Here is a 144,179-nt window from a genome sequence, read left to right as displayed (position 1 = left end):
AGGTACATTGAACTGTGGGCAGGGATCGGTATATTACTTTATATCTAATGTAGATGTAGTAATAATGATATTGTTATTAAATGTAGGTACCTTGATCTGTGGGAAGGGGTGAGTATATTACATTATAGCCAATTTAGCTATAGCATGAATGATGTTATTAAATGTACAATGATCTGTAGGATGTAGTAAATACATTACATTATACCTAATGTAGATATAGTAATAACAATTATACTATTATATGTACATTGACCTGTGGGAAGGGATCAGTATATTACATTATATCCAATGTAGATATACTATGAATGATGTTGTTGTTATATGTACATTGATCTGGGGGATGTAATCACTATATTACATTATACCTCGTGTAGATATAGTATGAATGATGGGGTTATTAAATGTACATTGTTCTGTGGGAAGGAATCAGTATATTACATTATGTGTGATGTGGATATAGTACTAAGGATATTGTTATTAAATGTAGGTACATTGATCTGTGGGAAGGGATCAGTATATTACATTATATCCAATGTAGACATAGTATGAATGATGCGGTTGTTAAATGTACATTGATCTGTGGGAAGGAATCAGTATATTACATTATATATGATGTGGATATAGTACTAATGATATTGTTATTAAATATAGTTACATTGAACTGTGGGCAGGGATCAGTATATTACATTATATCTAATGTAGATATAGTACTAATGATATTGTTATTAAATGTAGGTACATTGATCTGTGGGCAGGGATCAGTATATTACATTATATCCAATTTAGCTATAGCATGAATGATGTTGTTGTTAATGTACATTGATCTGTGGGAAGGAATCAGTATATTACATTATATATGATGTGGATATAGTACTAATTATATTATTATTAAATATAGGTACATTGAACTGTGGGCAGGGATAAGTATATTACTTTATATCTAATGTAGATGTAGTAATAATGATATTGTTATTAAATGTAGGTACCTTGATCTGTGGGAAGGGGTGAGTATATTACATTATATCCAATTTAGCTATAGCATGAATGATGTTATTAAATGTACAATGATCTGTAGGATGTAGTAAATACATTACATTATACCTAATGTAGATATAGTAATAACGATTTTGCTATTGTATGTACATTGACCTGTGGGAAGGGATCAGTATATTACATTATATCCAATGTAGTTATAGTATGAATGATGTTGTTATTAAATGTACATTGATCTGTGGGAAGGAATCCGTATATTGCATTATATCTAGTGCAGATATAGTAATAATGATATTTTTATTAAATGTAGATACCTTGATCTGTGGGAAGGGATCAGTATATTACATTATATCCAATGTAGTTATAGTATGAATGATATTATTAAATGTACATTGATCTGTGGGATGTAATCACCACGTTACATTATACCTAGTGTAGATATAGTATGAATAGTGTTGTTATTAAATGTACATTGATCTGTGGGAAGGAATCAGTATATTACATTTTATCTAATGTAGATACAGTAATAATGATATCGATATTGAATGTACCTTGATCTGTGGGATGTAATCACTATATTACATTATACCTAGTGTTGATATAGTATGAATGATATTGTTACTAAATGTAGGCACCTTGGTCTGTGGGAAGGGATCAGTATATTACATTATATCCACCGTAGATATAGTATGAACGATGTTGTTGTAAAATGTACCTTGATCTGTGGGATGTAATCACTATATTACATTATACCTAGTGTTGATATTGTATGAATGATGTTGTTATTAAATCTACGTTGATCTGCGGGAAGGAATCAGTATATTACATTATATATGATGTGGATATAGTACTAATGATATTGTTATTAAGTATAGGAACATTGAACTGTGGGCAGGGATCAGTATATAACATTATATCTAATGTAGATATAGTAATAATGATATCGCTATTAAATATACATTGATCTGTGGGCAGGGATTAGTATATATCATTATGTCTCATGTAGATATAGTATTAATGATAATGTTATTAAATGTAGGTACATTGATCTGTGGGACGTAATCACTATATTACATTATACCTAATGTGGATATAGTATGAACGATGTTGTTATTAAATGTACATTGACCGGTGGGCAGGGATCAGGATATTACATTATATCTAATGTAGATATAGTAATAATGATATTGTTACGAAATGTAGGCACCTTGGTCTGTGGGAAGGGATCAGTATATTACATTATACCTAGTGTTGATATAGTATGAAGGATGTTGTTATTAAATCTACACTGATCTGTGAGAAGGAATCAGTATACTACATTATATGTAATGTGGACGTAGTACTAATGATATTGTTATTAAATGTAGGTACATTGATCTGTGGGCAGGGATCAGTATATTACATTATACCTAATGTAGATATAGTAATAACGATTTTGCTATTATATGTACATTGACGTATGGGAAGGGATCAGTATATTACATTATATCCAATGTAGATATAGTATGAATGATGTTGTTATTAAATGTAGGCACCTTGATCTGTGGGAAGGGACCAGTATAATACATTATATCCAATGTAGATATAGTATGAATGATGTTGTTATTAAATGTACCTTGATCTGTGGGATGTAATCACTATATTACATTATACCTAGTGTTGATATAGTATGAATGATGTTATTAAATCTACGTTGATCTGTGGGAAGGAATCGGTATATTACATTATATATGATGTGGATATAGTACTAATGATATTGTTATTAAGTATAGGTACATTGAACTGTGGGCAGGGATCAGTATATAACATTATATCTAATGTAGATATAGTAATAATGATATCGCTATTAAATATACATTGATCTGTGGGCAGGGATCAGTATATTACATTATATCTAATGTAGATATAGTACTAATGATATTGTTATTAAATGTAGGTACATTGATCTGTGGGCAGGGATCAGTATATTACATTATATCCAATTTAGCTATAGCATGAATGATGTTGTTGTTAATGTACATTGATCTGTGGGAAGGAATCAGTATATTACATTATATATGATGTGGATATAGTACTAATGATATTATTATTAAATATAGGTACATTGAACTGTGGGCAGGGATCAGTATATTACTTTATATCTAATGTAGATGTAGTAATAATGATATTGTTATTAAATGTAGGTACCTTGATCTGTGGGAAGGGGTGAGTATATTACATTATATCCAATTTAGCTATAGCATGAATGATGCTATTAAATGTACAATGATCTGTAGGATGTAGTAAATACATTACATTATACCTAATGTAGTTATAGTAATAACGATTTTGCTATTGTATGTACATTGACCTGTGGGAAGGGATCAGTATATTACATTATATCCAATGCAGATATAGTATGAATGATGTTGTTATTAAATGTACATTGATCTGTGGGAAGGAATCCGTATATTGCATCATATCTAGTGTAGATATAGTAATAATGATATTGTTATTAAATGTAGATACCTTAATCTGTGGGAAGGGATCAGTATATTACATTATATCCAATGTAGTTATAGTATGAATGATGTTGTTATTAAGTGTACATTGATCTGCGGGATGTTATCACTATGTTACATTATCCCTAGTGTAGATATAGTATGAATAATGTTGTTATTAAATGTACATTGATCTGTGGGAAGGAATCAGTATATTACATTATGTGTAATGTGGATACAGTACTAAGGATATTGTTATTAAATGTAGGTACATTGATCTGTGGGAAGGGATCAGTATATTACATTATATCCATTGTAGATATAGTATGAATGATGTTGTTGTTCAATGTACATTGATCTGTGGGAAGGAATCAGTATATTACATTATGTGTAATGTGGATATAGTACTACGGATATTGTTATTAAATGTAGGTACATTGATCTGTGGGACGTAATCACTATGTTACATTATACCTAATGTGGATATAGTATGAACGATGTTGTTATTAAATGTACATTGACCGGTGGGCAGGGATCAGTATATTACATTATATCCAATGCAGATATAGTATGAATGATGTTGTTATTAAATGTACATTGATCTGTGGGAAGGAATCCGTATATTGCATTATATCTAGTGTAGATATAGTAATAATGATGTTGTTATTAAATGTAGATACCTTGATCTGTGGGAAGGGATCAGTATATTACATTATATCCAATGTAGTTATAGTATGAATGATGTTGTTGTTAAATGTACATTGATCTGTGGGAAGGAATCAGTATATTACATTATGTGTAATGTGGGTATAGTACTAAGGATATTGTTATTAAATGTAGGTACATTGATCTGTGGGACGTAATCACTATATTACATTATACCTAATGTGGATATAGTATGAACGATGTTGTTATTAAATGTACATTGACCGGTGGGCAGGGATCAGTATATTACATTATACCTAATGTAGATATAGTAATAACGATTTTGCTATTATATGTACAGTGACGTATGGGAAGGGATCAGTATATTACATTATATCCAATGTAGATATAGTATGAATGATGTTGTTATAAAATGTACATTGATCTGTGGGGAGGGATCAGTATATTACATTATATCCAATGTAGTTATAGTATGAATGATGTTGTTATTAAATGTACATTGATCTGTGGGAAGGAATCCGTATATTGCATTATATCTAATGTAGATGTAGTAATAATGATATTGTTATTAAATGTAGGTACCTTGATCTGTGGGAAGGGGTGAGTATATTACATTATATCCAATTTAGCTATAGCATGAATGATCTTATTAAATGTACAATGATCTGTAGGATGTAGTAAATACATTACATTATACCTAATGTAGATATAGTAATAACGATTTTGCTATTGTATGTACATTGACCTGTGGGAAGGGATCAGTATATTACATTATATCCAATGAAGATATAGTATGAATGATGTTGTTATTAAATGTAGGCACCTTGATCTGTGGGAAGGGACCAGTATAATACATTATATCCAATGTAGATATAGTATGAATGATGTTGTTATTAAATGTACCTTGATCTGTGGGATGTAATCACTATATTACATTATACCTAGTGTTGATATAGTATGAATGATGTTATTAAATCTACGTTGATCTGTGGGAAGGAATCGGTATATTACATTATATATGATGTGGATATAGTACTAATGATATTGTTATTAAGTATAGGTACATTGAACTGTGGGCAGGGATCAGTATATAACATTATATCTAATGTAGATATAGTAATAATGATATCGCTATTAAATATACATTGATCTGTGGGCAGAGATTAGTATATAACATTATATCTCATGTAGATATAGTATTAATGATAATGTTATTAAATGTAGCTACCTTGATCTGTGGGAAGGGGTGAGTATATTACATTATATCCAATTTAGCTATAGCATGAATGATGTTATTAAATGTACAATGATCTGTAGGATGTAGTAAATACATTACATTATACCTAATGTAGATATAGTAATAACGATTTTGCTATTGTATGTACATTGACCTTTGGGAAGGGATCAGTATATTACATTATATCCAATGCAGATATAGTATGAATGATGTTGTTATTAAATGTACATTGATCTGTGGGAAGGAATCCGCATATTGCATTATATCTAGTGTAGATATAGTAATAATGATGTTGTTATTAAATGTAGATACCTTGATCTGTGGGAAGGGATCAGTATATTACATTATATCCAATGTAGTCATAGTATGAATGATGTTGTTTTTAAGTGTACATTGATCTGTGGGATGTAATCACTATGTTACATTATACCTAGTGTAGATATAGTATGAATAATGTTGTTATTAAATGTACATTGATCTGTGGGAAGGAATCAGTATATTACATTATATGTGATGTGGATATAGCACTAATGATATTGTTATTAAATATAGGTACATTGAACTATGGGCAGGGATCAGCATATTACATTATATCCATTGTAGATATAGTATGAATGATGTTGTTGTTAAATGTACATTGATCTGTGGGAAGGAATCAGTATATTACATTATGTGTAATGTGGGTATAGTACTAAGGATATTGTTATTAAATGTAGGTACATTGATCTGTGGCACGTAATCACTATATTACATTATACCTAATGTGGATATAGTATGAACGATGTTGTTATTAAATGTACATTGACCGGTGGGCAGGGATCAGTATATTACATTATATCCAATTTAGCTATAGCATGAATGATGTTGTTGTTAATGTACATTGATCTGTGGGAAGGAATCAGTATATTACATTATATATGATGTGGATATAGTACTAATGATATTATTATTAAATATAGGTACATTGAACTGTGGGCAGGGATCAGTATATTTCTTTATATCTAATGTAGATGTAGTAATAATGATATTGTTATTAAATGTAGGTACCTTGATCTGTGGGAAGGGGTGAGTATATTACATTATAGCCAATTTAGCTATAGCATGAATGATGTTATTAAATGTACAATGATCTGTAGGATGTAGTAAATACATTACATTATACCTAATGTAGATATAGTAATAACAATTATACTATTATATGTACATTGACCTGTGGGAAGGGATCAGTATATTACATTATATCCAATGTAGATATAGTACGAATGATGTCGTTGTTAAATGTACATTGATCTGTGGGAAGGAATCAGTATATTACATTATGTGTAATGTGGATATAGTACTAAGGATATTGTTATTGAATGTAGGTACATTGATCTGTGGGACGTAATCACTATATTACATTATACCTAATGTGGATATAGTATGAACGATGTTGTTATTAAATGTACATTGACCGATGGGCAGGGATCAGTATATTACATTATATCTAATGTAGATATAGTAATAATGATATTGTTACTAAATGTAGGCACCTTGGTCTGTGGGAAGGGATCAGTATATTACATTATACCTAGTGTTGATATAGTATGAAGGATGTTGTTATTAAATCTACACTGATCTGAGAGAAGGAATCAGTATACTACATTATATGTAATGTGGACGTAGTACTAATGATATTGTTATTAAATGTAGGTACATTGATCTGTGGGAAGGGATCAGTATATTACATTATATCCAATGTAGTTATAGTATGAATGATGTTGTTATTAAATGTACATTGATCTGTGGGAAGGAATCTGTATATTGCATTATATCTAGTGCAGATATAGTAATAATGATATTGTTATTAAATGTAGATACCTTGATCTGTGGGAAGGGATCAGTATATTACATTATATCCAATGTAGATATAGTATGAATGATGTTGTTATAAAATGTACATTGATCTGTGGGGAGGGATCAGTATATTACATTATATCCAATGTAGTTATAGTATGAATGATGTTGTTATTAAATGTACATTGATCTGTGGGAAGGAATCCGTATATTGCATTATATCTAATGTAGATGTAGTAATAATGATATTGTTATTAAATGTAGGTACCTTGATCTGTGGGAAGGGGTGAGTATATTACATTATATCCAATTTAGCTATAGCATGAATGATCTTATTAAATGTACAATGATCTGTAGGATGTAGTAAATACATTACATTATACCTAATGTAGATATAGTAATAACGATTTTGCTATTGTATGTACATTGACCTGTGGGAAGGGATCAGTATATTACATTATATCCAATGAAGATATAGTATGAATGATGTTGTTATTAAATGTAGGCACCTTGATCTGTGGGAAGGGACCAGTATAATACATTATATCCAATGTAGATATAGTATGAATGATGTTGTTATTAAATGTACCTTGATCTGTGGGATGTAATCACTATATTACATTATACCTAGTGTTGATATTGTATGAATGATGTTATTAAATCTACGTTGGTCTGTGGGAAGGAATCGGTATATTACATTATATATGATGTGGATATAGTACTAATGATATTGTTATTAAGTATAGGTACATTGAACTGTGGGCAGGGATCAGTATATAACATTATATCTAATGTAGATATAGTAATAATGATATCGCTATTAAATATACATTGATCTGTGGGCAGGGATTAGTATATATCATTATGTCTCATGTAGATATAGTATTAATGATAATGTTATTAAATGTAGGTACATTGATCGGTGGGACGTAATCACTATATTACATTATACCTAATGCGGATATAGTATGAACGATGTTGTTATTAAATGTACATTGACCGGTGGGCAGGGATCAGGATATTACATTATATCTAATGTAGATATAGTAATAATGATATTGTTACTAAATGTAGGCACCTTGGTCTGTGGGAAGGGATCAGTATATTACATTATACCTAGTGTTGATATAGTATGAAGGATGTTGTTATTAAATCTACACTGATCTGTGAGAAGGAATCAGTATACTACATTATATGTAATGTGGACGTGGTACTAATGATATTGTTATTAAATGTAGGTACATTGATCTGTGGGCAGGGATCAGTATATTACATTATACCTAATGTAGATATAGTAATAACGATTTTGCTATTATATGTACATTGACGTATGGGAAGGGATCAGTATATTACATTATATCCAATGTAGATATAGTATGAATGATGTTGTTATAAAATGTACATTGATCTGTGGGAAGGAATCCGTATATTGCATTATATCTAATGTAGATGTAGTAATAATGATATTGTTATTAAATGTAGGTACCTTGATCTGTGGGAAGGGGTGAGTATATTACATTATATCCAATTTAGCTATAGCATGAATGATCTTATTAAATGTACAATGATCTGTAGGATGTAGTAAATACATTACATTATACCTAATGTAGATATAGTAATAACGATTTTGCTATTGTATGTACATTGACCTGTGGGAAGGGATCAGTATATTACATTATATCCAATGCAGATATAGTATGAATGATGTTGTTATTAAATGTACATTGATCTGTGGGAAGGAATCCGTATATTGCATTATATCTAGTGTAGATATAGTAATAATGATATTGTTATTAAATGTAGATACCTTGATCTGTGGGAAGGGATCAGTATATTACATTATATCCAATGTAGTTATAGTATGAATGATGTTGTTTTTAAGTGTACATTGATCTGTGGGATGTAATCACTATGTTACATTATACCTAGTGTAGATATAGTATGAATAATGTTGTTATTAAATGTACATTCATCTGTGGGAAGGAATCAGTATATTACATTATATGTGATGTGGATATAGTACTAATGATATTGTTATTAAATATAGGTACATTGAACTATGGGCAGGGATCAGCATATTACATTATATCCATTGTAGATATAGTATGAATGATGTTGTTGTTAAATGTACATTGATCTGTGGGAAGGAATCAGTATATTACATTATGTGTAATGTGGGTATAGTACTAAGGATATTGTTATTAAATGTAGGTATATTGATCTGTGGCACGTAATCACTATATTACATTATACCTAATGTGGATATAGTATGAACGATGTTGTTATTAAATGTACATTGACCGGTGGGCAGGGATCAGTATATTACATTATATCCAATTTAGCTATAGCATGAATGATGTTGTTGTTAATGTACATTGATCTGTGAGAAGGAATCAGTATATTACATTATATATGATGTGGATATAGTACTAATGATATTATTATTAAATATAGGTACATTGAACTGTGGGCAGGGATCAGTATATTACTTTATATCTAATGTAGATGTAGTAATAATGATATTGTTATTAAATGTAGGTACCTTGATCTGTGGGAAGGGGTGAGTATATTACATTATAGCCAATTTAGCTATAGCATGAATGATGTTATTAAATATACAATGATCTGTAGGATGTAGTAAATACATTACATTATACCTAATGTAGATATAGTAATAACAATTATACTATTATATGTTCATTGACCTGTGGGAAGGGATCAGTATATTACATTATATCCAATGTAGATATAGTATGAATGATGTTGTTGTTATATGTACATTGATCTGTGGGATGTAATCACTATATTACATTATACCTCGTGTAGATATAGTATGAATGATGGTGTTATTAAATGTACATTGTTCTGTGGGAAGGAATCAGTATATAACATTATGTGTAATGTGGATATAGTACTAAGGATATTGTTATTAAATGTAGGTACATTGATCTGTGGGAAGGGATCAGTATATTACATTATATCCAATGTAGATATAGTATGAATGATGTTGTTGTTAAATGTACATTGATCTGTGGGAAGGAATCAGTATATTACATTTTATCTAATGTAGATACAGTAATAATGATATCGATATTGAATGTACCTTGATCTGTGGGATGTAATCACTATATTACATTATACCTAGTGTTGATATAGTATGAATGCTGTTGTTATTAAATGTACATTGATCTGTGGGAAGGATCAGTATATTACATTATATGCAATGTGGACGTAGTACTAATGATATTGTTGTTAAATGTAGGTACATTGATCTGTGGGGAGGGTTCAGTATATTACATTATATCCAATGTAGATATAGTAATAATGATATCGCTACTAAATATACATTGATCTGTGGGCAGGGATTAGTATATTACATTATATCTAATGAAGATATAGTAATAATGATATTGTTACTAAATGTAGGCACCTCGATCTGTGGGAAGGGATCAGTATAATACATTATATCCAATGTAGATATAGTATGAATGATGTTGTTATAAAATGTACATTGATCTGTGGGGAGGAATCCGTATATTGTATTATATCCAGTGTAGATATAGTATGAATGATGGTGTTACTAAATGTACATTGATCTGTGGGAAGGGATCAGTATATTATATTATATCCAATGTAGATATAGTATGAACGATGTTGTTATAAAATGTACCTTGATCTGTGGGATGTAATCACTATATTACATTATACCTAGTGTTGATATAGTATGAATGATGTTGTTATTAAATCTACGTTGATCTGTGGGAAGGAATCAGTATATTACATTATATATGATGTGGATATACTACTAATGATATTGTTATTAAGTATAGGTACAATGAACTGTGGGCAGGGATCAGTATATAACATTATATCTAATGTAGTTATAGTAATAATGATATTGTTACTAAATGTAGGCACCTTGGTCTGTGGGAAGGGATCATTATATTACATTATATCCAATGTAGATATAGTATGAACGATGTTGTTATAAAATGTACCTTGATCTGTGGGATGTAATCACTATATTACATTATACCTAGTGTTGATATAGTATGAATGATATTGTTACTAAATGTAGGCACCTTGGTCTGTGGGAAGGGATCAGTATATTACATTATATCCACCGTAGATATAGTATGAACGATGTTGTTATAAAATGTACCTTGATCTGTGGGATGTAATCACTATATTACATTATACCTAGTGTTGATATTGTATGAATGATGTTGTTATTAAATGTACATTGACCGGTGGGCAGGGATCAGGATATTACATTATATCTAATGTAGATATAGTAATAATGATATTGTTACTAAATGTAGGCACCTTGGTCTGTGGGAAGGGATCAGTATATTACATTATACCTAGTGTTGATATAGTATGAAGGATGTTGTTATTAAATCTACACTGATCTGTGAGAAGGAATCAGTATACTACATTATATGTAATGTGGACGTAGTACTAATGATATTGTTATTAAATGTAGGTACATGGATCTGTGGGCAGGGATCAGTATATTACATTATACCTAATGTAGATATAGTAATAACGATTTTGCTATTATATGTACATTGACGTATGGGAAGGGATCAGTATATTACATTATAGCCAATGTAGATATAGTATGAATGATGTTGTTATAAAATGTACATTGATCTGTGGGGAGGGATCAGTATATTACATTATATCCAATGTAGTTATAGTATGAATGATGTTGTTATTAAATGTACATTGATCTGTGGGAAGGAATCCGTATACTGCATTATATCTAATGTAGATGTAGTAATAATGATATTGTTATTAAATGTAGGTACCTTGATCTGTGGGAAGGGGTGAGTATATTACATTATATCCAATTTAGCTATAGCATGAATGATCTTATTAAATGTACAATGATCTGTAGGATGTAGTAAATACATTACATTATACCTAATGTAGATATAGTAATAACGATTTTGCTATTGTATGTACATTGACCTGTGGGAAGGGATCAGTATATTACATTATATCCAATGTAGATAAAGTATGAATGATGTTGTTATTAAATGTAGGCACCTTGATCTGTGGGAAGGGACCAGTATAATACATTATATCCAATGTAGATATAGTATGAATGATGTTGTTATTAAATGTACCTTGATCTGTGGGATGTAATCACTATATTACATTATACCAAGTGTTGATATAGTATGAATGATGTTATTAAATCTACGTTGGTCTGTGGGAAGGAATCGGTATATTACATTATATATGATGTGGATATAGTACTAATGATATTGTTATTAAGTATAGGTACATTGAACTGTGGGCAGGGATCAGTATATAACATTATATCTAATGTAGATATAGTAATAATGATATCGCTATTAAATATACATTGATCTGTGGGCAGGGATTAGTATATATCATTATGTCTCATGTAGATATAGTATTAATGATAACGTTATTAAATGTAGGTACATTGATCGGTGGGACGTAATCACTATATTACATTATACCTAATGTGGATATAGTATGAACGATGTTGTTATTAAATGTACATTGACCGGTGGGCAGGGATCAGGATATTACATTGTATCTAATGTAGATATAGTAATAATGATATTGTTACTAAATGTAGGCACCTTGGTCTGTGGGAAGGGATCAGTATATTACATTATACCTAGTGTTGATATAGTATGAAGGATGTTGTTATTAAATCTACACTGATCTGTGAGAAGGAATCAGTATACTACATTATATGTAATGTGGACGTAGTACTAATGATATTGTTATTAAATGTAGGTACATTGATCTGTGGGCAGGGATCAGTATATTACATTATACCTAATGTAGATATAGTAATAACGATTTTGCTATTATATGTACATTGACGTATGGGAAGGGATCAGTATATTACATTATATCCAATGTAGATATAGTATGAATGATGTTGTTATAAAATGTACATTGATCTGTGGGGAGGGATCAGTATATTACATTATATCCAATGTAGTTATAGTATGAATGATGTTGTTATTAAATGTACATTGATCTGTGGGAAGGAATCCGTATACTGCATTATATCTAATGTAGATGTAGTAATAATGATATTGTTATTAAATGTAGGTACCTTGATCTGTGGGAAGGGGTGAGTATATTACATTATATCCAATTTAGCTATAGCATGAATGATCTTATTAAATGTACAATGATCTGTAGGATGTAGTAAATACATTACATTATACCTAATGTAGATATAGTAATAACGATTTTGCTATTGTATGTACATTGACCTGTGGGAAGGGATCAGTATATTACATTATATCCAATGTAGATAAAGTATGAATGATGTTGTTATTAAATGTAGGCACCTTGATCTGTGGGAAGGGACCAGTATAATACATTATATCCAATGTAGATATAGTATGAATGATGTTGTTATTAAATGTACCTTGATCTGTGGGATGTAATCACTATATTACATTATACCAAGTGTTGATATAGTATGAATGATGTTATTAAATCTACGTTGGTCTGTGGGAAGGAATCGGTATATTACATTATATATGATGTGGATATAGTACTAATGATATTGTTATTAAGTATAGGTACATTGAACTGTGGGTAGGGATCAGTATATAACATTATATCTAATGTAGATATAGTAATAATGATATCGCTATTAAATATACATTGATCTGTGGGCAGGGATTAGTATATATCATTATGTCTCATGTAGATATAGTATTAATGATAACGTTATTAAATGTAGGTACATTGATCGGTGGGACGTAATCACTATATTACATTATACCTAATGTGGATATAGTATGAACGATGTTGTTATTAAATGTACATTGACCGGTGGGCAGGGATCAGGATATTACATTGTATCTAATGTAGATATAGTAATAATGATATTGTTACTAAATGTAGGCACCTTGGTCTGTGGGAAGGGATCAGTATATTACATTATACCTAGTGTTGATATAGTATGAAGGATGTTGTTATTAAATCTACACTGATCTGTGAGAAGGAATCAGTATACTACATTATATGTAATGTGGACGTAGTACTAATGATATTGTTATTAAATGTAGGTACATTGATCTGTGGGCAGGGATCAGTATATTACATTATACCTAATGTAGATATAGTAATAACGATTTTGCTATTATATGTACATTGACGTATGGGAAGGGATCAGTATATTACATTATATCCAATGTAGATATAGTATGAATGATGTTGTTATAAAATGTACATTGATCTGTGGGGAGGGATCAGTATATTACATTATATCCAATGTAGTTATAGTAATAATGATATTGTTACGAAATGTAGGCACCTTGGTCTGTGGGAAGGGATCAGTATATTACATTATACCTAGTGTAGATGTAGTAATAATGATATTGTTATTAAATGTAGGTACCTTGATCTGTGGGAAGGGGTGAGTATATTACATTATATCCAATTTAGCTATAGCATGAATGATCTTATTAAATGTACAATGATCTGTAGGATGTAGTAAATACATTACATTATACCTAATGTAGATATAGTAATAACGATTTTGCTATTGTATGTACATTGACCTGTGGGAAGGGATCAGTATATTACATTATATCCAATGAAGATATAGTATGAATGATGTTGTTATTAAATGTAGGCACCTTGATCTGTGGGAAGGGACCAGTATAATACATTATATCCAATGTAGATATAGTATGAATGATGTTGTTATTAAATGTACCTTGATCTGTGGGATGGAATCACTATATTACATTATACCTAGTGTTGATATAGTATGAATGATGTTATTAAATCTACGTTGGTCTGTGGGAAGGAATCGGTATATTACATTATATATGATGTGGATATAGTACTAATGATATTGTTATTAAGTATAGGTACATTGAACTGTGGGCAGGGATCAGTATATAACATTATATCTAATGTAGATATAGTAATAATGATATCGCTATTAAATATACATTGATCTGTGGGCAGGGATTAGTATATATCATTATGTCTCATGTAGATATAGTATTAATGATAATGTTATTAAATGTAGGTACATTGATCGGTGGGACGTAATCACTATATTACATTATACCTAATGTGGATATAGTATGAACGATGTTGTTATTAAATGTACATTGACCGGTGGGCAGGGATCAGGATATTACATTATATCTAATGTAGATATAGTAATAATGATATTGTTACTAAATGTAGGCACCTTGGTCTGTGGGAAGGGATCAGTATATTACATTATACCTAGTGTTGATATAGTATGAAGGATGTTGTTATTAAATCTACACTGATCTGTGAGAAGGAATCAGTATACTACATTATATGTAATGTGGACGTAGTACTAATGATATTGTTATTAAATGTAGGTACATTGATCTGTGGGCAGGGATCAGTATATTACATTATACCTAATGTAGATATAGTAATAACGATTTTGCTATTATATGTACATTGACGTATGGGAAGGGATCAGTATATTACATTATATCCAATGTAGATATAGTATGAATGATGTTGTTATAAAATGTACATTGATCTGTGGGGAGGGATCAGTATATTACATTATATCCAATGTAGTTATAGTATGAATGATGTTGTTATTAAATGTACATTGATCTGTGGGAAGGAATCCGTATATTGCATTATATCTAATGTAGATGTAGTAATAATGATATTGTTATTAAATGTAGGTACCTTGATCTGTGGGAAGGGGTGAGTATATTACATTATATCCAATTTAGCTAGAGCATGAATGATGTTGTTGTTAATGTACATTGATCTGTGGGAAGGAATCAGTATATTACATTATATATGATGTGGATATAGTACTAATGATATTATTATTAAATATAGGTACATTGAACTGTGGGCAGGGATCAGTATATTACTTTATATCTAATGTAGATGTAGTAATAATGATATTGTTATTAAATGTAGATACCTTGATCTGTGGGAAGGGGTGAGTATATTACATTATATCCAATTTAGCTATAGCATGAATGATGTTACTAAATGTACAATGATTTGTAGGATGAAGTAAATACATTACATTATACCTAATGTAGATATAGCAATAACGATTTTGCTATTGTATGTGCATTGACCTGTGGGAAGGGATCAGTATATTACATTATATCCAATGCAGATATAGTATGAATGATGTTGTTATTAAATGTACATTGATCTGTGGGAAGGAATCCGTACATAGCATTATATCTAGTGTAGATATAGTAATAATGATATTGTTATTAAGTGTAGATACCTTGATCTGTGGGAAGGGATCAGTATATTACATTATATCCAATTTAGCTATAGCATGAATGATGGTGTTATTAAATCTACGTTGATCTGTGGGAAGGAATCGGTATATTACATTATATATGATGTGGATATAGTACTAATGATATTGTTATTAAGTATAGGTACATTGAACTGTGGGCAGGGATTAGTATGTAACATTATATTTCATGTAGATATAGTATTAATGATAATGTTATTAAATGTAGCTACCTTGATCTGTGGGAAAGGATCAGTATATTACATTATATCCAATTTAGCTATAGCATGAATGATGTTATTAAATGTACAATGATCTGTAGGATGTAGTTGATACATTACATTATACCTAATGTAGATATAGTAATAACGATAATGCTATTATATGTACATTGACCTGTGGGAAGGGATCAGTATATTACATTATATCCAACCTAGATATATTATGAATGATGTTGTTGTTATATGTACATTGATCTGTGGGATGTAATCACTATATTACATTATACCTCGTGTAGATATAGTATGAATGATGGTGTTATTAAATGTACATTGTTCTGTGGGAAGGAATCAGTATATTACATTATGTGTAATGTGGATATAGTACTAAGGATATTGTTATTAAATGTAGGTACATTGATCTGTGGGAAGGGATCTGTTGCGTTGCAACAAAGCATATGAACCCATCCAAAATTTTCTATATACGTTACTGTGAGAATTACCAGGTAAAACCTATCCATACAAAACTAAACGTTTCCCAAAGCGGTCAAAAGACATTTCCACGAAACTATCCTCGTAAAATAATTTAAGTTAAACCTAGAAATTCACGGAAATACCACTTTATGACGGTCAGTGCCATGCACTCATTAGCAAACGTGCGACCTTTGCAACGTTCACTAAAAACGCCATCGGTCATATACCTGCGCTGGTGACGTTCTAGCCACCCTTACAGACTTGACCAGCAGCCCTGATTGGCTGTTGCCGACTACACAAAATTACTATATAAATCCGATACCTGTACATACACTAGACATTCTAATAAGTATCGTTCTTAGAAACGGAACGCTGTCAAATTCAACGTAGAAATAAACTATTCAAACTGTTAAAGTTAAACGTAGTTAAACGTTATTCGTGGCATTCTACTTATTTCTTCGCACCACCCACAAATATTCGAGTAATATTAATTTATCACTCGAAGCGTACGAGTATTACCACATATCCGCACGCACTGAACAGGATCAGTATATTACATTATATCCATTGTAGGTATAGTATGAATGATGTTGTTGTTAAATGTACATTGATCTGTGGGAAGGAATCAGTATATTACATTATGTGTAATGTGGATATAGTACTAAGGATATTGTTATTAAATGTAGGTACATTGATCTGTGGGACGTAATCACTATATTACATTATACCTAATGTGGATATAGTATGAACGATGTTGTTATTAAATGTACATTGACCGGTGGGCAGGGATCAGGATATTACATTATATCTAATGTAGATATAGTAATAATGATATTGTTACTAAATGTAGGCACCTTGGTATGTGGGAAGGGATCAGTATATTACATTATACCTAGTGTTGATATAGTATGAAGGATGTTGTTATTAAATCTACACTGATCTGTGAGAAGGAATCAGTATACTACATTATATGTAATGTGGACGTAGTACTAATGATATTGTTATTAAATGTAGGTACATTGATCTGTGGGCAGGGATCAGTATATGACATTATACCTAATGTAGATATAGTAATAATGATATTGTTATTAAATGTACATTACATATCTAATGTAGATATGGTACTAATGATATGGTTATTAAATGTACATTGATCTGTGGGAATCCATCGGTATATTACATTATATCGAATGTAGGTATGGTACTAATGATATGGTTATTATATATACATATCTGTGGGAATGAATCTGCATATTACGTTATATCGAATGTAGATATAGTGCTAATGATATTGTTATTAAAGGTGCATTGGTCTGTGGGAATGGATCACTATATTACATTATATCGAATGTAGATGTAGTGCTAACGATATTGTTATTAAAGGCACATTGATCTGTGGGAATGAATCACTATATTACAATATATCGAATATAGATATAGTACTAATGATATGGTTATTAAAGGTATATTGATCTGTGGGAATGAATCAGTATATTACATTATATCTAATGTAGATATGGTAATAACGATATTGTTATTAATTGTACATTACGTATGTAACGTAGATATACTACTAATGATATTGTTATTAAATGTACATTGATCAGTGGGAATGAATCTGTATATGAAATTATATCGAATGTAGATATAGTGCTAATGATATTGTTATGAAAGGTGCATTGATCTGTGGCAATCCATCAGTATATTACATTATATCGAATGTAGGTATGGTACTTATGATATGGTTATTATATGTACATATCTGTGGGAATGAATCAGTATATTACGTTATATCGAATGTAGATATAGTGCTAATGATATTGTTATTAATGGTGCATTGGTCTGTGGGAATGAATCCGTATATTACATTATATCGAATGTAGATATAGTGCTAATGATATTGTTACTAAAGGCACATTGATCTGCGGGAATGAATCAGTATATTACATTATATCGAATGTAGATATAGTGCTAATGATATTGTTATTAAAGATACATTGATCTGTGGGAATGAATCAGTATATTTCATTATATCGAATGTAGATATAGTACTATTGATATGGTTATTAAATATATTGATCTGTGAGAATGAATCAGTATATTACATTATATCGAATGTAGATTTAGTAATAATGATATTGTTATTATATGTACATTGATCTGTGGGAAGGGTACAGTATATTACATTATATCCAATGTAGACATAGTATGAATGATGCTGTTGTTAAATGTACATTGATCTGTGGGAAGGAATCAGTATATTACATTATATATGATGTGGATATAGTACTAATGATATTATTATTAAATATAGGTACATTGAACTGTGGGCAGGGATCAGTATATTACATTATATCCAATGTAGACATAGTATGAATGATGCTGTAGTTAAATGTACATTGATCTGTGGGAAGGAATCAGTATATTACATTATATATGATGTGGATATAGTACTAATGATATTGTTATTAAATATAGTTACATTGAACTGTGGGCAGGGATCAGTATATTACATTATATCTAATGTGGATATAGTACTAATGATATTGTTATTAAATGTAGGTACATTGACCTGTGGGCAGGGATCAGTATATTACATTATATCCAATTTAGCTATAGCATGAATGATGTTGTTATTAATGTACATTGATCTGTGGGAAGGAATCCGTATATTGCATTATATCTAGTGTAGATATAGTAATAATGATATTGTTATTAAATGTAGATACCTTGATCTGTGGGAAGGGATCAGTATATTACATTATATCCAATGTAGTTATAGTATGAATGATGTTGTTATTAAATGTACATTGATCTGTGGGATGTAATCACTATGTTACATTATACCTAGTGTAGATATAGTATGAATAATGTTGGTATTAAATGTACATTGATCTGTGGGAAGGAATCAGTATATTACATTATATGTGATGTGGATATAGTACTAATGATATTGTGATTAAATGTACATTGATCTGTTGGAATGAATCTGTACAGGACCTTATATCTAATGTGGATGTGGTAATAATGATATTGTTATTAAATGTACATTACATATCTAATGTAGATATACTACTAATGATATTGGTATTAAATGTACATTACATATCTAATGCAGATATAGTACTAATGATATTGTTATTAAATGTACATTGATCTGTGGGAAGGAATGAGTATATTACATAATATCTAATGTAGATATGGTAATAATGATATTGTGATTAAATGTACATTGATCTGTTGGAATGAATCTGTACAGGACATTATATCTATTGTAGATATAGTAATAATGATATTGTTATTAAATCTACATTACATATTTAATGTAGGTATAGTACTAACGATATTGTTATTAAATGTACATTGATCAATGGGAATGAATCAGTATATTACATTATATCTAATGTAGATATGGTAAAAATAATATTGCTATTAATTGTACATTACATATCTAACGTAGATATAGTACTAATGATATTGGTATTATATCTACATTGATCTGTGGGAATGAATCAGTATATAACATTATATCCAATGTAGATATAGTACTAATGATATTATTATCAAATGAACATTGATCTGTCGGGAGGAATCAGTATATTACATTATGTCGAATGTAGATATGGTACTAATGATATTGGTATTAGATGTACATTGATCTATGGGAAGGAATCGGTATAATACATTATATCGAATGTAGATATAGTACCAATGATATTCATATTAAATGTACATTACATATCTAATGTGGATGTAGTAATAATGATATTGCTATCAAATGTACATTGATCTGTGGGAAGGAATCAGTATATTACATTATATCGGATGTAGATGTAGTACTAATGATATTGTTATTAAATGAACATTACATATCTAATGTAGATATAGTACTAATGATATTGTTTTTAAATGTACATTGATCTGTGGGAACGAATAAGTATATCACATTATATCGAATGTAGATATAGTACTAATGATATTGTTATTAAATCTACATTGATGTGTGGAAAGGAATCAGTATATGGCATTATATCTAATGTAGATATGGTAATAATGATATTGTTTTTAAATGATCATTACATATCTAATGTAGATATAGTACTAATGATATTGTTATTAAAGGTACATTGATCTGTGGGAATGAATCTGTAAATGACATTATATCTACTGTAGGTATGGTAATAATGATATTCATATTAAATGAACATTACATATCTATTGTAGATATAGTAATAATGATCTTGTTATTAAATGTACATTAATCTGTCGGAATGAATCAGTATATTACATTATATCGAATGTAGATATAGTACTAATGATATTGGTATTAAGTGTACATTGATCTGTGGGAAGGAATCAGTATATTACATTATATCTAATGTAGATATGGTAATAATGATATTGTTATTAAATGTACATTGATCTGTGGGAATAAATCAGTATATTAAATAATATCGAATGTAGATGTAGTACTAATGACATTGTTATTAATTGTACACTGATCTGTGTGTAGTAATCAGTAGATTACCTTATATCAAATGTGGATATGGTAATAATGATATTGTTATTAAACGTACATTACATATCTAATGTAGATATACTACTAATGATATTGGTATTAAATGTACATTACATATCTAATGCAGATATAGTACTAATGATATTGTTATTAAATGTACATTGATCTGTGGGAAGGAATGAGTATATTACATAATATCTAATGTAGATATGGTAATAATGATATTGTGATTAAATGTACATTGATCTGTTGGAATGAATCTGTACAGGACATTATATCTATTGTAGATATAGTAATAATGATATTGTTATTAAATCTACATTACATATTTAATGTAGGTATAGTACTAACGATATTGTTATTAAATGCACATTGATCTATGGGAATGAATCAGTATATTACATTATATCTAATGTAGATATGGTAATAATAATATTGCTATTAATTGTACATTACATATCTAACGTAGATATAGTACTAATGATATTGGTATTATATCTACATTGATCTGTGGGAATGAATCAGTATATAACATTATATCCAATGTAGATATAGTACTAATGATATTATTATCAAATGAACATTGATCTGTCGGGAGGAATCAGTATATTACATTATGTCGAATGTAGATATGGTACTAATGATATTGGTATTAGATGTACATTGATCTATGGGAAGGAATCGGTATAATACATTATATCGAATGTAGATATAGTACCAATGATATTCATATTAAATGTACATTACATATCTAATGTGGATGTAGTAATAATGATATTGCTATCAAATGTACATTGATCTGTGGGAAGGAATCAGTATATTACATTATATCGGATGTAGATGTAGTACTAATGATATTGTTATTAAATGAACATTACATATCTAATGTAGATATAGTACTAATGATATTGTTATTAAATGTACATTGATCTGTGGGAACGAATAAGTATATCACATTATATCGAATGTAGATATAGTACTAATGATATTGTTATTAAATCTACATTGATGTGTGGAAAGGAATCAGTATATGGCATTATATCTAATGTAGATATGGTAATAATGATATTGTTATTAAATCTACATTACATATCTAATGTAGGAATAGTACTAATGATATTGTGATTAAATGTACATTGGTCTGTGGGAATGAATCAGTATATTACATTATATCTAATGTAGATATGATAATAATAATACTGTTATTAAATGTACATTACATATCTAATGTAGATATACTACTAATAATATTGGTATTAAATGTACATTACATATCTAATGTAGATATGGTAATAATGATATTGTTTTTAAATGATCATTACATATCTAATGTAGATATAGTACCAATGATATTGTTATTAAAGGTACATTGATCTGTGGGAATGAATCTGTAAATGACATTATATCTACTGTAGGTATGGTAATAATGATATTCATATTAAATGAACATTACATATCTATTGTAGATATAGTAATAATGATATTGTTATTAAATGTACATTAATCTGTCGGAATGAATCAGTATATTACATTATATCGAATGTAGATATAGTACTAATGATATTGGTATTAAGTGTACATTGATCTGTGGGAAGGAATCAGTATATTACATTATATCTAATGTAGATATGGTAATAATGATATTGTTATTAAATGTACATTGATCTGTGGGAATAAATCAGTATATTAAATAATATCGAATGTAGATGTAGTACTAATGACATTGTTATTAATTGTACACTGATCTGTGTGTAGTAACCAGTAGATTACCTTATATCTAATGTGGATATGGTAATAATGATATTGTTATTAAACGTACATTACATATCTAATGTAGATATACTACTAATGATATTGGTATTAAATGTACATTACATATCTAATGCAGATATAGTACTAATGATATTGTTATTAAATGTACATTGATCTGTGGGAAGGAATGAGTATATTACATAATATCTAATGTAGATATGGTAATAATGATATTGTGATTAAATGTACATTGATCTGTTGGAATGAATCTGTACAGGACATTATATCTATTGTAGATATAGTAATAATGATATTGTTATTAAATCTACATTACATATTTAATGTAGGTATAGTACTAACGATATTGTTATTAAATGTACATTGATCTATGGGAATGAATCAGTATATTACATTATATCTAATGTAGATATGGTAATAATAATATTGCTATTAATTGTACATTACATATCTAACGTAGATATAGTACTAATGATATTGGTATTATATCTACATTGATCTGTGGGAATGAATCTGTAAATGACATTATATCTAATGTAGAGATGGTAATAATGATATTGTTATTAAATGTAGATTGATCTGTGGGAATGAAACATTATGTTACATTGTATCGAATGTAGATATGGTACCAATGATATTGTTATTAAATGTACATTGATCTGTGGGAAGGTATCAGTATATTACATTATATCGAATGTAGATATAGTACCGATGATATTCATATTAAATGTACATTACATATCTAATGTGGATGTAGTAATAATGATATTGCTATCAAATGTACATTGATCTGTGGGAAGGAATCAGTATATTACATTATATCGAATGTAGATGTAGTACTAATGATATTGTTATTAAATGTACTTTGATCTGCGGGAATGAATCTGAATATGACATTATATCTACTGTACAAATAGTAAAAATGATATTGTTGTTAAATGTACATTGATCTGTGGGAATGAATCAGTATATTACATTATATCGAATGTAGATATAGTACCAATGATATTGTGATTAAATGTACATTGATCTGTTTGAATGAATCTGTACATGACATTATATATATTGTACATATAGTAATAATGTTATTGTTATTAAATGTACATTGATCTGCGGGAATGAATCAGTATATTACGTTATATCGAATGTAGATATGTGTTAATGATATTGTTATTAAATTTACATTGATCTGTCGGTAGTAATCAGTATATTACATTATATCTAATGTTGATATGATAATAATAATATTGTTATTAATTGTACATTACATATCTAATGTAGATATAGTACTAATGATATTGGTATGAAATGTACATTGATCTGTGGGAAGGAATCAGCATATTACATTATATCTAATGTAGATATGGTAATAAACATATTGTTATTAAATCTACATTTCATACTTAATGTAGATATAGTACTAACGATATTGTGATTAAATGTAAATTGATCTGTTGGAATGAATCTGTATATGACATTATATCTAGTGTAGATATAGAAATAATGATACTGTTATTAAATGTACATTGATCTGTGGGAAGGAATCAGTATATTACATTGTATCTAATGTAGACATGGTAATAATGATATTGTTATTAAATCTACGTTACATATTTAATGTTGGTATAGTACTAATGATATTGTTATTAAATGTCCATTGATCTGTGGGAAGGAATCCGTATATTACACTTTATCGTATGTAGATATGGTAATAACGATTTTGTTGTTAAATGTACATTACATATCTAATGTAGGTATAGTACTAATGATACTGTTATTAAATGTACATTGATCTGTGGGAATGAATCGGTATATTACATTATATCTAATGTAGATATGGTAATAATGATATTGTTATTCAATCGACATTACATATAAAATATAGGTATAGTACTAATGATATTGGTATTAAATGTACATTGATCTGTGGGAATGAATCAGTATATAACATTATATCCAATGTAGATATAGTACTAAGGATATTGTTATCAAATGAACATTGATCTGTCGGGAGGAATCAGTATATTACATTATGTCGAATGTAGATATGGTACTAATGATATTGGTATTAGATGTACATTGATCTATGGGAAGGAATCGGTATAATACATTATATCTAATGTAGATATGGTAATAATGATATTGTTATTAAATCTACATTACATATATAATGTAGGTATAGTACTAATGATATTGGTATTAAATGTACATTGTTCTGTGGGAATGAATCAGTATATAACATTATATCGAATGTAGATATAGTACTAATGATATTGTTCTCAAATGTACATTGATCTGTGGGAAGGAATCAGTATATTACATTATGTCGAATGTAGATATAGTACTAATGATATTGGTATTAGATGTACATTGACCTATGGGAAGGAATCGGTATATTACATTATATCTAATGTAGATATGATAATAATGATATTGTTATTAAATCTACATTACATATATAATGTTGGTATAGTACTAATGATATTGGTATTAAATATACATTGATCTGTGGGAATGAATCTGTATATGTCATTATATCTAATGTAGATATAGTACTAATGATATTGTTATTGAATGTGCATTGTTCTGTGGGAATGGATCAGTATATTACATTATACCGAATGTAGATATAGTACCAATGATATTCTTATTAAATGTACATTGATCTGTGGGACTGAATTTGTAAATGACATTATATCTAATGTAGAGATGGTAATAATGATATTGTTATTAAATGTAGATTGATCTGTGGGAATGAATCATTATATTACATTATATCGAATGTAGATATAGTACCAATGATATTGTTATTGAATGTACATTGATCTGTGGGAAGGTATCAGTATATTACATTCTATCTAACGTAGATATGGTAATAATGATATTGCTATGAAATGTACATTACATATCTAATGTAGATATAGTACTAATGATATTGGTATTAGATGTACATTGACCTATGGGAAGGAATCAGTATATTACATTATATCTAATGTAGATATGGTAATAATAATATTGTTATTAAATGTACATTACAAATTTAGTGTAGGTATAGTACTAATTGTATTGTTGTTAAATGTACATTGATCTGTGGGAAGGAATCAGTATATTACATTGTAGCGAATGTAGATATAGTACTAATGATATTGGTATTAAATGTACATTGATCTGTGGGAAGGAATCGGTATATTACATTATATCTAATGTAGATATGGTAATAATGATATTGTTATTCAATCTACATTACATATAAAATATAGGTATAGTACTAATGATATTGGTATTAAATGTACATTGATCTGTGGGAATGAATCAGTATATAACATTATATCCAATGTAGATATGGTAATAATGATATTGTTATTAAATGTACATTGATCTGTGAGAAGGAATCAGTATATTACATTATATGTAATGTAGATATTGTACTAATGATATTGTTCTTACATGTACATTGATCTGTGCGAAGGAATCAGTATATTACGTTATAATCGATGTGGATATAGTATGATTGATGTTGTTATTAAAATGTACATTTATCTGTGGGAAGGAATCAGTATATTACATTATATATGATGTGGATATAGTACTAATGATATTGTTATTAAATATAGTTACATTGAACTGTGGGCAGGGATCAGTATATTACATTATATCTAATGTAGATATAGTACTAATGATATTGTTATTAAATGTAGGTACCTTGATCTGTGGGAAGGGGTGAGTATATTACATTATATCCAATTTAGCTATAGCATGAGTGATCTTATTAAATGTACAATGATCTGTAGGATGTAGTAAATACATTACATTATACCTAATGTAGATATAGTAATAACGATTTTGCTATTATATGTACATTGACGTATCGGAAGGGATCAGTATATTACATTATATCCAATGTAGATATAGTATGAATGATGTTGTTATAAAATGTACATTGATCTGTGGGGAGGGATCAGTATATTACATTATATCCAATGTAGTTATAGTATGAATGATGTTGTTATTAAATGTAGGTACCTTGATCTGTGGGAAGGGGTGAGTATATTACATTATAGCCAATTTAGCTATAGCATGAATGATGTTATTAAATGTACAATGATCTGTAGGATGTAGTAAATACATTACATTATACCTAATGTAGATATAGTAATAACAATTATACTATTATATGTACATTGACCTGTGGGAAGGGATCAGTATATTACATTATATCCAATGTAGATATAGTATGAATGATGTTGTTGTTATATGTACATTGATCTGGGGGATGTAATCACTATATTACATTATACCTCGTGTAGATATAGTATGAATGATGGGGTTATTAAATGTACATTGTTCTGTGGTAAGGAATCAGTATATTACATTATATCCAATGTAGTTATAGTATGAATGATGTTGTTTTTAAGTGTACATTGATCTGTGGGATGTAATCACTATGTTACATTCTACCTAGTGTAGATATAGTATGAATAATGTTGTTATTAAATGTACATTGATCTGTGAGAAGGAATCAGTATATTACATTATATGTGATGTGGATATAGTACTAATGATATTGTTATTAAATATAGGTACATTGAACTATGGGCAGGGATCAGTATATTACATTATATCCATTGTAGATATAGTATGAATGATGTTGTTGTTAAATGTACATTGATCTGTGGGAAGGAATCAGTATATTACATTATGTGTAATGTGGATATAGTACTAAGGATATTGTTATTAAATGTAGGTACATTGATCTGTGAGACGTAATCACTGTATTACATTATACCTAATGTGGATATAGTATGAACGATGTTGTTATTAAATGTACATTGACCGGTGGGCAGGGATCAGTATATTACATTATATCTAATGTAGATATAGTAATAATGATATTGTTACTAAATGTAGGCACCTTGATCTGTGGGAAGGGATCAGTATATTACATTTTATCTAATGTAGATATAGTAATAATGATATCGATATTGAATGTACCTTGATCTGTGGGATGTAATCACTATATTACATTATACCTAGTGTTGATATAGTATGAATGCTGTTGTTATTAAATGTACATTGATCTGTGGGAAGGAATCAGTATATTACATTATGTGTAATGTGGATATAGTACTAAGGATATTGTTATTAAATATAGGTACATTGATCTGTGAGCAGGGATCAGTATATTACATTATACCTAATGTAGATATAGTAATACCGATTTTGCTATTATATGTACATTGACGTATGGGAAGGGATCAGTATATTACATTATATCCAATGTAGATATAGTATGAATGATGTTATAAAATGTACATTGATCTGTGGGGAGGAATCCGTATATTGTATTATATCCAGTGTAGATATAGTATGAATGATGGTGTTACTAAATGTACATTGATCTGTGGGAAGGGATCAGTATATTACATTATATGTGATGAGGATATAGTACCAATGATATTGTTATTAAATATAGGTACATTGAACTATGGGCAGGGATCAGTATATAACATTATATCTAATGTAGATATAGTAATAATGATATCGCTATTAAATATACATTGATCTGTGGGCAGGGATTAGTATATAACATTATATCTCATGTAGATATAGTATTAATGATAATGTTATTAAATGTAGCTACCTTGATCTGTGGGAAAGGATCAGTATATTACATTATATCCAATTTAGCTATAGCATGAATGATGTTATTAAATGTACAATGATCTGTAGGTTGTAGTTAATACATTACATTATACCTAATGTAGATATAGTAATAACGATTATGCTATTATATGTACATTGACCTTTGGGAAGGGATCAGTATATTACATTATATCCAATGTAGATATAGTATGAATGATGTTGTTGTTATATGTACATTGATCTGTGGGAAGGAATCAGTATATTACATTATGTGTAATGTGGATATAGTACTAAGGATATTGTTATTAAATGTAGGTACATTGATCAGTGGGAAGGGATCAGTATATTACATTATATCCAATGTAGATATAGTACGAATGATGTTGTTGTTAAATGTACATTGATCTGTGGGAAGGAATCAGTATATTACATTATGTGTAATGTGGATATAGTACTAAGGATATTGTTACTAAATGTAGGTACATTGATCTGTGGGACGTAATCACTATATTACATTATACCTAATGTGGATATAGTATGAACGATGTTGTTATTAAATGTACATTGACCGGTGGACAGGGATCAGTATATTACATTATATCTAATGTAGATATAGTAATAATGATATTGTTAGTAAATGTAGGTACATTGATCTGTGGGCAGGGATCAGTATATTACATTATATCTAATGTAGATATAGTACTAATGATATTGTTATTAAATGTAGGTACATTGATCTGTGGGCAGGGATCAGTATATTACATTATATCCAATTTAGCTATAGCATGAATGATGTTGTTGTTAATGTACATTGATCTGTGGGAAGGAATCAGTATATTACATTATATATGATGTCGATATAGTACTAATGATATTATTATTAAATATGGGTACATTGAACCGTGGGCAGGGATCAGTATATTACTTTATATCTAATGTAGATGTAGTAATAATGATATTGTTATTAAATGTAGGTACCTTGATCTGTGGGAAGGGGTGAGTATATTACATTATATCCAATTTAGCTATAGCATGAATGATGTTATTAAATGTACAATGATCTGTTGGATGTAGTAAATACATTACATTATACCTAATGTGGATATAGTAATAACGATTTTGCTATTGTATGTACATTGACCTGTGGGAAGGGATCAGTATATTACGTTATATCCATTGTAGATATAGTATGAATGATGTTGTTGTTCAATGTACATTGATCTGTGGGAAGGAATCAGTATATTACATTATGTGTAATGTGGATATAGTACTACGGATATTGTTATTAAATGTAGGTACACTGATCTGTGGGACGTAATCACTATGTTACATTATACCTAATGTGGATATAGTATGAACGATGTTGTTATTAAATGTACATTGACCGGTGGGCAGGGATCAGTATATTACATTATATCCAATGCAGATATAGTATGAATGATGTTGTTATTAAATGTACATTGATCTGTGGGAAGGAATCCGTATATTGCATTATATCTAGTGTAGATATAGTAATAATGATGTTGTTATTAAATGTAGATACCTTGATCTGTGGGAAGGGATCAGTATATTACATTATATCCAATGTAGTTATAGTATGAATGATGTTGTTGTTAAATGTACATTGATCTGTGGGAAGGAATCAGTATATTACATTATGTGTAATGTGGGTATAGTACTAAGGATATTGTTATTAAATGTAGGTACATTGATCTGTGGGACGTAATCACTATATTACAATATACCTAATGTGGATATAGTATGAACGATGTTGTTATTAAATGTACATTGACCGGTGGGCAGGGATCAGTATATTACATTATATCCAATTTAGCTATAGCATGAATGATGTTGTTGTTAATGTACATTGATCTGTGGGAAGGAATCAGTATATTACATTATATATGATGTGGATATAGTACTAATGATATTATTATTAAATATAGGTACATTGAACTGTGGGCAGGGATCAGTATATTACTTTATATCTAATGTAGATGTAGTAATAATGATATTGTTATTAAATGTAGGTACCTTGATCTGTGGGAAGGGTTGAGTATATTACATTATATCCAATTTAGCTATAGCATGAATGATGGTGTTATTGAACGTACAATGATCTGTGGGATGTAGTCACTAGATTACATTATACCTAATGCAGATATAGTACTAACGACGTTGCTGTTATATGTACATTGATCTGTGGGAAGGGATCAGTATATTACATTATATCCAATGTAGTTATATTATGAATGATGTTGTTATTAAATGTACATTGATCTGTGGGATGTAATCACTATGTTACATTATACCTAGTGTAGATATAGTATGAATGGAGGTGTTACTAAATGTACATTGATCTGTGGGAAGGGATCAGTATATTACATTATATGTGATATGGATATAGTATGAACGATGTTGTTATTAAATGTACATTGACCGGTGGGCAGGGATCAGTATATTACATTATATCTAATGTAGATATAGTAATAATGATATTGTTACTAACTGTAGGCACCTTGGTCTGTGGGAAGGGATCAGTATATTACATTATACCTAGTGTTGATATAGTATGAAGGATGTTGTTATTAAATCTACACTGATCTGTGAGAAGGAATCAGTATACTACATTATATGTAATGTGGACGTAGTACTAATGATATTGTTATTAAATGTAGGTACATTGATCTGTGGGCAGGGATCAGTATATTTCATTATATCTACTGTAGATATAGTAATAATGATATTGTTATTAAATGTAGGTATCTCGATCTGTGCGAAGGGATCAGTATATTACATTATATCTAATGTAGATATAGTACTAATGATATTGCTATTAAATGTACATTGATCTGTGGGAAGGAATCAGTATATTGCGTTACAACCGATGTAGATATAGTAATAATGATTTGTTTTTAAATGTATATTACATATCTGATGTTGATATAGTAATAACGATATTGCTATTATATGTACATTGATCTGTGGGAAGGAATCAGTATATTACATTATATATGATGTGGATATAGTACTAATGATATTATTATTAAATATAGGTACATTGAACTGTGGGCAGGGATCAGTATATTACTTTATATCTAATGTAGATGTAGTAATAATGATATTGTTATTAAATGTAGGTACCTTGATCTGTGGGAAGGGGTGAGTATATTACATTATAGCCAATTTAGCTATAGCATGAATGATGTTATTAAATGTACAATGATCTGTAGGATGTAGAAAATACATTACATTATACCTAATGTAGATATAGTAATAACAATTATACTATTATATGTACATTGACCTGTGGGAAGGGATCAGTATATTACATTATATCCAATGTAGATATAGTATGAATGATGTTGTTGTTATATGTACATTGATCTGGGGGATGTAATCACTATATTACATTATACCTCGTGTAGATATAGTATGAATGATGGGGTTATTAAATGTACATTGTTCTGTGGGAAGGAATCAGTATATTACATTATGTGTGATGTGGATATAGTACTAAGGATATTGTTATTAAATGTAGGTACATTGATCTGTGGGAAGGGATCAGTATATTACATTATATCCAATGTAGATATAGTACGAATCATGTCGTTGTTAAATGTACATTGATCTGTGGGAAGGAATCAGTATATTACATTATGTGTAATGTGGATATAGTACTAAGGATATTGTTATTAAATGTAGGTACATTGATCTGTGGGACGTAATAACTATATTACATTATACCTAATGTGGATATAGTATGAACGATGTTGTTATTAAATGTACATTGACCGGTGGGCAGGGATCAGTATATTACATTATATCTAATGTAGAAATAGTAATAATGATATCGATATTAAATGTACATTGATCTGAGGGAAGGAATCAGTATATTACATTATATCTAGTGTAGTTATAGTAATAATGATATTGTTATTATATGTACATTGATCTGTGGGAAGGGAACAGTATATTACATTATATCCAATGTAGACATAGTATGAATGATGCGGTTGTTAAATGTACATTGATCTGTGGGAAGGAATCAGTATATTACATTATATATGATGTGGATATAGTACTAATGATATTGTTATTAAATATAGTTACATTGAACTGTGGGCAGGGATCAGTATATTACATTATATCTAATGTAGATATAGTACTAATGATATTGTTATTAAATGTAGGTACATTGATCTGTGGGCAGGGATTAGTATATTACATTATATCCAATTTAGCTATAGCATGAATGATGTTGTTGTTAATGTACATTGATCTGTGGGAAGGAATCAGTATATTACATTATATATGATGTGGATATAGTACTAATGATATTATTATTAAATATAGGTACATTGAACTGTGGGCAGGGATCAGTATATTACTTTATATCTAATGTAGATGTAGTAATAATGCTATTGTTATTAAATGTAGGTACCTTGATCTGTGGGAAGGGGTGAGTATATTACATTATATCCAATTTAGCTATAGCATGAATGATGTTATTAAATGTACAATGATCTGTAGGATGTAGTAAATACATTACATTATACCTAATGTAGATATAGTAATAACGATTTTGCTATTGTATGTACATTGACCTGTGGGAAGGGATCAGTATATTACATTATATCCAATGCAGATATAGTATGAATGATGTTGTTATTAAATGTACATTGATCTGTGGGAAGGAATCCGTATATTGCATCATATCTAGTGTAGATATAGTAATAATGATATTGTTATTAAATGTAGATACCTTAATCTGTGGGAAGGGATCAGTATATTACATTATATCCAATGTAGTTATAGTATGAATGATGTTGTTATTAAGTGTACATTGATCTGCGGGATGTAATCACTATGTTACATTATCCCTAGTGTAGATATAGTATGAATAATGTTGTTATTAAATGTACATTGATCTGTGGGAAGGAATCAGTATATTACATTATGTGTACTGTGGATACAGTACTAAGGATATTGTTATTAAATGTAGGTACATTGATCTGTGGGAAGGGATCAGTATATTACATTATATCCATTGTAGATATAGTATGAACGATGTTGTTGTTCAATGTACATTGATCTGTGGGAAGGAATCAGTATATTACATTATGTGTAATGTGGATATAGTACTACGGATATTGTTATTAAATGTAGGTACATTGATCTGTGGGACGTAATCACTATGTTACATTATACCTAATGTGGATATAGTATGAACGATGTTGTTATTAAATGTACATTGACCGGTGGGCAGGGATCAGTATATTACATTATATCCAATTTAGCTATAGCATGAATGATGTTGTTGTTAATGTACATTGATCTGTGGGAAGGAATCAGTATATTACATTATATATGATGTGGATATAGTACTAATGATATTATTATTAAATATAGGTACATTGAACTGTGGGCAGGGATCAGTATATTACTTTATATCTAATGTAGATGTAGTAATAATGATATTGTTATTAAATGTAGGTACCTTGATCTGTGGGAAGGGGTGAGTATATTACATTATAGCCAATTTAGCTATAGCATGAATGATGTTATTAAATGTACAATGATCTGTAGGATGTAGAAAATACATTACATTATACCTAATGTAGATATAGTAATAACAATTATACTATTATATGTACATTGACCTGTGGGAAGGGATCAGTATATTACATTATATCCAATGTAGATATAGTATGAATGATGTTGTTGTTATATGTACATTGATCTGGGGGATGTAATCACTATATTACATTATACCTCGTGTAGATATAGTATGAATGATGGGGTTATTAAATGTACATTGTTCTGTGGGAAGGAATCAGTATATTACATTATGTGTGATGTGGATATAGTACTAAGGATATTGTTATTAAATGTAGGTACATTGATCTGTGGGAAGGGATCAGTATATTACATTATATCCAATGTAGATATAGTACGAATCATGTCGTTGTTAAATGTACATTGATCTGTGGGAAGGAATCAGTATATTACATTATGTGTAATGTGGATATAGTACTAAGGATATTGTTATTAAATGTAGGTACATTGATCTGTGGGACGTAATAACTATATTACATTATACCTAATGTGGATATAGTATGAACGATGTTGTTATTAAATGTACATTGACCGGTGGGCAGGGATCAGTATATTACATTATATCTAATGTAGATATAGTAATAATGATATTGTTACTAAATGTAGGCACCTTGGTCTGTGGGAAGGGATCAGTATATTACATTATACCTAGTGTTGATATAGTATGAAGGATGTTGTTATTAAATCTACACTGATCTGAGAGAAGGAATCAGTATACTACATTATATGTAATGTGGACGTAGTACTAATGGTATTGTTATTAAACGGTAGGTACATTGATCTGTGGGAAGGGATCAGTATATTACATTATATCTAATGTAGAAATAGTAATAATGATATCGATATTAAATGTACATTGATCTGAGGGAAGGAATCAGTATATTACATTATATCTAGTGTAGTTATAGTAATAATGATATTGTTATTATATGTACATTGATCTGTGGGAAGGGAACAGTATATTACATTATATCCAATGTAGACATAGTATGAATGATGCGGTTGTTAAATGTACATTGATCTGTGGGAAGGAATCAGTATATTACATTATATATGATGTGGATATAGTACTAATGATATTGTTATTAAATATAGTTACATTGAACTGTGGGCAGGGATCAGTATATTACATTATATCTAATGTAGATATAGTTCTAATGATATTGTTATTAAATGTAGGTACATTGATCTGTGGGCAGGGATTAGTATATTACATTATATCCAATTTAGCTATAGCATGAATGATGTTGTTGTTAATGTACATTGATCTGTGGGAAGGAATCAGTATATTACATTATATATGATGTGGATATAGTACTAATGATATTATTATTAAATATAGGTACATTGAACTGTGGGCAGGGATCAGTATATTACTTTATATCTAATGTAGATGTAGTAATAATGATATTGTTATTAAATGTAGGTACCTTGATCTGTGGGAAGGGGTGAGTATATTACATTATATCCAATTTAGCTATAGCATGAATGATGTTATTAAATGTACAATGATCTGTAGGATGTAGTAAATACATTACATTATACCTAATGTAGATATAGTAATAACGATTTTGCTATTGTATGTACATTGACCTGTGGGAAGGGATCAGTATATTACATTATATCCAATGCAGATATAGTATGAATGATGTTGTTATTAAATGTACATTGATCTGTGGGAAGGAATCCGTATATTGCATCATATCTAGTGTAGATATAGTAATAATGATATTGTTATTAAATGTAGATACCTTAATCTGTGGGAAGGGATCAGTATATTACATTATATCCAATGTAGTTATAGTATGAATGATGTTGTTATTAAGTGTACATTGATCTGCGGGATGTAATCACTATGTTACATTATCCCTAGTGTAGATATAGTATGAATAATGTTGTTATTAAATGTACATTGATCTGTGGGAAGGAATCAGTATATTACATTATGTGTAATGTGGATACAGTACTAAGGATATTGTTATTAAATGTAGGTACATTGATCTGTGGGAAGGGATCAGTATATTACATTATATCCATTGTAGATATAGTATGAATGATGTTGTTGTTCAATGTACATTGATCTGTGGGAAGGAATCCGTATATTGCATTATATCTAGTGTAGATATAGTAATAATGATGTTGTTATTAAATGTAGATACCTTGATCTGTGGGAAGGGATCAGTATATTACATTATATCCAATGTAGTTATAGTATGAATGAGGTTGTTGTTAAATGTACATTGATCTGTGGGAAGGAATCAGTATATTACATTATGTGTAATGTGGGTATAGTACTAAGGATATTGTTATTAAATGTAGGTACATTGATCTGTGGGACGTAATCACTATATTACATTATACCTAATGTGGATATAGTATGAACGATGTTGTTATTAAATGTACATTGACCGGTGGGCAGGGATCAGTATATTACATTATATCCAATTTAGCTATAGCATGAATGATGTTGTTGTTAATGTACATTGATCTGTGGGAAGGAATCAGTATATTACATTATATATGATGTGGATATAGTACTAATGATATTATTATTAAATATAGGTACATTGAACTGTGGGCAGGGATCAGTATATTACTTTATATCTAATGTAGATGTAGTACTAATGCTATTGTTATTAAATGTAGGTACATTGATCTGTGGGCAGGGATCAGTATATTACATTATACCTAATGTAGATATAGTAATAACGATTTTGCTATTATATGTACATTGACGTATGGGAAGGGATCAGTATATTACATTATATCCAATGTAGATATAGTATGAATGATGTTGTTATAAAATGTACATTGATCTGTGGGGAGGGATCAGTATATTACATTATATCCAATGTAGTTATAGTATGAATGATGTTGTTATTAAATGTACATTGATCTGTGGGAAGGAATCCGTATATTGCATTATATCTAATGTAGATGTAGTAATAATGATATTGTTATTAAATGTAGGCACCTTGATCTGTGGGAAGGGACCAGTATAATACATTATATCCAATGTAGGTATAGTATGAATGATGTTGTTATTAAATGTACCTTGATCTGTGGAATGTAATCACTATATTACATTATACCTAGTGTTGATATAGTATGAATGATGTTATTAAATCTACGTTGCTCTGTGGGAAGGAATCGGTATATTACATTATATATGATGTGGATATAGTACTAATGTTATTGTTATTAAGTATAGGTACATTGAACTGTGGGCAGGGATCAGTATATAACATTATATCTAATGTAGATATAGTAATAATGATATCGCTATTAAATATACATTGATCTGTGGGCAGGGATTAGTATATAACATTATATCTCATGTAGATATAGTATTAATGATAATGTTATTAAATGTAGCTACCTTGATCTGTGGGAAGGGGTGAGTATATTACATTATATCCAATTTAGCTATAGCATGAATGATCTTATTAAATGTACAATGATCTGTAGGATGTAGTAAATACATTACATTATACCTAATGTAGATATAGTAATAACGATTTTGCTATTGTATGTACATTGACCTGTGGGAAGGGATCAGTATATTACATTATATCCAATGCAGATATAGTATGAATGATGTTGTTATTAAATGTACATTGATCTGTGGGAAGGAATCCGTATATTGCATTATATCTAGTGTAGATATAGTAATAATGATGTTGTTATTAAATGTAGATACCTTGATCTGTGGGAAGGGATCAGTATATTACATTATATCCAATGTAGTTATAGTATGAATGATGTTGTTTTTAAGTGTACATTGATCTGTGGGATGTAATCACTATGTTACATTATACCTAGTGTAGATACAGTATGAATAATGTTGTTATTAAATGTACATTGATCTGTGGGAAGGAATCCGTATATTGCATCATATCTAGTGTAGATATAGTAATAATGATATTGTTATTAAATGTAGATACCTTAATCTGTGGGCAGGGATCAGTATATTACATTATATCTAATGTAGATATAGTAATAATGATATTGTTACTAAATGTAGCCACCTTGGTCTGTGGGAAGGGATCAGTATATTACATTATACCTAGTGTTGATATAGTATGAAGGATGTTGTTATTAAATCTACACTGATCTGAGAGAAGGAATCAGTATACTACATTATATGTAATGTGGACGTAGTACTAATGGTATTGTTATTAAATGTAGGTACATTGATCTGTGGGAAGGGATCAGTATATTACATTATACCTAATGTAGAAATAGTAATAATGATATCGATATTAAATGTACATTGATCTGAGGGAAGGAATCAGTATATTACGTTATATCTAGTGTAGTTATAGTAATAATGATATTGTTATTATATGTACATTGATCTGTGGGAAGGGAACAGTATATTACATTATATCCAATGTAGACATAGTATGAATGATGCGGTTGTTAAATGTACATTGATCTGTGGGAAGGAATCAGTATATTACATTATATATGATGTGGATATAGTACTAATGATATTGTTATTAAATATAGTTACATTGAACTGTGGGCAGGGATCAGTATATTACATTATATCTAATGTAGATATAGTACTAATGATATTGTTATTAAATGTAGGTACATTGATCTGTGGGCAGGGATCAGTATATTACATTATATCCAATTTAGCTATAGCATGAATGATGTTGTTGTTAATGTACATTGATCTGTGGGAAGGAATCAGTATATTACATTATATATGATGTGGATATAGTACTAATGATATTATTATTAAATATAGGTACATTGAACTGTGGGCAGGGGTCAGTATATTACTTTATATCTAATGTAGATGTAGTAATAATGATATTGTTATTAAATGTAGGTACCTTGATCTGTGGGAAGGGGTGAGTATATTACATTATATCCAATTTAGCTATAGCATGAATGATGTTATTAAATGTACAATGATCTGTAGGATGTAGTAAATACATTACATTATACTTAATGTAGATATAGTAATAACGATTTTGCTATTGTATGTACATTGACCTGTGGGAAGGGATCAGTATATTACATTATATCCAATGCAGATATAGTATGAATGATGTTGTTATTAAATGTACATTGATCTGTGGGAAGGAATCCGTATATTGCATCATATCTAGTGTAGATATAGTAATAATGATATTGTTATTAAATGTAGATACCTTAATCTGTGGGAAGGGATCAGTATATTACATTATATCCAATGTAGTTATAGTATGAATGATGTTGTTATTAAGTGTACATTGATCTGCGGGATGTAATCACTATGTTACATTATCCCTAGTGTAGATATAGTATGAATAATGTTGTTATTAAATGTACATTGATCTGTGGGAAGGAATCAGTATATTACATTATGTGTAATGTGGATACAGTACTAAGGATATTGTTATTAAATGTAGGTACATTGATCTGTGGGAAGGGATCAGTATATTACATTATATCCATTGTAGATATAGTATGAATGATGTTGTTGTTCAATGTACATTGATCTGTGGGAAGGAATCAGTATATTACATTATGTGTAATGTGGATATAGTACTACGGATATTGTTATTAAATGTAGGTACATTGATCTGTGGGACGTAATCACTATGTTACATTATACCTAATGTGGATATAGTATGAACGATGTTGTTATTAAATGTACATTGACCGGTGGGCAGGGATCAGTATATTACATTATATCCAATGCAGATATAGTATGAATGATGTTGTTATTAAATGTACATTGATCTGTGGGAAGGAATCAGTATATTACATTATGTGTAATGTGGGTATAGTACTAAGGATATTGTTATTAAATGTAGGTACATTGATCTGTGGGACGTAATCACTATATTACATTATACCTAATGTGGATATAGTATGAACGATGTTGTTATTAAATGTACATTGACCGGTGGGCAGGGATCAGTATATTACATTATATCCAATTTAGCTATAGCATGAATGATGTTGTTGTTAATGTACATTGATCTGTGGGAAGGAATCAGTATATTACATTATATATGATGTGGATATAGTACTAATGATATTATTATTAAATATAGGTACATTGAACTGTGGGCAGGGATCAGTATATTACTTTATATCTAATGTAGATGTAGTAATAATGATATTGTTATTAAATGTAGGTACCTTGATCTGTGGGTAGGGGTGAGTATATTACATTATAGCCAATTTAGCTATAGCATGAATGATGTTATTAAATGTACAATGATCTGTAGGATGTAGTAAATACATTACATTATACCTAATGTAGATATAGTAATAACAATTATACTATTATATGTACATTGACCTGTGGGAAGGGATCAGTATATTACATTATATCCAATGTAGATATAGTTTGAATGATGTTGTTGTTATATGTACATTGATCTGGGGGATGTAATCACTATATTACATTATACCTCGTGTAGATATAGTATGAATGATGGGGTTATTAAATGTACATTGTTCTGTGGGAAGGAATCAGTATATTACATTATGTGTGATGTGGATATAGTACTAAGGATATTGTTATTAAATGTAGGTACATTGATCTGTGGGAAGGGATCAGTATATTACATTATATCCAATGTAGATATAGTACGAATGATGTCGTTGTTAAATGTACATTGATCTGTGGGAAGGAATCAGTATATTACATTATGTGTAATGTGGATATAGTACTAAGGATATTGTTATTAAATGTAGGTACATTGATCTGTGGGACGCAATCACTATATTACATTATACCTAATGTGGATATAGTATGAACGATGTTGTTATTAAATGTACATTGACCGGTGGGCAGGGATCAGTATATTACATTATATCTAATGTAGATATAGTAATAATGATATTGTTACTAAATGTAGCCACCTTGGTCTGTGGGAAGGGATCAGTATATTACATTATACCTAGTGTTGATATAGTATGAAGGATGTTGTTATTAAATCTACACTGATCTGAGAGAAGGAATCAGTATACTACATTATATGTAATGTGGACGTAGTACTAATGGTATTGTTATTAAATGTAGGTACATTGATCTGTGGGAAGGGATCAGTATATTACATTATACCTAATGTAGAAATAGTAATAATGATATCGATATTAAATGTACATTGATCTGAGGGAAGGAATCAGTATATTACGTTATATCTAGTGTAGTTATAGTAATAATGATATTGTTATTATATGTACATTGATCTGTGGGAAGGGAACAGTATATTACATTATATCCAATGTAGACATAGTATGAATGATGCGGTTGTTAAATGTACATTGAACTGTGGGAAGGAATCAGTATATTACATTATATATGATGTGGATATAGTACTAATGATATTGTTATTAAATATAGTTACATTGAACTGTGGGCAGGGATCAGTATATTACATTATATCTAATGTAGATATAGTACTAATGATATTGCTATTAAATGTAGGTACATTGATCTGTGGGCAGGGATCAGTATATTACATTATATCCAATTTAGCTATAGCATGAATGATGTTGTTGTTAATGTACATTGATCTGTGGGAAGGAATCAGTATATTACATTATATATGATGTGGATATAGTACTAATGATATTATTATTAAATATAGGTACATTGAACTGTGGGCAGGGATCAGTATATTACTTTATATCTAATGTAGATGTAGTAATAATGATATTGTTATTAAATGTAGGTACCTTGATCTGTGGGTAGGGGTGAGTATATTACATTATAGCCAATTTAGCTATAGCATGAATGATGTTATTAAATGTACAATGATCTGTAGGATGTAGTAAATACATTACATTATACCTAATGTAGATATAGTAATAACAATTATACTATTATATGTACATTGACCTGTGGGAAGGGATCAGTATATTACATTATATCCAATGTAGATATAGTTTGAATGATGTTGTTGTTATATGTACATTGATCTGGGGGATGTAATCACTATATTACATTATACCTCGTGTAGATATAGTATGAATGATGGGGTTATTAAATGTACATTGTTCTGTGGGAAGGAATCAGTATATTACATTATGTGTGATGTGGATATAGTACTAAGGATATTGTTATTAAATGTAGGTACATTGATCTGTGGGAAGGGATCAGTATATTACATTATATCCAATGTAGATATAGTACGAATGATGTCGTTGTTAAATGTACATTGATCTGTGGGAAGGAATCAGTATATTACATTATGTGTAATGTGGATATAGTACTAAGGATATTGTTATTAAATGTAGGTACATTGATCTGTGGGACGCAATCACTATATTACATTATACCTAATGTGGATATAGTATGAACGATGTTGTTATTAAATGTACATTGACCGGTGGGCAGGGATCAGTATATTACATTATATCTAATGTAGATATAGTAATAATGATATTGTTACTAAATGTAGCCACCTTGGTCTGTGGGAAGGGATCAGTATATTACATTATACCTAGTGTTGATATAGTATGAAGGATGTTGTTATTAAATCTACACTGATCTGAGAGAAGGAATCAGTATACTACATTATATGTAATGTGGACGTAGTACTAATGGTATTGTTATTAAATGTAGGTACATTGATCTGTGGGAAGGGATCAGTATATTACATTATACCTAATGTAGAAATAGTAATAATGATATCGATATTAAATGTACATTGATCTGAGGGAAGGAATCAGTATATTACGTTATATCTAGTGTAGTTATAGTAATAATGATATTGTTATTATATGTACATTGATCTGTGGGAAGGGAACAGTATATTACATTATATCCAATGTAGACATAGTATGAATGATGCGGTTGTTAAATGTACATTGAACTGTGGGAAGGAATCAGTATATTACATTATATATGATGTGGATATAGTACTAATGATATTGTTATTAAATATAGTTACATTGAACTGTGGGCAGGGATCAGTATATTACATTATATCTAATGTAGATATAGTACTAATGATATTGCTATTAAATGTAGGTACATTGATCTGTGGGCAGGGATCAGTATATTACATTATATCCAATTTAGCTATAGCATGAATGATGTTGTTGTTAATGTACATTGATCTGTGGGAAGGAATCAGTATATTACATTATATATGATGTGGATATAGTACTAATGATATTATTATTAAATATAGGTACATTGAACTGTGGGCAGGGATCAGTATATTACTTTATATCTAATGTAGATGTAGTAATAATGATATTGTTATTAAATGTAGGTACCTTGATCTGTGGGAAGGGGTGAGTATATTACATTATATCCAATTTAGCTATAGCATGAATGATGTTATTAAATGTACAATGATCTGTAGGATGTAGTAAATACATTACATTATACTTAATGTAGATATAGTAATAACGATTTTGCTATTGTATGTACATTGACCTGTGGGAAGGGATCAGTATATTACATTATATCCAATGTAGATATAGTATGAATGATGTTGTTGTTATATGTACATTGATCTGGGGGATGTAATCACTATATTACATTATACCTCGTGTAGATATAGTATGAATGATGGGGTTATTAAATGTACATTGTTCTGTGGGAAGGAATCAGTATATTACATTATGTGTGATGTGGATATAGTACTAAGGATATTGTTATTAAATGTAGGTACATTGATCTGTGGGAAGGGATCAGTATATTACATTATATCCAATGTAGATATAGTACGAATGATGTCGTTGTTAAATGTACATTGATCTGTGGGAAGGAATCAGTATATTACATTATGTGTAATGTGGATATAGTACTAAGGATATTGTTATTAAATGTAGGTACATTGATCTGTGGGACGCAATCACTATATTAGATTATACCTAATGTGGATATAGTATGAACGATGTTGTTATTAAATGTACATTGACCGGTGGGCAGGGATCAGTATATTACATTATATCTAATGTAGATATAGTAATAATGATATTGTTACTAAATGTAGCCACCTTGGTCTGTGGGAAGGGATCAGTATATTACATTATACCTAGTGTTGATATAGTATGAAGGATGTTGTTATTAAATCTACACTGATCTGAGAGAAGGAATCAGTATACTACATTATATGTAATGTGGACGTAGTACTAATGGTATTGTTATTAAATGTAGGTACATTGATCTGTGGGAAGGGATCAGTATATTACATTATACCTAATGTAGAAATAGTAATAATGATATCGATATTAAATGTACATTGATCTGAGGGAAAGAATCAGTATATTACGTTATATCTAGTGTAGTTATAGTAATAATGATATTGTTATTATATGTACATTGATCTGTGGGAAGGGAACAGTATATTACATTATATCCAATGTAGACATAGTATGAATGATGCGGTTGTTAAATGTACATTGATCTGTGGGAAGGAATCAGTATATTACATTATATATGATGTGGATATAGTACTAATGATATTGTTATTAAATGTAGTTACATTGAACTGTGGGCAGGGATCAGTATATTACATTATATCTAATGTAGATATAGTACTAATGATATTGTTATTAAATGTAGGTACATTGATCTGTGGGCAGGGATCAGTATATTACATTATATCCAATTTAGCTATAGCATGAATGATGTTGTTGTTAATGTACATTGATCTGTGGGAAGGAATCAGTATATTACATTATATATGATGTGGATATAGTACTAATGATATTATTATTAAATATAGGTACATTGAACTGTGGGCAGGGATCAGTATATTACTTTATATCTAATGTAGATGTAGTAATAATGATATTGTTATTAAATGTAGGTACCTTGATCTGTGGGAAGGGGTGAGTATATTACATTATATCCAATTTAGCTATAGCATGAATGATGTTATTAAATGTACAATGATCTGTAGGATGTAGTAAATACATTACATTATACTTAATGTAGATATAGTAATAACGATTTTGCTATTGTATGTACATTGACCTGTGGGAAGGGATCAGTATATTACATTATATCCAATGCAGATATAGTATGAATGATGTTGTTATTAAATGTACATTGATCTGTGGGAAGGAATCCGTATGTTGCATCATATCTAGTGTAGATATAGTAATAATGATATTGTTATTAAATGTAGATACCTTAATCTGTGGGAAGGGATCAGTATATTACATTATATCCAATGTAGTTATAGTATGAATGATGTTGTTATTAAGTGTACATTGATCTGCGGGATGTAATCACTATGTTACATTATCCCTAGTGTAGATATAGTATGAATAATGTTGTTATTAAATGTACATTGATCTGTGGGAAGGAATCAGTATATTACATTATGTGTAATGTGGATACAGTACTAAGGATATTGTTATTAAATGTAGGTACATTGATCTGTGGGAAGGGATCAGTATATTACATTATATCCATTGTAGATATAGTATGAATGATGTTGTTGTTCAATGTACATTGATCTGTGGGAAGGAATCAGTATATTACATTATGTGTAATGTGGGTATAGTACTAAGGATATTGTTATTAAATGTAGGTACATTGATCTGTGGGACGTAATCACTATATTACATTATACCTAATGTGGATATAGTATGAACGATGTTGTTATTAAATGTACATTGACCGGTGGGCAGGGATCAGTATATTACATTATATCCAATTTAGCTATAGCATGAATGATGTTGTTGTTAATGTACATTGATCTGTGGGAAGGAATCAGTATATTACATTATATATGATGTGGATATAGTACTAATGATATTATTATTAAATATAGGTACATTGAACTGTGGGCAGGGATCAGTATATGACATTATACCTAATGTAGATATAGTAATAATGATATTGTTATTAAATGTACATTACATATCTAATGTAGATATGGTACTAATGATATGGTTCTTAAATGTACATTGATCTGTGGGAATCCATCGGTATATTACATTATATCGAATGTAGGTATGGTACTAATGATATGGTTATTATATATACATATCTGTGGGAATGAATCTGCATATTACGTTATATCGAATGTAGATATAGTGCTAATGATATTGTTATTAAAGGTGCATTGGTCTGTGGGAATGGATCACTATATTACATTATATCGAATGTAGATGTAGTGCTAATGATATTGTTATTAAAGGCACATTGATCTGTGGGAATGAATCACTATATTACAATATATCGAATGTAGATATAGTACTAATGATATGGTTATTAAAGGTATATTGATCTGTGGGAATGAATCAGTATATTACATTATATCTAATGTAGATATGGTAATAACGATATTGTTATTAATTGTACATTACGTATGTAACGTAGATATACTACTAATGATATTGTTATTAAATGTACATTGATCAGTGGGAATGAATCTGTATATGAAATTATATTGAATGTAGATATAGTGCTAATGATATTGTTATGAAAGGTGCATTGATCTGTGGCAATCCATCAGTATATTACATTATATCGAATGTAGGTATGGTACTTATGATATGGTTATTATATGTACATATCTGTGGGAATGAATCAGTATATTACGTTATATCGAATGTAGATATAGTGCTAATGATATTGTTATTAATGGTGCATTGGTCTGTGGGAATGAATCAGTATATTACATTATATCGAATGTAGATATAGTGCTAATGATATTGTTATTAAAGGCACATTGATCTGCGGGAATGAATCAGTATATTACATTATATCTAATGTAGATATAGTACTAATGATATGGTTATTAAAGGTATATTGATCTGTGGGAATGAATCTGTATATGACATTATACCTAATGTAGATATAGTAATAATGATATTGTTATTAAATGTACATTACATATATAATGTAGATATAGTACTACTGATATGATTATTAAATATATTGATCTGTGGGAATGAATCAGTATATTACATTATATCGAATGTAGATTTAGTACTAATGATATTGTTATGAAATGTACATTGATCTTTGGGGATCAATCAGTATATTACATTATATCTAATGTAGATATGGTGATAATAATATTGTTATTAACTGTACATTACGTATGTAATGTAGATATACTACTAATGATGTTGTTATTAAATGAACATTGATCAGTGAGAATGAATCAGTATATTACATTATGTCGAATGTAGATATAGTGCTAATGATATTGTTATGAAAGGTGCATTGATTTGTGGGAATCCATCAGTATATTACATTATATCGAATGTAGGTATGGTACTAATGATATGGTTATTATATATACATATCTGTGGGAATGAATCTGCATATTACGTTATATCGAATGTAGATATAGTGCTAATGATATTGTTATTAAAGGTGCATTGGTCTGTGGGAATGGATCACTATATTACATTATATCGAATGTAGATGTAGTGCTAATGATATTGTTATTAAAGGCACATTGATCTGTGGGAATGAATCACTATATTACAATATATCGAATGTAGATATAGTACTAATGATATGGTTATTAAAGGTATATTGGTCTGTGGGAATGAATCAGTATATTACATTATGTGTAATGTGGATATAGTACTAAGGATATTGTTATTAAATGTAGGTACATTGATCTGTGGGACGTAATCGCTATATTACATTATACCTCGTGTAGATATAGTATGAATGATGGTGTTATTAAATGTACATTGTTCTGTGGGAAGGAATCAGTATATTACATTATGTGTAATGTGGATATAGTACTAAGGATATTGTTATTAAATGTAGGTACATTGATCTGTGCGAAGGGATCAGTATATTACATTATATCTAATGTAGATATAGTACTAATGATATTGCTATTAAATGTACATTGATATGTGGGAAGGAATCAGTATATTGCGTTACAACCGATGTAGATATAGTAACTAATAATGATATTGCGATTATATGTACATTGATCCTTGGGAAGGAATCAGTACATTTCGTTATAACCGACGTAGATATAGTAATAATGATTTGTTTTTAAATGTATATTACATATCTGATGTTGATATAGTGATAACGATATTGCTATTATATGTACATTGATCTGTGGGAGGGAATCAGTATGTTACATTATATATGATGTGGATATAGTACTAATGATATTGTTATTGAATATAGTTACATTGAACTGTGGGCAGGGATCAGTATATTACATTATATCTAATGTAGATATAGTACTAATGATATTGTTATTAAATGTAGGTACATTGATCTGTGGGCAGGGATCAGTATATTACATTATATCCAATTTAGCTATAGCATGAATGATGTTGTTGTTAATGTACATTGATCTGTGGGAAGGAATCAGTATATTACATTATATATGATGTGGATATAGTACTAATGATATTATTATTAAATATAGGTACATTGAACTGTGGGCAGGGATCAGTATATTACTTTATATCTAATGTAGATGTAGTAATAATGATATTGTTATTAAATGTAGGTACCTTGATCTGTGGGAAGGGGTGAGTATATTACATTATATCCAATTTAGCTATAGCATGAATGATGTTATTAAATGTACAATGATTTGTAGGATGAAGTAAATACATTACATTATACCTAATGTAGATATAGCAATAACGATTTTGCTATTGTATGTGCATTGACCTGTGGGAAGGGATCAGTATATTACATTATATCCAATGCAGATATAGTATGAATGATGTTGTTATTAAATGTACATTGATCTGTGGGAAGGAATCCGTATATTACATTATGTGTAATGTGGATATAGTACTACGGATATTGTTATTAAATGTAGTTACATTGATCTGTGGGACGTAATCACTATATTACATTATACCTAATGTGGATATAGTATGAATGATGTTGTTGTTATATGTACATTGATCTGTGGGATGTAATCACTATATTACATTATACCTCGTGTAGATATGGTATGAATGATGGTGTTATTAAATGTACATTGTTCTGTGGGAAGGGATCAGTATATTACATTATGTGTAATGTGGATATAGTACTAAGGATATTGTTATTAAATGTAGGTACATTGATCTGTGGGAAGGGATCAGTATATTACATTATATCCATTGTAGATATAGTACGAATGATGTTGTTATTAAATGTACATTGATCTGTGGGAAGGAATCCGTACATAGCATTATATCTAGTGTAGATATAGTAATAATGATATTGTTATTAAGTGTAGATACCTTGATCTGTGGGAAGGGATCAGTATATTACATTATATCCAATTTAGCTAGAGCATGAATGATGGTGTTATTAAATCTACGTTGATCTGTGGGAAGGAATCGGTATATTACATTATATCTGATGTGGATATAGTACTAATGATATTGTTATTAAGTATAGGTACATTGAACTGTGGGCAGGGATTAGTATGTAACATTATATCTCATGTAGATATAGTATTAATGATAATGTTATTAAATGTAGCTACCTTGATCTGTGGGAAAGGATCAGTATATTACATTATATCCAATCTAGCTATAGCATGAATGATGTTATTAAATGTACAATGATCTGTAGGGTGTAGTTGATACATTACATTATACCTAATGTAGATATAGTAATAACGATAATGCTATTATATGTACACTGACCTGTGGGAAGGGATCAGTATATTACATTATATCCAACCTAGATATAGTATGAATGATGTTGTTGTTATATGTACATTGATCTGTGGGATGTAATCACTATATTACATTATACCTCGTGTAGATATAGTATGAATGATGGTGTTATTAAATGTACATTGTTCTGTAGGAAGGAATCAGTATATTACATTATGTGTAATGTGGATATAGTACTAAGGATATTGTTATTAAATGTAGGTACATTGATCTGTGGGAAGGGATCAGTATATTACATTATATCCATTGTAGATAGAGTATGAATGATGTTGTTGTTAAATGTACACTGATCTGTGGGAAGGAACCAGTATATTACATTATGTGTAATGTGGATATAGTACTAAGGATATTGTTATTAAATGTAGTTACATTGATCTGTGGGACGTAATCACTATATTACATTATACCTAATGTGGATATAGTATGAACGATGTTGTTATTAAATGTACATTGACCGGTGGGCAGGGATCAGTATATTACATTATATCTAATGTAGATATAGTAATAATGATATTGTTACTAAATGTAGGCACCTTGGTCTGTGGGAAGGGATCAGTATATTACATTATACCTAGTGTTGATATAGTATGAAGGATGTTGTTATCCAATCTACACTGATCTGTGAGAAGGAATCAGAATACTACATTATATGTAATGTGGACGTAGTACTAATGATATTGTTATTAAATGTAGGTACATTGATCTGTGGGCAGGGATCAGTGTATTACATTATATCTACTGTAGATGTAGTAATAATGATATTGTTATTAAATGTAGGTACCTTGATCTGTGCGAAGGGATCAGTATATTACATTACATCTAATGTAGATATAGTACTAATGATATTGCTATTAAATGTACATTGATCTGTGGGAAGGAATCAGTATATTGCGTTACAACCGATGTAGATATAGTAACTAATAATGATATTGCGATTATATGTACATTGATCCTTGGGAAGGAATCAGTACATTTCGTTATAACCGACGTTGATATAGTAATAATGATTTGTTTTTAAATGTATATTACATATCTGATGTTGATATAGTAATAACGATATTGCTATTATATGTACATTGATCTGTGGGAAGGAATCAGTATATTACATTATATATGATGTGGATATAGTACTAATGATATTGTTATTGAATATAGTTACATTGAACTGTGGGCAGGGATCAGTATATTACATTATATCTAATGTAGATATGGTACTAATGATATTGTTATTAAATGTAGGTACATTGATCTGTGAGCAGGGATCAGTATATTACATTATATCCAATTTAGCTATAGCATGAATGATGTTGTTGTTAATGTACATTGATCTGTGGGAAGGAATCAGTATATTACATTATATATGATGTGGATATAGTACTAATGATATTATTATTAAATATAGGTACATTGAACTGTGGGCAGGGATCAGTATATTACTTTATATCTAATGTAGATGTAGTAATAATGATATTGTTATTAAATGTAGGTACCTTGATCTGTGGGAAGGGGTGAGTATATTACATTATATCCAATTTAGCTATAGCATGAATGATGTTATTAAATGTACAATAATCTGTAGGATGTAGTTAATACATTACATTATACCTAATGTAGATATAGTAATAACGATTATGCTATTATATGTACATTGACCTGTGGGAAGGGTTCAGTATATTACATTATATCCAATGTAGATATAGTATGAATGATGTTGTTGTTATATGTACATTGATCTGTGGGATGTAATCACTATATTACATTATACCTCGTGTAGATATGGTATGAATGATGGTGTTATTAAATGTACATTGTTCTGTGGGAAGGAATCAGTATATTACATTATGTGTAATGTGGATATAGTACTAAGGATATTGTTATTAAATGTAGGTACATTGATCTGTGGGAAGGGATCAGTATATTACATTATATCCATTGTAGATATAGTATGAATGATGTTGTTATTAAATGTACATTGATCTGTGGGAAGGAATCCGTACATAGCATTATATCTAGTGTAGATATAGTAATAATGATATTGTTATTAAGTGTAGATACCTTGATCTGTGGGAAGGGATCAGTATATTACATTATATCCAATTTAGCTATAGCATGAATGATGTTATTAAATGTACAATGATCTGTAGGGTGTAGTTGATACATTACATTATACCTAATGTAGATATAGTAATAACGATAATGCTATTATATGTACATTGACCTGTGGGAAGGGATCAGTATATTACATTATATCCAACCTAGATATAGTATGAATGATGTTGTTGTTATATGTACATTGATCTGTGGGATGTAATCACTATATTACATTATACCTCGTGTAGATATAGTATGAATGATGGTGTTATTAAATGTACATTGTTCTGTGGGAAGGAATCAGTATATTACATTATGTGTAATGTGGATATAGTACTAAGGATATTGTTATTAAATGTAGGTACATTGATCTGTGGGAAGGGATCAGTATATTACATTATATCCATTGTAGATAGAGTATGAATGATGTTGTTGTTAAATGTACATTGATCTGTGGGAAGGAATCAGTATATTACATTATGTGTAATGTGGATATAGTACTAAGGATATTGTTATTAAATGTAGTTACATTGATCTGTGGGACGCAATCACTATATTACATTATACCTAATGTGGATATAGTATGAACGATGTTGTTATTAAATGTACATTGACCTGTGGGCAGGGATCAGTATATTACATTATATCTAATGTAGATATAGTAATAATGATATTGTTATTAAATGTAGATACCTTGATCTGTGGGAAGGGATCAGTATATTACATTATATCCAATGTAGTTATAGTATGAATGATGTTGTTGTTAAATGTACATTGATCTGTGGGATGTAATCACTATGTTACATTATACCTAGTGTAGATATAGTATGAATAATGTTGTTATTAAATGTACATTGATCTGTGGGAAGGAATCAGTATATTACATTATATGTGATGTGAATATAGTACTAATGATATTGTGATTAAATGTGCATTGATCTGTTGGAATGAATCTGTACAGGACCTTATATCTAATGTGGATGTGGTAATAATGATATTGTTATTAAATGTACATTACATATCTAATGTAGATATACTACTAATGATATTGGTATTAAATGTACATTACATATCTAATGTAGATATAGTACTAATGATATTGGTATTATATGTACATTGATCTGTGGGAAGGAATCAGTATATAACATTATATCTACTGTAGATATGGTAATAATGATATTGGTATTAAATGTACATTACATATCTAATGTAGATATAGTACTAATGATATTGGTATTAAATGTACACTGATCTGTGAGAATGAATCAGTATATTACATTATATTTATTGTAGATATAGTTTTTTTTTTTTTTTTTGTTTTGGTGAAGGAAAGCTGCGGAAAAATCTTCCGGTCTTCAAGATCCTCGGGTCGGACCACGTGCCCCGGGGTATGTGGGATTCCTACCCACTAAAAAACCGCAAACCCTTTATGGGACTTTAGTCCCCCCCGGAACTGTTCATCACATTACTTCGGGGGGGAGTCGCCTGCTGCGTGTGTTCATACCCGCTGCACTTCGAATGTCCTCACAACAGAAGGTGGCCCGTGAAGAGCTACTTCAACTTGTCGGTGGCATCGCCTACACTGGGTTAAGGGGATTCCACCGACTCTCCTCCTGCTTCTTCTGCTGGAGCAACCGTCGCACATAATTGGCAACGGCGCTCCAGGTCTGCAATGTCTGCAGCATCACCCCCACGATGTTGTCGGGGGTGACGGGGCCAACCCCCTGTTGGAGGGCATTCCTCTCGGCCGCCCAGCGTCCGCATTGGAAGAGGGTGTGCTGGGCACTATCCCCTGCATCCTGGCAGCCATAATCGCACACTGGCGAGGTGGCCTTACCCATCCTAAACAGATACGCACGGAAATATCCGTGCCCGCTCAGGAATTGGGTAAGGTAGTAGTCCACCTCGCCGTGCGTCCTATTTAACCAGGGGGCGATGCTTGGAATTAGCCTAGCCGTCCAGCGTCCCCGTGCCTGTTCAGTCCAACGCTGCTGCCAGCGATGCAGGGTGGCCTCTCGAGCCACCCTCTTCGCGTCGGCCGTGTCCTGGCCGCTCCTCTTCGCCTCATAAACCTGCTTGCGCTCGTGGGCAAGCAGGTCTATGGGCAACATTCCAGCTATCACCAACACAGCTGGCTCCGCGACAGTTCTGTAGGAACAGGCTACCCGAAGCGCGCACCTCCTTTGAACCGCCGTTAATCTCCGACGGTACTTTCCGAAGCGGAGGGCTCCAGCCCAGATCTCCGCGCCGTACAGCAGGACGGACTCTACGGAGGTCATGAGCAGCCTCCGCTTCGCCGGCCTTGGGCCTCCGATGTTCGCCATGAGGCGGGCGAGGGACGACGCGGTTGCTGCCGCCCTGTCGGCCGCCTGCCGTATCTGTGCCCAGAAGGTCCGCTTGCTGTCAAGCAGGACCCCCAGGTACCTAACGGCGGACTTGGCGATGATGGTGTGGATCCCCACCTTGAAAGGTATCGCTGTTGGGATCCTTCGCCTTGACAGGACGACGAGCTCGGTCTTCTCCGTAGCTAACCGAAGACCCGCGTCATTCATCCACCTCTCGATCCGCCTCATGACCTGATTAAGGCCGAACTGTGCGCACTCCGTGTCGCAGGCGACAATAACTACCGCTATGTCGTCCGCGTAGCCCACCAGGAACGCCTGACTGGGATACTCGATCCGCAGGATGGCGTCGTAGAACGCGTTCCAGAAGTCCGGTCCTAAGATGGACCCCTGGGCCACTCCTGCAGAGACTTTTCTCCTCCGTCTCCCCTCGACCGTGTCGTAGACCAAGACACGGTCGGAGAAGTAATTCTCCATCATACGGAGGAGATATTCCGGCACCTGGAAGCTGTTCTTCAGGGCCGCGAGTATCCCCGCCCAACTCGCCGAGTAGAAGGCGTTCCTGACGTCGAACGTGGCTACGAGGACGACATGCCAGCTATGCCGGTTGCCGGACTCCGCCTTATCGGCGGCATCCAGAACCACCCGTACGGCGTCAACTGTGGACCTTCCGCGTCTAAAGCCGTATTGCCGATCCGATAGATCGCCCGCTTCCCGGAAAGCTTCTAGGAGGCGGGGCCTGATCATTTTTTCCAGCAGCTTACCGGCCGTGTCCAGCATACATATAGGGCGGTATGCGGACGGACCGGTTAGCTGCCCCTTCCCCTTGTTGATTAGCGCAAGGCGCTGCACTTTCCATCGGGTCGGCCAAATGCCGGACCCCAGACATGCGTTTAGCATTTCCAGCATCGGTCGTGGTTGAAGCTGAACTGCCAGCTTCACGACCTCTGCTGGGATGCCGTCTGGGCCCGGGGCTTTCCTGTTGCGGAAGGTCCGAGCTGCATCTTGCATCTCCTGCATGGTGAAGGGGGGGAACTCCTCCACCTGCAGCCCAGTTGGCTGTCGCACTCTTGGCGGGTGGTCCGGAAAGAGGGCGTCCACGATCGCCGATGCCTCGTCTGCGGGTAACACCGCGGGACCGTTTTGGGCACCGATCTTGCGACGCACAATACGGTACCCTAGACCCCACGGATCTCGGTTGACCTCTTCTCGAAGGTCCTCCCAGCAGCGCCGCTGGTTCACACGAATAGCGTGGCGGAACTCGCGGCGCTTGGCCCTGTAGGAATTCCACAGGGCCTCTCCGTCGGTGGTGCGCCTCGCACGCTGGGCTGCTCTCCGCAGACGATGGCAGTACCTCCGGAGGTCGGCGATATCGCTCGACCACCAGTAGGCAGGCCGTCTGGCACTGCGTGGCTTTCCGCGGCTCAACGACGCGTCGCACGCTTTATGGATGGCGTCCATGTTTGCGTCGACGAACCGCTCCAGCGATAGCCGGGTCCACGGCCCTCCGTCGGGCTGCAAAATGTTCTGCATCCCGACTTGGAGGGCCTCTTCGAAGACCTCCTTCTGGAGCGTTTGGAGGTTCCACCCCAGAACAGGGGATGGAACCTTGCTCCATTGTAGATATAGTAATAATGATATTGTCATTAAATGAACATTACATATCTAATGTGGATATAATACTAATGATATTGGAATTAAATGTACACTGATCTGTGGGAATGAATCAGTATGTTACATTATATCGAATGTAGATATAGTACTAATGATATTGTTATTAAATGTACATTGATCTGTGTGAAGGAATCAGTATATTACATACTATCTAATGTAGATATGGTAATAATGATATTCTTATTAAATGTACATTGATCTGTGGGAATGAATCTGTATATGTCATTATATCTAATGTAGATATAGTACTAATGGTATTGTTATTAAATGTACAATCATCTGTGGGAATGAATCAGTATATTAAATAATATCGAATGTAGATGTAGTACTAATGACATTGTTATTAATTGTACATTGATCTGTGTGTAGTAATCAGTAGATTACCTTATATCTAATGTGGATATGGTAATAATGATATTGTTATTAAATGTACATTACATATCTAATGTAGATATACTACTAATGATATTGGTATTAAATGTACATTACATATCTAATGTAGATATGGTACTAATGATACTGTTATTAAATGTACATTGATCTGTGGGAATGAATCTGTATATGACATTATATCTACTGTAGATATAGCAATAATGATATTGTTATTAAATCTACATTGATGTGTGGAAAGGAATCAGTATATGGCATTATATCTAATGTAGATATGGTAATAATGATATTGTTATTAAATCTACATTACATATCTAATGTAGGAATAGTACTAATGATATTGTGATTAAATGTACATTGGTCTGTGGGAATGAATCAGTATATTACATTATATCTAATGTAGATATGATAATAATAATACTGTTATTAAATGTACATTACATATCTAATGTAGATATACTACTAATAATATTGGTATTAAATGTACATTACATATCTAATGTAGATATGGTAATAATGATATTGTTTTTAAATGATCATTACATATCTAATGTAGATATAGTACTAATGATATTGTTATTAAAGGTACATTGATCTGTGGGAATGAATCTGTAAATGACATTATATCTACTGTAGGTATGGTAATAATGATATTGTTATTAAATGAACATTACATATCTATTGTAGATATAGTAATAATGATATTGTTATTAAATGTACATTAATCTGTCGGAATGAATCAGTATATTACATTATATCGAATGTAGATATAGTACTAATGATATTGGTATTAAGTGTACACTGATCTGTGGGAATGAATCAGTATATTGCATTATATTTAATGTGGATATGGTAATAATGATATTGTTATTAAATGTACATTACATATGTAATGTAGATATAGTACTTATGATATTGTGATTAAATGTACTTTGATCTGTGGGAATGAATCTGAATATGACATTATATCTACTGTAGATATAGTAATAATGACCTTGTGATTAGATGTACATTGATCTGTGGGAATGAATCAGTATATTACAATATATCTAATGTAGATATGGTAATAATGATATTGTTATTAAATGTACATTACATATCTAATGTAGATATTGGACGAATGATATTGGTATTATATGTACATTGCTCTGTGTGAGCGAATAAGTATATTACATTATATCGAATGTAGATGTAGTACTAATGATATTGTTATCAAATGTACATTGATCTGTGGGAAGGAATCAGTATATTACATAATATCTAATGTAGATATGGTAATAATGATATAGTTATTAAATGTACATTGATCTTTGGGAGGGAATCAGTATATTACATTATATGTAATGTTTATATAGTCCTAATGATATTGTTATTAAATGTACATTGATCTGTGGGAAGTAATCACTATATTACATTATAACCGATGTAGATATAGTATGATTGATGTTGTTATTAAAATGTACATTTATCTGTGGGAAGGTATTAGTATATTACATTATATCTAATGTAGATAAAGTACTAATGATATTGTTATTAAATGTACATTGATCTGTGGGAAGTAATCACTATATTTCATTATAACCGATGTAGATATAGTAATAGAGATATTCCTATTATATGTACACTGATCTGTGGGAAGTAATCAGTATATTACATTATATCCAGTGTAGATATAGTATGAATGATGTTGTTATTAAATGTACATTGATCTGTGGGAATGAATCAGTATATTACATTATATCTAATGTAGATATGGTAATAATGATATTGTTATTAAATGTACATTGATCTGTGAGAAGGAATCAGTATATTACATTATATGTAATGTAGATATTGTACTAATGATATTGTTCTTACATGTACATTGATCTGTGCGAAGGAAGCAGTATATTACGTTATAACCGATGTAGATATAGTATGATTGATGTTGTTATTAAAATGTACATTTATCTGTGGGAAGGTGTCAGTATATTACATTATATCTAATGTAGATATAGTACTAATGATATTGTTATTAAATGTACATTACATATCTAATGTAGATATAGTACCAATGATATTGTTATTAAATGTGCATTGATCTGTGGGAATGAATCAGTATATCACATTATATGGAATGTACAAATGGTGCTAATGATATTGTTATTAAATGTACATTGATCTGTGGGTAGCAATCAGTATATGACATTATATCTAATGTAGATATGGTAATAATGATATTGTTAATAATGTACATTGATCAGTGGGAATGAATCAGTATATCACATTATATCTAATGTAGATATAGTTATAATGATATTGTAATTAAATGTACATTGATCTGTGGGAAGTAATCAGTATATTACATTATATCCAGTGTAGATATAGTATGAATGATGTTGTCATTAAATGTACATTGATCTGTGGGAATGAATCAGTATATTACATTATATGTAATGTTTATATAGTCCTAATGATATTGTTATTAAATGTACATTGATCTGTGGGAAGTAATCACTATATTACATTATAACCGATGTAGATATAGTATGATTGATGTTGTTATTAAAATGTACATTTATCTGTGGGAAGCTATTAGTATATTACATTATATCTAATGTAGATAAAGTACTAATGATATTGTTATTAAATGTACATTGATCTGTGGGAAGTAATCACTATATTTCATTATAACCGATGTAGATATAGTAATAGAGATATTCCTATTATATGTACACTGATCTGTGGGAAGTAATCAGTATATTACATTATATCCAGTGTAGATATAGTGTGTATGATGTTGTTATTAAATGTACTTTGATCTGTGGGTAGCAATCAGTATATTATATTGTATCCCATGTAGATATCGTAATAATGACATTGGTATTAAATGTAGGTACATTGATCTGTTGGAATGTATCTGCATATGACATTAAATATCGAATGTAGATATAGTACTGATGATATTGTTGTTAAATGTACACTGATCTGTGGGTAGTAATCAGTATATTACATTATATCTAATGTAGATATGGTGATAATGATATTGTTATTAAATGTACATTGATCTGTGGGAATGAATCAATATATTACATTATATCGAATGTACATATAGTACTTATGATATTGTTATTAAATGTACATTGATCTGTGGGAACGAATCAGTATATTACATTATATCTAATGTATATATGGTAATAATGATGTTGTCATTAAATGTACATTGATCTGTGGGAAGGAGTCAGTATATTACATTATATGTAATGTAGATATTGTACTAATGATATTGTTCTTACATGTACATTGATCTGTGCGAAGGAAGCAGTATATTACGTTATAACCGATGTAGATATAGTATGATTGATGTTGTTATTAAAATGTACATTTATCTGTGGGAAGGTGTCAGTATATTACATTATATCTAATGTAGATATAGTACTAATGATATTGTTATTAAATGTACATTACATATCTAATGTAGATATAGTACCAATGATATTGTTATTAAATGTGCATTGATCTGTGGGAATGAATCAGTATATCACATTATATGGAATGTACAAATGGTGCTAATGATATTGTTATTAAATGTACATTGATCTGTGGGTAGCAATCAGTATATGACATTATATCTAATGTAGATATGGTAATAATGATATTGTTAATAATGTACATTGATCAGTGGGAATGAATCAGTATATCACATTATATCTAATGTAGATATAGTTATAATGATATTGTAATTAAATGTACATTGATCTGTGGGAAGTAATCAGTATATTACATTATATCCAGTGTAGATATAGTATGAATGATGTTGTCATTAAATGTACATTGATCTGTGGGAATGAATCAGTATATTACATTATATGTAATGTTTATATAGTCCTAATGATATTGTTATTAAATGTACATTGATCTGTGGGAAGTAATCACTATATTACATTATAACCGATGTAGATATAGTATGATTGATGTTGTTATTAAAATGTACATTTATCTGTGGGAAGCTATTAGTATATTACATTATATCTAATGTAGATAAAGTACTAATGATATTGTTATTAAATGTACATTGATCTGTGGGAAGTAATCACTATATTTCATTATAACCGATGTAGATATAGTAATAGAGATATTCCTATTATATGTACACTGATCTGTGGGAAGTAATCAGTATATTACATTATATCCAGTGTAGATATAGTGTGTATGATGTTGTTATTAAATGTACTTTGATCTGTGGGTAGCAATCAGTATATTATATTGTATCCCATGTAGATATCGTAATAATGACATTGGTATTAAATGTAGGTACATTGATCTGTTGGAATGTATCTGCATATGACATTAAATATCGAATGTAGATATAGTACTGATGATATTGTTGTTAAATGTACACTGATCTGTGGGTAGTAATCAGTATATTACATTATATCTAATGTAGATATGGTGATAATGATATTGTTATTAAATGTACATTGATCTGTGGGAATGAATCAATATATTACATTATATCGAATGTACATATAGTACTTATGATATTGTTATTAAATGTACATTGATCTGTGGGAACGAATCAGTATATTACATTATATCTAATGTATATATGGTAATAATGATGTTGTCATTAAATGTACATTGATCTGTGGGAAGGAGTCAGTATATTACATTATATCTAATGTAAATATGGTAATACGGATATTGTTATTAAATGTACATTACATATCTAATGTAGATATAGTACCAATGATATTGTTATTAAATGTACATTGATCTGTGGGAATGAATCAGTATATCACAGTATATGGAATGTACAAATGGTGCTAATGATATTGTTATTAAATGTACATCGATCTGTGGGTAGCAATCAGTATATGACATTATATCTAATGTAGATATGGTAATAATGATATTGTTAATAATGTACATTGATCAGTGGGAATGAATCAGTATATCACATTATATCTAATGTAGATATAGTTATAATGATATTGTAATTAAATGTACATTGATCTGTGGGAATGAGTCGGTATATTACATTATATCGAATGTACATATACTACTAATGATATTGTTATTAAATGTACATTGATCTGTGGGAAAGAATCAGTATATTACATTATATGTAATGTTTATATAGTCCTAATGATATTGTTATTAAATGTACATTGTTCTGTGGGAAGTAATCACTATATTACATTATAACTGATGTAGATATAGTATGATTGATATTGTTATTAAATGTACATTGATCTGTTAGAAGGAATCAGTATATTACATTATATGTAATGTAGATATTGTACTAATGATATTGTTCTTACATGTACATTGATCTGTGCGAAGGAATCAGTACATTACGTTATAATCGATGTGGATATAGTATGATTGATGTTGTTATTAAAATGTACATTTATCTGTGGGAAGGAATCAGTATATTACATTATATGTAATGTTTATATAGTCCTAATGATATTGTTATTAAATGTACAACGATCTGTGGGAAGTAATCACTATATTACATTATAACCGATGTAGATATAGTATGATTGATGTTGTTATTAAAATGTACATTTATCTGTGGGAAGCTATTAGTATATTACATTATATCTAATGTAGATAAAGTACTAATGATATTGTTATTAAATGTACATTGATCTGTGGGAAGTAATCACTATATTTCATTATAACCGATGTAGATATAGTAATAGAGATATTCCTATTATATGTACACTGATCTGTGGGAAGTAATCAGTATATTACATTATATCCAGTGTAGATATAGTGTGTATGATGTTGTTATTAAATGTACTTTGATCTGTGGGTAGCAATCAGTATATTATATTGTATCCCATGTAGATATCGTAATAATGACATTGGTATTAAATGTAGGTACATTGATCTGTTGGAATGTATCTGCATATGACATTAAATATCGAATGTAGATATAGTACTGATGATATTGTTGTTAAATGTACACTGATCTGTGGGTAGTAATCAGTATATTACATTATATCTAATGTAGATATGGTGATAATGATATTGTTATTAAATGTACATTGATCTGTGGGAATGAATCAATATATTACATTATATCGAATGTACATATAGTACTTATGATATTGTTATTAAATGTACATTGATCTGTGGGAACGAATCAGTATATTACATTATATCTAATGTATATATGGTAATAATGATGTTGTCATTAAATGTACATTGATCTGTGGGAAGTAATCAGTATATTACATTATATCCAGTGTAGATATAGTATGAATGATGTTGTCATTAAATGTACATTGATCTGTGGGAATGAATCAGTATATTACATTATATGTAATGTTTATATAGTCCTAATGATATTGTTATTAAATGTACATTGATCTGTGGGAAGTAATCACTATATTACATTATAACCGATGTAGATATAGTATGATTGATGTTGTTATTAAAATGTACATTTATCTGTGGGAAGGTATTAGTATATTACATTATATCTAATGTAGAAAAAGTACTAATGATATTGTTATTAAATGTACATTGATCTGTGGGAAGTAATCACTATATTTCATTATAACCGATGTAGATATAGTAATAGAGATATTCCTATTATATGTACACTGATCTGTGGGAAGTAATCAGTATATTACATTATATCCAGTGTAGATATAGTGTGTATGATGTTGTTATTAAATGTACTTTGATCTGTGGGTAGCAATCAGTATATTATATTGTATCCCATGTAGAAATCGTAATAATGACATTGGTATTAAATGTAGGTACATTGATCTGTTGGAATGTATCTGCATATGACATTAAATATCGAATGTAGATATAGTACTGATGATATTGTTGTTAAATGTACACTGATCTGTGGGTAGTAATCAGTATATTACATTATATCTAATGTAGATATGGTGATAATGATATTGTTATTAAATGTACATTGATCTGTGGGAATGAATCAATATATTACATTATATCGAATGTACATATAGTACTTATGATATTGTTATTAAATGTACATTGATCTGTGGGAACGAATCAGTATATTACATTATATCTAATGTATATATGGTAATAATGATGTTGTCATTAAATGTACATTGATCTGTGGGAAGGAGTCAGTATATTACATTATATCTAATGTAAATATGGTAATACGGATATTGTTATTAAATGTACATTACATATCTAATGTAGATATAGTACCAATGATATTGTTATTAAATGTACATTGATCTGTGGGAATGAATCAGTATATCACAGTATATGGAATGTACAAATGGTGCTAATGATATTGTTATTAAATGTACATTGATCTGTGGGTAGCAATCAGTATATGACATTATATCTAATGTAGATATGGTAATAATGATATTGTTAATAATGTACATTGATCAGTGGGAATGAATCAGTATATCACATTATATCTAATGTAGATATAGTTATAATGATATTGTAATTAAATGTACATTGATCTGTGGGAATGAGTCAGTATATTACATTATATCGAATGTACATATACTACTAATGATATTGTTATTAAATGTACATTGATCTGTGGGAAAGAATCAGTATATTACATTATATGTAATGTTTATATAGTCCTAATGATATTGTTATTAAATGTACATTGATCTGTGGGAAGTAATCACTATATTTCATTATAACCGATGTAGATATAGTAATAGAGATATTCCTATTATATGTACACTGATCTGTGGGAATGAATCAGTATATTACATTATATCTAATGTAGATATGGTAATAATGATATTGTTATTAAATGTACATTGATCTGTGAGAAGGAATCAGTATATTACATTATATGTAATGTAGATATTGTACTAATGATATTGTTCTTACATGTACATTGATCTGTGCGAAGGAATCAGTATATTACGTTATAATCGATGTGGATATAGTATGATTGATGTTGTTATTAAAATGTACATTTATCTGTGGGAAGGAATCAGTATATTACATTATATGTAATGTTTATATAGTCCTAATGATATTGTTATTAAATGTACATTGATCTGTGGGAAGTAATCACTATATTACATTATAACCGATGTAGATATAGTATGATTGATGTTGTTATTAAAATGTACATTTATCTGTGGGAAGGTATTAGTATATTACATTATATCTAATGTAGATAAAGTACTAATGATATTGTTATTAAATGTACATTGATCTGTGGGAAGTAATCACTATATTTCATTATAACCGATGTAGATATAGTAATAGAGATATTCCTATTATATGTACACTGATCTGTGGGAAGTAATCAGTATATTACATTATATCCAGTGTAGATATAGTATGAATGATGTTGTTATTAAATGTACATTGATCTGTGGGAATGAATCAGTATATTACATTATATCTAATGTAGATATGGTAATAATGATATTGTTATTAAATGTACATTGATCTGTGAGAAGGAATCGGTATATTACATTATATGTAATGTAGATATTGTACTAATGATATTGTTCTTACATGTACATTGATCTGTGCGAAGGAAGCAGTATATTACGTTATAACCGATGTAGATATAGTATGATTGATGTTGTTATTAAAATGTACATTTATCTGTGGGAAGGTGTCAGTATATTACATTATATCTAATGTAGATATAGTACTAATGATATTGTTATTAAATGTACATTACATATCTAATGTAGATATAGTACCAATGATATTGTTATTAAATGTACATTGATCTGTGGGAATGAATCAATTTATTACATTATTTCGAATGTAGATGTAGTGCTAATGATATTGTTATTAAATGTACATTGATCTGTGGGAATGAATCTGTATATGTCGTTATATCTAATGTAGATATGGTATTAATGATATTGTTTTTAAATGTAGAGTGAAATACTAAGACAAATAACAATAACGTACTCTGTAAAGGAATGCAATTACTTTGTCGCAAGATATATCTGGAAATATGCTTAAGGTAAAAGAAATATTAAACCTTAACTTCTTCATTACATCCTTTATTTCAAATTAATGTTCTTGAGTACAATGTATGAATATATAATAATATGATTTCTTTTTCTTTATTTTCAGCATTTATTCACACAGTGATCAGGAAATTACAACAAGCAAATTATGAAGTAGAAAAATATAATAGATACAGTTAACATATTATCTAAAGAACAAGATTATTAAATTAGATAAGTTTATTTTGCAAATCATCGGCTATAATAACAATGTAATGCCAGCATACTTTAAGTAAATAAATTAACAGGAGATAATGAGACTTATAAATTGTAATTTCCTGTTCCAATTTCCTTAATATAGAGTTTAATTCATAGTTCACATTGTCTTTTTCTACTTACAAATAAATACTTTTGTCGTGTTAAAATTCATAAATAAGAAAAAAAGTTGTAATATCGAAGTTGCTACTTTACTATTCACTTTCATCTATTTTGTATCACTTGTGTTTACAAATCTCAAACTCATCCCATCCGACTAAAAGAGTCCAATTGAAATATTCTATTGTCCAGACCATTTAGAAGATATATTAAAACATTTAGAAACAATCTTGTTCAGCAAAGACTTATGGAGAAAAGATAGAAAATGATATCCAATTACTGTGAATTAGTTTTATGTCACCATAAGCAAATATAACCTAAAATTTTACAATGCACAATTCACTAAATTTCTTGAACAATTGTACTAGAATATATTAATCACATGTAGTCCGACAATACATTCTGTCAATTATATATCTTTTTCCTGGTAATCACCGATACTTTACAATGTTTTGGCGAAACACGGAGCACATGTCAGAATGTAACGCGTTATACAGCTGACGCGATAAGACTGTAGAAATCGATAGAAATCGATAGTTCCACTATTTTTCCACGCATTTTCATGATCAACCCCTTTTTTTGTCGAAAATCACGAATAATTTTCAATTTTTTAACGAGGGAAGGTGCTTATCATGGAAAATAAATTGTTCTAAATACGACGCAATAAAATAGTAAAAAATCGAAAAAATCAATAATTCCACAATTTTTCCATATATTTGCATGATCGACCACTCTTTTTACTGGAAATCGCGATTAGTTTTCAATTTTTTAGTGAGAAAAGGTGCTTATCGTCGAAAATGAGCTGGTCTGAATACGACGCAATAAAATAGTGTAACGTGAAACGTTATCACGTGAATGTGTTTAGAGTGGTGTGGCGACACTGCCATAGGAATATTTATCGATAGTCTATTGTATCGATATGTCTTGAATGTTCTTTGAGGACCTTTTGTATCGATGGTCATAAATTAAGAGCGACATTCGAACATCGTCTATGCGTACCCTTATATAAATAGACAAAGAGTAAATTGTAAACCCCTCGACGTGAGTGATAGAGCTGAGAGAAGGCCAGAAGTCCAGAGAATGGAATAGTTTCACTTTGAAAATTCCTAAAAAACTAATTTATGATAGACCATAGCCAATTCGTTGTTTTCGACCAAGTCATGAACGGTCGTTAAGGGTTGCGAAGTCTTTTTCAATATCCTGTCTTTTCATGCACTCTAAGAGGGTCGTAAATTTCCTCAAGAGTTGCTTTGGCAAATACAAGGTCTTGTCGTTTCCTAATTTCTCTGGGTCCCACGCTTTCTCGTAGCACATGTGCGCTGCAACATTCTAGCGTCTTGGCGGAGCGCCTCCACTTCCACGCGCTTGAGGGTGGACCACAGCCAGGAGAAGGGGCCCACACGAGACGGGATGGACTCCTCCACCATTGGACGAGGGATGATCCTGAGGGAGGATCCAGGATCCACCAAGGAAGGGGCATCGACCGGCAACGCGCGAAGATCTCCTCCGCCAAGCGCAGAATTGTTAGAATGATTTTGTCACTCGTTACGAACAAGTCGTTCTCACTCAGAAGGGTCTAAGCCTTAATAACACAAAGTTTAAAGTTCCGATTTAAATTGAAATACAAAGTATTAAAGTACTCTAAACAAAACTACAGTTTATTATTTTGTATATCCGCGCCTTGAGAGCGGAGCGCCTCTGCGCTCCACGGACTGTCACACCTGCACCTAAATCCCCGAATATCCCTATTTTCCGCAACGGACACGCAACAATAGTAAAAAATCGAAAAAATCAATAATTCCACTATTTTTCCATATATTTGCATGATCGACCTCTCTTTTTACTGGAAATCGCGATTAGTTTTCAATTTCTTAGTGAGAAAAGGTGCTTATCGTCGAAAATGAGCTGGTCTGAATACGACGCAATAAAATAGTAAAAAATCGAAAAAATCAATAATTCCACTATTTTTCCATATATTTGCATGAACAACCACTCTTTTTACTGGAAATCGCGAATAGTTTTCAATTTTTTAGTGAGGAAAGATGCTTATCGTAGAAAATAGTTGTTCTAAATACGACGCAATAAAATGGTAAAAAATCGATAAAATCAATAATTCCACTATTTTTCCATATATTTTCATGATCGACCACTCTTTTTAGAATTGAAAACTATTCGCGATTTCCAGTAAAAAGAGTGGTCGATCATGCAAATATATGGAAAAATAGTGGAATTATTGATTCTTTCGATTTTTCACCATTTTATTGCGTCGTATTCAGAACAACTTATTTTCGACGATAAGCACCTTTTCTCACTAAAAAATTGAAAACTATTCGCGATTTCCAGTATAAAGAGTGGTGGATCATGCAAATATATGGAAAAATAGTGGAATTATTGATTTTTTCGATTTTTTACTATTTTATTGCGTCGTATTTAGAACAATTTATTTTCCATGATAAGCACCTTTTCTCGCTTAGAAATTGGAAAGTATTCGCGATTTCCAGTAAACACAGTGGTCGATCATGCAAATACATAAAAAAATGTTGGAAATAATGATTTTTGCGATTTTTTACTATTTTATTGCGTCGTATATAAACAACTTATTTTTCATGATAAGTACCTTCCCTCGTTAAAAAATTGAAAAGTACTGGTGATTTTCGACAAAAAAAGGGGTTGATCATGAAAATGCGTGGAAAAATAGTGGAACTATCGATTTCTATCGATTTCTACAGTCTTATCGCGTCAGCTGTATAACGCGTTACATTCTGACATGTGCTCCGTGTTTCGCCAAAACATTGTAAAGTATCGGTGATTACCAGGAAAAAGATATATAATTGACAGAATGTATTGTCGGACTACATGTGATTAATATATTCTAGTACAATTGTTCAAGAAATTTAGTGAATTGTGCATTGTAAAATTTTAGGTTATATTTGCTTATGGTGACATAAAACTAATTCACAGTAATTGGATATCATTTTCTATCTTTTCTCCATAAGTCTTTGCTGAACAAGATTGTTTCTAAATGTTTTAATATATTTTCTAAATGGTCTGGACAATAGAATATTTCAATTGGACTCTTTTAGTCGGATGGGATGAGTTTGAGATTTGTAAACACAAGTGATACAAAATAGATGAAAGTGAATAGTAAAGTAACAACTTCGATATTACAACTTTTTTTCTTATTTATGAATTTTAACACGACAAAAGTATTTATTTGTAAGTAGAAAAAGACAATGTGAACTATGAATTAAACTCTATATTAAGGAAATTGGAACAGGAAATTACAATTTATAAGTCTCATTATCTCCTGTTAATTTATTTACTTAAAGTATGCTGGCATTACATTGTTTTTATAGTCGATGATTTGCAAAATAAACTTATCTAATTTAATAATCTTCTTCTTTAGATAATATGTTCACTGTATCTATTATATTTTTCTACTTCATAATTTGTTTGTTGTAATTTCCTCATCACTGTGTGAATAAATGCTGAAAATAAAGAAAAAGAAATCATATTATTATTATTAAATAATTGAGTACATTGTACTCAAGAACATTAATTTGAAATAAAGGATGTAATGAAGAAATTAAGGTTTAATATTTCTTTTACCTTAAGCATATTTCCAGATATATCTTGCGAGAAAGTAATTGCATTTCTTTACAGAGTACGTTCTTGTTATTTGTCTTAGTATTTCACTCTACGCTGGTTAATTTCTTTATTGTATCTATTCAATTTTTTTACTTCATAATTTTTGGTGGTGATTTTCCCATCAATGTTTGTACAGATTCTGAAAATATAAAAAGAGAACAAGAAGTAGTATTATTAAATATTGATACATTGTATTCAACTGCACTTATTCTTGGAATCCACCAAATTACTTACCAAATAATGGCAAATATACCCCCATTTTGATTTGTCTTATTGTCAACAACATATAAAGTTCACATAAAGTCAAAGAAGCTTGCACGTATTTATTACTCAGCATCATTATTCCATCTTGCATTCCATTTCCTGCAATATATGGTTGATTGTGCTTGTAATTTGGTAAGCACTTTCAAGATGTGATTCACTCTAACCTACATCTGTCAAAAGTTATACATAGTTTCCCTGACTGTATTTGCTTCATGAAATAAGCGATACATCCTTCAGTTTGCTCTTGTTGGAACATTCGTATCGTTACTGCATTCGAAATTTACAATTGTTTATTTGTTATTACACACACACAATTATTGTAAATAAATACAAGTACTTGTACATAACGGTAAATAACTACATATTACTGTTACTACTTGTAAATAGTTGTCAATAGTTGTAAATATGAATTATAAATTGGTAGTATAAATGAATGTGCCCTTTTTGTGTAAATTGAACTTGTAAGAAATAATTGTCTGTGTGTGTAATAACAAATAAACGTATGTAAATTTCGTATGCGGTAAGGATGTAAATTACATACTGGATAGAAAACATAGCTTAAATTCTATAAAAATTTCAGCGTATCTAATTAATTATCAATAAATGCAATGATTATAGCACAGCTATACTAGTTATTCAAAACGAGACAAATTATGATTTAAAAAAATGAAAATTTGAGAACCATGGATTTGAACCCTGGACCTGTAGATTGGGAGTCATGCGTTTTACCGCGAAGCTAACCGTTTTTTTATCTTGTTGACATTGTTTATTAACTTTTGTCTTTCTTCTGTTACAGGTACACTAACGTAAGATCCAGAATAAACGACTGACTGAGTTGAGTATATAATTAGCAACTTATCCTAATGGCGCGCAACTGAGCCTCTCTAGGACACGCTTATTAATGCATAGAGCTTTTGGCTATTTGCTTTGGTTTGTAATTGTTTTTCAGTAATAACTTGATAATACGAAAATGTTCAGGAAACGAAATTTTGTAGATTAAATAACAATTGAATTTGTTTGTTCCAGGTGATGGATGAGCGAAGAGGGAAAAAGAAAAACATGAAGGAATAGAAACAGTGAGTGAGAGAGCAGAAGATGATAAAGGAAGGAATTATGGTATGCGAAGATGATACAGCGACTTACACACTAATAGGAAAACTTACTTACTAAATAACGCAACAACAAAAACAACTAACTTAAAAGAAAAGAAGACTATAATACAATAATAACGATTAAACTTGGTATTGTAACGTCCCGGGAATTATTATCGCGAGTACGCTACTGCACCGACCGCGTAGGGAGAGCGGTTCCCTATGAGAAGGCGACTCGTAAATAACAAAATAATGAAGGGATCATAGGTTCGGGTGGTGCGCGGTAAAGGAGTGAAATCCAACGTTAATTCCTTTCTCAAAAATCGTAATGAGTGTTTATTCAAGAAAAAATGTAATGTGTTTGTTTATAATATGTGTATAAAAAGAAAAGGTAAGTAATTATTTGAGTTATATAAAAATGTAAGTAATGAAAATAATATAAAGAATTAGTGTAATCAGTGTACAAATGTTGCGCCCTGTTCTTGAAATACAAAAGGAAAATTAATTATATTAGTTACAATGAGTGCGCCCTGTATATAAAAAAAAATACAAAGAAAAATAACAAAATAGTGAAGACCTAAAATAAAATACAAAGAAAAATTTAATTGATTAGTGAACGCGTCTCTAGATACGATTATGAAAATTCTAAATCTATAACTTGAATTTATAAAATAAAATTTATTCAAATAAATTGTTCGATTGTCGGGGAGTTGGCGTGGATCCGTTCCGACACTGTAGGAGCTAACCCGTTCGGCCGCAGTACGATTTCTGAGCAACTTAGCCGTCACTGATAGGCCGCATCCAAGGAGCTTCTGCTTTCGCTCGCTCGTTAAGCTTGGTTGCGAACACTGCAGGACGGTATCGTCGCTCTAGAGCCAGTGTGCTAATAGGCCGCATCCAAGGAGCTTCGGCTTTCGCTCGCTCGTTAAGCTTGGTAGCGAACCTGACACGTATGAGAACCGCTGCGAACCGGTGGTCGAGCGCTCCGGGTCTGACGCAGAACCTTTGCCGCCTCGCCGACAAAAGAATCTAAGCTACTGGAAACCTACGTAGTAATCGTATCATAGATCCGTGTCGGACTACGATCAGAATCGAAGTGGAAATGCTCCTCGCGGCACGCTCGTATTTATACCCGAGATTTGCTTACGTAGAAGTTTTTTCTATACACGTTTTCGATACCGGAAGTGTTTGGACTTTGACCGGAGTGTACGTGACTCCGCGCGTATCGCTGTCTTTGTCTATGCGTAGTGCTATCTTTCTTTATTCTGCGCTCTATTTCTATCTCTATCTATATATCCCGCGTCGATCTTTTATCGACGTGGTAGAATTATCGACGCGGTAATTATCGATGTATTTTTTTTTTTTAAGTATAAATTTTGTTAAGTATAAATACAACATTCTTTTCTTATTTGTTAAATATGAATATAATTGTCAATCTGAATTGTGTTAATATAATAATAATAAAAAAAACGAAGTGTTATAATTTTGATTGTATAAAAACTAAAAAAAATAAATATATTTTTTAATAATTAAAAATTTTTTTTTTATTTATTCTTCTTCCTGCGGGATGTTACAGTATACTAAGTTCTTACTATCAAAATAAATGGTCCATGTGTAATACCATTAATAAAGTTTTGTTGAGATAATTATATTTTGCTCATTTATGTTTATCTTAGCCCTACTCTATCAGTCTTACAAGGAGTAGGCAAGCACTTCGGGTCTCAGATTTAGTTGAAACTTCTTGTTCCTAGATCTTGTTCCTCTGTTTACGAATATATACCATTATAGGCGTAGTTACTCGAAGTTTCATTATACACAGCAATATAGATTTAGTGAAAAGTTTCGACAAGAAGCGAACTGACGAAGTGGCAACGTACCTGACACGTACTCAGAAGACTCGGGTTCGAAACCCCCCTCGTGGTATGTAATTTTTTTTTTCAATCTATTTACTACAATTAATTGGATTTCAAATATATATGCAATGATACTATTCATGACAAACAAAAAATTATAATTGTGTGCAAAAGTAATATAATAAATAATTAAATCAAAGCACATTTTACGAAGGACATTAGCAACAAAACGAGCAGATGTGCGTGCAATAAAACTTTATTAGATGTGGAAATGTTTTCGTTATTTATGTTACAATTATTTAGCATATATATATTTTTACGATTATGTTTTGTTTTCAGGCACAGCCAACGAGTTATGCTTTGATTTAATTATTTATTATATTAATTTTGCACACAATTTTTATTTCTTGTTTGTTATGAATAGTATTATTGCAGTAAATAAATCGAAAAAAAAAATTACATACCACGAAAGGATTCGAACTCGACCCTTCTCAGTATGCGTCAGGTACGTTGTCACTTCGCCACTTCGCTTCTTGTCAAAAGCTTTCATTAAATCATTAAAGCTTTCATTGAAATATAACCTACCGACGTGAATAAACGGACAATACCACCAACTGCAGACTTCCAAAAGCAACGATTTTAAAATTGACGGCGTCCAACTGGCACGAGTCCAAACGGACCGGCGCGGCGCCCAGTCGGCAGGGAATCCAAACGGTCCGGTGTACAGTAGGACTTAAACGGCTTTCGACGATCAAAAGTCGATTTTCGTCAATTCAAAAATTGAAAAACTATTTGCGTACATGTTTCAAAAACAGGCCGAGCGGTGGCTATATGTATAGGAAAAAGTTGCTCGAAATTATCATCTCAAAAACATATTAAACAATGAGCGCAATCGGTGGGGTGGGTGAGATGTCGATAATGTCGAGACTTCATTCTTCACTTCATCGTCTGTTGAAAATTTTTTTCCACCTATATGCATCTTCAGGGAGGTGATCAGGTGATAATCTGAAGGTGCCAGGTCGGGGGAATAAACAATCTTAATCTTAAAAATCTCAAACGGAGCTTTTCCCTTCGCGAGAAAGAAACGTATCACGGCTCGCAACTCGCACTTCGCGGGAGATTGTATAGACATGTTTTGCGCATCAAGTTATTACAGTCACAATTTTTGTCGCACTGAGCTGTTCTACGTCTCATTTGAACCAGGAGTACTTCATCTACAACGCAGCGTGAGATCAACAACTTTGTCAACAAAAATTTCCTCCGCCCATGAGAACGTCAGTACTCTTACTTTCTGGACGTGCCTCGTAATATGTGCTCTAAATATGTACATAATTTTAATATAAATAACCGCAGTCACACTTTTATCGTTGTTACCAAAATAATACTAGTTGTAAGCATAAAAACAGAGTGAACTCTGAATTTCAGAATAAAATAATTGTTTTCTTAATTGTTTTTAACGGAACATTCACGAATAGCACAATTTATAAGCATATAAAGAGTAATGGAGCGGAAACCGATGAATTTTTGTTGCGCATTACTCTACTGTATATTGAATGGTGGTATAAGGGAAGGTTTGACGACATGGAGTCAAAACTGCCAATATACTGCTAAAAATTGTAGATTTTATACAGAATGTCGTCAAAACTGCCACATTATCGAAGGTGTCGTCAAAACTGCCAATTATAGTTTTTTCTAATATACGCGGAAACGAAAAGTAGTATTTCAAAAATTCCTTTTGCATACTACTTGCTGGGTTGTAACGCATTATTTTAAGCACCTACCAAAATGTGGCGCCAGAACTGCCCATCGACATATATATATATATACTGATTACTTCCCACAGATCAATGTACATTTAATAACAATATCATTAGTACTATACCTACATTAGATATGTAATGTAGATTTAATAACAATATCATTATTACCATATCTACATTAGATAGAGTGCAATATACGGATACGTTCCCACAGATCAATGTTCATTTAATAGCAATATCATTGATATTATGTCCACATTCGATATGTAGTGTACATTTAATAACAAAATCGTTATTACCATATATACATACGATAGAATGTAATATACTGATTCCTTCCCACAGATCAATGGACATTTAATAACAATATCATTAGTACTATACCAACATTAAATATGTAACGTAGATTTAATAACAATATCATTATTACCATATCTACATTAGATATAATGTAACATGCAGATTCCTTCCCACAGATCAATGTACATCTCATACCAATATCATTAGTACTATATCTACATTACATATGTAATGTACAATTAATAACAATATTATTATTATCATATCTACATTAGATATAATGTAATATACTGATTACTACCCACAGATCAATGTAAATTTTATAACAATATCATTCGTACTATATCCACATACGCTATAATGTAATATACTGATTCCCTCCCACAGATCAATGTACATTTAATAACAATATCATTAGTACTATTTCTACATTCGATATAATGTAATATACTGATTCATTCCCACAGATCAAAGTACATTTAATACCAATATCATTAGTACTATACCTACATTATATATGTAATGTAGATTTAATAACAATATCATTATTACCATATCTACATTAGATACAATGTAATATACTGATTCCTTCCCACAGATCAATGTACATTTAATACCAATATGATTAGTACTATATCTACATACGCTATAATGTAATATACTGATTCATTCCCACAGATCAATGTACATCTCATACCAATATCATTAGTACTATATCTACATTACATATGTAATGTACAATTAATAACAATATTATTACTATCATATCTACATTAGATATAATGTGATATACTGATTACTACCCACAGATCAATGTAAATTTTATAACAATATCATTCGTACTATATCCACATACGCTATAATGTAATATACCGATTCCCTCCCACAGATCAATGTACATTTAATAACAATATCATTAGTACTATTTCTACATTCGATATAATGTAATATACTGATTCATTTCCTCAGATCAATGTCCATTTAATAACAATATCATTAGTACTATACCTACATTAGATATGTAATGTAGATTTAATAACAATATCATTATTACCATATCTACATTAGATAGAGTGCAATATACGGATACGTTCCCACAGATCAATGTTCATTTAATAGCAATATCATTGATATTATGTCCACATTCGATATGTAGTGTACATTTAATAACAAAATCGTTATTACCATATATACATACGATAGAATGTAATATACTGATTCCTTCCCACAGATCAATGGACATTTAATAACAATATCAGTAGTACTATACCAACATTAAATATGTAACGTAGATTTAATAACAATATCATTATTACCATATCTCCATTAGATATAATGTAATATGCAGATTCCTTCCCACAGATCAATGTTCATCTCATACCAATATCATTAGTACTATATCTACATTACATATGTAATGTACAATTAATAACAATATTATTATTATCATATCTACATTAGATATAATGTAATGTACAATTAATAACAATATTATTATTATCATATCTACATTAGATATAATGTAATATACTGATTACTACCCACAGATCAATGTAAATTTTATAACAATATCATTCGTACTATATCCACATACGCTATAATGTAATATACTGATTCCCTCCCACAGATCAATGTACATTTAATAACAATATCATTAGTACTATTTCTACATTCGATATAATGTAATATACTGATTCATTTCCTCAGATCAATGTACATTTAATAACAATATCATTAGTACTATACCTACATTAAATATGTAATGTAGATTTAACAACAATATCATTATTACCATACCTACATTAGATACAATGTAATATACTGATTCCTTCCCACAGATCAATGTACATTTAATACCAATATCATTCGTACTATATCTACATACGCTATAATGTAATATACTGATTCCCTCCCACAGATCAATGTACATTTAACAACAATACAATTAGTACTACACCAACATTAAATATGTAACGTAGATTTAATAACAATATCATTATTACCATATCTACACTAGATATAATGTCATATACAGATTCATTCCAACAGATCAATTTACATTTAATCACAATATCGTTAGTACTATATCTACATTAAATATGTAATGTAGATTTAATAACAATATGTTTATTACCATATCTACATTAGATAGAATGTAATATGCTGATTCCTTCACACAGATCAATGTACATTTGGTAACAATATCATTAGTACTATATCTACATTGGATATAATGTTATATACTGATTCATTCCCACAGATCAATGTACATTTAATACCAATATCATTAGTACTATACCTATATTTTATATGTAATGTAGATTTAATAACAATATCATTCTTACCATATCTACATTAGATATAATGTAATATACCGATTCCTTCCCACAGATCAATGTACATTTAATACCAATATCATTAGTACTATATCTACATTCGCTATAATGTAATATACTGATTCCTTCCCACAGATCAATGTACATTTAACAACAATACAATTAGTACTATACCTACATTAAATTTGTAATGTACATTTAATGACAACATCATTGTTACCATATATACATTAGATATAATGTAATATACTGATTCATTCCCACAGATCAATGTAGATATAATACCAATATCATTAGTACTATATCTACGTTAGATATGTAATGTACAATTAATAGCAATATTATTATTACCATATCTACATTACATATAATGTAATATACTGATTCATTCCCATAGATCAATGTACATGTAATACCAATATCATTAGTACTATACCTACATTATATATGTAACGTAGATTTAATAACAATATCATTAGTACCATATCTACATTAGATATAATGTAATATACTGATTCCTTCCCACAGATCAATGTACATTTAACAACAATATCATTTTTACTATTTGTACAGTAGATATAATGTCATATTCAGATTCATTCCCGCAGATCAAAGTACATTTAATAACAATATCATTAGTACTACATCTACATTCGATATAATGTAATATACTGATTCCTTCCCACAGATCAATGTACATTTGATAGCAATATCATTATTACTACATCCACATTAGATATGTAATGTACATTTAATATGAATATCATTGGTACTATATCTACATTCGATACAATATAATATACTGATTACTACCCACAGATCAATGTACATTTAACAACAATATCATTAGTACTATATCTACATTCGATATATAATGTCATATGCAGATACATTCCAACAGATCAATGTACCTACATTTAATACCAATGTCATTATTACGATATCTACATGGGATATAATATAATATACTGATTGCTACCCACAGATCAATGTACATTTAATAACAATATCATTAGCAATATATCTACATTAGATATGTAATGTACAATTAACAACAAAATCATTAGTACCATATGTACATTTGATATAACATAATATACTGATTCATTCCCACAGATCAATGAACATTTAATAACAATATCATTATTACTATATCTACATTAGATATAATGTCATATACTGATTCATTCCCACAGATCAATGTACATTTAATAACAATATCATTATTACCATATCTACATTACGTATAATGTCATATACAGATTCATTCCCACAGATCAATGTGCATTTAATGACAATATCATTATTACCATATTTACATTAGATATAATGTAATATACTGATTCCTTCCCGCAGATCAATGTACATTTAATAACAATATCATTGGTACTATATCCACATTCGATATGTAATATCATATGCAGATACATTCCAACAGATCAATGTACATTTAATAACAATATCATTAGTACTATATCTACATTCGATATAATGTAATATACTGACTCATTCCCACAGATCAATGTACATTTAATAACAATATCGTTATTACTATATCTACATTAGATATAATGTCATATAGTAATACATTCCAGCAGATCAATGTACCTACAGTTAGTACCAATGTCATTATTACCATATCTACAATAGATATAATGTAATATACTGATTGCTACCCACAGGTCAATGTACATTTAGTAACAATATCATTAGCACTATATCTACATTCGATATAATGTAATATACTGATTCATTCCCACAGATGAATGTACATATAATAACAATATCATTATTACTATATCTACATTAGACATAATGTCGTATAGTGATACATTCCAACAGATCTATGTACCTACATTTAGTACCAATGTGATTGTTACCATATCTACACTAGATATAACGTAATATACTGATTCGATCCCACAGATCAATGTACATTTAATAACAATATCTTGTTACTGTATCTACATGGGATATAATGTAATATACTGCTTGCTACCCACAGATCAATGTACATTTAATAACAATATCATTAGCACTATATCTACATTCGATACAATGTAATTTATAGATTCACTCCCACAGATCAATGTACATTATTAACAATATCATTATTACTATATCTACGTTAGATATAATGTCATATACTGATTGCTACCCACAGATCAATGTACATTTAATAACAATATCATTAGCACTATTTGTACATTCCATATAATGTGATATACTGATACATTCCCACAGATCTATGTACATATAATAACAATATCATTAGTACTATATCTACATTAGATATGTAATGTACATTTCGTATCAATATCATTATCACCATATCTACATTAGATATAATGTAATATACTGATACATTGCAACAGATCAATGTACCTACATTTAGTACCGATGTCATTATTGCCATATCTACACTAGATATAATGTAATATACTGATTGCTACCAACAGGTCAATGTACATTTAGTAACAATATCATTAGCACTATATCTACATTCGACATAATGTAATATACTGATTCATTCCCACAGATGAATGTACATTTAATAGCAATATCATTATTACTATATCTACATTAGACATAATGTCGTATAGTGATACATTCCAACAGATCTATGTACCTACATTTAGTACCAATGTGATTGTTACCATATCTACACTAGATATAACGTAATATACTGATTCGATCCCACAGATCAATGTACATTTAATAACCATATCTTGTTACCATATCTACATGGGATATATTGTAATATACTGATTGCTACCCACAGATCAATGCACATTTAATAACAATATCATTAGCACTATATCCACATTAGATATGTAATGTACATTTAATAACAATATCTTTATTACCATATCTACATTAGATATAATGTCATATAGTGATACATTGCAACAGATCAATGTACCTGCATTTAGTACCAATGTCATTATTGCCATATCTACACTGGATATAATGTAATATACGGATGCCTTCTCACAGATCAATGTTCATTTAATAACAATATCATTAGCACCACATCTACATTCGATATAATGAAATATACAGATTCATTCCCACAGATCAATGTACATTTAATGACAATATCATTATTACCATATCTACATTAGATATAATGTAATATACTGATTCCTTCCCACAGATCAATGTACATTTAATAACAATATCAATGGTACTATATCCACATTCGATATATAATGTCATATGCAGATACATTCCAACAGATCAATGTACATTTAATAACAATATCATTAGTACTATATCTACATTCGATATAATGTAATATACTGACTCATTCCCACAGATCAATGTACATTTAATAACAATATCGTTATTACTATATCTACATTAGATATAATGTCATATAGTAATACATTCCAGCAGATCAATGTACCTACAGTTAGTACCAATGTCATTATTACCATATCTACAATAGATATAATGTAATATACTGATTGCTACCCACAGATCAATGTACATTTAATAACAATATCATTAGCACTATATCTACATTCGATACAATGTAATATATAGATTCATTCCCACAGATCAATGTACATTATTAACAATATCATTATTACTATATCTACATTAGATATAATGTCATATACTGATTGCTACCCACAGATCAATGTACATTTAATACCAATATCATTAGCACTATTTGTACATTCCATATAATGTGATATACTGATTCATTCCCACAGACCTATGTACATATAATAACAATATCATTAGTACTATATCTACATTAGATATGTAATGTACATTTAATATCAGTATCATTATTACCATATCTACATTAGAGACAATGTAATATACTGATTCATTCCCACAGATCAATGTGCATTTAATAACAATATCATTATTACTATATTTACATTAGATATGTAATGTACATTTAACAACAAAATCATTAGTACCATATGTACATTTGATATAACGTAATATACTGATTCATTCCCACAGATCAATGTACATTTAATAACAATATCATTATTACTATATCTACATTAGATATAATGTCATATACAGATTCATTCCCACAGATCAATGTACATTTAATAACAATATCATTATTACCATATCTACATTAGGTATAATGTCATATACAAATTCATTCCCACAGATCAATGTACATTTAATGACAATATCAATGTTACCATATCTACATTAGATATAATGTAATATACTGGTTCATTCCCACAGATCAATGTACATTTAATAACAATATCATTGGTACGATATCCACATTCGATATAAACTGATATACTTATTCGTTCCAACAGATCAATGTACACTTAATAACAGTATCGTTAGTACTATATCTACATTCGATATAATGTAATATACTGATTTATCCCCACAGATCAATATGCATTTAAAAACCTTGTCATTAGTACTACATCTACATTAGATATAATGTAATATGCTGATTCCTTCCCACAGATCGATGTACATTTAATAACAATATCATTATTACTATATCTACATTAGATATGTAATATACATTTATAAACAATGCCATTATTACTATATCTGCGTTGGACATAATGTAATATACTGATTCCTTCCCCCACATCAATGTACAGTTAATGACAATATAATTAGTACTATATCTACTGTTGTGCCCTCAGGCGAATTTTGGGATTTCGGGTTCTGGAGCGGTTGAAGAATTTGAATTCACCAGTGTTCGAGTAACAGTCAAGCGGTTATTACCGAAAACGAGCTTCTTACAATCTGCTGTCTTTACATTTGTTCGCTCTTTTATAATGTGTCGCATTGCGTGCGAATGACCAAACACGGTCATGCTGCCCGGCGCGTGCTCTGCTAGCTTGCAGCGTTTCGCTATCGGTATGTACTGCTGATTCGGACATTCTTTAGCCGGGCGATGGTCGTACGATGACCCATGTGCTCGTTGCCGGTCACAACATCCCTCCCCCCGTGGAAGGAGTGCGCTTACACTTATTCGACTTACAATTACTTACTTATTACTTATCGTATATGAAATTTCTCCCCCCTTTTTTTCTTTTCTTATTATTATTTATATATAAGCTATTAAATAGATAACTGTGTTTAATATATGCCGCTTTAACGTGTTAGTAATATTTATAATGTTCGCTTCTGATCTGTTTTATTGCGTTTCGCTGTGATGACGATTTGTGATTCGTTGAGGTATGAAACTGGGGTTTGTTCTATTGTCTTTATTGGCGGATTGTTAGCTTGTTGGTTTTTTCCTTTATATTTCATTTTAGGAACGTATTTATAAAAAATTACTATACTCGCGATAATTACAATTATTCCGCTTATTGAAAGCGATGAAATGAGGCTATAATGGTATTCTACAGGTATAATGTTATTATTTGCACTGAGTTCGGCTTTTACATTTAATAGACTTTTACTAATCGCATGCAATTCTTCGGGATGTTTAATAATTTTTCGTAGTTTATACTGTTGGACGTGTTGGAGGTGTGCTATGTCTAATACTTTGGGTAGATCGGGTACTGTTAAATTATAAGTAGGTAAATAGCCTATTGTTTTTTCGGATTTATAAATTTTTCCTGTTTCTATTGTAAATTCGGTCGTGGAAATTGTACATTTTGCTTTGATCGCTATAATACCAGAGTCTTGTAATTGAATTATCTGAGTGGTGTGCTGCTCGCATGTGATAACTAACTGGATGGGTTTTGGAGTTACATAAATCCATGTCCCGGGGTGGTGCAGTTCGATTAGTATTGTTTGATTTAAGGTTATGAATCTAATGTTGCAATTTTTTGGGTGTTGGACTACTTTCGTGAACATTTGCACTTCGCATGGGCCTTGCGGGATGGCCTTGAAAACGGGATGGTACGTTTTGCACAAATAATTGCTGTTTAACCTTTTACATTTGTCTAAATCTTTGTCACTAATTCGTATGAAATCTAGACTCGATATATCAACTGCTATGTATGCCTCGGAAGTGTCCAAATACGCGTATAATGATTCGTTTATCTTTGTCGGGACGGGATATACTTTGCTTAATCTATGTACTTTTGGATGTAATAAGGGAATTTCGATTATTGTGGTGATAGAATGGGAATCGGAATAGGCCACTAGATTGATCAGTTCGTATAGAGAGTGTACGTATACGGTGGAGAGCGGTAATGGAAAATTTAAACCCTTAGGTAATAGAGGCAAGGCCGAATTAAGGTATTCAATAATCTGTGTTGGTGAAATAACTAGTGGATTGAGAGTTCCCTTTCTTATTTCTATGGCAAAGTCTAATAAATTTTTTACGTCTCCTGCGAGATCCCTTATTATGCTTTCGATGATTATCGCATTTTCGTCAATTGCAGCTTGGAAGTTTTGGTTGCCTGTCTCTGATATTAGTAGTTGTCTGAGAGTATTTGTTGCGTCTAGTAATGTGCGTTCGTTATAATTTATATTGGAAATTGACTCGTTGAAGAGTTTGATGTTGGCGTTTACTACTTGTATTTGGTCCAGTAGTGACGTCCGTAGTGTACTCCCTTCTTGTCTCAAAATTTGAATTTGTTTGTTAATCGTTTTCCTGTCGTTGGCGTCCATTGTTCCGAATAGTGCTTTCCCCAAATAACCTATTCCGTCTATTAGACCACGGCGTGTGCGGTTAGATGTACCGATAATTTGGAATACAATGTTAAGGTTGGTATTTACTTGTTCTAGTAGCATGTTAGACATTGTGGATAACTTTCTGCAGAAACCATTAAGTCTATGATCGTGTTTGCCAATACACTGTCTCAGGGTGTCGGTTAGTGCTGTTTGGATTTTTTCATGGCGCTCGGCCAGTGGGGTTGTGTTCACGTGGACTACCAACTTCCAAGTATCCTTGTACGCGTGTAGGATTCCTAATTCTTCAAAATAGATGCCAGGGTGGTGTGAGAATTTCGTGATTTCTTGGGTGCTACTTTCCGGTGACTCGCTCGACGCTATTTGGAACAGGAAAGCTATCCTGAAAGGCAGTGTCAGGAATAGGTTTTAATTATTAGTTAGAAGTTAAGTGGTGTTTTTTTTTTTTTTTTTTTTTGTTTAATGCTTGCTCGCATTTTTAACCGCAAAATGTTTTAGCCTGTTAGTGTGGACACGCATGGTCCAGCGCCCCTTTTTTATAATTTAGTTTTCGTTGTCGTGCGTTTGCATTATCGTGTAAGGACCAATCCAGACCGGTGTTAATTTCTTCGCTCGTCCTCGTCTAACTGTATCGTCCCGAAGTAACACTCTGTCACCTAGATTGAATTTACGACTCCTTGCCTTTTTATCGTAACAGCGTTTAGTTTGTAACTTACTATTTTTTAGAGCGTCTCGAGCTATTGCGTTAGTTGATCTTAACCTTTGCTTTAATTCATGCGCGTAGTGATCGTAAACGTAGTTTGGCTCAGGTGCACGCGAAAGAGATGAGGGTAATTCTGCTTGTCTTCCAAATAGTAATTCGTAAGGGGTGAAACCGGTGGAAGAATGGGGTGTAGTGTTATAAGTGAACGCGTAGGGTAACCATTCGTCCCAGTTTGATTGGTCCTCATTTATAAAATTTTTTAAATATTCTGCCAAAGTTCTATGGCTCCTCTCGAGAGCTCCGTTTGATTGCGGGTGATAGGCTGTCGTTTGAATTTTATCTATTTTTAGCAATTTACACGTGTCCTTAAAGATTTGACTAAGGAAATTTGTTCCTTAGTCAGTAAGTAGTATTTTCGGAATTCCGTGTTCGCAGACTATTTTGGTTACGAAAGCCTTTGCTACCGTGCTTGCCTCTTGATCCGCCATTGGCAAGGCCTTACTGAATTTTGTCAACGCATCTTGAAAGGTTAATATGTATTTATTTCGATTGTTCGTCTCTGGGAGGGAACCTACTATATCCAAAGCGCATTTTTCAAACGGTTCTGAAGGTGTATCTGTAATAACCATTGGAGCTTTAGAGGACTTACATAATTTGTTTTTTTGGCATTTTACGCACTTTGAGATATATTCTTCTACGTCTTTCTTCATCCCTGGCCACGAATGCTTCAAAAATAACCGTTTCAAGGTTCGTTTTATTCCTAAATGACCACCTAACGGGGCGTCGTGGTATTCGTATAGTATACGTTTTTTTCGTCCTCCGTGAGAGAGTTATTTGATGTCGTTGCTGAGACGTCAGAGTCTGTTTCTGCGAGCGGTTCGTCGACCTCTATGTCACTGTCGTCACATGCTGCGACTGCTGTTTTCGCGACACGCTGATCTACCTCCGGCTGATCTATCAGCTTCCGCGGCCTCCTTCTTCCGCGTTTGACTAAATACATTCTACTAAGAGCATCCGCGTTTTGGTTATTTTTTCCCTCTTTGTAACGAATTTTGTAGTCATATTCTTCCAATTTTAACCTCCATCTAATTAACCTAGACCCGGGGTCTTTAACACTGAACAACCATGTTAGCGGTTTACGATCGGTCACTATTTCAAATTTTGTCCCGTATAAATAGGGTCTGAAATGCTGTGTCGCCCATACAATAGCTAAAAGCTCCTTTTCGGTTGTACTGTAGTTAATTACCGCCTTGTTTAGTATTCTACTTGCATACGCTATCGGTAAATCCTTACTTTCGTACTGTTGCGATAATACCGCGCCTAACGCTTTACCAGATGCGTCCGTCGTCAACGTGAAGGGTTTAGAAAAATCAGGGTACTGAAGAATCGGTGCTGTTGTTAGTTTTTCCTTTAATATTTCGAAAGCTTCATGCTCCTGGACCGTCCATCTGAATGCTGTATCCTTCTTTAATAATTGGGTTAGTGGTTTTGCAAGATTAGAAAAATGCTCTATGAATTTACGGTAATAGCCTGCCAATCCCAAGAAGGACTGTACATCCTTTACGTTCTTTGGGACTGGAAATTTTTTAACTGCTTCTAATTTTGCAGGGTATGGTTTAATACCCTCTTCGGTAATTACATGACCCAAATAAATGGTTTCCTTACGTAAAAACCGGCATTTGGAGGGCTGCAATTTTAACCCGCTGTCTCTTATTCTGATAAAAATTTGCGTCAGCCTTTCCTGGTGTTCCTGTAGGGAGCGTCCATGGATCACTATGTCGTCGATGTAAACGAAACACTTTATGCCCCGTAATCCTCCCAGTAAGGCCTCCATTGCTCTTTGGAAGGTTTGAGGCGCTCCCTTTAAGCCGAATGGCATTCGGTTAAATTCGAAATGCCCGTAAGGTGTAGAGAATGCGGTTTTTTCGCGATCGTTGGGATCCATGGCGATCTGATGGAATCCGGCGGCTAGATCTAGCGTAGTAATATATTTGGCGCCGCCGAGTTGGTCAAGAATTTCTGTTATATTGGGTAGGGGGAAGGAGTCACCTACCATCAGATCGTACAACTTCCTAAAATCAACCACTACCCTATATTTCTTTTTGCCCGAATCATCGGATTTCTTGGGCACTACTAACAATGGGGCGTTCCATTCACTCGTGCTAGGACTCACTATTCCTTGTTTGATCATTTCTGTGACTTGTTTTTCTACTTCTTCCTTATGAATTTGCGGAAGTCTGTATGGTTTAACGTTCGCAGGTTTCGCGTTTGGGATGAGCCGTATGTTATGCCTGACCTTGTCCGTATAACCTAATTTGTCGCTCTCTAAATAAAATATGTCGTTAAACTTTTCGCAAAGTTCCATTAAATTCGACCTTTCTTCAGTGTTTAAATGCTCTGTCTTTACGCTGTCTCGCCACGTTTTTATTCTGTCCATTCCAACTAAGGCTCTAATGTCATAAATCAGCGTTTCTTCGCGGTCCTTGTCCCCAGGTTCGGGTAGGTCAGTGTCGAGCGCTATCGGGGTCATATCCAGCTGCACCGTCGGCGGACGTAACTGTATCGTACAGTCGGTTAAGTTTACTACGGGTACGGGGCACATGCCATCTTTAGCATCTGTCAGGCAGCATCCAATATATACCCCTTGGCCTATTGTTTGTTTTTCAACTACTCCTTGTCCATTCCTGTCCGTACGTGCCCGTATTATTGTTTCAGAACGCGGTTACAGTTGAATTTCGTCACCTTGAATTAAAGGCCAGTGTGTTCCTAATACTTCTACTCGCATTCCCGGTCTAATGATGGCCCTATGTTTTGTTATGAAGTCGTACCCTAAAATTCCATCGGCCCTTAACGGGAAATCATCCTTAACTACGCGACATGGGTGTTTAATATATTCATTTCCTATTTTTATATGTAAATTTATCTTGCACACTGTCGGGGTTTCCGTGCGATCGAAGCCCCTCAAGGTTACCACTTCACGAGTGGTGCGCACTTCGCCACGAATTCTGCTATACTTTAGGAGGGTAATGTCTGCTCCAGTATCCACTAACATTCGTACTTTGGGAGATTTTAATTCCTTTGCCTCTATCTCTACTATATTTTTTAACCCTGAATTCCCCTCTGTACAATTTACTTCATAGGATCGGAGCGGCGGTCCTTGATTCGTTTCTGATTCTTGCGGTCTGGTCGCTTCGTCAATTCTCGGGTTTCTTTCTCTGTTTGTGTCCGTGACGCGCTGTTTTACGACTGCTAGATTAATATTACTATTTCTTGGTTGGCCTCCGTTGTCTCTCATTAACGTTCTACAGTCGCGCTGAACATGCCCTGGTCTTCTGCAATAATTGCATATCACAGAAGCTCGATGCACCTCTCGTTTAATTCCGAACCCTTGACCACTAGTCGAGTGTCTCGACGGTGGTAATGATGGCCGTGGTACACTCAGTTGCGCATAACAATTTTTTGCCAGATGCCCTTGCCTGTGGCACCTCTCACACTGTAGCGCGCTGGAGTTTTGTCCTACTCTTCCCCTCGAATAACTGGAATTTCCTTGATTTTCGAAGCTACGCGTCGTATTTAAACCCATTGCCTGCTCTTCTTCTATAGCCGCTGAGATTGCTACTCTAAGCGTGGTATACTTCCTAGACCTTATGATCACCCTCAATTTTTCTTTCAACCCTAAACTAAATATATTTAGTGCCTGTTCGTTTACGGAATCCGCCAAAGCCATGTTTACTTCGTTACTGTTTCCTGGTTTAGTCATTAATTCAGTCAATTCTACAGTTAGTTTCTCTACTCGAGTTGCAAAAGACCTAACGTTTTCGCTGTCCCTCTGTCGACAAGCGTTGAATTCTGTCTGCACCGCACACAAGGAGCGTTGTTCCGTGAATAGTGTAGTTAGTGTCGTCTTCAATGTGTCAAAGTTGTCTATGTCTCGGTAACCAAATTCTGTAGCTGCTCTCCCCTTTAGTTTTGTACCTAAAATTGTTCGCAGCAATAGGGGTCGTCCGGCCCCGGAAACCAACTCCGACGCAATATCGCATGATTTTAAAAACGAAGTTACCTCATTAGCGGATTCTCCCCCGAATTGCCTCACTAAGGAAAGTGCTTTGATTACGGGAACTGCCATGTTTTGCGTTTCGAGTAAACTAAAATCGTGTTCGACGATAAGGAACTCTCTTTCTACAGTCATTTGTTCGAAATTTACACTACCGCTCGGTGAATCGATGTCGAAGTCTATACGTGGAGCGCGTATAAGTCTACGCACTGGTAGTTCTGAGTCGGAAAAAGGTGTATTTGAAACAACATCACGGTCAAAGGTTAAATAGTTGTCAAATATCGATTCAAACGATCTTGAAAGGTTCTAGTATTGGGTAATCGGAAACGAATTATATCGACACCATGCTCCGACATTCAAGATTCTGGTTTACAATTTCGCTTTCAAGTGAGATTGGGACTTACAGGATTAGTCGCTTGCACATCCTCGTTGTCCTAGGTCGCTCGCTGTGGAATCCCCCGAACTTGCTGCCAATGGCCCTCGGGTCGCTGATGGCTGCCTTTACTCGAACTCCCGTTTGCTCCCGGCGTCGATGGAGAGGAAAGGACTGGATTCAAACCTTCTAGGGTGCCTTTACCAGGGTGCCTCCTTCGATATCGACGGTCCTTTGATCGGTCTTCGAATGCTTCCTAGTCGTATGGTTCACACCAGACCTGATACTGACTTGCCGCTTTATGGGGCTGGTGAACGACTCCTCAGAGTCAGTCCTGGGTCAGCTCTTGGATGCCACCTCAGTAGCAAAACGGTAGTCTCTTTTCGTTTGGCGATGCCAGCAACGAACAGTGTCTACGACGGTGTTGAACCAGGACTTCGTGAATTTCACTGGATTTGCACTTTCAACCCGATATAATTAACAACATCCCACCGCTGCCACCAAATTTGTTGTGCCCTCAGGCGAATTTTGGGATTTCGGGTTCTGGAACGGTTGAAGAATTTGAATTCACCGGTGTTCGAGTAACAGTCGAGGGTTTATTACCGAAAACGAGCTTCTTACAATCTGCTGTCTTTACATTTGTTCGCTCTTTTATAATGTGTCGCGTTGCGTGCGAATGACAAAAAAAGGTCGTGCTGCCCGGCGCGTGCTCTGCTAGCTTGCAGAGTTTCGCTATCGGTATGTACTGCTGATTCGGACATTCTTTAGCCGGGCGATGGTCGTACGATGACCCATGTGCTCGTTGCCGGGCACAACACTACATGCGATATAATGTAATATACTGATTCATTCCCACAGATCAATGTAACTGTAATAACAATATCATTATTACTATATCTACATTAGATATAACGTCATATGCAGATTCCTTTCCACAGATCAATGAACATTTAATAACAATATCATTAGTACTATATCTACATTACATATAATGTAATATAGTGATTACATTCCACAGATCAATGTACATTTAAAAGCGAAATCATTATTACTATATCTACATTAGGTATAATGTAATATAGTGATTACATCCCACAGAACAATGTACATTTGATACCAACATCATTCATACTATATCTACATTGGATATAATGTAATATACGGATCCCTTCCCACAGATCCATGTACATATAATAGCAATATCGTTATTACTATATCTACATCAGATATGTAATACACATTTAATAACAAATCATTATTACCATATCCACATTACATATAATGTAATATAGTGATTCCTTCCCACAGATCAATGTACATGTAATAACAATATCATTGGAACTATATCTACATTACATATGATGTAATATACTGATTCCTTCCCACAGATCAATGTACATTTAATAACAACATCATTCAAACTATATCTACATTGGATATAATGCAATATACTGATACCTTCCCACAGATCAATGTACATATATTAGCAATATCGTTATTACTGTATCTACATTAGGTATAATGTAATATAGTGATTACATCCCACAGATCAATGTACATTTAATAACAATGTCATTATTACTATATCTACGTGGATATAATGTAATATCCGTTTAATAACAATATTATTATTGCTATATCTACATTAGATATGTAACATACATTTAATAACAATGTCATTATTATTATATCTACGTTGGACATAATGTAATATACTGATTCCTTCCCACAGATCAATGTACAGCGTGTAAAAAAATTAAATGTCCCGACCTATATGGGGTGATTCTACACCTCTGGATCGGTGGAGATCTGTTAAAGAAAGCGACCTCAAAATTCACCTTGACCCCTAATTTCAATGTCAAATTTTTTTATTAGCTTATCGTATGGTGCTCATGGAGGGGATAAAACGTCTGAAAGGAACTATATGCCGGAAATCAACCCTTCCCCTAGAAAAAAGCCGTCAACGTTTCCCTATACGTTAATGCATTAAACGTTAAGTCACGCGGTACCCCTCTCCAGTGATCTTGGCGCGTCAGTCTCGCGTATCGCTCGAATTTCATGCTATAGGACAATTCTTGAATTTCAATCACAATGCCAGCATATAGGTAGGGTAAATTCTAGGAAGAGCATATTTAAAAAGATGAAGAGCTACTCCGTGTAAACGAAAATAAAAATGAATTTAACTGATTGAAGTTTTGCACTTCGAATATAAACGCTAGATAAATGTATAGTTTTATCATTTCACAGTTCGTTAACACATCGCAGTTACGCAGTTAATGCATCAGTTAATTATTACGCAAAGGACTGCATCAAACATTCGAATCTCGTGAAATATATCATTATATTCATTATTGTTGCAATTTGCAAAAGACAATATAAATGAGTTTTATTCGCAGAAGTTTTGCATCTAAAATATAGATGCAAAGGTTGTTGATCGAGGAACAAAAAATCGTATTAGTTGCTGCACCATTTGTCTTGTCTCGGAAATGAGGTTTTCAGTGAACCGGATATACCAAATCAGCTCGTTCTCTCCGAGAGTGATGATAAAATTCTATTAGTTCTGGAAATCATTTTATTTATAATGTGCGTATATTTTGTAGTCAAATCCAAGGTTGAAAGCATCGGCTCCGCATAGAAACAGGTCGTGATCTCAGCTTCCCCACTAAGCATTTTATTTTCTCGTTCTTACACTTTTTTTGCTGCTGCTTGTTTCCTTTCTCTTTTCCTCCCGTTCTTGCTTTCTCTCTTTCCTACTTCCTTCTTTCTATTTCCGTCTTTCCTTCCTTCGTTCGTTCCTTCAGTCCATCCTTCTTCCTCTCTGCCGCTCTTTGTTTCTGTCCTTCTTTCTTTATGCCTGGAGGTCGAGCGTCATAAAAAGTATCGGATCAGCATTACACGTGAATTGGTGTAGGTTCTATGCGAACGGCCACTCGGTTGTTGAACTTGTAGATGTGGTGTTCACCCCATCCCTATTCTTCTCCCTGTTTTCCTTATTTCCTTTCTTTTTTTCCTCTGTAGTTTTTATGACTTCAGTAGGAAACGCCTCCATCTCGCACGGTTTCGAACTCCGTAAAAAGGCAGTTTATTCGGAACCACGAAACAGTGAACATGCCGAAATATAAAAATATTCGAGTTATGTTGCGTGCTATTGACGAAGCGGGACCAAATTATTCTTTAGCTCGTAAGATTTGTCGTGATTTAGTGCGGAACAATGGAAGACGATTACACCTCAACGAAATTCCTGATAGACGAGATTTTGCGCGACTGGATTATCAATTCGGGGAGCAGGAAATCGTGATGCAGCTTACTACAAGACGTAATGGAGCAGGTCGACCTCGAATGCATTGACAGATGGAAGAAAAAGTTATAGCTCTCGCAAGAGCTTATCCACTGATGGGGTTACGGAGCATCGCGACAAGAGTAGGAATCTCGCACATGACAGTGCGGCGTATAATACGCGAAGAAGGTCTGCGACCATATAAAATTCGACGTATCCAAGCCCTACGCCCTAATGATTATGCCACACGGCGAGAATTTTGTAACTGGATGTTACATAAACTGCGACACGATCCACGCTTTTTGGAACGGGTCCTATTCACGGATGAGAGCAGCTTTTCGAGTAGCAACATCCTCAATCGGCGGAATGCAAGGATTTGGGCGTACTGCAACCCCCATGCGATGATGGAGCAATTTAATCAAGGAAGGTTCACCGTTAATGTCTGGGCAGGCATCATTGGCAACCATATTATCGGCCCGATCTATTTGCCGACACGGTTAACCAGTGCAACATATCTTCAATTTCTAAGATCGAAACTCTTAAGTGAACTGCGGCACATCATTCCGCGAAGTCAACGTAATTCAACCTATTTTATGCACGATGGTGCTCCACCGCACTCCAGCCGAATGGTGCAACAGTTTCTAAATCAAATGTTTGGATCGCGGTGGATAGGACAAAGATCTCCTTCCCATGTGTGAGCTCCCCGTTCACCGGATTTGACACCATTGGATTTTTTCCTCTGAGGAGCCGTGAACGACATCGTTTATTGTACTGTGCTTTGTGTTTTTGGTGTTTTCGCCATGAACCTGCTCAAGCTTACCACTGGCATTATTAAAGACAGGAACACTTGTCTACAGTGGCTTAGGGATAATGAAATAATTCCCGAAATAGAGCAATCGTGCCCAAGATGTCCGAGACCAGTAAAAATGGAATTTGAAGCATCTCACGGTACATTCGGACGGTTTAGGTGTAGGAAAAAGCACGGAAGTCGAGGACCTTATACCAGAAGTGCAGCGTCCGGAACTTGGTTCGAACATGTGAAGCTGGATCCTGAACGAGTGCTTATCCTAACGTATGCTTTTGCGAATAAAATGAGCCAGAATAGTGCTATAAGGGAGCCATCAATTACTGATGTGGCCACTTCGTCAGCTACAGTTACCGACTGGTATAGGTACTGCCGTGAGGTGTGCATGAGAGCACTGGACGAACGTTACGAAGCAGAAGGACAAATCGGAGGGCCAGGGCATATTGTACAGATCGACGAAACAAGTAGGGAGAAGGAAGTACAATAGAGGTCGATTGCGTGAAGGTAACTGGGTATTGGGTATGATAGATGAGAAAGGTTCCTATCCTCTGGAGATATGTAAAGAGAATAAACGAGATAGGGAGACCCTCTTCCCACTCATCGTGGAACATGTGGCCCCCGGATCTGAAATTCATACTGATGAGTGGGCAGCATACAAAGATCTGCCCAATATACCGAACATGAGTTATATACACAAGACCGTAAATCACAGCACTCAAGGTGAGGGAAGATTTGTCAATCCTGCGACCGGAGCCCACACCCAAGCGATTGAAGCAGCTGGAAGCACTTAAAACATGACCTCATTAACAGAGGGTACAAGCAGGACGATTTGGCAATGCATTTGTGCACCTATCTGTGGCATAGAGATGTGCGACAGAGGAAATTAGATCCATTCGAACAATTATGGAAAGATATAAAAACTGTATATCCCGTTCGAGAATTCGAATAGGGACATGATAAGAGGTTGGGTTTTAGTGGGTATACCGGGTTATCCTGGGAGTCCCACACTACCGGGCTTAGCATTACATGCCCGGTGTGCGAAGGGCATTTCCCCCTCTCAAAAAAAAAAAAAAGGGGGGGGTTGTGAAAAAGTTGTAAGAAAGATTGCTTATTATGTTGAAAAAAAAGATCAACGCTTCATTCACAAATTTTGAATGTCCTGATCTTTGACTTCCCATAACTCCCAACTCCCACGCCTCCTACAAATGAAATCACCACCAATGTGTCCCCCAGGACCCTCTCTTTGTATACAATAGGAAGCACTCCCCTCTTAAGCGGGACAGATGAGAAAGGGATGGAATTTTACTTTTTACAAAAAAGTATTGTGACGCTTAAAAAAAATTTGTGGCAGTTATGGTCTACATATATGAACACCTTGTGTGATAAGCTACAAAAAAAATATGTGACGTCATCAGGGGGCGTGTCCCATATTCTAAACTGCAGCCCGTACTTGAACGAGATGCGTGTACAGAGAGCAACACGCGGTTGCGTGTCAAGCGATCGAACAAGAAGAAGCAGAATCGATCATGGCGTCGATCGTACCGGTTCCGCGTGAAGAGGGGACCGCGTGGACAAAGTGGGCCCGAGAGGTGCTGCCGCTATCGGTAACGACGCACCGACGAAATACTTTCGTTGCCAACTTCGTGGGCTGAGACAATTGGGGAATTCCGCCAACAAGACCAATCAGAAAAAGTATTAAAACATTTAGAAACGATCTTGTTCAAAGAGGGCTTATGGAGAAAAGATAGAAAAGGAACTTCAATTACTATGAATTAGTTTTATTTTGCCATAGGCAAATATAACCTAAAATCTTACAAAACGGTAACGTGAAATGTTATCACGTGAATATGTTTAGAGTGTTATGGCGACACTGCCATGGGAATATTTATCGATAGTCTGTTGTATCGATATTTCTTAAATGGTCGTCGAGGACCTTTTGTATCGACGGTCATAAATTAAGAGCGAAATTCAAACATCATCTGTGCGTACACTTATATAAATAGACAAAGACTACATTGTAAACCCCCGACGTGGGTGATCGAGCTGAGAGAAGGCCGGAAATCCAGAAAATGGAATAGTTTCACTTTGAAAATTCTTAAAAGACTAATTTATGATAGACCATAGCCAATTCGTTGTTTTCGACCAAGTCAGGAACGGTCCTTAAAAGTTACGAAGTCTTTTTTGATATCCTGTCTATTCATGCACTCTGAGAGGGTCGTAAATTTCCTCAAGAGTTGCTTTGGCAAGTACAAGGTCTTGTCGTTTCCTAATTTGTCTGGGTCCCACGCTTTCTCGTAGCGCATGTGCGCTGCAACGTTCTAGCGTCTTGGCGGAGCGCCTCCACTTCCACGCGCCTGAGGGTGGACCACAGCCAGGAGAAGGGGCCTACGCAGGACGGAGTGGATTCCTCCACCATTAGACGAGGGATGATCCTGAGGGAGGATACAGGATCGGCCAAGGAAGGGGCATCGACCGACAACGCGCGAAGATCTCCTCCACCAAGCGCAGAATCGTCAGATTGAATTTGTCACTCGATTTAGACAAGTTCTTCTCACGCGCTAAATTTATCGCATTGTAAAAACAAGTTACAAAGTCAGCCTAAATAAAACTTTAAAATATTAAAGTACAATAAGCGATAATAATAGTTTGTTATTTTCACATCCGCGCCGTTCGAGCGGAGCGCCTCCGCGTTCTACGGATTGTCACACCTGCGCCTTAATTCCCCTAATTTCTCTACCTTCCGCGAACGGACACGCAACAACGGAATTCACTAAATTTCTTGACAATTGTACTAAATAATATTAATTACATGTAGTCCGACAATATATTGTTGAAATTATATTTCTTTTTCTTGATAATCTCCAGTACGTCACCGTAGGACGCATTTCTTTTAGACGCCGATTGGATGCGATCCTTTTGAACGCCGGTCCGATTGGACGGGATTTGACGCGTTTCTATTGGACGCCGTGCCGATTGGACGCCGTACCGATTGGACGCGCTCTGACGTGTTCCTTTTGGACGCCGGTCCGATTGGACGCGTTCTGACGCGTACCTTTTGGACGTCGTGTCGTTTGGATGCCGTGTCATTTGGACGCCATATATTTCAATATCATTCCTTTTGGGAGTCTGTAGATAGTGGTATTGTTCGTCGATTCAAATTCGTATGCTATTTGAATGCATATGCATGCTGAAGTATCTGATTACATATTAAGGGGGTAGACACGGGTACTGGAGCGAGGTGACATTACCGGCAAATATGGGCCTATTAATGGGTTTACGGGAATCGGTTATTTGTCCTTATATGAGAACACATAGGGCTGGGTGAGGGCTCATTCGAAAGAGGAAGGTCCAATGCAGGGCGGTCAACTCATGGTTTAACGAGATTATGTCCATATTTAATAATATCAGTGTCGAAAGTAGAAGAAAAAATCGACAAAATGCAGTTACGAAATCGAAGTATTTTTAGGCAACTAAAAGAGCTTTGTCACTCAAACGGTGAGTTGACCGCCCTGCATTGAACCTTCCTCTCTCGAATGAGCCCTTATTCAGCTCAAGATCTTTTCATATAAGGACGAATAACCGACTCCCGTAAAAGCATTCCCAAAGACGAGTTCCGCCATTATCTGGATACCACAGAGCAAGTTACGTGACAAATTTAGTTAAGCTAGTAGTTATAAGGTGGCGTCTAAGTAGAAAGGCTGCCGAGTTGGAATCGTAGTCAGAATCAAGCGTTAGCTTGATTACGTCACTTGAACTGTGCTGCGAAGGCAAGCGAAAAAGGCAACATCGCCCGGACGCTGAGTGAGACGCACTATAGTCATTCTGTCCTTCTCTCATTCTGAATGTTGAGATTGTCCCTTTTCACTAAGTTTTGACTGCGGCCCGCCTGGATTTTACACAGCGCCCCATAACCTCGCCCCATTCAAACTATATTGTGTTTGGTACCATTTTAATCAGAAAAATGTCACCAATGCGCTAGTAAAAGTTTCAGTAAAAAAAAATAAAAAATAAAAGAGTTTTATAATTGAAGTAGTATAATTTGAAAGCTATAGTACTAATGATATTCTTATTACATGTACATTGATCTGTGGGAAGGAATCAGTATACTACATTAGATGTAATGTAGATATAGTACTAATGATATTGTTATTAAATGAAGGTACCTTGATCTGTGAGCAGGGATCAGTATATTACATTATATCTAATGTAGATATAGTAATAATGATATCGCTATTAAATATACATTGATCTGTGGGCAGGGATTAGTATATTACATTATATCTCATGTAGATATAGTAATATTGATATTGTTATGAAATGTAGGTACACTGATCTGTGGGAAGCAATCAGTATATTACATTATATGTAATGTGGATATAGTACTAATGATATTGTTATTAAATGTAAGTACATTGATCTGTGGGCAGGGATCAGTATATTACATTATATGTAATGTGGATATAGTACTAATGATATTGCTGTTAAGTGTAGGTACATTGATCTGTGGGCAGGGATCAGTATATTACATTATATCTAATATAGATATAGTAATAATGATATTGCTATTATATGTACGTTGATCTGTGGGCAGGGATCAGTATATTACATTATATCTAATGTGGATATAGTAATAATGATATCGCTATTAAATGTACATTGATCTGAGGGATGTAATCACTATATTACATTATACCTAATGTAGATATAGTATGAATGATGTTGTTTTTAAATGTACATTGATCTGTGGGAAGGAATCCGTATATTGCATTATATCTAGTGTAGATATAGTAATTATGATATTGTTGTTAAATGTAGATACCTTGATCTGTAGGAAGGGATCAGTATATTGTATTATATCCAGTGTAGATATAGTATGAATGATGGTGTTATTAAATGTACATTGATCTGTGGGAAGGTATCAGTATATTACATTACATCCAATGTAGATATAGTATGAACGATGTTGTTATTAAATGTACCTTGATCTGTGGGATGTAATCACTATATTACATTATACCTAGTGTTGATATAGTATGAATGATGTTGTTATTAAATCTACGTTGATCTGTGGGAAGGAATCAGTATATTACATTATATCCAATTTAGCTATGCCATGAATGATGTTTTTATTAAATGTCAAATGAGCTGTGGGATGTAGTCACTACATTACATTATATCTAATGTAGATATAGCAATAATGATATCGCTATTAAATATACATTGATCTGTGGGCAGGGATTAGTATATAACATTATATCTCATGTAGATATAGTATTAATGATAATGTTATTAAATGTAGCTACCTTGATCTGTGGGAAAGGATCAGTATATTACATTATATCCAATTTAGCTATAGCATGAATGACGTTATTAAATGTACAATGATCTGTAGGATGTAGTTAATACATACATTATACCTAATGTAGATATAGTAATAACGATTTTGCTATTGTATGTACATTAACCTGTGGGAAGGGATCAGTATATTACCTTACATCCAATGCAGATATAGTATGAATGATGTTGTTATTAAATGTACATTGATCTGTGGGAAGGAATCCGTATATTGCATTATATCGAGTGTAGTTATAGTAATAATGATATTGTTATTATATGTACATTGATCTGTGGGAAGGGATCAGATTATTACATTATGTCCAATGTAGACATAGTATGAATGATGCTGTTGTTAAACGTACATTGATCTGTAGGAAGTAATCAGTATATTACATTATATTTGATGTGGATATAGTACTAATGATATTGTTATGAAATATAGTTACATTGAACTGTGGGCAGGTATCAGTGTATTACATTATATCCAATGTAGATATAGTACTAATGATATTGTTATTAAATGTAGGTACATTGATCTGTGGGCAGGGATCAGTATATTACATTATTTCCAATTTAGCTATAGCATGAATGATGTTGTTGTTAATGTACATTGATCTGTGGGAAGGAATCAGTATATTACATTATATATGATGTGGATGTAGTACTAATGATATTATTATTAAATATAGGTACATTGAACTGTGGGCAGGGATCAGTATATTACTTTATATCTAATGTAGATGTAGTAATAATGATATTGTTATTAAATGTAGGTACCTTGATCTGTGGGAAGGGGTGAGTATATTACATTATATCCAATTTAGCTATAGCATGAATGATGTTATTAAATGTACAATGATCTGTAGGATGTAGTAAATACATTACATTATACCTAATGTAGATATAGTAATAACGATTTTGCTATTGTATGTACATTGACCTGTGGGAAGGGATCAGTATATTACATTATATCCAATGCAGATATAGTATGAATGATGTTGTTAATAAATGTACATTGATCTGTGGGAAGGAATCCGTATATTGCATTATATCTAGTGTAGATATAGTACTAAGGATATTGTTGTTAAATATAGGTACATTGATCTGTGAGCAGGGATCAGTATATTACATTATACCTAATGTAGATATAGTAATAACGATTTTGCTATTATATGTACATTGACGTATGGGAAGGGATCAGTATATTACATTATATCCAATGTAGATATAGCATGAATGATGTTGTTATGAAATGTACATTGATCTGTGGGGAGGAATCCGTATATTGTATTATATCCAGTGTAGATATAGTATGAATGATGGTGTTACTAAATGTACATTGATCTGTGGGAAGGGATCAGTATATTACATTATATCCAATGTAGATATAGTATGAACGATGTGGTTATTAAATGTACCTTGATCTGTGGGATGTAATCACTATATTACATTATACCTAGTGCTGATATAGTATGAATGATGTTGTTATTAAATCTACGTTGATCTGAGGGAAGGAATCAGTATATTACATTACATATGATGTGGATATAGTACCAATGATATTGTTATTAAGTATAGGTACATTGAACTGTGGGCAGGGATCAGTATATTACTTTATATCTAATGTAGATGTAGTAATAATGATATTGTTATTAAATGTAGATACCTTGATCTGTGGGAAGGGATCAGTATATTACAGTACATCCTATTTAGCTATAGCATGAATGATGGTGTTATTAAACGTACAATGATCTGTGGGATGTAGTCACTAGATTACATTATACGTAATGTAGATATAGTAATAACGATTTTGCTATTGTATGTACATTGACCTGTGAGAAGGGATCAGTATATTACATTATATCCAATGTAGACGTAGTGTGAATGATGCTGTTGTTAAATGTACATTGATCTGTGGGAAGGAATCAGTATATTACATTATATCCAATGTAGACATAGTATGAATGATGCTGTTATTAAATCTACGTTGATCTGAGGGAAGGAATCAGTATATTACATTACATATGATGTGGATATAGTACCAATGATATTGTTATTAAGTATAGGTACATTGAACTGTGGGCAGGGATCAGTATATTAGTTTATATCTAATGTAGATGTAGTAATAATGATATTGTTATTAAATGTAGGTACCTTGATCTGTGGGAATGGATCAGTATATTACATTATATCCAATTTAGCTATACCATGAATGATGTTTTTATTAAATGTAAAATGAGCTCTGGGATGTAGTCACTACATTACATTATACCTAATGTAGATATAGAAATAACGATTTTGCTATTATATGTACATTAGTCTGCGGGAAGGGATCAGTATAATACATTATATCCAGTGTAGATATAGTATGAATGATGTTGTTATTAAATGTACCTTGATCTGTGGGATGTAATCACTATATTACATTATACCTAGTGTTGATATAGTATGAATGATGTTGTTATTAAATCTACGTTGATCAGTGGGAAGGAATCAGTATATTACATTATATGTGATGTGGATATAGTACTAATGATATTGTTATTAAGTATAGGTACATTGAACTGTGGGCAGGGATCAGTATATAACATTATATCTAATGTAGATATAGTAATAATGATATCGCTATTAAATATACATTGATCTGTGGGCAGGGATTAGTATATAACATTATATCTCATGTAGATATAGTATGAATGATGTTGTTGTTATGTGTACATTGATCTGTGGGATGTAATCACTATGTTACATTATACCTAGTGTAGATATAGTATGAATAATGTTGTTATTAAATGTACATTGATTTGTGGGATGGAATCAGTATATTACATTATATGTGATGTGGATATAGTACTAATGATATTGTTATTAAATATAGTTACATTGAACTATGGGCAGGGATCTGTATATTACATTATATCTAATGTAGATATAGTACTAATGATATTGTTATTAAATGTAGGTACATTGATCTGTGGGCAGGGATCAGTATATTACATTATATCCAATTTAGCTATAGCATGAATGATGTTGTTGTTAATGTACATTGATCTGTGGGAAGGAATCAGTATATTACATTATATATGATGTGGATATAGTACTAATGATATTATTATTAAATATAGGTACATTGAACTGTGGGCAGGGATCAGTATATTACTTCATATCTAATGTAGATGTAGTAATAATGATATTGTTATTAAATGTAGGCACCTTGATCTGTGGGAAGGGGAGAGTATATTACATCATATCCAATTTAGCTATAGCATTAATGATGTTATTAAATGTACAATGATCTGCAGGACGTAGTAAATACATTACATTATACGTAATGTAGATATAGTAATAACGATTTTGCTATAGTATGTACATTGACCTGTGGGAAGGGATCAGTATATTACATTATATCCAATGCAGATATAGTACGAATGATGTTGTTATTAAATGTACATTGATCTGTGGGAAGGAATCAGTATATTACATTATATCTAGTGTAGATATAGTATGAATGATGGTGTTACTAAAAGTACATTGATCTGTGGGAAGGGATCAGTATATTACATTATATCCAATGTAGATATAGTATGAACGATGTTGTTATTAAATGTACCTTGATCTGTGGGATGTAATCACTATATTACATTATACCTAGTGTTGATATAGTATGAATGATGTTGTTATTAAATCTACGTTGATCTGTGGGAAGGAATCAGTATATTACATTATATGTGATGTGGATATAGTACTAATGATATTGTTATTAAGTATAGGTACATTGAACTGTGGGCAGGGATCAGTATATAACATTATATCTAATGTAGATATAGTAATAATGATATCGCTATTAAATATACATTGATCTGTGGGCAGGGATTAGTATATAACATTATATCTCATGTAGATATAGTATGAATGATGTTGTTGTTATGTGTACATTGATCTGTGGGATGTAATCACTATGTTACATTATACCTAGTGTAGATATAGTATGCATAATGTTGTTATTAAATGTACATTGATTTGTGGCAAGGAATCAGTATATTACATTATATGTGATGTGGATATAGTACTAATGATATTGTTATTAAATATAGTTACATTGAACTATGGGCAGGGATCTGTATATTACATTATATCTAATGTAGATATAGTACTAATGATATTGTTATTAAATGTAGGTACATTGATCTGTGGGCAGGGATCAGTATATTACATTATATCCAATTTAGCTATAGCATGAATGATGTTGTTGTTAATGTACATTGATCTGTGGGAAGGAATCAGTATATTACATTATATATGATGTGGATATTGTACTAATGATATTATTATTAAATATAGGTACATTGAACTGTGGGCAGGGATCAGTATATTACTTCATATCTAATGTAGATGTAGTAATAATGATATTGTTATTAAATGTAGGCACCTTGATCTGTGGGAAGGGGAGAGTATATTACATCATATCCAATTTAGCTATAGCATTAATGATGTTATTAAATGTACAATGATCTGCAGGACGTAGTAAATACATTACATTATACGTAATGTAGATATAGTAATAACGATTTTGCTATAGTATTTACATTGACCTGTGGGAAGGGATCAGTATATTACATTATATCCAATGCAGATATAGTACGAATGATGTTGTTATTAAATGTACATTGATCTGTGGGAAGGAATCAGTATATTACATTATATCTAATGTAGATATGGTAATAATAATATTGTTATTAATTGTACATTACATATCTAATGTAGATATAGTACTAATGATATTGGTATTAAATGTACATTGATCTGTGGGAAGGAATCAGTATATTACATAATATCTAATGTAGATATGGTAATAATGATATTGTTATTAAATGTACATTGATCTGTGGGAATAAATCAGTATATTAAATAATATCGAATGTAGATGTAGTACTAATGACATTGTTATTAATTGTACACTGATCTGTGTGTAGTAATCAGTAGATTACCTTATATCTAATGTAGATATAGTACTAATGATATTGGTATTAAATGTACATTGATCTGTGGGAAGGAATCAGTATATTACATAATATCTAATGTAGATATGGTAATAATGATATTGTTATTAAATGTACATTGATCTGTGGGAATAAATCAGTATATTAAATAATATCGAATGTAGATGTAGTACTAATGACATTGTTATTAATTGTACACTGATCTGTGTGTAGTAATCAGTAGATTACCTTATATCTAATGTGGATATGGTAATAATGATATTGTTATTAAACATACATTACATATCTAATGTAGATATACTACTAATGATATTGGTATTAAATGTACATTACATATCTAATGCAGATATAGTACTAATGATATTGTTATTAAATGTACATTGATCTGTGGGAAGGAATGAGTATATTACATAATATCTAATGTAGATATGGTAATAATGATATTAAATGAACATTACATATCTAATGTAGATATAGTACTAATGATATTGTGATTAAATGTACTTTGATCTGTGGGAATGAATCAGTGTATTACATTATATGAAATTTAGATATGGTAATCATAATATTGTTATTAATTCTACATTACATATCTAATGTAGATATCTAATGTAGATATAGTACTAATGATATTGGTATTATATGTACATTGATCTGTGGGAACGAATAAGTAGATTACATTATATCGAATGTAGATATAGTACTAATGATATTGTGATTAAATGTACATTGATCTGTTGGAATGAATCTGTACAGGACATTATATCTATTGTAGATATAGTAATAATGATATTGTTATTAAATCTACATTACATATTTAATGTAGGTATAGTACTAATGATATTGTTATTAAATGTACATTGATCTATGGGAATGAATCAGTATATTACATTATATCTAATGTAGATATGGTAATAATAATATTGCTATTAATTGTACATTACATATCTAACGTAGATATAGTACTAATGATATAGGTATTATATCTACATTGATCTGTGGGAATGAATCAGTATATGACATTATATCCAATGTAGATATAGTACTAATGATATTATTATCAAATGAACATTGATCTGTCGGGAGGAATCAGTATATTACATTATGTCGAATGTAGATATGGTACTAATGATATTGGTATTAGATGTACATTGATCTATGGGAAGGAATCGGTATAATACATTATATCGAATGTAGATATAGTACCAATGATATTCATATTAAATGTACATTACATATCTAATGTGGATGTAGTAATAATGATATTGCTATCAAATGTACATTGATCTGTGGGAAGGAATCAGTATATTACATTATATCGAATGTAGATGTAGTACTAATGATATTGTTATTAAATGAACATTACATATCTAATGTAGATATAGTACTAATGATATTGTTATTAAATGTACATTGATCTGTGGGAACGAATAAGTATATCACATTATATCGAATGTAGATATAGTACTAATGATATTGTTATTAAATCTACATTGATGTGTGGAAAGGAATCAGTATATGGCATTATATCTAATGTAGATATGGTAATAATGATATTGTTATTAAATCTACATTACATATCTAATGTAGGAATAGTACTAATGATATTGTGATTAAATGTACATTGGTCTGTGGGAATGAATCAGTATATTACATTATATCTAATGTAGATATGATAATAATAATACTGTTATTAAATGTACATTACATATCTAATGTAGATATACTACTAATAATATTGGTATTAAATGTACATTACATATCTAATGTAGATATGGTAATAATGATATTGTTTTTAAATGATCATTACATATGTAATGTAGATATAGTACTAATGATATTGTTATTAAAGGTACATTGATCTGTGGGAATGAATCTGTAAATAACATTATATCTACTGTAGGTATGGTAATAATGATATTCATATTAAATGAACATTACATATCTATTGTAGATATAGTAATAATGATATTGTTATTAAATGTACATTAATCTGTCGGAATGAATCAGTATATTACATTATATCGAATGTAGATATAGTACTAATGATATTGGTATTAAGTGTACACTGATCTGTGGGAATGAATCAGTATATTGCATTATATCGAATGTAGATATAGTACCAATGATATTCTTATTAAATGTACACTGATCTGTGTGTAGTAATCAGTAGATTACCTTATATCTAATGTGGATATGGTAATAATGATATTGTTATTAAACGTACATTACATATCTAATGTAGACATACTACTAATGATATTGGTATTAAATGTACATTACATATCTAATGCAGATATAGTACTAATGATATTGTTACTAAATGTACATTGATCTGTGGGAAGGAATGAGTATATTACATAATATCTAATGTAGATATGGTAATAATGATATTAAATGAACATTACATATGTAATGCAGATATAGTACTAATGATATTGTGATTAAATGTACTGTGATCTGTGGGAATGAATCAGTATATTACATTATATGAAATTTAGATATAGTAATCATAATATTGTTATTAATTCTACATTACATATCTAATGTAGATATCTAATGTAGATATAGTACTAATGATATTGGTATTATATGTACATTGATCTGTGGGAACGAATAAGTAGATTACATTATATCGAATGTAGATATAGTACTAATGATATTGTGATTAAATGTACATTGATCTGTTGGAATGAATCTGTACAGGACATTATATCTATTGTAGATATAGTAATAATGATATTGTTATTAAATCTACATTACATATTTAATGTAGGTATAGTACTAATGATATTGTTATTAAATGTACATTGATCTATGGGAATGAATCAGTACATTACATTATATCTAATGTAGATATGGTAATAATAATATTGCTATTAATTGTACATTACATATCTAACGTAGATATAGTACTAATGATATTGGTATTAAATGTACATTGATCTGTGGGAATGAATCTGTAAATGACATTATATCTAATGTAGAGATGGTAATAATGATATTGTTATTAAATGTAGATTGATCTGTGGGAATGAATCATTATGTCACATTGTATCGAATGTAGATATGGTACCAATGATATTGTTATTAAATGTACATTGATCTGTGGGAAGGAATCAGTATATTACATTATATCGAATGTAGATGTAGTACTAATGATATTGTTATTAAATGTACTTTGATCTGCGGGAATGAATCTGAATATGACATTATATCTACTGTACAAATAGTAAAAATGATATTGTTGTTAAATGTACATTGATCTGTGGGAATGAATCAGTATATTACATTATATCGAATGTAGATATAGTACTAATGATATTGTGATTAAATGTACATTGATCTGTTTGAATGAATCTGTACATGACATTACATATATTGTACATATAGTAATAATGTTATTGTTATTAAATGTACATTGATCTGCGGGAATGAATCAGTATATTACGTTATATCGAATGTAGATATGTGTTAATGATATTGTTATTAAATTTACATTGATCTGTCGGTAGTAATCAGTATATTACATTATATCTAATGTTGATATGATAATAATAATATTGTTATTAATTGTACATTACATATCTAATGTAGATATAGTACTAATGATATTGGTATGAAATGTACATTGATCTGTGGGAAGGAATCAGCATATTACATTATATCTAATGTAGATATGGTAATAAACATATTGTTATTAAATCTACATTTCATACTTAATGTAGATATACTACTAACGATATTGTGATTAAATGTAAATTGATCTGTTGGAATGAATCTGTATATGACATTATATCTAGTGTAGATATAGAAATAATGATACTGTTATTAAGTGTACATTGATCTGTGGGAAGGAATCAGTATATTACATTATATCTAATGTAGACATGGTAATAATGATATTGTTATTAAATCTACGTTACATATTTAATGTTGGTATAGTACTAATGATATTGTTATTAAATGTCCATTGATCTGTGGGAAGGAATCAGTATATTACATTATATCTAATGTAGATATGGTAATAATAATATTGCTATTAATTGTACATTACATATCTAACGTAGATATAGTACTAATGATATTGGTATTAAATGTACATTGATCTGTGGGAATGAATCTGTAAATGACATTATATCTAATGTAGAGATGGTAATAATGATATTGTTATTAAATGTAGATTGATCTGTGGGAATGAATCATTATGTTACATTGTATCGAATGTAGATATGGTACCAATGATATTGTTATTAAATGTACATTGATCTGTGGGAAGGAATCAGTATATTACATTATATCGAATGTAGATGTAGTACTAATGATATTGTTATTAAATGTACTTTGATCTGCGGGAATGAATCTGAATATGGCATTACATATATTGTACATATAGTAATAATGTTATTGTTATTAAATGTACATTGATCTGCGGGAATGAATCAGTATATTACGTTATATCGAATGTAGATATGTGTTAATGATATTGTTATTAAATTTACATTGATCTGTCTGTAGTAATCAGTATATTACATTATATCTAATGTTGATATGATAATAATAATATTGTTATTAATTGTACATTACATATCTAATGTAGATATAGTACTAATGATATTGGTATGAAATGTACATTGATCTGTGGGAAGGAATCAGCATATTACATTATATCTAATGTAGATATGGTAATAAACATATTGTTATTAAATCTACATTTCATACTTAATGTAGATATAGTACTAACGATATTGTGATTAAATGTAAATTGATCTGTTGGAATGAATCTGTATATGACATTATATCTAGTGTAGATATAGAAATAATGATACTGTTATTAAATGTACATTGATCTGTGGGAATGAATCAGTATATTACATTATATGAAATTTAGATATAGTAATCATAATATTGTTATTAATTCTACATTACATATCTAATGTAGATATCTAATGTAGATATAGTACTAATGATATTGGTATTATATGTACATTGATCTGTGGGAACGAATAAGTAGATTACATTATATCGAATGTAGATATAGTACTAATGATATTGTGATTAAATGTACATTGATCTGTTGGAATGAATCTGTACAGGACATTATATCTATTGTAGATATAGTAATAATGATATTGTTATTAAATCTACATTACATATTTAATGTAGGTATAGTACTAACGATATTGTTATTAAATGTACATTGATCTATGGGAATGAATCAGTACATTACATTATATCTAATGTAGATATGGTAATAATAATATTGCTATTAATTGTACATTACATATCTAACGTAGATATAGTACTAATGATATTGGTATTAAATGTACATTGATCTGTGGGAATGAATCTGTAAATGACATTATATCTAATGTAGAGATGGTAATAATGATATTGTTATTAAATGTAGATTGATCTGTGGGAATGAATCATTATGTCACATTGTATCGAATGTAGATATGGTACCAATGATATTGTTATTAAATGTACATTGATCTGTGGGAAGGAATCAGTATATTACATTATATCGAATGTAGATGTAGTACTAATGATATTGTTATTAAATGTACTTTGATCTGCGGGAATGAATCTGAATATGACATTATATCTACTGTACAAATAGTAAAAATGATATTGTTGTTAAATGTACATTGATCTGTGGGAATGAATCAGTATATTACATTATATCGAATGTAGATATAGTACTAATGATATTGTGATTAAATGTACATTGATCTGTTTGAATGAATCTGTACATGACATTACATATATTGTACATATAGTAATAATGTTATTGTTATTAAATGTACATTGATCTGCGGGAATGAATCAGTATATTACGTTATATCGAATGTAGATATGTGTTAATGATATTGTTATTAAATTTACATTGATCTGTCGGTAGTAATCAGTATATTACATTATATCTAATGTTGATATGATAATAATAATATTGTTATTAATTGTACATTACATATCTAATGTAGATATAGTACTAATGATATTGGTATGAAATGTACATTGATCTGTGGGAAGGAATCAGCATATTACATTATATCTAATGTAGATATGGTAATAAACATATTGTTATTAAATCTACATTTCATACTTAATGTAGATATACTACTAACGATATTGTGATTAAATGTAAATTGATCTGTTGGAATGAATCTGTATATGACATTATATCTAGTGTAGATATAGAAATAATGATACTGTTATTAAGTGTACATTGATCTGTGGGAAGGAATCAGTATATTACATTATATCTAATGTAGACATGGTAATAATGATATTGTTATTAAATCTACGTTACATATTTAATGTTGGTATAGTACTAATGATATTGTTATTAAATGTCCATTGATCTGTGGGAAGGAATCAGTATATTACATTATATCTAATGTAGATATGGTAATAATAATATTGCTATTAATTGTACATTACATATCTAACGTAGATATAGTACTAATGATATTGGTATTAAATGTACATTGATCTGTGGGAATGAATCTGTAAATGACATTATATCTAATGTAGAGATGGTAATAATGATATTGTTATTAAATGTAGATTGATCTGTGGGAATGAATCATTATGTTACATTGTATCGAATGTAGATATGGTACCAATGATATTGTTATTAAATGTACATTGATCTGTGGGAAGGAATCAGTATATTACATTATATCGAATGTAGATGTAGTACTAATGATATTGTTATTAAATGTACTTTGATCTGCGGGAATGAATCTGAATATGGCATTACATATATTGTACATATAGTAATAATGTTATTGTTATTAAATGTACATTGATCTGCGGGAATGAATCAGTATATTACGTTATATCGAATGTAGATATGTGTTAATGATATTGTTATTAAATTTACATTGATCTGTCTGTAGTAATCAGTATATTACATTATATCTAATGTTGATATGATAATAATAATATTGTTATTAATTGTACATTACATATCTAATGTAGATATAGTACTAATGATATTGGTATGAAATGTACATTGATCTGTGGGAAGGAATCAGCATATTACATTATATCTAATGTAGATATGGTAATAAACATATTGTTATTAAATCTACATTTCATACTTAATGTAGATATAGTACTAACGATATTGTGATTAAATGTAAATTGATCTGTTGGAATGAATCTGTATATGACATTATATCTAGTGTAGATATAGAAATAATGATACTGTTATTAAATGTACATTGATCTGTGGGAATGAATCAGTATATTACATTATATGAAATTTAGATATAGTAATCATAATATTGTTATTAATTCTACATTACATATCTAATGTAGATATCTAATGTAGATATAGTACTAATGATATTGGTATTATATGTACATTGATCTGTGGGAACGAATAAGTAGATTACATTATATCGAATGTAGATATAGTACTAATGATATTGTGATTAAATGTACATTGATCTGTTGGAATGAATCTGTACAGGACATTATATCTATTGTAGATATAGTAATAATGATATTGTTATTAAATCTACATTACATATTTAATGTAGGTATAGTACTAACGATATTGTTATTAAATGTACATTGATCTATGGGAATGAATCAGTACATTACATTATATCTAATGTAGATATGGTAATAATAATATTGCTATTAATTGTACATTACATATCTAACGTAGATATAGTACTAATGATATTGGTATTAAATGTACATTGATCTGTGGGAATGAATCTGTAAATGACATTATATCTAATGTAGAGATGGTAATAATGATATTGTTATTAAATGTAGATTGATCTGTGGGAATGAATCATTATGTTACATTGTATCGAATGTAGATATGGTACCAATGATATTGTTATTAAATGTACATTGATCTGTGGGAAGGAATCAGTATATTACATTATATCGAATGTAGATGTAGTACTAATGATATTGTTATTAAATGTACTTTGATCTGCGGGAATGAATCTGAATATGACATTATATCTACTGTACAAATAGTAAAAATGATATTGTTGTTAAATGTACATTGATCTGTGGGAATGAATCAGTATGTTACATTGTATCGAATGTAGATATGGTACTAATGATATTGGTATTAAGTGTACACTGATCTGTGGGAATGAATCAGTATATTGCATTATATCGGATGTAGATATAGTACCAATGATATTCTTATTAAATGTACACTGATCTGTGTGTAGTAATCAGTAGATTACCTTATATCTAATGTGGATATGGTAATAATGATATTGTTATTAAACGTACATTACATATCTAATGTAGACATACTACTAATGATATTGGTATTAAATGTACATTACATATCTAATGCAGATATAGTACTAATGATATTGTTACTAAATGTACATTGATCTGTGGGAAGGAATGAGTATATTACATAATATCTAATGTAGATATGGTAATAATGATATTAAATGAACATTACATATGTAATGCAGATATAGTACTAATGATATTGTGATTAAATGTACTGTGATCTGTGGGAATGAATCAGTATATTACATTATATGAAATTTAGATATAGTAATCATAATATTGTTATTAATTCTACATTACATATCTAATGTAGATATCTAATGTAGATATAGTACTAATGATATTGGTATTATATGTACATTGATCTGTGGGAACGAATAAGTAGATTACATTATATCGAATGTAGATATAGTACTAATGATATTGTGATTAAATGTACATTGATCTGTTGGAATGAATCTGTACAGGACATTATATCTATTGTAGATATAGTAATAATGATATTGTTATTAAATCTACATTACATATTTAATGTAGGTATAGTACTAATGATATTGTTATTAAATGTACATTGATCTATGGGAATGAATCAGTACATTACATTATATCTAATGTAGATATGGTAATAATAATATTGCTATTAATTGTACATTACATATCTAACGTAGATATAGTACTAATGATATTGGTATTAAATGTACATTGATCTGTGGGAAGGAATCAGTATATTACATTATATCGAATGTAGATGTAGTACTAATGATATTGTTATTAAATGTACTTTGATCTGCGGGAATGAATCTGAATATGACATTATATCTACTGTACAAATAGTAAAAATGATATTGTTGTTAAATGTACATTGATCTGTGGGAATGAATCAGTATATTACATTATATCGAATGTAGATATAGTACTAATGATATTGTGATTAAATGTACATTGATCTGTTTGAATGAATCTGTACATGACATTACATATATTGTACATATAGTAATAATGTTATTGTTATTAAATGTACATTGATCTGCGGGAATGAATCAGTATATTACGTTATATCGAATGTAGATATGTGTTAATGATATTGTTATTAAATTTACATTGATCTGTCGGTAGTAATCAGTATATTACATTATATCTAATGTTGATATGATAATAATAATATTGTTATTAATTGTACATTACATATCTAATGTAGATATAGTACTAATGATATTGGTATGAAATGTACATTGATCTGTGGGAAGGAATCAGCATATTACATTATATCTAATGTAGATATGGTAATAAACATATTGTTATTAAATCTACATTTCATACTTAATGTAGATATACTACTAACGATATTGTGATTAAATGTAAATTGATCTGTTGGAATGAATCTGTATATGACATTATATCTAGTGTAGATATAGAAATAATGATACTGTTATTAAGTGTACATTGATCTGTGGGAAGGAATCAGTATATTACATTATATCTAATGTAGACATGGTAATAATGATATTGTTATTAAATCTACGTTACATATTTAATGTTGGTATAGTACTAATGATATTGTTATTAAATGTCCATTGATCTGTGGGAAGGAATCAGTATATTACATTATATCTAATGTAGATATGGTAATAATAATATTGCTATTAATTGTACATTACATATCTAACGTAGATATAGTACTAATGATATTGGTATTAAATGTACATTGATCTGTGGGAATGAATCTGTAAATGACATTATATCTAATGTAGAGATGGTAATAATGATATTGTTATTAAATGTAGATTGATCTGTGGGAATGAATCATTATGTTACATTGTATCGAATGTAGATATGGTACCAATGATATTGTTATTAAATGTACATTGATCTGTGGGAAGGAATCAGTATATTACATTATATCGAATGTAGATGTAGTACTAATGATATTGTTATTAAATGTACTTTGATCTGCGGGAATGAATCTGAATATGACATTATATCTACTGTACAAATAGTAAAAATGATATTGTTGTTAAATGTACATTGATCTGTGGGAATGAATCAGTATATTACATTATATCGAATGTAGATATAGTACTAATGATATTGTGATTAAATGTACATTGATCTGTTTGAATGAATCTGTACATGACATTACATATATTGTACATATAGTAATAATGTTATTGTTATTAAATGTAGGTACATTGATCTGTGGGCAGGGATCAGTATATTACATTATTTCCAATTTAGCTATAGCATGAATGATGTTGTTGTTAATGTACATTGATCTGTGGGAAGGAATCAGTATATTACATTATATATGATGTGGATGTAGTACTAATGATATTATTATTAAATATAGGTACATTGAACTGTGGGCAGGGATCAGTATATTACTTTATATCTAATGTAGATGTAGTAATAATGATATTGTTATTAAATTTAGGTACCTTGATCTGTGGGAAGGGGTGAGTATATTACATTATATCCAATTTAGCTATAGCATGAATGATGTTATTAAATGTACAATGATCTGTAGGATGTAGTAAATACATTACATTATACCTAATGTAGATATAGTAATAACGATTTTGCTATTGTATGTACATTGACCTGTGGGAAGGGATCAGTATATTACATTATATCCAATGCAGATATAGTATGAATGATGTTGTTAATAAATGTACATTGATCTGTGGGAAGGAATCCGTATATTGCATTATATCTAGTGTAGATATAGTACTAAGGATATTGTTGTTAAATATAGGTACATTGATCTGTGAGCAGGGATCAGTATATTACATTATACCTAATGTAGATATAGTAATAACGATTTTGCTATTATATGTACATTGACGTATGGGAAGGGATCAGTATATTACATTATATCCAATGTAGATATAGTATGAATGATGTTGTTATGAAATGTACATTGATCTGTGGGGAGGAATCCGTATATTGTATTATATCCAGTGTAGATATAGTATGAATGATGGTGTTACTAAATGTACATTGATCTGTGGGAAGGGATCAGTATATTACATTATATCCAATGTAGATATAGTATGAACGATGTGGCTATTAAATGTACCTTGATCTGTGGGATGTAATCACTATATTACATTATACCTAGTGCTGATATAGTATGAATGATGTTGTTATTAAATCTACGTTGATCTGAGGGAAGGAATCAGTATATTACATTACATATGATGTGGATATAGTACCAATGATATTGTTATTAAGTATAGGTACATTGAACTGTGGGCAGGGATCAGTATATTACTTTATATCTAATGTAGATGTAGTAATAATGATATTGTTATTAAATGTAGATACCTTGATCTGTGGGAAGGGATCAGTATATTACAGTACATCCTATTTAGCTATAGCATGAATGATGGTGTTATTAAACGTACAATGATCTGTGGGATGTAGTCACTAGATTACATTATACGTAATGTAGATATAGTAATAACGATTTTGCTATTGTATGTACATTGACCTGTGAGAAGGGATCAGTATATTACATTATATCCAATGTAGACATAGTGTGAATGATGCTGTTGTTAAATGTACATTGATCTGTGGGAAGGAATCAGTATATTACATTATATCCAATGTAGACATAGTATGAATGATGCTGTTATTAAATCTACGTTGATCTGAGGGAAGGAATCAGTATATTACATTACATATGATGTGGATATAGTACCAATGATATTGTTATTAAGTATAGGTACATTGAACTGTGGGCAGGGATCAGTATATTAGTTTATATCTAATGTAGATGTAGTAATAATGATATTGTTATTAAATGTAGGTACCTTGATCTGTGGGAATGGATCAGTATATTACATTATATCCAATTTAGCTATACCATGAATGATGTTTTTATTAAATGTAAAATGAGCTCTGGGATGTAGTCACTACATTACATTATACCTAATGTAGATATAGAAATAACGATTTTGCTATTATATGTACATTAGTCTGCGGGAAGGGATCAGTATGATACATTATATCCAGTGTAGATATAGTATGAATGATGTTGTTATTAAATGTACCTTTATCTGTGGGATGTAATCACTATATTACATTATACCTAGTGTTGATATAGTATGAATGATGTTGTTATTAAAGCTACGTTGATCTGTGGGAAGGAATCAGTATATTACATTATATGTGATGTGGATATAGTACTAATGATATTGTTATTAAGTATAGGTACATTGAACTGTGGGCAGGGATCAGTATATAACATTATATCTAATGTAGATATAGTAATAATGATATCGCTATTAAATATACATTGATCTGTGGGCAGGGATTAGTATATAACATTATATCTCATGTAGATATAGTATGAATGATGTTGTTGTTATGTGTACATTGATCTGTGGGATGTAATCACTATGTTACATTATACCTAGTGTAGATATAGTATGAATAATGTTGTTATTAAATGTACATTGATTTGTGGGAAGGAATCAGTATATTACATTATATGTGATGTGGATATAGTACTAATGATATTGTTATTAAATATAGTTACATTGAACTATGGGCAGGGATCTGTATATTACATTATATCTAATGTAGATATAGTACTAATGATATTGTTATTAAATGTAGGTACATTGATCTGTGGGCAGGGATCAGTATATTACATTATATCCAATTTAGCTATAGCATGAATGATGTTGTTGTTAATGTACATTGATCTGTGGGAAGGAATCAGTATATTACATTATATATGATGTGGATATTGTACTAATGATATTATTATTAAATATAGGTACATTGAACTGTGGGCAGGGATCAGTATATTACTTCATATCTAATGTAGATGTAGTAATAATGATATTGTTATTAAATGTAGGCACCTTGATCTGTGGGAAGGGGAGAGTATATTACATCATATCCAATTTAGCTATAGCATTAATGATGTTATTAAATGTACAATGATCTGCAGGACGTAGTAAATACATTACATTATACGTAATGTAGATATAGTAATAACGATTTTGCTATAGTATTTACATTGACCTGTGGGAAGGGATCAGTATATTACATTATATCCAATGCAGATATAGTACGAATGATGTTGTTATTAAATGTACATTGATCTGTGGGAAGGAATCAGTATATTACATTATATCTAGTGTAGATATAGTATGAATGATGGTGTTACTAAAAGTACATTGATCTGTGGGAAGGGATCAGTATATTACATTATATCCAATGTAGATATAGTATGAACGATGTTGTTATTAAATGTACCTTGATCTGTGGGATGTAATCACTATATTACATTATACCTAGTGTTGATATAGTATGAATGCTGTTGTTATTAAATGTACATTGATCTGTGGGAAGGAATCAGTATATTACATTATGTGTAATGTGGATATAGTACTAAGGATATTGTTATTAAATATAGGTACATTGATCTGTGAGCAGGGATCAGTATATTACATTATACCTAATGTAGATATAGTAATAACGATTTTGCTATTATATGTACATTGACGTATGGGAAGGGATCAGTATATTACATTATATCCAATGTAGATATAGTATGAATGATGTTGTTATAAAATGTACATTGATCTGTGGGGAGGGATCAGTATATTACATTATATGTGATGTGGATATAGTACTAATGATATTGTTATTAAATATAGGTACATTGAACTATGGGCAGGGATCAGTATATTACATTATATCTAATGTAGATATAGTAATAATGATATCGATATTACATGTACATTGATCTGTGGGATGTAATCACTATATTACATTGTACCCAAAATAGATATGTAATGAATGATGTTGTTATTAAATGTACACTGATCTGTGGCAAGGAATCAGTATATTACATTATATGCAATGTGGACGTAGTACTAATGATATTGTTGTTAAATGTAGGTACATTGATCTGTGGGGAGGGTTCAGTATATTACATTATATCCAATGTAGATATAGTAATAATGATATCGCTACTAAATATACATTGATCTGTGGGCAGGGATTAGTATATTACATTATATCTAATGAAGATATAGTAATAATGATATTGTTACTAAATGTAGGCACCTTGATCTGTGGGAAGGGATCAGTATAATACATTATATCCAATGTAGATATAGTATGAATGATGTTGTTATTAAATGTACCTTGATCTGTGGGATGTAATCACTATATTACATTATACCTAGTGTTGATATAGTATGAATGATGTTGTTATTAAATCTACGTTGATCTGTGGGAAGGAATCGGTATATTACATTATATATGATGTGGATATAGTACTAATGATATTGTTATTAAGTATAGGTACATTGAACTGTGGGCAGGGATCAGTATATAACATTATATCTAATGTAGATATAGTAATAATGATATCGCTATTAAATATACATTGATCTGTGGGCAGGGATTAGTATATAACATTATATCTCATGTAGATATAGTATTAATGATAATGTTATTAAATGTAGCTACCTTGATCTGTGGGAAAGGATCAGTATATTACATTATATCCAATTTAGCTATAGCATGAATGATGTTATTAAATGTACAATGATCTGTAGGATGTAGTTAATACATTACATTATACCTAATGTAGATATAGTAATAACGATTATGCTATTATATGTACATTGACCTTTGGGAAGGGATCAGTATATTACATTATATCCAATGTAGATATAGTATGAATGATGTTGTTGTTATATGTACATTGATCTGGGGGATGTAATCACTATATTACATTATACCTCGTGTAGATATAGTATGAATGATGGGGTTATTAAATGTACATTGTTCTGTGGGAAGGAATCAGTATATTACATTATGTGTAATGTGGATATAGTACTAAGGATATTGTTATTAAATGTAGGTACATTGATCTGTGGGAAGGGATCAGTATATTACATTATATCCAATGTAGATATAGTACGAATGATGTTGTTGTTAAATGTACATTGATCTGTGGGAAGGAATCAGTATATTACATTATGTGTAATGTGGATATAGTACTAAGGATATTGTTATTAAATGTAGGTACATTGATCTGTGGGACGTAATCACTATATTACATTATACCTAATGTGGATATAGTATGAACGATGTTGTTATTAAATGTACATTGACCGGTGGGCAGGGATCAGTATATTACATTATATCTAATGTAGATATAGTACTAATGATATTGTTATTAAATGTAGGTACATTGATCTGTGGGCAGGGATCAGTATATTACATTATATCCAATTTAGCTATAGCATGAATGATGTTGTTGTTAATGTACATTGATCTGTGGGAAGGAATCAGTATATTACATTATATATGATGTGGATATAGTACTAATGATATTATTATTAAATATGGGTACATTGATCTGTGGGCAGGGATCAGTATATTACTTTATATCTAATGTAGATGTAGTAATAATGATATTGTTATTAAATGTAGGTACCTTGATCTGTGGGAAGGGGTGAGTATATTACATTATATCCAATTTAGCTATAGCATGAATGATGTTGTTAAATGTACAATGATCTGTTGGATGTAGTAAATACATTACATTATACCTAATGTGGATATAGTAATAACGATTTTGCTATTGTATGTACATTGACCTGTGGGAAGGGATCAGTATATTACGTTATATCCAATGCAGATATAGTATGAATGATGTTGTTATTAAATGTATATTGATCTGTGGGACGGAATCCGTATATTGCATTATATCTAGTGTAGATATAGTAATAATGATATTGTTATTAAATGTAGATACCTTGATCTGTGGGAAGGGATCAGTATATTACATTATATCCAATGTAGTTATAGTATGAATGATGTTGTTTTTAAGTGTACATTGATCTGTGGGATGTAATCACTATGTTACATTCTACCTAGTGTAGATATAGTATGAATAATGTTGTTATTAAATGTACATTGATCTGTGAGAAGGAATCAGTATATTACATTATATGTGATGTGGATATAGTACTAATGATATTGTTATTAAATATAGGTACATTGAACTATGGGCAGGGATCAGTATATTACATTATATCCATTGTAGATATAGTATGAATGATGTTGTTGTTAAATGTACATTGATCTGTGGGAAGGAATCAGTATATTACATTATGTGTAATGTGGATATAGTACTAAGGATATTGTTATTAAATATAGGTACATTGATCTGTGACCAGGGATCAGTATATTACATTATACCTAATGTAGATATAGTAATAACGATTTTGCTATTATATGTACATTGACGTATGGGAAGGGATCAGTATATTACATTATATCCAATGTAGATATAGTATGAATGATGTTGTTATAAAATGTACATTGATCTGTGGGGAGGGATCAGTATATTACATTATATCCAATGTAGTTATAGTATGAATGATGTTGTTATTAAATGTACATTGATCTGTGGGATGTAATCACTATGTTACATTATACCTAGTGTAGATATAGTATGAATGATGGTGTTACTAAATGTACATTGATCTGTGGGAAGGGATCAGTATATTACATTATATGTGATGTGGATATAGTACTAATGATATTGTTATTAAATATAGGTACATTGAACTATGGGCAGGGATCAGTATATTACATTATATCTAATGTAGATATAGTAATAATGATATCGATATTACATGTACATTGATCTGTGGGATGTAATCACTATATTACATTGTACCCAAAATAGATATGTAATGAATGATGTTGTTATTAAATGTACACTGATCTGTGGCAAGGAATCAGTATATTACATTATATGCAATGTGGACGTAGTACTAATGATATTGTTGTTAAATGTAGGTACATTGATCTGTGGGGAGGGTTCAGTATATTACATTATATCCAATGTAGATATAGTAATAATGATATCGCTACTAAATATACATTGATCTGTGGGCAGGGATTAGTATATTACATTATATCTAATGAAGATATAGTAATAATGATATTGTTACTAAATGTAGGCACCTTGATCTGTGGGAAGGGATCAGTATAATACATTATATCCAATGTAGATATAGTATGAATGATGTTGTTATTAAATGTACCTTGATCTGTGGGATGTAATCACTATATTACATTCTACCTAGTGTTGATATAGTATGAATGATGTTGTTATTAAATCTACGTTGATCTGTGGGAAGGAATCGGTATATTACATTATATATGATGTGGATATAGTACTAATGATATTGTTATTAAGTATAGGTACATTGAACTGTGGGCAGGGATCAGTATATTACATTATATCTAATGTAGATATAGTAATAATGATATCGCTATTAAATATACATTGATCTGTGGGCAGGGATTAGTATATAACATTATATCTCATGTAGATATAGTATTAATGATAATGTTATTAAATGTAGCTACCTTGATCTGTGGGAAAGGATCAGTATATTACATTATATCCAATTTAGCTATAGCATGAATGATGTTATTAAATGTACAATGATCTGTAGGATGTAGTTAATACATTACATTATACCTAATGTAGATATAGTAATAACGATTATGCTATTATATGTACATTGACCTTTGGGAAGGGATCAGTATATTACATTATATCCAATGTAGATATAGTATGAATGATGTTGTTGTTATATGTACATTGATCTGGGGGATGTAATCACTATATTACATTATACCTCGTGTAGATATAGTATGAATGATGGGGTTATTAAATGTACATTGTTCTGTGGGAAGGAATCAGTATATTACATTATGTGTAATGTGGATATAGTACTAAGGATATTGTTATTAAATGTAGGTACATTGATCTGTGGGAAGGGATCAGTATATTACATTATATCCAATGTAGATATAGTACGAATGATGTTGTTGTTAAATGTACATTGATCTGTGGGAAGGAATCAGTATATTACATTATGTGTAATGTGGATATAGTACTAAGGATATTGTTATTAAATGTAGGTACATTGATCTGTGGGACGTAATCACTATATTACATTGTACCTAATGTGGATATAGTATGAACGATGTTGTTATTAAATGTACATTGACCGGTGGGCAGGGATCAGTATATTACATTATATCTAATGTAGATATAGTACTAATGATATTGTTATTAAATGTAGGTACATTGATCTGTGGGCAGGGATCAGTATATTACATTATATCCAATTTAGCTATAGCATGAATGATGTTGTTGTTAATGTACATTGATCTGTGGGAAGGAATCAGTATATTACATTATATATGATGTGGATATAGTACTAATGATATTATTATTAAATATGGGTACATTGATCTGTGGGCAGGGATCAGTATATTACTTTATATCTAATGTAGATGTAGTAATAATGATATTGTTATTAAATGTAGGTACCTTGATCTGTGGGAAGGGGTGAGTATATTACATTATATCCAATTTAGCTATAGCATGAATGATGTTATTAAATGTACAATGATCTGTTGGATGTAGTAAATACATTACATTATACCTAATGTGGATATAGTAATAACGATTTTGCTATTGTATGTACATTGACCTGTGGGAAGGGATCAGTATATTACGTTATATCCAATGCAGATATAGTATGAATGATGTTGTTATTAAATGTATATTGATCTGTGGGACGGAATCCGTATATTGCATTATATCTAGTGTAGATATAGTAATAATGATATTGTTATTAAATGTAGATACCTTGATCTGTGGGAAGGGATCAGTATATTACATTATATCCAATGTAGTTATAGTATGAATGATGTTGTTTTTAAGTGTACATTGATCTGTGGGATGTAATCACTATGTTACATTCTACCTAGTGTAGATATAGTATGAATAATGTTGTTATTAAATGTACATTGATCTGTGAGAAGGAATCAGTATATTACATTATATGTGATGTGGATATAGTACTAATGATATTGTTATTAAATATAGGTACATTGAACTATGGGCAGGGATCAGTATATTACATTATATCCATTGTAGATATAGTATGAATGATGTTGTTGTTAAATGTACATTGATCTGTGGGAAGGAATCAGTATATTACATTATATCTAATGTAGATATAGTAATAATGATATTGTTACTAAATGTAGGCACCTTGATCTGTGGGAAGGGATCAGTATATTACATTTTATCTAATGTAGATATAGTAATAATGATATCGATATTGAATGTACCTTGATCTGTGGGATGTAATCACTATATTACATTATACCTAGTGTTGATATAGTATGAATGCTGTTGTTATTAAATGTACATTGATCTGTGGGAAGGAATCAGTATATTACATTATGTGTAATGTGGATATAGTACTAAGGATATTGTTATTAAATATAGGTACATTGATCTGTGAGCAGGGATCAGTATATTACATTATACCTAATGTAGATATAGTAATAACGATTTTGCTATTATATGTACATTGACGTATGGGAAGGGATCAGTATATTACATTATATCCAATGTAGATATAGTATGAATGATGTTATAAAATGTACATTGATCTGTGGGGAGGAATCCGTATATTGTATTATACCCAGTGTAGATATAGTATGAATGATGGTGTTACTAAATGTACATTGATCTGTGGGAAGGGATCAGTATATTACATTATATGTGATGTGGATATAGTACTAATGATATTGTTATTAAATGTAGGTACATTGATCTGTGAGACGTAATCACTATATTACATTATACCTAATGTGGATATAGTATGATCGATGTTGTTATTAAATGTACATTGACCGGTGGGCAGGGATCAGTATATTACATTATATCTAATGTAGATATAGTAATAATGATATTGTTACTAAATGTAGGCACCTTGATCTGTGGGAAGGGATCAGTATATTACATTTTATCTAATGTAGATATAGTAATAATGATATCGATATTGAATGTACCTTGATCTGTGGGATGTAATCACTATATTACATTATACCTAGTGTTGATATAGTATGAATGCTGTTGTTATTAAATGTACATTGATCTGTGGGAAGGAATCAGTATATTACATTATGTGTAATGTGGATATAGTACTAAGGATATTGTTATTAAATATAGGTACATTGATCTATGAGCAGGGATCAGTATATTACATTATACCTAATGTAGATATAGTAATAACGATTTTGCTATTATATGTACATTGACGTATGGGAAGGGATCAGTATATTACATTATATCCAATGTAGATATAGTATGAATGATGTTGTTATAAAATGTACATTGATCTGTCGGGAGGAATCCGTATATTGTATTATATCCAGTGTAGATATAGTATGAATGATGGTGTTACTAAATGTACATTGATCTGTGGGAAGGGATCAGTATATTACATTATATGTGATGTGGATATAGTACTAATGATATTGTTATTAAATATAGGTACATTGAACTATGGGCAGGGATCAGTATATTACATTATATCTAATGTAGATATAGTAATAATGATATCGATATTACATGTACATTGATCTGTGGGATGTAATCACTATATTACATTGTACCCAAAATAGATATGTAATGAATGATGTTGTTATTAAATGTACACTGATCTGTGGCAAGGAATCAGTATATTACATTATATGCAATGTGGACGTAGTACTAATGATATTGTTGTTAAATGTAGGTACATTGATCTGTGGGGAGGGTTCAGTATATTACATTATATCCAATGTAGATATAGTAATAATGATATCGCTACTAAATATACATTGATCTGTGGGCAGGGATTAGTATATTACATTATATCTAATGAAGATATAGTAATAATGATATTGTTACTAAATGTAGGCACCTCGATCTGTGGGAAGGGATCAGTATAATACATTATATCCAATGTAGATATAGTATGAATGATGTTGTTATTAAATGTACCTTGATCTGTGGGATGTAATCACTATATTACATTATACCTAGTGTTGATATAGTATGAATGATGTTGTTATTAAATCTACGTTGATCTGTGGGAAGGAATCGGTATATTACATTATATATGATGTGGATATAGTACTAATGATATTGTTATTAAGTATAGGTACATTGAACTGTGGGCAGGGATCAGTATATAACATTATATCTCATGTAGATATAGTATTAATGATAATGTTATTAAATGTAGCTACCTTGATCTGTGGGAAAGGATCAGTATATTACATTATATCCAATTTAGCTATAGCATGAATGATGTTATTAAATGTACAATGATCTGTAGGATGTAGTTAATACATTACATTATACCTAATGTAGATATAGTAATAACGATTATGCTATTATATGTACATTGACCTTTGGGAAGGGATCAGTATATTACATTATATCCAATGTAGATATAGTATGAATGATGTTGTTGTTATATGTACATTGATCTGGGGGATGTAATCACTATATTACATTATACCTCGTGTAGATATAGTATGAATGATGGGGTTATTAAATGTACATTGTTCTGTGGGAAGGAATCAGTATATTACATTATGTGTAATGTGGATATAGTACTAAGGATATTGTTATTAAATGTAGGTACATTGATCTGTGGGAAGGGATCAGTATATTACATTATATCCAATGTAGATATAGTACGAATGATGTTGTTGTTAAATGTACATTGATCTGTGGGAAGGAATCAGTATATTACATTATGTGTAATGTGGATATAGTACTAAGGATATTGTTATTAAATGTAGGTACATTGATCTGTGGGACGTAGTCACTATATTACATTATACCTAATGTGGATATAGTATGAACGATGTTGTTATTAAATGTACATTGACCGGTGGGCAGGGATCAGTATATTACATTATATCTAATGTAGATATAGTACTAATGATATTGTTATTAAATGTAGGTACATTGATCTGTGGGCAGGGATCAGTATATTACATTATATCCAATTTAGCTATAGCATGAATGATGTTGTTGTTAATGTACATTGATCTGTGGGAAGGAATCAGTATATTACATTATATATGATGTGGATATAGTACTAATGATATTATTATTAAATATGGGTACATTGAACTGTGGGCAGGGATCAGTATATTACTTTATATCTAATGTAGATGTAGTAATAATGATATTGTTATTAAATGTAGGTACCTTGATCTGTGGGAAGGGGTGAGTATATTACATTATATCCAATTTAGCTATAGCATGAATGATGTTATTAAATGTACAATGATCTGTTGGATGTAGTAAATACATTACATTATACCTAATGTGGATATAGTAATAACGATTTTGCTATTGTATGTACATTGACCTGTGGGAAGGGATCAGTATATTACGTTATATCCAATGCAGATATAGTATGAATGATGTTGTTATTAAATGTACATTGATCTGTGGGAAGGAATCCGTATATTGCATTATATCTAGTGTAGATATAGTAATAATGATATTGTTATTAAATGTAGATACCTTGATCTGTGGGAAGGGATCAGTATATTACATTATATCCAATGTAGTTATAGTATGAATGATGTTGTTTTTAAGTGTACATTGATCTGTGGGATGTAATCACTATGTTACATTCTACCTAGTGTAGATATAGTATGAATAATGTTGTTATTAAATGTACATTGATCTGTGAGAAGGAATCAGTATATTACATTATATGTGATGTGGATATAGTACTAATGATATTGTTATTAAATATAGGTACATTGAACTATGGGCTGGGATCAGTATATTACATTATATCCATTGTAGATATAGTATGAATGATGTTGTTGTTAAATGTACATTGATCTGTGGGAAGGAATCAGTATATTACATTATGTGTAATGTGGATATAGTACTAAGGATATTGTTATTAAATATAGGTACATTGATCTGTGAGCAGGGATCAGTATATTACATTATTCCTAATGTAGATATAGTAATAACGATTATGCTATTATATGTACATTGACCTTTGGGAAGGGATCAGTATATTACATTATATCCAATGCAGATATAGTATGAATGATGTTGTTGTTATATGTACATTGATCTGGGGGATGTAATCACTATATTACATTATACCTCGTGTAGATATAGTATGAATGATGGGGTTATTAAATGTACATTGTTCTGTGGGAAGGAATCAGTATATTACATTATGTGTAATGTGGATATAGTACTAAGGATATTGTTATTAAATGTAGGTACATTGATCTGTGGGACGTAATCACTATATTACATTATACCTAATGTGGATATAGTATGAACGATGTTGTTATTAAATGTACATTGACCGGTGGGCAGGGATCAGTATATTACATTATATCTAATGTAGATATAGTAATAATGATATTGTTACTAAATGTAGGTACATTGATCTGTGGGAAGGGATCAGTATATTACATTATATCTAATGTAGATATAGTACTAATGATATTGTTATTAAATGTAGGTACATTGATCTGTGGGCAGGGATCAGTATATTACGTTATATCCAATTTAGCTATAGCATGAATGATGTTGTTGTTAATGTACATTGATCTGTGGGAAGGAATCAGTATATTACATTATATATGATGTGGATATAGTACTAATGATATTATTATTAAATATGGGTACATTGAACTGTGGGCAGGGATCAGTATATTACTTTATATCTAATGTAGATGTAGTAATAATGATATTGTTATTAAATGTAGGTACCTTGATCTGTGGGAAGGGGTGAGTATATTATATTATATCCAATTTAGCTATAGCATGAATGATGTTATTAAATGTACAATGATCTGTTGGATGTAGTAAATACATTACATTATACCTAATGTGGATATAGTAATAACGATTTTGCTATTGTATGTACATTGACCTGTGGGAAGGGATCAGTATATTACGTTATATCCAATGCAGATATAGTATGAATGATGTTGTTATTAAATGTACATTGATCTGTGGGAAGGAATCCGTATATTGCATTATATCTAGTGTAGATATAGTAATAATGATATTGTTATTAAATGTAGATACCTTGATCTGTGGGAAGGGATCAGTATATTACATTATATCCAATGTAGTTATAGTATGAATGATGTTGTTTTTAAGTGTACATTGATCTGTGGGATGTAATCACTATGTTACATTCTACCTAGTGTAGATATAGTATGAATAATGTTGTTATTAAATGTACATTGATCTGTGAGAAGGAATCAGTATATTACATTATATGTGATGTGGATATAGTACTAATGATATTGTTATTAAATATAGGTACATTGAACTATGGGCAGGGATCAGTATATTACATTATATCCATTGTAGATATAGTATGAATGATGTTGCTGTTAAATGTACATTGATCTGTGGGAAGGAATCAGTATATTACATTATGTGTAATGTGGATATAGTACTAAGGATATTGTTATTAAATGTAGGTACATTGATCTGTGAGACGTAATCACTATATTACATTATACCTAATGTGGATATAGTATGAACGATGTTGTTATTAAATGTACATTGACCGGTGGGCAGGGATCAGTATATTACATTATATCTAATGTAGATATAGTAATAATGATATTGTTACTAAATGTAGGCACCTTGATCTGTGGGAAGGGATCAGTATATTACATTTTATCTAATGTAGATATAGTAATAATGATATCGATATTGAATGTACCTTGATCTGTGGGATGTAATCACTATATTACATTATACCTAGTGTTGATATAGTATGAATGCTGTTGTTATTAAATGTACATTGATCTGTGGGAAGGAATCAGTATATTACATTATGTGTAATGTGGATATAGTACTAAGGATATTGTTATTAAATATAGGTACATTGATCTGTGAGCAGGGATCAGTATATTACATTATACCTAATGTAGATATAGTAATAACGATTTTGCTATTATATGTACATTGTCGTATGGGAAGGGATCAGTATATTACATTATATCCAATGTAGATATAGTATGAATGATGTTATAAAATGTACATTGATCTGTGGGGAGGAATCCGTATATTGTATTATATCCAGTGTAGATATAGTATGAATGATGGTGTTACTAACTGTACATTGATCTGTGGGAAGGGATCAGTATATTACATTATATGTGATGTGGATATAGTACTAATGATATTGTTATTAAATATAGGTACATTGAACTATGGGCAGGGATCAGTATATTACATTATATCCATTGTAGATATAGTATGAATGATGTTGTTGTTAAATGTACATTGATCTGTGGGAAGGAATCAGTATATTACATTATGTGTGATGTGGATATAGTACTAAGGATATTGTTATTAAATGTAGGTACATTGATCTGTAAGACGTAATCACTATATTACATTATACCTAATGTGGATATAGTATGATCGATGTTGTTATTAAATGTACATTGACCGGTGGGCAGGGATCAGTATATTACATTATATCTAATGTAGATATAGTAATAATGATATTGTTACTAAATGTAGGCACCTTGATCTGTGGGAAGGGATCAGTATATTACATTTTATCTAATGTAGATATAGTAATAATGATATCGATATTGAATTCACCTTGATCTGTGGGATGTAATCACTATATTACATTATACCTAGTGTTGATATAGTATGAATGCTGTTGTTATTAAATGTACATTGATCTGTGGGAAGGAATCAGTATATTACATTATGTGTAATGTGGATATAGTACTAAGGATATTGTTATTAAATATAGGTACATTGATCTGTGAGCAGGGATCAGTATATTACATTATACCTAATGTAGATATAGTAATAACGATTTTGCTATTATATGTACATTGACGTATGGGAAGGGATCAGTATATTACATTATATCCAATGTAGATATAGTATGAATGATGTTGTTATAAAATGTACATTGATCTGTGGGGAGGGATCAGTATATTACATTATATCCAATGTAGTTATAGCATGAATGATATTGTTATTAAATGTACATTGATCTGTGGGATGTAATCACTATGTTACATTATACCTAGTGTAGATATAGTATGAATGATGGTGTTACTAAATGTACATTGATCTGTGGGAAGGGATCAGTATATTACATTATATGTGATGTGGATATAGTACTAATGATATTGTTATTAAATATCGGTACATTGAACTATGGGCAGGGATCAGTATATTACATTATATCTAATGTAGATATAGTAATAATGATATCGATATTACATGTACATTGATCTGTGGGATGTAATCACTATATTACATTGTACCCAAAATAGATATGTAATGAATGATGTTGTTATTAAATGTACACTGATCTGTGGCAAGAAATCAGTATATTACATTATATGCAATGTGGACGTAGTACTAATGATATTGTTGTTAAATGTAGGTACATTGATCTGTGGGGAGGGTTCAGTATATTACATTATATCCAATGTAGATATAGTAATAATGATATCGCTACTAAATATACATTGATCTGTGGGCAGGGATTAGTATATTACATTATATCTAATGAGGATATAGTAATAATGATATTGTTACTAAATGTAGGCACCTTGATCTGTGGGAAGGGATCAGTATAATACATTATATCCAATGTAGATATAGTATGAATGATGTTGTTATTAAATGTACCTTGATCTGTGGGATGTAATCACTATATTACATTATACCTAGTGTTGATATAGTATGAATGATGTTGTTATTAAATCTACGTTGATCTGTGGGAAGGAATCGGTATATTACATTATATATGATATGGATATAGTACTAATGATATTGTTATTAAGTATAGGTACATTGAACTGTGGGCAGGGATCAGTATATAACATTATATCTAATGTAGATATAGTAATAATGATATCGCTATTAAATATACATTGATCTGTGGGCAGGGATTAGTATATAATATTATATCTCATGTAGATATAGTATTAATGATAATGTTATTAAATGTAGCTACCTTGATCTGTGGGAAAGGATCAGTATATTACATTATATCCAATTTAGCTATAGCATGAATGATGTTATTAAATGTACAATGATCTGTAGGATGTAGTTAATACATTACATTATACCTAATGTAGATATAGTAATAACGATTATGCTATTATATGTACATTGACCTTTGGGAAGGGATCAGTATATTACATTATATCCAATGTAGATATAGTATGAATGATGTTGTTGTTATATGTACATTGATCTGGGGGATGTAATCACTATATTACATTATACCTCGTGTAGATATAGTATGAATGATGGGGTTATTAAATGTACATTGTTCTGTGGGAAGGAATCAGTATATTACATTATGTGTAATGTGGATATAGTACTAAGGATATTGTTATTAAATGTAGGTACATTGATCTGTGGGACGTAATCACTATATTACATTATACCTAATGTGGATATAGTATGAACGATGTTGTTATTAAATGTACATTGACCGGTGGGCAGGGATCAGTATATTACATTATATCTAATGTAGATATAGTAATAATGATATTGTTACTAAATGTAGGTACATTGATCTGTGGGCAGGGATCAGTATATTACATTATATCTAATGTAGATATAGTACTAATGATATTGTTATTAAATGTAGGTACATTGATCTGTGGGCAGGGATCAGTATATTACATTATATCCAATTTAGCTATAGCATGAATGATGTTGTTGTTAATGTACATTGATCTGTGGGAAGGAATCAGTATATTACATTATATATGATGTGGATATAGTACTAATGATATTATTATTAAATATACGGTACATTGAACTGTGGGCAGGGATCAGTATATTACTTTATATCTAATGTAGATGTAGTAATAATGATATTGTTATTAAATGTAGGTACCTTGATCTGTGGGAAGGGGTGAGTATATTACATTATATCCAATTTAGCTATAGCATGAATGATGGTGTTATTAAACGTACAATGATCTGTGGGATGTAGTCACTAGATTACATTATACCTAATGCAGATATAGTACTAACGATGTTGCTGTTATATGTACATTGATCTGTGGGAAGGGATCAGTATATTACATTATATCCAATGTAGTTATATTATGAATGATGTTGTTATTAAATGTACATTGATCTGTGGGATGTAATCACTATGTTACATTATACCTAGTGTAGATATAGTATGAATGATGGTGTTACTAAATGTACATTGATCTGTGGGAAGGGATCAGTATATTACATTATATGTGATGTGGATATAGTATGAACGATGTTGTTATTAACTGTACATTGACCGGTGGGCAGGGATCAGTATATTACATTATATCTAATGTAGATATAGTAATAATGATATTGTTACTAACTGTAGGCACCTTGGTCTGTGGGAAGGGATCAGTATATTACATTATACCTAGTGTTGATATAGTATGAAGGATGTTGTTATTAAATCTACACTGATCTGTGAGAAGGAATCAGTATACTACATTATATGTAATGTGGACGTAGTACTAATGATATTGTTATTAAATGTAGGTACATTGATCTGTGGGCAGGGATCAGTATATTTCATTATATCTACTGTAGATATAGTAATAATGATATTGTTATTAAATGTAGGTATCTTGATCTGTGCGAAGGGATCAGTATATTACATTATATCTAATGTAGATATAGTACTAATGATATTGCTATTAAATGTACATTGATCTGTGGGAAGGAATCAGTATATTGCGTTACAACCGATGTAGATATAGTAACTAATAATGATATTGCGATTATATGTACATTGATCCTTGGTAAGGAATCAGTACATTTCGTTATAACCGACGTAGATATAGTAATAATGATTTGTTTTTAAATGTATATTACATATCTGATGTTGATATAGTAATAACGATATTGCTATTATATGTACATTGATCTGTGGGAAGGAATCAGTATATTACATTATATATGATGTGGATATAGTACTAATGATATTGTTATTAAATATAGTTACATTGAACTGTGGGCAGGGATCAGTATATTACATTATATCTAATGTAGATAGAGTACTAATGATATTGTTATTAAATGTAGGTACATTGATCTGTGGGCAGGGATCAGTATATTACATTATATCCAATTTAGCTATAGCATGAATGATGTTGTTAATGCACATTGATCTGTGGGAAGGAATCAGTATATTACATTATATATGATGTGGATATAGTACTAATGATATTATTATTAAATATAGGTACATTGAACTGTGGGCAGGGATCAGTATATTACTTTATATCTAATGTAGATGTAGTAATAATGATATTGTTATTAAATGTAGGTACCTTGATCTGTGGGAAGGGGTGAGTATATTACATTATATCCAATTTAGCTATAGCATGAATGATGGTGTTATTAAACGTACAATGATCTGTGGGATGTAGTCACTAGATTACATTATACCTAATGCAGATATAGTACTAACGATGTTGCTGTTATATGTACATTGATCTGTGGGAAGGGATCAGTATATTACATTATATCCAATGTAGTTATATTATGAATGATGTTGTTATTAAATGTACATTGATCTGTGGGATGTAATCACTATGTTACATTATACCTAGTGTAGATATAGTCTGAATGATGGTGTTACTAAATGTACATTGATCTGTGGGAAGGGATCAGTATATTACATTATATGTGATGTGGATATAGTACTAATGATATTGTTATTAAATATAGGTACATTGAACTATGGGCCGGGATCAGTATATTACATTATATCTAATGCAGATATAGTAATAATGATATCGATATTACATGTACATCAATCTGTGGGATGTAATCACTATATTACATTGTACCCAATATAGATATGTAATGAATGATGTTGTTATTAAATGTACACTGATCTGTGGCAAGGAATCAGTATATTACATTATATGCAATGTGGACGTAGTACTAATGATATTGTTGTTAAATGTAGGTACATTGATCTGTGGGGAGGGTTCAGTATATTACATTATATCCAATGTAGATATAGTAATAATGATATCGCTACTAAATATACATTGATCTGTGGGCAGGGATTAGTATATTACATTATATCTAATGAAGATATAGTAATAATGATATTGTTACAAAATGTAGGCACCTTCATCTGTGGGAAGGGATCAGTATATTACATTTTATCTAATGTAGATATAGTAATAATGATATCGATATTGAATGTACCTTGATCTGTGGGATGTAATCACTATATTACGTTATACCTAGTGTTGATATAGTATGAATGCTGTTGTTATTAAATGTACGTTTATCTGTGGGAAGGAATCAGTATATTACATTATGTGTAATGTGGATATAGTACTAAGGATATTGTTATTAAATATAGGTACAATGATCTGTGAGCAGGGATCAGTATATTACATTATACGTAATGTAGATATAGTAATAACGATTTTGCTATTATATGTACATTGACGTATGGGAAGGGATCAGTATATTACATTATATCCAATGTAGATATAGTATGAATGATGTTGTTATAAAATGTACATTGATCTGTGGGGAGGAATCCGTATATTGTATTATATCCAGTGTAGATATAGTATGAATGATGGTGTTACTAAATGTACATTGATCTGTGGGAAGGGATCAGTATATTATATTATATCCAATGTAGATATAGTATGAACGATGTTGTTATAAAATGTACCTTGATCTGTGGGATGTAATCACTATATTACATTATACCTAGTGTTGATATAGTATGAATGATGTTGTTATTAAATCTACGTTGATCTGTGGGATGGAATCAGTATATTACATTATATATGATGTGGATATACAACTAATGATATTGTTATTAAGTATAGGTACAATGAACTGTGGGCAGGGATCAGTATATTACATTATATCTAATGTAGATATAGTAATAATGATATCGATATTACATGTACATTGATCTGTGGGATGTAATCACTATATTACATTGTACCCAAAATAGATATGTAATGAATGATATTGTTATTAAATGTACACTGATCTGTGGCAAGGAATCAGTATATTACATTATATGCAATGTGGACGTAGTACTAATGATATTGTTGTTAAATGTAGGTACATTGATCTGTGGGGAGGGTTCAGTATATTACATTATATCCAATGTAGATATAGTAATAATGATATCGCTACTAAATATACATTGATCTGTGGGCAGGGATTAGTATATTACATTATATCTAATGAAGATATAGTAATAATGATATTGTTACTAAATGTAGGCACCTTGACCTGTGGGAAGGGATCAGTATAATACATTATATCCAATGTAGATATAGTATGAATGATGTTGTTATTAAATGTACCTTGATCTGTGGGATGTAATCACTATATTACATTATACCTAGTGTTGATATAGTATGAATGATGTTGTTATTAAATCTACGTTGATCTGTGGGAAGGAATCGGTATATTACATTATATATGATGTGGATATAGTACTAATGATATTGTTATTAAGTATAGGTACATTGAACTGTGGGCAGGGATCAGTATATAACATTATATCTAATGTAGATATAGTAATAATGATATCGCTATTAAATATACATTGATCTGTGGGCAGGGATTAGTATATAACATTATATCTCATGTAGATATAGTATTAATGATAATGTTATTAAATGTAGCTACCTTGATCTGTGGGAAAGGATCAGTATATTACATTATATCCAATTTAGCTATAGCATGAATGATGTTATTAAATGTACAATGATCTGTAGGATGTAGTTAATACATTACATTATACCTAATGTAGATATAGTAATAACGATTATGCTATTATATGTACATTGACCTTTGGGAAGGGATCAGTATATTACATTATATCCCATGTAGATATAGTATGAATGATGTTGTTGTTATATGTACATTGATCTGGGGGATGTAATCACTATATTACATTATACCTCGTGTAGATATAGTACGAATGATGTTGTTAAATGTACATTGATCTGTGGGAAGGAATCAGTATATTACATTATGTGTAATGTGGATATAGTACTAAGGATATTGTTACTAAATGTAGGTACATTGATCTGTGGGACGTAATCACTATATTACATTATACCTAATGTGGATATAGTATGAACGATGTTGTTATTAAATGTACATTGACCGGTGGGCAGGGATCAGTATATTACATTATATCTAATGTAGATATAGTAATAATGATATTGTTACTAAATGTAGGTACATTGATCTGTGGGCAGGGATCAGTATATTACATTATATCTAATGTAGATATAGTACTAATGATATTGTTATTAAATGTAGGTACATTGATCTGTGGGCAGGGATCAGTATATTACATTATATCTAATGTAGATGAAGTAATAATGATATTGTTATTAAATGTAGGTACCTTGATCTGTGGGAAGGGGTGAGTATATTACATTATATCCAATTTAGCTATAGCATGAATGATGTTATTAAATGTACAATGATCTGTAGGATGTAGTAAATACATTACATTATACCTAATGTAGATATAGTAATAACGATTTTGCTATTGTATGTACATTGACCTGTGGGAAGGGATCAGTATATTACATTATATCCAATGCAGATATAGTATGAATGATGTTGTTATTAAATGTACATTGATCTGTGGGAAGGAATCCGTATATTGCATCATATCTAGTGTAGATATAGTAATAATGATATTGTTATTAAATGTAGATACCTTAATCTGTGGGAAGGGATCAGTATATTACATTATATCCAATGTAGTTATAGTATGAATGATGTTGTTATTAAGTGTACATTGATCTGTGGGATGTAATCACTATGTTACATTATCCCTAGTGTAGATATAGTATGAATAATGTTGTTATTAAATGTACATTGATCTGTGGGAAGGAATCAGTATATTACATTATGTGTAATGTGGATACAGTACTAAGGATATTGTTATTAAATGGAGGTACATTGATCTGTGGGAAGGGATCAGTATATTACATTATATCCATTGTAGATATAGTATGAATGATGTTGTTGTTCAATGTACATTGATCTGTGGGAAGGAATCAGTATATTACATTATGTGTAATGTGGATATAGTACTACGGATATTGTTATTAAATGTAGGTACATTGATCTGTGGGACGTAATCACTATGTTACATTATACCTAATGTGGATATAGTATGAACGATGTTGTTATTAAATGTACATTGACCGGTGGGCAGGGATCAGTATATTACATTATATCCATTGTAGATATAGTATGAATGATGTTGTTGTTAAATGTACATTGATCTGTGGGAAGGAATCAGTATATTACATTATGTGTAATGTGGGTATAGTACTAAGGATATTGTTATTAAATGTAGGTACATTGATCTGTGGGACGTAATCACTATATTACATTATACCTAATGTGGATATAGTATGAACGATGTTGTTATTAAATGTACATTGACCGGTGGGCAGGGATCAGTATATTACATTATATCCAATTTAGCTATAGCGTGAATGATGTTGTTGTTAATGTACATTGATCTGTGGGAAGGAATCAGTATATTACATTATATATGATGTGGATATAGTACTAATGATATTATTATTAAATATAGGCACATTGAACTGTGGGCAGGGATCAGTATATTACTTTATATCTAATGTAGATGTAGTAATAATGATATTGTTATTAAATGTAGGTACCTTGATCTGTGGGAAGGGGTGAGTATATTACATTATATCCATTGTAGATATAGTATGAATGATGTTGTTGTTATATGTACATTGATCTGTGGGATGTAATCACTATATTACATTATACCTCGTGTAGATATAGTATGAATGATGGTGTTATTAAATGTACATTGTTCCCTGGGAAGGAATCAGTATATTACATTATGTGTAATGTGGATATAGTACTAAGGATATTGTTATTAAATGTAGGTACATTGATCTGTGGGAAGGGATCAGTATATTACATTATATCCAATGTAGATATAGTATGAATGATGTTGTTGTTAAATGTACATTGATCTGTGGGAAGGAATCAGTATATTACATTTTATCTAATGTAGATACAGTAATAATGATATCGATATTGAATGTACCTTGATCTGTGGGATGTAATCACTATATTACATTATACCTAGTGTTGATATAGTATGAATGCTGTTGTTATTAAATGTACATTGATCTGTGGGAAGGAATCAGTATATTACATTATGTGTAATGTGGATATAGTACTAAGGATATTGTTATTAAATATAGGTACATTGATCTATGAGCAGGGATCAGTATATTACATTATACCTAATGTAGATATAGTAATAACGATTTTGCTATTATATGTACATTGACGTATGGGAAGGGATCAGTATATTACATTATATCCAATGTAGATATAGTATGAATGATGTTGTTATAAAATGTACATTGATCTGTGGGGAGGAATCCGTATATTGTATTATATCCAGTGTAGATATAGTATGAATGATGGTGTTACTAAATGTACATTGATTTGTGGGAAGGGATCAGTATATTACATTATATGTGATGTGGATATAGTACTAATGATATTGTTATTAAATATAGGTACATTGAACTATGGGCAGGGATCAGTATATTACATTATATCTAATGTAGATATAGTAATAATGATATCGATATTACATGTACATTGATCTGTGGGATGTAATCACTATATTACATTGTACCCAAAATAGATATGTAATGAATGATGTTGTTATTAAATGTACTCTGATCTGTGGCAAGGAATCAGTATATTACATTATATGCAATGTGGACGTAGTACTAATGATATTGTTGTTAAATGTAGGTACATTGATCTGTGGGGAGGGTTCAGTATATTACATTATATCCAATGTAGATACAGTAATAATGATATCGCTACTAAATATACATTGATCTGTGGGCAGGGATTAGTATATTACATTATATCTAATGAAGATATAGTAATAATGATATTGTTACTAAATGTAGGCACCTCGATCTGTGGGAAGGGATCAGTATAATACATTATATCCAATGTAGATATAGTATGAATGATGTTGTTCTTAAATGTACCTTGATCTGTGGGATGTAATCACTATATTACATTATACCTAGTGTTGATATAGTATGAATGATGTTGTTATTAAATCTACGTTGATCTGTGGGAAGGAATCGGTATATTACATTATATATGATGTGGATATAGTACTAATGATATTGTTATTAAGTATAGGTACATTGAACTGTGGGCAGGGATCAGTATATAACATTATATCTAATGTAGATATAGTAATAATGATATCGCTATTAAATATACATTGATCTGTGGGCAGGGATTAGTATATAACATTATATCTCATGTAGATATAGTATTAATGATAATGTTATTAAATGTAGCTACCTTGATCTGTGGGAAAGGATCAGTATATTACATTATATCCAATTTAGCTATAGCATGAATGATGTTATTAAATGTACAATGATCTGTAGGATGTAGTTAATACATTACATTATACCTAATGTAGATATAGTAATAACGATTATGCTATTATATGTACATTGACCTTTGGGAAGGGATCAGTATATTACATTATATCCAATGTAGATATAGTATGAATGATGTTGTTGTTATATGTACATTGATCTGGGGGATGTAATCACTATATTACATTATACCTCGTGTAGATATAGTATGAATGATGGGGTTATTAAATGTACATTGTTCTGTGGGAAGGAATCAGTATATTACATTATGTGTAATGTGGATATAGTACTAAGGATATTGTTATTAAATGTAGGTACATTGATCTGTGGGAAGGGATCAGTATATTACATTATATCCAATGTAGATATAGTACGAATGATGTTGTTGTTAAATGTACATTGATCTGTGGGAAGGAATCAGTATATTACATTATGTGTAATGTGGATATAGTACTAAGGATATTGTTATTAAATGTAGGTACATTGATCTGTGGGACGTAATCACTATGTTACATTATACCTAATGTGGATATAGTATGAACGATGTTGTTATTAAATGTACATTGACCGGTGGGCAGGGATCAGTATATTACATTATATCCAATGCAGATATAGTATGAATGATGTTGTTATTAAATGTACATTGATCTGTGGGAAGGAATCCGTATATTGCATTATATCTAGTGTAGATATAGTAATAATGATGTTGTTATTAAATGTAGATACCTTGATCTGTGGGAAGGGATCAGTATATTACATTATATCCAATGTACTTATAGTATGAATGATGTTGTTTTTAAGTGTACATTGATCTGTGGGATGTAATCACTATGTTACATTATACCTAGTGTAGATATGGTATGAATAATGTTGTTATTAAATGTACATTGATCTGTGGGAAGGAATCAGTATATTACATTATATGTGATGTGGATATAGTACTAATGATATTGTTATTAAATATAGGTACATTGAACTATGGGCAGGGATCAGTATATTACATTATATCCATTGTAGATATAGTATGAATGATGTTGTTGTTAAATGTACATTGATCTGTGGGAAGGAATCAGTATATTACATTATGTGTAATGTGGATATAGTACTAAGGATATTGTTATTAAATGTAGGTACATTGATCTGTGGGACGTAATCACTATGTTACATTATACCTAATGTGGATATAGTATGAACGATGTTGTTATTAAATGTACATTGACCGGTGGGCAGGGATCGGTATATTACATTATATCCAATTTAGCTATAGCGTGAATGATGTTGTTGTTAATGTACATTGATCTGTGGGAAGGAATCAGTATATTACATTATATATGATGTGGATATAGTACTAATGATATTATTATTAAATATAGGTACATTGAACTGTGGGAAGGGATCAGTATATTACATTATATCCAATGTACTTATAGTATGAATGATGTTGTTTTTAAGTGTACATTGATCTGTGGGATGTAATCACTATGTTACATTATACCTAGTGTAGATATGGTATGAATAATGTTGTTATTAAATGTACATTGATCTGTGGGAAGGAATCAGTATATTACATTATATGTGATGTGGATATAGTACTAATGATATTGTTATTAAATATAGGTACATTGAACTATGGGCAGGGATCAGTATATTACATTATATCCATTGTAGATATAGTATGAATGATGTTGTTGTTAAATGTACATTGATCTGAGGGAAGGAATCAGTATATTACATTATGTGTAATGTGGGTATAGTACTAAGGATATTGTTATTAAATGTAGGTACATTGATCTGTGGGACGTAATCACTATATTACATTATACCTAATGTGGATATAGTATGAACGATGTTGTTATTAAATGTACATTGACCGGTGGGCAGGGATCGGTATATTACATTATATCCAATTTAGCTATAGCGTGAATGATGTTGTTGTTAATGTACATTGATCTGTGGGAAGGAATCAGTATATTACATTATATATGATGTGGATATAGTACTAATGATATTATTATTAAATATAGGTACATTGAACTGTGGGCAGGGATCAGTATATTACTTTATATCTAATGTAGATGTAGTAATAATGATATTGTTATTAAATGTAGGTACCTTGATCTGTGGGAAGGGGTGAGTATATTACATTATATCCAATGTAGATATAGTATGAATGATGTTGTTGTTATATGTACATTGATCTGTGGGATGTAATCACTATATTACATTATACCTCGTGTAGATATAGTATGAATGATGGTGTTATTAAATGTACATTGTTCTGTGGGAAGGAATCAGTATATTACATTATGTGTAATGTGGATATAGTACTAAGGATATTGTTATTAAATGTAGGTACATTGATCTGTGGGAAGGGATCAGTATATTACATTATATCCAATGTAGATATAGTACGAATGATGTTGTTGTTAAATGTACATTGATCTGTGGGAAGGAATCAGTATATTACATTATGTGTAATGTGGATATAGTACTAAGGATATTGTTATTAAATGTAGGTACATTGATCTGTGGGAAGGGATCAGTATATTACATTATATCCAATGTAGTTATAGTATGAATGATGTTGTTATTAAATGTACATTGATCTGTGGGAAGGAATCCGTATATTGCATTATATCTAGTGCAGATATAGTAATAATGATATTGTTATTAAATGTAGATACCTTGATCTGTGGGAAGGGATCAGTATATTACATTATATCCAATGTAGTTATAGTATGAATGATATTATTAAATGTACATTGATCTGTGGGATGTAATCACCACGTTACATTATACCTAGTGTAGATATAGTATGAATAGTGTTGTTATTAAATGTACATTGATCTGTGGGAAGGAATCAGTATATTACATTATATCCAATTTAGCTATAGCATGAATGATGATATTAAATGTACAATGATCTGTAGGATGTAGTTAATACATTACATTATACCTAATGTAGATATAGTAATAACGATTATGCTATTATATGTACATTGACCTGTGGGAAGGGATAAGTATATTACATTATATCCAATGTAGATATAGTATGAATGATGTTGTTGTTATATGTACATTGATCTGGGGGATGTAATCACTATATTACATTATACCTCGTGTAGATATAGTATGAATGATGTTGTTGTTAAATGTACATTGATCTGCGGGAAGGAATCAGTATATTACATTATGTGTAATGTGGATATACTACTAAGGATATTGTTATTAAATGTAGGTACATTGATCTGTGGGACGTAATCACTATATTACATTATACCTAATGTGGATATAGTATGAACGATGTTGTTATTAAATGTACATTGACCGGTGGGCAGGGATCAGTATATTACATTATATCTAATGTAGATATAGTACTAATGATATTGTTATTAAATGTAGGTACATTGATCTGTGGGCAGGGATCAGTATATTACATTATATCCAATTTAGCTATAGCATGAATGATGTTGTTGTTAATGTACATTGATCTGTGGGAAGGAATCAGTATATTACATTATATATGATGTGGATATAGTACTAATGATATTATTATTAAATAAGGGTACATTGAACTGTGGGCAGGGATCAGTATATTACTTTATATCTAATGTAGATGTAGTAATAATGATATTGTTATTAAATGTAGGTACCTTGATCTGTGGGAAGGGGTGAGTATATTACATTATATCCAATTTAGCTATAGCATGAATGATGTTATTAAATGTACAATGATCTGTTGGATGTAGTAAATACATTACATTATACCTAATGTGGATATAGTAATAACGATTTTGCTATTGTATGTACATTGACCTGTGGGAAGGGATCAGTATATTACGTTATATCCAATGCAGATATAGTATGAATGATGTTGTTATTAAATGTACATTGATCTGTGGGAAGGAATCCGTATATTGCATTATATCTAGTGTAGATATAGTAATAATGATATTGTTATTAAATGTAGATACCTTGATCTGTGGGAAGGGATCAGTATATTACATTATATCCAATGTAGTTATAGTATGAATGATGTTGTTTTTAAGTGTACATTGATCTGTGGGATGTAATCACTATGTTACATTCTACCTAGTGTAGATATAGTATGAATAATGTTGTTATTAAATGTACATTGATCTGTGAGAAGGAATCAGTATATTACATTATATGTGATGTGGATATAGTACTAATGATATTGTTATTAAATATAGGTACATTGAACTATGGGCAGGGATCAGTATATTACATTATATCCATTGTAGATATAGTATGAATGATGTTGTTGTTAAATGTACATTGATCTGTGGGAAGGAATCAGTATATTACATTATGTGTAATGTGGATATAGTACTAAGGATATTGTTATTAAATGTAGGTACATTGATCTGTGAGACGTAATCACTATATTACATTATACCTAATGTGGATATAGTATGAACGATGTTGTTATTAAATGTACATTGACCGGTGGGCAGGGATCAGTATATTACATTATATCTAATGTAGATATAGTAATAATGATATTGTTACTAAATGTAGGCACCTTGATCTGTGGGAAGGGATCAGTATATTACATTTTATCTAATGTAGATATAGTAATAATGATATCGATATTGAATGTACCTTGATCTGTGGGATGTAATCACTATATTACATTATACCTAGTGTTGATATAGTATGAATGCTGTTGTTATTAAATGTACATTGATCTGTGGGAAGGAATCAGTATATTACATTATGTGTAATGTGGATATAGTACTAAGGATATTGTTATTAAATATAGGTACATTGATCTGTGAGCAGGGATCAGTATATTACATTATACCTAATGTAGATATAGTAATAACGATTTTGCTATTATATGTACAT

At 30.9% G+C, this 144,179-nt stretch overlaps 1 long non-coding RNA gene across 1 annotated transcript; it reads right to left on the bottom strand.

The window, feature by feature from the left end:
* Positions 1 to 69,491: 69,491 nt before the first annotated feature.
* LOC143305286 (uncharacterized) lies at positions 69,492 to 70,394 on the bottom strand. The gene is made up of 3 exons (XR_013062138.1): positions 70,056 to 70,394; positions 69,783 to 69,960; positions 69,492 to 69,661 (listed from the first exon to the last, which is right to left on the bottom strand). It is a non-coding gene; the product is annotated as an uncharacterized LOC143305286 (long non-coding RNA).
* Positions 70,395 to 144,179: the final 73,785 nt, after the last annotated feature.

The sequence above is a fragment of the Osmia lignaria genome, chromosome 4 (assembly GCF_051020975.1).
Source record: "Osmia lignaria lignaria isolate PbOS001 chromosome 4, iyOsmLign1, whole genome shotgun sequence".
NCBI lineage: Eukaryota > Metazoa > Arthropoda > Insecta > Hymenoptera > Megachilidae > Osmia > Osmia lignaria.
Note: the sequence above shows the minus strand (reverse complement) of the source record. Positions and strands in the feature narration are given on the sequence as shown.